The 144,179-nt window shown below is 35.0% G+C and overlaps 5 protein-coding genes and 2 long non-coding RNA genes across 16 annotated transcripts in view; 3 read left to right on the top strand and 4 right to left on the bottom strand.

The window, feature by feature from the left end:
- Positions 1-8,286, top strand: part of LOC105420270 (WAT1-related protein At5g07050-like) — an 18,137-nt gene extending 9,851 nt beyond the window's left edge. For both annotated transcript variants that reach the window (XM_088861102.1, XM_088861101.1), the window contains exons 4-8: positions 2,319-2,435; positions 2,583-2,853; positions 6,346-6,501; positions 7,135-7,286; positions 7,779-8,286. In XM_088861102.1, the coding sequence (XP_088717228.1) occupies positions 2,319-2,435; positions 2,583-2,853; positions 6,346-6,501; positions 7,135-7,286; positions 7,779-8,115 (1,033 nt within the window). In that variant the 3' untranslated portion in view covers positions 8,116-8,286. The remainder of the gene's footprint in view (positions 1-2,318; positions 2,436-2,582; positions 2,854-6,345; positions 6,502-7,134; positions 7,287-7,778) is intronic.
- Positions 8,287-11,247: 2,961 nt separating this feature from the next.
- On the bottom strand, positions 11,248-12,562 carry LOC148782929 (uncharacterized). Its single transcript, XR_016051454.1, has 2 exons — positions 12,372-12,562; positions 11,248-11,850 (listed from the first exon to the last, which is right to left on the bottom strand). It is a non-coding gene; the product is annotated as an uncharacterized LOC148782929 (long non-coding RNA).
- Positions 12,563-21,707: 9,145 nt separating this feature from the next.
- On the bottom strand, positions 21,708-22,257 carry LOC148782928 (uncharacterized). The gene is made up of 2 exons (XR_016051453.1): positions 22,162-22,257; positions 21,708-21,972 (listed from the first exon to the last, which is right to left on the bottom strand). It is a non-coding gene; the product is annotated as an uncharacterized LOC148782928 (long non-coding RNA).
- A 136-nt stretch (positions 22,258-22,393) lies between these two features.
- On the bottom strand, positions 22,394-43,936 carry EIF4G (eukaryotic translation initiation factor 4G). Of its 2 annotated transcripts, none has more exons than XM_006838395.4 (10): positions 43,696-43,936; positions 43,276-43,486; positions 42,818-42,951; positions 42,403-42,534; positions 41,997-42,058; positions 41,803-41,859; positions 40,099-41,607; positions 36,610-39,977; positions 23,270-23,464; positions 22,394-22,906 (listed from the first exon to the last, which is right to left on the bottom strand). In XM_006838395.4, exons 2-10 carry the CDS (start codon positions 43,446-43,448, stop codon positions 22,552-22,554), a joined length of 5,985 nt encoding a protein of 1,994 aa, XP_006838458.2. In that variant the 5' UTR covers positions 43,449-43,486; positions 43,696-43,936; the 3' UTR covers positions 22,394-22,551. The 2 variants fall into 2 exon arrangements, with proteins under 2 accessions (XP_006838458.2, XP_020520022.2); XM_020664363.2 differs by having other exon boundaries at positions 43,276-43,480.
- Positions 43,937-63,224: 19,288 nt separating this feature from the next.
- LOC18429101 (histone acetyltransferase HAC1) lies at positions 63,225-85,166 on the top strand. Of its 7 annotated transcripts, none has more exons than XM_011623382.3 (15): positions 63,225-63,516; positions 66,379-66,777; positions 66,889-68,777; positions 73,836-74,129; positions 74,218-74,496; positions 77,381-77,509; positions 77,658-77,858; positions 78,604-78,746; positions 79,008-79,314; positions 79,584-79,723; positions 80,424-80,502; positions 81,143-81,511; positions 82,082-82,293; positions 82,386-82,504; positions 84,941-85,166. In XM_011623382.3, exons 1-14 carry the CDS (start codon positions 63,501-63,503, stop codon positions 82,483-82,485), a joined length of 4,557 nt encoding a protein of 1,518 aa, XP_011621684.2. In that variant the 5' UTR covers positions 63,225-63,500; the 3' UTR covers positions 82,486-82,504; positions 84,941-85,166. The 7 variants fall into 7 exon arrangements, 4 of the variants coding, with proteins under 4 accessions (XP_011621684.2, XP_088717225.1, XP_088717224.1 ...); XR_016051452.1 differs by having other exon boundaries at positions 63,226-63,516; positions 74,218-74,501; positions 79,638-79,723; XR_016051450.1 differs by having other exon boundaries at positions 63,226-63,516; positions 74,218-74,501.
- Positions 85,167-105,802: 20,636 nt separating this feature from the next.
- Positions 105,803-121,475, top strand: LOC18429100 (DTW domain-containing protein). Of its 2 annotated transcripts, none has more exons than XM_020664126.2 (8): positions 105,803-106,138; positions 106,763-106,903; positions 108,588-108,680; positions 109,039-109,165; positions 109,849-109,958; positions 119,095-119,175; positions 120,530-120,615; positions 120,732-121,475. In XM_020664126.2, exons 1-8 carry the CDS (start codon positions 105,827-105,829, stop codon positions 120,964-120,966), a joined length of 1,185 nt encoding a protein of 394 aa, XP_020519785.2. In that variant the 5' UTR covers positions 105,803-105,826; the 3' UTR covers positions 120,967-121,475. The 2 variants fall into 2 exon arrangements, with proteins under 2 accessions (XP_020519785.2, XP_088717223.1); XM_088861097.1 differs by having other exon boundaries at positions 105,803-106,449.
- Positions 121,476-131,068: 9,593 nt separating this feature from the next.
- On the bottom strand, positions 131,069-132,822 carry LOC18429099 (uncharacterized). Its single transcript, XM_006838392.4, has one exon. The coding sequence runs from the start codon at positions 132,162-132,164 to the stop codon at positions 131,253-131,255; it is 912 nt and encodes a 303-aa protein (XP_006838455.3). The 5' UTR covers positions 132,165-132,822; the 3' UTR covers positions 131,069-131,252.
- Positions 132,823-144,179: the final 11,357 nt, after the last annotated feature.

The raw sequence follows: 144,179 nt of genomic DNA, 5'->3' as shown, positions 1-144,179 counted from the left end.
TCTGGACCAAAGATCAAGATCCAGAGACAAAAATAGGCAGAGAGCTGGCAAGAGACATATCAAAGAGTCGAACCACAACTCGATGGTTGTTTTGCATATGTTGCAGATCGATTGTTTTCAAAAGTGGATTTAGAGGTGGATAGTTATGAAAATGGATGCAGATACCCAAATCTTGAGATACCCAGATCTTGCTTTCACCAGAAGTTGTGAAAGCAAAATCACAACCATTGAAGAAGCCACAAAGGCCCCCGATCTCTTCATCTTTCTCTATCCTCTCTTATTCTAAGGAAAAGATCATTACAAAAATGGCAAAGAAACACGGCTTAGACTCGAAATTTGTTGTGCTTGGCCTGCGCAGGTTCGAATCCTGTTGTCGACACCATAACAAACCCTAGAAAACACATCGTGAAGACCTTCGCAATGGGTAACAATGCAAACTTCATGCTTGCTAACAAATCCTGAGTACTCAAAATATTCTTGAGTATTAAATTCAGGAAATCACGTGAGCCACCAAAATCTCTTGAAAAGAAAACCTACAATCAAGTCTCAAAACGTCAAAGAATTTCCACTCTCTCTTTTCTCCCTCTAAAGTTTAAAAGAGAGAAGCCAGTCCCAAATTCAGGGCTTCACCGATCAGGGAAACTGAAAACTTCACCGATCAGGGAAACTGAAAACGGAGGCTTGATGCTTGACAAACGAAATACCAAATCGTGAACCTTGCTCTGATACCATGGGGTTGATACTTTACAAACGAAATACCAAATACCATGTATACCATGTTAGAAACTGCATTTTTTTATATTTGGCTTTAGGCCTCATGAAAGATTATTTTAGAATACTGCAGAGAACTATCTCTGCATTGATTAATCAAGAATATACAACACCCCTTATATTAATATAAGACTAGTAACAGTGGATAGATACCAACAGGTACTAACTAATCTTGCCTAGACACCTAATATTATCGAGAGATATATACACATACAAATACATATATATACATAGACATACTCCATAATGATGTATATCAATACTAACACGAGATATCCATATCGATATTGATATGTATCAGTAATGATGTATATCAATACTAACACTTGTCTAATCTTATCGAGAGATATATACACATACAAATACATATCTATACTAATATGTATTCATAATGATGTATATAAATATTAACACGAGATATCCATATCTATACTGATATGTATCAGTAATGATGTATATCAATACTAACACAAGATATCCATAGGTTAACATGCCTTCATTAGATTGTTTTAGGTTGCAACCGTCTAAAAACGATACCTTTTATCTTTTGTACATGGAGGTCACAATCATTCCCATTCATTAGATGTCAAATTGGATGGCTTGAGATGATAAATGGTCTCATATCTTTTAGCCTTTTTAAATAGAATATGAGAGAGATGTGTTGTACTGGGAATATTTTAGGTAATAATTTGATTTGTTTAGCTCGAAAATTAGAAAATATTTTGTAAAATTTGCACCTTCAATGCACTATATGAACAAGTACAAAGTAAATGGAATAGAGTAAAAAACAAAATATCAATATTGCCTGAAAGCATACACTACGATAAAAATATTGCTTGGAAACAAAAAAAAATGTTTCCAGAAATCTCAAAAACTCCAAACAACTGGGTTTGACAGCATATATACAAAGAAAACTTAGGAAATTGACCTAAATAACATGTAATACCATTTGACTAAATTAAAAATTAAAACACTATAATTCCCACAAGAAAAAAAAAAATCTTTAGAATTGTGTTAAGAACACCATTTAGACTAAATCAACAAATTAAAAAGCGCTTATAATTCCCATAGAAACCTTAAAGCACCTCAGAATTGTCTGAATATCAGATACACAGATAAAAAAAAAAAAAAAATCACATAAATTTAAATTTAGTTTGTAATTTTTTGTGCTAAATATTTTGGATCTTGAAATTCAAGGAAATTGTTGTGTAACCAAATCTATGTACTTCGCATATTCAAAATCCAAAATTTAGGTCGAAATTATACACATATTTTAGACCGTCTTAATTTGGATTTTCAGATTTTGAATATCTAAAATCTTAAAAGATGACTGAATTCCAAAAGTGTTTAATTTCTGATCTTGAATATCCAAAATTTGAATGATTTGGCCATTTTAAAAAATTTGTGAATAAAAAAGGTTTAGATGTAATAATGGAATAATTGAGTTGATTTTGGGAAAATGTAAGTCATAGGGTTTATGCGCATAAATTTTTTGTAGTATTGAATTTTCATGTTTAATGATAAACAGTGATCCGTTTTCGTCGCAGGATCACAGTGGCCCAAAACTGTTACATAATAGGGCTTTACTACACCACTCCTACCTTCTCTGCGACGTTCATCAATCTCATCCCCGTTATCATCTCACTCGTTTCCATGATTTTGAAGTAAGACTCGTGCTTCGCTTTCTTCATTTCTGGTTTCCATTTTGATTTTGAAGTTACAATTGTGCTTCTTTTTTTTAGCGGACCTCAACTGGTTTTCATTTTCTGAGTCGAAACCACAGACTTCAACATCTTACTCTCTTTATGTAGAATGGATATTCTTGACTTGAGGAGCAAGAGTGGGTGGGCAAAGATCATGGGAATACTGGTTTGTGTGGCAGGTGCAATGACAATTACATTGTACAAGGGCCAGTCCCTCAACATATTCAACCATGTTAGAGCACCTGATTCTATTGCAAAATTTTTCTCGACACCCCATTCTACGGATCCATCCACCGATCCCTCAAAGAAAAACTGGGTCTTGGGCCCAATTTTCAATGTAACATGTGTTATTGCTTGGTCTGTGTGGGTCATATATCAGGTCAGTGTTTTGCATTTTACGTAGCATCGGGCACCAGCACCTTACCTTTTAGCCCTTCAAATCTAAGGCCTACTCATTCACTCTATGAGGTCATTATTATTATTATTATTATTATTATTATTATTATTATTATTATTATTATTATTATTATAATAATAATAATAATAATAATAATAATAATAATAAGAGTTATGTACCCAATTCCAGTCTTTTTGTCTATGTAGTATGTGAATGTATGACTCTGACATAATTTATGATCTTGTAAGATGTAATTTATAATCTATTAACTTTTCATCCTTGGGGCATCCATGTTGGTATTTTTTCCTATTGTTTATTCTGGAACGTCAAGCATACATGAGTATCCAGTTGTCATAGAGTTGCAATGCATCTATGTACATGTTGAGAAAACTGTATGCATCCTTTGTTGTGCATGAATGCTTACCCTACAGGCATCATCCTGTTGAATCTTAGGTCAAGCTGACATGAGAAATGCGAGCTCTTTTAATTGTGTAATACTTTTAGGTAGAAGTAACTGGAAATTATTATCTTGTGTTTCTCGAATTTCATATGGTACAGGCATTTTTCTGTTGAATCTGATGTCAAGTTGACAGGAGGATTGAATTTAATATCTTGCTTTTATTTGTTTTGCAAGATGACATGAGAAATAAGAATCTCTTTAACGTACATATATTTTTTGCCAAAAGATTTCATAATACCGTGGGAGCATATTGTTCATTTACTCCTTTGGGTAACACCCAATCTAAGAGTAATTGTAGGACCCAAAATGTTAGGATGTAACATCTTCAATCCCTAGACTAACATCAATATAAAAAAAAAAAAAAGAAAAAAAAAATCCAAATTACACTCTCTATGCATTTGAAAACAATAACTTATCAATATTGAACAAAGACTGCTTAATTTTTTTTTCAGGGTGAGATTGTTAGAGAACTTAAAAAATCCTCCCAAGTTGGTCATCTGTCCGAGGGAGTATGCGTATATTATGTTCCTAAGGGACATAGTATATACGCCCTATTATTATTATTTTTATTATTATTACGATTATTATTATGGGTTTTGTTAGGCTACACTACTGGGTGGTGTATACTATTAAAGTCTTCAACATTTTTTGACTATTAAATACCCTTGAATTGTAATATGAAAATTTTCACGTAGGGGCATTTTTGGTTATTTAAAAGGGTAGAATAGATATTTTTATAAGAAAATAGTGGCATTCTATTAGTAGTTAATAAACAATTAATGCATCTTAGGGGTAATGTCACACTTCGTGTCGTTGATGTCATTGTCTGCTATTATTAATAAATGCATTAGTTTTTATTAGAAATTTTTATTTTACCTTTGACTAATTACTTAAAATACCCTAAACAAAGAGTTACTATACTATAGGATAAGGGTGTACAAGTGTCCAAAAATATTGAGGACTTTAAAGATATACACCACCAAGTGATGCAGCCTAACAACTACACTATAGGATAAGGGTATACAAGTGTTCAAAAATATTGAAGACTCTAAGGATATACACCACCAAGTGATGTAGCCTAAAAAACCCTATTATTATTATTATTATTATTATTATTATTATTATTATTATTATTATTATTATTATTATTATTATTATTATTATTATTATTGTTATTATTATTATTATTATTATTATTATTATTATTATTATTATTATTATTATTATTATTATTATTATTATTATTATTATTATTATTATTATTATTATTATATTATATTAAGGTAGTTACTTTTTTTGGACACTCATGTACCCTTATTTTGTAATACAAATTTTTTTAGTAAAGATATTTTTTATAATTAGAGGGGTAAGATAGATATTTTTATGAAAAGTAGTGACATATAATAGCAGTTAAAAAGCAATCATTGTTTCATGATAATGTCATCTACCACTATAGGTAATAAATACTCTTCTATCAAGAATTTCAATTTTACCCTTATTTAATTACATAAAGTACCCCTAAGCAAAAATGCTACTACATCTTGAAGTAAGAGTACGCAGCGTCTAAAAATGTTGAGCATATTAAATAAAGGAAAAAGTTTATATAGAACTGAGGCTCTCAACAATCAAATTTGAACCTACTTCAAAATTTTCACTAGAAGATGCTTTGATGCTCAAATATCTTCAAATTGATCATCTCGACATCAAGATGTATGGGCATGAGAAAATAAATGGATTTCAAGTTTTGAAAATAGCATATTTTGTATCTCATTTTTGGACCGTCAATTTTCAAGATTTTCAAGTTTTCATAGATCTATTGATCAACACTATTTTTGAAGCTTTAAACTTATAAATAAAGATAAAATTATATTTTAATGCTATCACAAAGATTTCAGTATTGAAACCACATTTCTCAATACTATTTGAAGGTAAGCTCTAATTTGATTGTTTAGAGCCTATGCCTTATACAAACTGCACCCTAAAATAAATGCTCATATATATGAGTACTAGTGTTTGCAAAATTGAACTGGAATGATTAACCGATTAACCAGACATAGGCTTGGAAGTGGTTTAACCGGTGCAACCAGTAAACCAGCTGATTCAACCGCTCAGACCGGGCAAGTCCAGGGAGGTCAAAAAAGTGTTGAAAAAAATAAAAAAGATATAATTTTTTTTTACTAAAATATGAAAATTATACAAAGAATGATTAAAACAAAACATATTCAAATGATGTTGAAAATTAATGAAAAAAATAGATTTTAACAAATTGATTTGTGCCTAGGGGTATTTTTAAACTTTTTTGAAAAAGATAGGAAAATATAAAAGCGAGTATTAATGACCAAAGCAATTTTTAATCTTTACCATAATGGAAATAATATTAAAAATACATTACAAAACAAATTTATTTTTGAGAATTTATGTACTTTTTTTAAAAAATATATTTAAATACAGATTGATCACCAAAACTACCCAAAACCGGAAACGACCAATGGCCAGTTCCGATCTAACCGTGCGGTTAATGGTTAAATCACTCGGTTTTACGAATACTTATGAGCACCCAACATAACCCATTATTTTTATATTTTATAAATTTATTTATATAAAAATATTGGGACATCTATAAAGACTTTATAGGGTGCAGCCCATAAAGATTTATAAAAAAAAATCAAATTATTACAATTGACAAAACTACCCTTTAATATTTCAAGGGCATTAGGGTCTTCCTTTTTTTTATTGAGATATGTATGGACACCCTAATTTTATGTGAATTAAATTTGTAAAAAAATAAAAGTCAAATTTAAAAATCAAATTGTGGCCCTCAAATCAGCGCAAATTAAATCTCAGCCATTGAAAAGGTACATGTGCACAAGCGTCCACATCATGTGGCTGCTATACTTTTGAATTTGTAGTCTATTTAAGTGCAAATCTCTATCTCAATGTCCAAGGGATTTCAAGTTCTATTACATATAATTTTTTTTTTTAATTGGTGCAAATTTCATATCTCTCATTAACAGGCATGGGCTTTCAAAGATTATCCAGCACATGCATCTCTTTCTGCAATGGTATGCTTATGTGCTACTGTTCAGTCTGCAATAGTGGCCTTGATATTCGATAAGACCAAAGGTTGGAAGCTCGGCTGGGACATTCACCTCTTTACCTATGCCTACAGTGTAAGAATCTCATTACTCCAGTATAGACTTTAGGGTTTAGTTTTATCTTAGGAGCATAAGGTCACTATAGCATGTAAACTTTCATGTACACTTTCCTAAGTTGAACTTCACAATGTTGCTTTCATCTTAAAGTCTTATAGCATGTCCACATTACTCTATGATCATGTGGAATTATTCTCTGATCCACTAATGTACAGCCCCACGTGGTTCAAAATGACTATTTTACCACTAGGTTTTTGTATTGAAGCACTATTCGTGTCATTGTTAGTTTTTAAACTTAAACATATTTTAACATTCACCTCATCATTGAATTTTTTTATGGTTTCACTGATAGCATGGTCCTTGATAGAGCGTAATAGCTTATCAAGATTCAAGTAGCTAACCTGAAATGGTTAGAAAAAAGCTACGATCATGATGGATCTCACCATTGAATTTTATACAACTAATGTGCTATAGTTGTCCCCTACCTCACCCATCAATTATGAAAAAAATTTATATATATTTAGAATATAACAAGTGGGATCATATTGAGGGAGCACAACGATACAACACTATGTTCCAAAGTTTTATTCTAATCGATCTGTATAAAGTAGTAGGGCATTAGTATTTTAATTGATTTGACATCTGATACAGGGAATTTTGGGCTCCGCTATGGGAATCCTTGTCCAAACTTGGTGTATTAAGAAGAAAGGCCCCATCTTTGCAGTGATATTCAATCCTGTGAGTACCGTGGTGGTGGTTATCCTAGAGCCCATACTGTTTCGCGTCAAAATTCATGTTGGAAGGTGGGTGTGCAATAATTTGGAAGAAATAGATATAAAACAATTATTTTTTTCTTACCATTACGATGAAGGAGGTCGCAATCACCAATATTTGACATAGCTAAGATCTAACATTGTCGCAAAGTTCGTAACATTTTCTTTTTAACTTTGAGCCCAATCAATAGTACACATGTAATCGTCATGTTTCACACCAAGGATAAATATGGCCTCATTTTACCAAATATAAAATATTTTGTTGTATAATTTTTCTTATTTTGGCAGGAGAGTAAACATTCCGACTGTGCTAGGCTTTTCTCCCAAAATTTTCCTTTAAAATGGTTGGTTATATTACTTGTAGTTATTTCGGGCCATCTTGCAAGTTTCCCAAGAAGACCTCAAATTGAAAGATTTCACAAATTTAAGACCTCGATTCCTTATTTCGATTTTCTTGAGTTTTGCAGTTTCATTAGGAGCAACATTGGTCATTACTTATTTTGATTATCTTAAGTTTTGCAGTTTGATTGGAGCAACCTTGGTCATTCTTGGACTCTACTCTGTACTCTGGGCCAAAGCAAAGGAAAGGGCGAAAATGCAGAAGGAAATGGGGAAAATGGATAATAGGACAGCACAAGATGGCCGAAAAGTGGCAGTCAATGAAATAGAAGATGGTGGAAATGGCACTGTCCTTTGCGCCCCAAAAGAAAGGGGGAAAATGGATAAAATGGGTAATAGTATGGCACAAGATGGCCGAAAAGTGGAACTCAATGAAATAGATGAAAGAAATGGCACCCTAGCACAACATGGTGCTGTGGAAGGTGATAATAAAGACGACGGTATAATGGAAATCGGATAGTAATAACAGATGGAAAGAATATGAGACATCCTCTCGAATTGGAAACGAGACAAAGAAGAGCTCCTTTTGGTATGTATTTATTAGAAGGGAAATGTACAAATGGACTCTCAAAGCTTGTATGACATTTTTAAATGCTATTGTACAAGTATTCACCGGTTAGAGCTTTTCTAATATGCCTGTTAAAGTGGTGGGAAGAACTATGACCCTATACCCTATTCTTTTTACATGCTACATCTCTAAATCAAGAACGCAGGGGATGTCAATTCTGAACCATGGAAGATACAGCTCTTTAAAAAGAATGAATGCTTGACCTATAATCTCCTATTGCACGGTTGAGTTATCATCTACTCACATTTTTTTAGAATGGGGTTGGGGTCGTGATTGTAGTACCACCTGAGCTCCAATTAAAAATCACAAACTCCATTCTCGCTCACTTTAAAAAATTGACGCTTTTCAAAGCATGTAGGGACAAGTAATCCCCACTAATCTACCCAAAGAAAAACATCACCGACTGTAACGTTGGGCTTGTAAAGGGAAATACTAGGACAAGATAGCACGATAAATGTATCATATTCTGTAGTTTGTTAAGGTGATTTCAGCGATCTGTTAACAAATATTATGTAGTTTGTTAAGGTGATTTCAGCGATCTGTTAACAAGAGATGGCTGACATGCAATGCTTTACACAAACTTTCCGTAATTGACAACGGGTGGCACGCCAGCATTTTAAAGGGTATGCTGCATGTATCATGGTAGACAACCCAAAGTAAATATAAAGGAAATTCAGTTGGTTATTATCTATATTAATTTAATCATCATGCTTCCCATCCAATTCAATATGAATCCCACCTGTATTATTAAAGTTAAATCCCATCTTACCTAAAACAAGAAAATGAAGTACTTCTCAAAATTCCCCATAGTAAACTATGCAGTATGTACCTTTACTAATAAGGGATTGCCTACAAAAAGACCATTTATTTTTTGTAAAGCTCCACCATTTTATCTCTTAAATTTCAAATGAGTGGTTATAAGAGTGTAACTGAATAGACACAAAGTGTAAAAAAAAAAAAAAATGCTCGGACTTTGTCACTCACCCCAAACCATCCACGTCTAATGAGTTCAAATGAGTGGTTGTAAGAATGTAATTGAATAGACACAAAGTGTCAAAAAAAATAAATTTCTTGGACTTTGTCACTCATCCCAAACCATCCACGCCTAATGAGTGAGAATGATTGTAACCTCATGTATCTCCTGTACAAAAAATACACAAAGAGACCATTTACTTTTGGTTGAAAGAGGTCAATATCACTCTAGTACCTTACATTTCAAATTGGGATCTAATGATTAAAAATAATTGCAGCCTTCTTGTAACAAAGATAAATGTTCTCATAGTATACAATCCCTAATAACATTGGTATATTGGTATATGCATCTACAACAAATATCCCATAAAAAAAAATCCATCCGGAAGTAGTGCTGCCATGTATACGGTTGACATTGATAACCTAAAAAAAAAAAAAATCAATCAAAACAATCTCACTAGGAGCTGTGGTGCTTTGCATATGCATGTTTAGGAAGAAAAGGTGAGTTCTTTGTATGCACATTTGAGAGAGAGAATGCGTGTATAGTATTAAAATTTTCATAATCGTGAGGGGTTTCCTAAAACCCACTCTAAAACAGTATCACCAGGAATATTGTTGTGCTCCGCATGCACTTTAATGAAGAAAAAGTGAGCACTTCGTAGAGTCATGAGTGAGAGAGAGAGAGAGAGAGGGCTAATATTGAAACTATATGAATCAATTATTCAAAAAGTGCAAGGCGGCATCGAGGCAACCATGGGTCCAGGTGGCCGCCAAGACAGGCGCCCAGAACTTGGGCGGCCCAGTTAAAAATAAATTAATTAATTAAAATAAAATAATAAAAATAATAAAAATATGACTAATAATGATTAATCCATAAGAATTTTGATAACCCAGTTAAAAAAAAAAAAAGATAGAAGTCAGGAAGATAATTTTAAATTTTTGATAATCCATATTTTTTATACAATACTAAAACAGTAAAACCATACAAACATACACTGATAGTCTGATACATTGTAGACTGTACACACAAGAATTAGAAAGTAGAACTAAAAACTAGAAAGTAAAAATGAAAAATAAGGAAGAGAAAATATACAGAAATTCAAAAAATATACAGTCTATGAGACTATGACACATTAGTCAACACTTAATACTCAACATCAAGAGTCTTCAGTCATCATCATCATCATCATCTACATCATAAAGAATAAGGTAAGCTTCATCATATGCATCGAAATTGATGTCATCATCATCAAAGTCATCTCTCTCTTCAATGTAATGCTCGTCCTCTTCTGTTTCTTTTGAATCTGCCTCTTCCTCTTCTTCTACCTCCCTCTTACTAGTATGTACAGATGAGGCCTTAAGAGTCTTGGCTGCTACACCATTTTCTATCTTTTTGTGCTCCTCTTAACTCAAATATTTAATAATTTTCTCTCCGGTAGCGTCAAAAACATTTTTACACTGGACAACATCCCCCTTAATACCGGCAATGTGGTTTTTAAACCTCTAAATGCCCCTATTAATATCCTTTCTAAAACTCTAAAACTAAATCAAATCTATCTGGTTGATATTTGGATCCATTCTTTGTAACATGGTTTCTCTCAAAAATAGGTTCTTGTGGGTTTAGATTTCAAATGAACCTTAAACACATCATTTCAAACCTTTTATATTTAAAAAAAAAATCAATAGAAACAAAAAAAAAGTTCCACCCATAGGCGGGGCGCAGGCCCTGAGCGGCCCGCCCAGACGGCTGCTCAAGGACTACCGTCCAGTCTGCCCATCTAAGCCAAGGCGATGCACCTAGGCGTCGGGTGGTCAGCTTTTTTGAACTCTACTTAAAACAATCGAAATATAAAAATACTCACCGGGAATGCTGCTATGCTTCGCACGCACTTTTATGAAGAAAATGTGTATCGTAAAAAACACTAGAATGAAGTGCTTTTTATGACTAGTTTACTTGAGAGTGATCATAGCTGACAGACAAAGTTTGACCTCAGGCCCTATGAAAAATACGACACGAATTCAACAATACAAAATACAGCTTAAAATCATCACTTGGGGAATTATCTTCTGAACCAGTAGGAGTAGGCCATCTAAATATTCATTCTACACTGAATTAACAAGCTATTAAAGAGGAATAAAAACACATAACAAAGGGGATCAATATATAAGACCCAAGATGAACAAAAGAAGTCACTCTGCTACTCTGCAGTTCCTCAAATAATCTAGAGAAAGATTTCCTTCACTGGGGAATCGATTAAAAAAGAAATGAAATAAAAGAAAAAAAAAAATTTCCTCACGGGGTACATTGTATATTTTTCTTCAAGATCAAATCATTTAACTTCCCTGGCTTTATAGAATTTGGAGGGAGAAAATCTTCTAATCTCAAATTGGACCCTCAACAAATATCATCCAAGGAGCTTCCCTTTTCATTACCTATGATCTCAAGAACCTTGCCAAGAATTGGAAGCCCAGCTTGGACAAGTCGCCCTGGCTCCTCGCCCTGTCTCCTCGCCTCCTCTAAGTATCAGCGACCCTACTTCACTCCATGAAATCACATTGTCTCTAATTACTTTAACAAGAATTTGCCCGAGAAAAACAGGTGCCTTAGGAACATCGTAAATAGCATCTTCCAAAGTTGAGAAAACATACTCAAACCTATCAAAAGAAGAATGAATACTTCAATAATGGGAAACGTTCAATGGAGTAATGTGGTCCCATTCCAAAAATTAATCTTAAAAGAGTTGGATTTTGGTTCTAAAATTTCTTAGGTTCTTAATCTGACCACCACAATAATGAATCTAATAAAAGAAACGGATTTTAAACTTTAAAATAGATTATTTTAAAAGAATCAGAATGAATGATCCAAAATCGGCCAAAACTTAAGTTTGAAATAATCTATTTTACGATTTCAAATATATATTTTCCAGATTTGAACCTGTCAAATTTTAGATCCAAAATCCATCTCTAAGATGGATTTTTGGAAGGACAACACACTTGACTACATGGACCAGCTGACGCACCAAAATCCCCAACTTTAACAAACAAGTCCAAAGAGAACTAGATATATGGGGCATTCACATGTAAAATAATAATTCTGTTTATTCATTTATGAGAAATAGATTCAATGAGTTTCTGGGTTATGAATCTTTTAGTGAGTATATTTTTTGAGTGCTCACCCTTTAATGAGATGGGCTTCAGTAAGCAGGCCTTCTCGGGACTTGCATAGGTTAGTGAGAAGCTTTGCCAAGAGATCCTTCTCTTTGTCCTTCCTTTCAAAGGAATCAGTGACCCAGAAAGAAACCATGGCAGGGTAGAAGTTTGGGGAGTTCAAGTCTTTGATGCATGAAGCCACCTCACCCTCACCATTTGCACTGTAGAACGGTTTAAAAGTCAAATGTTGCAAACACTGATGGCAAATTATAACAAAGAGCAATCCACCATTCCACCTCAGAGCAAATAAAAGTACAGGAGATAAAGGACTAGTCTTTTTGCACATTAGATGTCGATCTTATAGATACTAAAATGGTAAACCCTTATTCCCAAAAAAAATGGTAAATCCGTAGGGATATAGCATTGGATACCTTATCATCAAAATGTCCATACTACTGCACATACGCATATGTTGTATCACAAAGAGAATGTGTGTATGTAGTATCACAAAGAGATTGTTAAATGCCATGATATCAAGTACATGAGGTATTCATCTAATTAAACATTCATTAATTAAGGACATGAAATCTAGAAGAAGGGCCACTATAGATATACAATGGATCGGAATCTGGGGCATTGGAAAAGGTTAGAGCTTTCGTTGGGGAATTGGGAAGGAGTCAAGTTTAACAAGGATGGTCCCATGGATGCACATATTCGGTTTAACGAGCAGGAAGAAAAATCTGGAAAATCTCTTCTTCCCTAGGCTCCATAGGGCAGCTAAAAGAAAAGGGAAATAGATAGATTTTCACATGGGCCAAAATTGTAGTGAACCATTTGCGCTGTGACAAGGAGGCAAGAGTTGAACGGGCTCTCTACTTGAGTTGGTTTTAAAGGTTTATGTTAGTATAACATGTATAAGAATGGCACGGGCTTAAGAATGTATTAACTATTTTTTTATGAAATTCACCACCATCTTCATGATAGTTTTTTTCTAACTATTTGGGGTCTGCTACACGAATTCTTGTCTGTCATTCTGCTATATCAAAAGCCATACCCTCTGTGAGGTCATGAGTCTCCATATTTTTTCTCACTACTTCCAACCATGTCTTTTTGGCCTACCCCTTGCCCTTTTTTAACCTTCCACTTAACAACTCTCACCCCCTTATGCCAAAACACCATGAAGGATATCTCCTTCCCCTTAATGAACATAAAATTTTGCAGTTTTCCATAACCAAAGACGAAGACCTTTTTTGTAGCCACTTGAAAAGTTAGCCTGCTCCCCTCCCATCATTCCTTACCCAACTATATCTCTCCAAGAGCCACTCCCTTGCACTCCACCATTTCTCATTTATTTCATATTGCAGCTCGCTCTGTTCATGAACTCCTCAGTCTCATTACTTTCCTTTCAATCTATATATTCATTGCAATTGTTTACCATCAACTTTATTCCCATCATCCTGAAACTTGGAGGCCAACAAAGATTCCACAACACTTCCTGATGAACCTTCAAGTTTTTTTCAGGCTGGCGACTCGACAAAAGATTTCCTTATCCTAGATCATTATCCTACAATTCATTAATTTTAGCTCCTTTAAGGACCTGAAATAAGGAAAGCCTCCACCAAGCATTCCTATTTCTCAGCTTCCCACATTGGGGAGTCCCATCTCACTTCTGAACAAAACTTAGTCTCCGCTGTATTTTAGTGGTACCCTTTTGCACCTTCCAATCATGGGACACCAAGAACCTGACTAACTGGATTAATTTCTCTTCTTCCTGAGTCATCAACAATGAATCTATCTAGTTGAACTACATGAACTTTACACCATGACAAATTCACAAAGCCTAACCACACTCTATGTCAAATCTCCAAGGATAATGGAGAGTTAAAGACTGTTGGTAAAATCATTCCTTACATACCCTGGTCCCTAAATTTCTTCTCTCTTCAACCAATTAGAGCAGCATCGCCTCTGCTCAGAAAAGGTAGCATCAATCATATGAAATTCTCCCTGAATGACTTTTTTTTTGGGGGGAATCTATTCTCCTTGAATGGCTTGTCACAACCACTATGAAAGTCCTCCATTATTCCACTCTTACATTTATCCTTGTAGGTTCCACAAAGTTAACACCTCTCACTCCAACCCTCTAGCCACATCATTGGCATTCAAGTGATGATAATACTGCAGATTCACACCCTCTACAAGAACAATTAGCCTGCACTTTTGATGTAGGGAAAAAGGTGAAAGAAAATAACATAAAACAGAAAAATAAAAGAAAATGTGGGAGAATATACCTTCTTTGGGTCTATAAGGGAGTCCATCCCAAAGGTTGAACAATTCCACCTTAAAGGTTGAAAATTTTTGCCTATGGAATCTACCCCAAAATGATATTTTCACAATCTCTAACATTTAAGTTTTCTTCTCTCTCTCTCTCTCTATATATATATATATATATATAAAGTTTATATATTGCTAAGGGCCTAAACAATCAAATTAAAGTGCATCTCAAAAAATCAATAGAAGAAGTTGTTTTGATGTTAAAAAACCTCAAATCTAATCATCTTAACCTTGAGATACATAGACATAAAAGAAAATGGACTTCAAGTCTTGAAAATAGTTCATCTTGTAATGCACTATTTAGACTATCAAGTTTCAAGATTTTCAAGTGTTCATAGATCCGTTTGATATACACTATTTTTTAAGCTATAAATTTCATAATTTGAGATGAAAATAAATTTTCAATCCATCATAAACATTTTCGGTGCTGAAATGACATCTTTCGAAACTATTTGAAGTTGCTCCTTACTATGATTGTTTAAGGCCTCATCCTTATATATATATTATTAGTTTATATATACACACACATACAAATATATATATATATATATATATATATATATATATATATATATATATATATATATATATATATATATACAAACATATATTTAATGTTTGTGTGTCCTAATCCTCCATGTTCCCAAATATCTACAACAAAATCAAACATATTATTGCCCTTAAGATATATCAAAAACTAAATAACTTGAATATCATTAAATTCTCTACAAAGTTTGAACACCAAAACTAACCCTACTATTTCCCAAGAAACTAACCCATAATTTCCTAAACATATAAAGAAAAGGGGAAATTCATCAAAATACACAAAAGAGATCAACTATTTAATAATGTACCCATATGTTTTGATTTAATTTTAAAATAGCCATCAAAATACACATGACCATAGTTACCAAATTTCTCACCCAAGGTCGAGATTCCAATTCAGAATCTCGATTCCATGATCCCAACAAGGAATCTTCACGGAATATGTTTCTATCAAGTCAGGAATCTTGATTCCTTATTTTAGGAATCTCAATTTTAATGTCTGTAGAATGTTGTTTCTGATATTTATTGATTCTTAATTCCGCAAACTGCATTTGTTAAATCTAGATTCCACATTTAATGACACTTGATTCGATTATTTTCGAAACCAGATTCCCGAACGTCAAGTATCGTGGTTCATAGATGCAAGAAACCACAAACTAATCAAACATTGAATCTTGCTTGCACCCTAATTGATCACAATCTAATTTCGTTGGAATCATAATACCACAAAATCATATATTAATGTTTTAGGTGCATAAATCTGTGACTTATGGATTGGTTTAAATATTTATGGATTTTGAGTTGAGTTATTTGCAAAATAGACTGAAGATGATTGTCACCCCTAGTTCATAGTGTTGCGAATAATAATCCGATGGTGCATTGCTGAGACTACCTCGGATCACATTTCTAATAGTGCAAGGATAGGTTGTCATTTTAAAAAAAAATTAATTGATAAAGAGTTTTACACTCAAATAGGATTACAATACAAACAACACCAAGGCACAGACAAAATCCTATTTTGAACAATAATAGTGAAATCAAAAACACATTTCAAAAATACATGAGATACTATTTGTATCTTTTATAGACAATTATTTGTACCTTTTATAAACAATTCCCCTAGCGAACTACGAGTGCCTATTAATTGACCTTACTTTTGATACTGTCTCTAAGGCTTAGTAATCAATACAGTAACTTCATATCTACGGGGCTCTTCTTCATGTCTTAGGGACCTCTGATCTTGATTGCCTGATAAGGTGCTAAGTTGTTAAGGCGCGAGATATCATTGATGTAGGCATCTTGATGCTAATGGGGTTGAAACTCGATCCCCATCGAATTACAAATCTAGCTTGCCATGTGGATCAAAACTCAATTTCAAACTGATATGAATCTCAATTGCAAACTGCTATGAATCACGATTCCAAATACGTCAAAAACTTGATTCCAAAAATGTCAGAATCTCAATTGCATATATGAAGGAATATTGATTCCATATGATTCAATTCCAAATTGGTTAGACCAAAGAGGTCAGAATCTTGATTCTATTTGGGTCGAATATCGATTCCATTTGGGTCGAATATCAATTAAAATAGGACTCCCACATCCCATGTTCCCCTTGTACAGACGTCGATCCGAAAACAAGAATGTTGTAGTCGAGGTTTTGGGCATCTGTCTAGTCGCCCACCTAGGCAATGTGCACTGTGCCCGAGGTCCGCCGCCTAGCGATTTTTGAAACCTTGATCTTCTTCTCCACTTTCTTCTAACTAAAAATGTTCACAGTTGTATTGTCGAACTTAAACATGATGTGCTATGCCAACAGAGCCATCTAATCCTAAGAGGTCAATAGGGATGGCTAAATCTCTTGTGCCGCCCAAATTAAATCTCAACCATTGAAAAGGTACTTGTGCACAAGGGTCCACATGGCTGCTATACTTTCTCTTCTTTAAATTTGTAGTCTAACTAAGTGCCAATCTCTATCTCAATGTCCAAGGGATTTCAAAGTCTTATTACATTTTTTTTTTTTTTTTTAATGGGTGCAAATTTCATCTCTCTCGTTAACAGGCATGGGCTTTCAAAGATTATCCAGCATATGCATCTCTTTCTGCAATGGTATGCTTATCTGCTACTCTTCGGTCTGCAATAGTTGCCCTGATATTCGATAAGACCAAAGGTTGGAAGCTCGGCTGGGACTTTAACCTCTTTATCTATGCCTACAGTGTAAGAATCTCATTACTCCAGTTTAGATTTTAGGGTTTAGTTTTATCTTAAGAACATAAGGTGGCTATAGCATGTAAACTTTCCACGTACACTTTCCCATGTTGAACTTCACAATGTTACTTTCATCTTAAAGTCTTATAGCATGTCCACATTACTCTATGATCATGTGGAATTGGTTCTCTGATCCACTGATGTACAACGATACGTGGTTGAGAGTATAGCCTTTGATAGATCATGATCGTGGACGAGGATTCAAGTAGGTAACTCAAAATAATTAGAAAAAAGCTCTGATGATGATGATGATCTCGTCATTGCATTTTGTACAATTAATATGTTATGGTTGTCCCCTGCCCACCATGGGTAGGCAAGTGAATCCTCACCCATCAATTATGAAAAAAATTTATATATATTTGGAATATAACAATTGGGATTTTATCGAGGAAGCACAAAGATACAACACCATTTTCCAAGTTTTATTCTAATTGATCTGTAAAGTAGTATGGCATTAGTAATTTAATTGATTTGAAACCTGATGCAGGGAATTTTGGGCTCCGCTTTGGGAATCCTTGTCCGAACTTGTGTATTAAGAAGAAGGGTGTAGTTGGCATACGTAGCTGTAGAGGTAAGGTGCGTCTTCAAATTTTATCATGATATATAATTTTGATGTAAAATGTTCTTAGGACTATCTCAAAGTCTATTTTTATGTCTAATTACAAAATTTTAAATTTCAAAAATGGTTAAAATCAAGTAGATCTATAAACATATGAAAATCTTGAAAATGGACGGTGTAGATAATATGTTGTAAAATGCATTGTTTCTGAGACTTAAAATCTTTTTATTTTTCATGGTCATACACCTCGATGTCGAGATGATCAATCAAAAGGTTTTTCAACATTAAAACTACTTTTTTCTGATGGATTTTTTAGGACCGTAGTTCTACATGTTAAGGTTGCAACCTTATATAAACTTTTTTCTAAGAAAGGCTCCATCTTTGCTGTGCTATTCAATCCTGTGAGTACCGTGGTGGTGGTTATCCTAGAGCCTATATGCTGTTTCGGGTCAAAATTCATGTTGGGAGGTGGGTGTGCACATAATTTGGAAGAAATAGAAATAAAGAACCTATATTTTTCTTATCATTACGATAAAGGAGGTCGTAATCACTAATATTTGAAAATGTCACAAAGTTCAAAATATTTTCTTTTAAATTTTGAGTCTAGTCAATAGTACTTCTCTAATCGCCACATTTCACACCAAGGATAAATACGGCCTCATTTTACCAAATATAAAAGATTTTGTCGTATAATTTTTTTGATTTTGGCAGGAGAGTAAACATTCAGACCGTGCTAGGCTTTTCTCCCAAAATTTTCTTTTAAAATGGTTGGTTATATTACTTGTAGTTATTGAGTTTTGCAGGTTTGGTTAGGAGCAACATTGGTCATTCCTTATTTTGATTATCTTAGGTTTTGCAGTTTGATAGGAGCAACCTTTGTCATTCTTGTACTCTACTCCGTACTCTGGGCCAAAGCAAAAGAAAGGGCGAAAATGCAGAAGGAAATGGGGAAAATGGAGAACATGGATAATAGTATAGCACAAGATGGGCGAAAAGTGGAAGTCAATGAAATAGAAGATAGTAGAAATGGTACCGTATCTGCGCCGATGCAAAGGAAAGGTCGAAAATGGATAAAATGGGTAATAGTATGGCAAAAGATGGCCGAAAAGTGGAACTCAAATGAAATAGATGATGATATAAATGGCACCCTAGCACAACACAACACAACATGGTGCTGTGGAAGGTGATACTACAGAGGACGGTATAATGGAAATCGGATAGTAATAATACATAGAAAGAACATGAGACATCCTCTCGAATTGGAAACGCGACTAAGAAGAGCTCCTTTTGGTATGTATTTATTAGAAGTGAGATGTACAAATGGACTCTCAAAGCTTGTATGACATTTTTAAATGCTTTTGTACAAGTATTCACTGGTCAGAGCTTTTCTAATATGCCTGTTAAAGTGGAGGGAAGAAGTATGACCCTAAACCCTATTCTTTTTACATGCTGCGTCTCCAAATCAAGAATGTAGGGGATGTCAATTCTGAACTATGGAAGATACAGCTCTTTAAAAAGAATACTTGACCTATAATCTCCTATTACATGATCGAGTTATCATCTACTCGTATTTCTGAGAATGGGGCTGGGTCGTGGTAGTAGTACCACCTGAGCTCCAATTAAAAAGATCACGGACTCCATTCTCACTCACTTTCAAAAATTGACTCTTTTCAAAGCACATAGGGACCAGTAATCCCCACTAAGCTACCCCAAGAAAAACATCTACTCATATTTCTAATTAATACCAACTGTAACGTGGGGCTTGTAAAGGGAAATAATAGGACAAGATATCACGATAAATGTATCATATTATGTAGTTTGTTAAGGTGATTTCAGCGATCTGTTAACAAATATTATGTAGTTTGTTAAGGTGATTTCAGCGATCTGTTAACAAGAGATGGCTGACATGAAATGCTTTACATGAACTTTCCGTTATTGACATCGGATGGCACTCCAGCATTTTAAATGGTATGTTGCATGTATCATGGTAGACAACCCAATGTAAAGGAAATTCAATCGGTTATTATCTATATTAATTTAATCCTCATGCTTCCCATCCAATTCAATATGAATCTCACATGTATTATTAAAGTAAAATCCCATCTTACCTAAAAAAGAAAATGAAGGGCTGTTCAAAATTCCCAAAAGTAAAATTTGCAATCTTACAATGTAGAATTAAAGAAGCACTTCAAAAATTCATCGGAAAAAGTTGTTTTAATATTGAAAACCCCTCTAATTGATCACCTTGACATTGAGATGTATGAATATGACAAAAAAAACATTTATGTCCCGAAAATAGTGGATATTGGCAACACAGTATTTAGACCGTCTATTTTCAAGATTTTCATATGTTTATTGATCTGCTTGATTCTAACCATTTTTGGAGTTTAAAATTTTATAATTAGATATAAAAATAAATTTTTAGATAGTCCTAAGAGTTTTTTACATCAAAATTACATGTTATGATAAAATTTGGAGGTGCATCCCAATTGAATTGTTTAATGTTGCAACCTTATAGAAACCACACCCATAAGCAAAACATGCAATATATACACAATCATTCGTGTCCCTTAAATTTCAAAATGAGTGATTGTAAGAGTCATTAAATTGACACAAAGTTCCAAAAAAATTATTCTTAGACTTGATGACTCATCCAAGCCATCCAGTTTGACATTTAATGAGTAGGAATGATTTTGACCTCCATACACAAAAGATAAATGATCTTTTGTAGACAATCCCTACTAATAATTATAAGGATTGTATACAATGTGACATTTACCTTTGATACAAAAAGATCACAAGTATTTCTAAACATCTGACGTGAAACCTGATTACTTAAATTTGTCACAAAGTCCAAAAAAAAATCTTTTAAACTTTGAATTTATTTAATAAAATAAACACAACCACCCAATTTCACACTCAATTGTCAAGACTAATTATGACCACTTTGTTCCAAAAGAAAAATAATGATCTCATGGTATATTTTTCCATAATAATATGAAAGAATGCACAAAGAGACTATTTACTTTTAGTACAAAGATATCAAAATCAATCTTGTCCATTAGATTTCCAATTGGGATCCAATGATTAAAAATAATTAATAACTAAAATAAATAGTCCCATAATATAAAAATCCCTAGTAATATTGTTATATGCATCAACAACAAATCTCCCAATAAAAAAATCTCAATGGAAATATTGCCACCATATATATGGTTGACACTGATAACCTAAAATAAAAAATTAATCAAAACAATCTCACTAGGAGTGCTGTAGTGCTTTGCGTATGCATGTTTATGAAGAAAAGGGGAGTTATGCAAATTAGAGAGAGAGAGAGAATGCATGTGCCTATGGTATAAAAAATTTTCAACTCGTGTGGGGTTTTAGCAGGTCTCCACCCTCGAAAGCCCTCAAAACAATTTTTTTTTTTTTTTTTTGACCAAGATTACTATTTTTATTGATAACTACAAAAAAAAATTACATCATCATATATCAAAAGAGAATCATATATCAAAAGCGAGGGGATAGAAAAACCTCCCTTAGATAAGAGGTCGGCAATACTATTGGCTTCCCTATAAATATGAGAAAATGAAATCGAAACCGAAGCACCAACTACCAAGTCCATCACCTACAACCACAAAGATCGGAGCTCCCAAGGGATTTTCAATTCTTTTTTGTACCATTTAATGACATTCAAAAAATCGCCTTCAATCCAGTTACACCCCAAATTCCTCCTTACAAATATCTTCAAATCACAAAACACACTTAGTTCTACAAAATTTGCTATAGCAAAACCTAACGGACCAACATAGGAGAAAAGAACATTACCTAAGCAATATCGCAGGGGAGAAAAACCACTCTGAACATTATCACCGGGAATGTTGTTGTGCTCCGCATGCACTTTAATGAAGAAAAGGTCAGCGCTGCATACACTCATAAATGAGAGAGCGCGAGAGAGAATACGCAAGGCATAAAAAACTGTCAACTCGTGAGGGTTTGAACAGGTCCCCACGCTAACAACCAGTCTAATGAATGAGAGAGAGAGAGAGAGAAGCACACTGGGCTAATACTGAAACTATACAAAAGAACAATCGAAATATGAAACTACTCACTGGGAACGCCGCTATGCTTCGCATGCACTTTTATGAACAAAATGTGCATGTAAAAAGAAATCTGAGAGATCGACGGGCAAAGCTTGACCTCAGGCCCTGTGAAATGTGACACGAATTCAAGAATAGAAAATACAGCCTAAAATCATCACTTGGGGAATTATCTTCTGAACCAGTAGGAGTAGGCCATCTAAATATTCATTCTACACTGAATTAACAAGCTATTAAAGAGGAATAAAAACACATAACAAAGGGGATCAATATATAAGACCCAAGATGAACAAAAGAGGTCACTCTGCTACGCCGCAGTACTGCAAATAATCTAGAGAAAGATTTCCTCCACCAAGGAACCGATTAAAAAAGAAAAGAAATGAAAGAACAAAAAATTTTTCCTCATGGGGTACATTGTATATTTTTCTTCAAGATCAAATCAATTAGCTTCCCTGGCTTTATAGAATTTGGAGGGAGAAAATCTTCTAATCTCAAATTGGACCCTCTACAAATATCATCCAAGGAGCTTCCCTTTTCAGTACCTATGATCTCAAGAACGTTACCAAGAATCTCTGATGCAAGCCCAGCTTGGACAAGTCGCCCTGGCTCCTCACCTCCTCTAAGTATCAGCGACCCTACTTGAGTCAATGAAACCACATGGTCTCTAATTACTTTAACAAGAATTTGCCCGAGAAAAACTGGTGCCTTCGGAGCATCGTAAATAGCATCTTCCAAAGTTGAGAAAACATACTCAAACCTGTTAAAAGAAGAACGAATACTTCAATAATGCGCAAAGTTCAATGCATTAATGTGGTCCCAGTCCAAAAATCCATCTTAGAGAAGGATTTTGGATCTAAAATTTGTGGGGTTCGTAATCTGACCACCGCAATCATGAATCTAATTAAAGAAACAGAATTTAAACCATAAAATAGATTATTTCAAACTTAAGTTTTGGCCGATTTTTCACCAAAATCCCAAACTTTAATAAACAAGTCCAAAGAGAACTGGACATGTAAAGCATTCACATGTAAAAGAATGATTCTGTTTATTCACTATGATATATAAATTCAATGAGTTTCTGGGTTACGAATCTTTTAGTGACAATATTTTGATTGCTTACCCTTTAATGAGATGGGCTTCAGTAAGCAGGCCTTCTTGGGACTTGCATAGGTTAGTGAGAAGCTTTGCCAAGAGATCCCTCTCTTTGTCCTTCCTTTCAAAGGAGTCACCGACCCAGAGAGAAACCATGGTCGGGTAGAAGTTAGGGGAGTTCAAGTCTTTGATGCACGAAGCCACCTCACCCTCATCATTTGCACTGTAGAAAGGTTTAAAAGTCAAATGTTGCAAACACTGATGGCAAATTATAAGAAAGAGCAGTCCACCTTAGAGAACATAAAAGTACAGGAGATAAATAGGAAGCAAAAGATAAAGCACTAGTCTTTTCGCACATAAGATGTCGATCTTATTATAGATACTAAAATGGTAAACCTGCAGGGATATAGCATTGGATACCTTATCATCAAAATGTCCCTACTACTACACATACACATGTAGTATCACAAAGAGAATGTTAAATGCAATGACATCAAGTACATGAGGTATTCACCTATTAAACATTCATTAATTAAAGACATGAAATCTAGAAGGGCCACTATAGATATGCAATGATTAGGAACCTGGGGCATGGTAAAAGGTTAAGAGTATTGGTTGGGGAATTGGGAAGGAGTCAAGTTTAACAAGGATGGTCCAATGCGTGCACACATTTGGTTTAACAAGCAGAAAGAAAATTCTGGCAAATATCTTCCCTAGGCTCCATATGGGCAGCTAGAAGAAAAGGCAAACAGATATATTTTCACATGGGCCAAAATTGTAGTGAATCGGTTGCTTTGTGACGAGGAGGCAAGAGTTGAACGGGCTCTTTACTTGACTTAGTTTTGAAGGTTTATATTAGTATAACATGTATAGAATGGCATAGACCTAAGAACGTATTATGTCTTTATGAAATTCACCATAATCTTCATCATATAGCCTTTTTTCAATTATTTGGGGTTAGTTGCACGAATCATGCTCTCCCATTCTGCTCTATCAAAGGCCATACCCATAATCAGGCCATGCATCCCCATATCTTTTCTCACTACTTCCAACCATGTTCTTTTGGACCTACTCCTTGTCTTTTTTGAGCCTTCCACTTGAACCAACTCGCACCTTCGAACAGGTGTTGTACTAGGTTTGCGTTGCACATGGCCAACCCAGTACATCTATTTTCTCTCATCTTATCGCCTATTGGAGCTACGCCTAAGTTCTCCCAAATGTATTTATTCCGAACTCTATCACTTCTTTTTTGCCACTCATCCATCTCAACATCCTCACCTTAGCTACACTCAATCCTATAGGTATGTTCTTTCTTGACCGCTCAACATTCTGCCCCATAAAGTAAAGCTGATCTCAAAATTGTCCTATAGATTTCCCCTTCAGCATCATTGGCAATGCGGCGATCACATAAAACTCTGATTGCACATCTCCACTACGCCCACCCAGTTCTATGTTAGGTACGACATCTTCTTCAATCTCCCCATTTTCCTAGATTATCAACTAAAGATATCGAAAGTGCGCTCTTTTTAGTATTTCTGGGTCGTCAATCTTAACTACTTCCTCGTCTCTGCTATTATTATTAAACTTGCACTTCATATGCTTTGTATTATTCCGATAAATTTTAAGACATTTAGATTCTAGAGCATCCCTCCAAAGTTCTAACTTTGTGTTGACCCCGCTTCGGGTCTCATCAATCAAAACCATGATGTCAGCAAACAACATACACCACGGTACCTCATTTGGTAAGTGCCTTGTTAAGTCGTCCACAATTAAGACAAAGAGCTATAGGCTCAACGCTGACCCTTGATGTGAACCTATTGTCACTAAAAACTCACCCGTCTATCCACTAGTTGCTCGCACACTAGTTAGTGCTCCCTTGTACAAATCGCTTACCAAGTCGATATAGTATCAGGAGACTCATTTCTTTTTAAACACCCACCAAATTAAATCTCGACGTACTCTATCATAAGCTTTCTCTATATCAGTAAAGACCATGTGGAAATCCTTTCCCTTCGCCCCAAACTTCTCAATCAATAGATTAAGTAGGAAAATAGCCTCAATTGTTAACCTCCCTAACATAAAATCGAATTGGTTTTCTGATACACTCATTTCATGCTTTGGTCGTTACTCAATCACTCTCTCCCACAGCTTCATAGTGTAGCTCATAAGTTTGATCCCTCGATATTTTGCACAATTTTGTATGTCTCCTTTGTCTTTGTAAATAGAAACCAAAGTACTTTTCCTCCATTCGTCTAGCATGTTCTTTACTCTCAACACCTCATTGAACAGGTTGGTCAGCCAGTCAATGCCTCCCCTTGGACTTCCAAACCTCTATCGGGATACCATTTGGTCCTAAAGTCTTTCCTATCTTTTTTTTTTTTTGAGTAAAATGACTATTGTATTAATAAAATAAGGAAGTACCAATACTCTGTAAATACAAATTGAAAGGGGCCTAAAGCAAAACCCCTAAGGGTTCAGGAAAGCTATACAACACCATTAGGCCCCACTACGACCCCTAAAGTAGGAGGAAAAAGAATCTTCCTAAGTCCTCTAAGGGGGGTTGAAGCTCGCACCTTGCTTGGCTAACGCATCTGCATATGGATTAGCCTATGTGTGTGTCTCCAAGCGATTGGGAGGGAAGTACACAGACGGACAATCTCAGCAAAGTCTTTCTAATCTTCATCCCCTTCAAATCTTATTTAATTTCTGATATCCTAATCTTACGAATGTATCTATGACCTCCAGTCCGCATTTATGCCAACCGTTCCTTCTCTCGTTGTGTTGCCATTGTGTTTGTCAATTAATAATTTTTTAAAATAAACTCTCCACCTTTTGTTCATCCTTCACCAAGACCATTTGATCCTCACTCTTAATGCCATTTGATATGGCCTAGATCCCTACACTTTTCTTTCTCATTGTTGCTAATTTGAAGACATCTTTTTTACCTTTTCCTGTTCCCAATTTACTGTATAGAGCCTTAAGTTTGGCCTAATTTACTCTTTGTTTAGCATTTTTCTTAGCATTTTTAACATTCTTTTAAGTTTTGACCATTTATATTATATTGCCAAGTTTTATAATACAATCGTTTTTCACGAATAGCCTTCCGAACCTCATTACTCCACCATCAAGTTTCCTTATCTAAATTTATTTATTCTCTCCAGTTTCTCCTAAAACTTCTTTTGCCACTTTCTAAATACAGCCAGTCATCTCATTCCACATAACAGGGACCCATGTTCAGAGTTGCATTTTTGTGAAATTGGTCTACTAAAAAGTAAAATTGGCATGGATAGGTTCTAGAAAAGGCAGTATCCCAAGATGCTTCTTTTGGCTAATTAGAATTAAAGAAATAGAGAACACAATTCAATTTACTAGCACTGTACAAAATAAGCAAGGACGCCAACTTAATGGTAGATAGTTTAGCCCATAGTTACCAGGAGCGCCAATGTAAGGGTCCACTTCTGCCCTGGAATCTTGATCCCGCGCTCCGAGTAACTAGATCTCGATTCCAGACGCCTCCTTGCGTATTTGGATCTTGTACCCGAAGGCATGGGAACTCGATTCATATTATTTGGGAACGAGTTCCCTAGCTCATGGCTCCAATATCATTCGGAACCACAATTCCATCATACCATGAACCGAGTATCTTATACCATGGGAGCAAGCTACACCCACAAAGTTTATTTTATTGGTTTTTAGTATTCTGTTCTCCACAAAGTTTCTATGACCAACACATTTTGCAATGACACTTGTGTCCAATTTTAAAAAAATGCAACTAGAGTAGGGGGGCAAGATTTGAAGGTGAAGGAGGTTCAAAATCTTGCCCAACATCGAGTGCCAGTTTAGAGAAGGGTAATGTATGATTAAGGTGTAGTCGTGTACTATATACCACAATAATATTGTTTACCAAATTTGGTGTGAAATCATGCTCCAATGCATCACAATAAGGTTTTTCACTAAATTCGGTATGAAATCATGCTCCAATGAACCCCAATATTGTTGTTTGCTAATTTTGGTATCAAATCATGCTCCAACAACATCAAAAATTCAAAGGCATTCTCAATGTCATGCTTTTTTATTACATTAATACCTTGGAACCTTGGATTTGGAAAGAGTTAAACATGCTATCTAATGGAACTCGCTCCCAGTTTACAATAAAAGGAAATAGTGAACTCAGGAAACCTCGATCCTAAGAACGGCACAACGTGATCCCTTTTGGTTGGGAACCCACTCCCGTCTAGATAGCAATACGCTCCGTAGAAGTCATGGAACTCACTCCCATCTCCAAGCCATGTACAGAGCTAGTCCACTACCCAAGGAACTTCAAACTAGACTCACTCCGCGCTCCCTTTCTCGTTCTTGAAACTTCTCACGTTTCCGTTCCCGTTCCCGTTCCCGGTTACTATGGTTTAGCCAATTTGGTTGCAAGTAGGGAAGATTTTGGGCTGTAAAATGTCAAGCTATATAAACATTAGGCTCCTTCTATCTTGCAAGCTTTATGTAACTTTTGTGTTAGTGTTTAATGTGCCTCATCACTACAAGAAGCAGAACATGCTCTTTATTTTAAAAATGTACTACTTTCACAAAAGATATATATTGTACTTGTACAAGCGTGAATATCTTTTTTCTATAATTTGCATTGATACTTATGAGGCACACTGAGTCCTTGAACTTTCTCACAAACACTGCCTCTTTGCTCATTCCATTACTTGGTTCAAGTACTCCTGCTTTATTACAAACCAGTCACACACTTGCGGATCTATATCACATTCAGATGCAAACTGGCAGGTCAATGGACAGCATATGAGATCAGGCACATAGACAAATGAAAGAAGGCTCCCTGAGAACTCCAAATAAACCATCCGTACAAGCCAATTGAAAAAGGGAAGGAGCATACAAGCAACGTATTTGACACCAGACACCATAGTTGTGTTGTCAAACACCATTCCAAGTCCCACCTCCTAGTTGTATTGACACACACCATCCCAAGTCCCAACCACGTGTTCCAAATTCACAACTTGGAAAAGAAGGCAGCTAGGGCCAACTTGAGGGTGAATAACACTTGTTTTCAAGTCCAAATTTCTTTGAATTTAACTAAAACTCAAAACATAGACTACCAAAATGGCAAAATGAGGAACCTTTCAAAGGAGCATGAAGCACAACCCTGAACTTCACACTATAATTACCCCACTAAAGAAAAGCTCACCCGATTACTCCCCAATCTAGACTTAGCACGGTATGGAGCAACTTTGAGAGAACACCAACAACTCCCAGACACATTACTTCAAATCCAGAGGGAAAGATGACCAAGATGACCTCTTGGATGATGGTGCAACAGCTCCTATTGCCCATGTATCTTTGGCCAGAGGCGGGTCCTCTGGTCTAAGGCAACCTACCAATCATACATTCCAAAGCTCTATCTTGGAGCAACACAAAACCCTACCCCCACCAGCCAAAACATTATAAAGGATATCTCCTCCCGCCACTGAACAGAACATTTTGTAGTTTTCCATAGTCAAGGGTGAAGATCTTTGTTATAGCCACTTGAAAAGTTAGCCTGCTCCCCTCCCATCATTCCTTCCCCAACTATCTCTCTCCACGAGCCACTCCCTTGGGCTCCACCATTTCTCATTTATTTCATATTGCAGCTTGCCCTGTTGATGAACTCCTCAGTCTCATTACTTTCCTTTCAATCTATACATTCATTGCAATTGTTTACCATCAACCTTATTCCCATCATCCTGAACCTTGGAGGCCAAAAAGCATTCCACAGCACTTCCTGATGCACCTTCAAGTCTTTTTTAACCTGGCGACTAGACAAAAGATTTCCTTATCCTAGATCATTATCCTACAATCCTACAATTCATGAATTTTAGCTCCTTTAAGGACCTGAAATAAGGAAAGCCTCCACCAAACATTCAGTATTTCTCAGCTTCCCACATTGGGGAGTCCCATCTCATTTCTGAACAAAAATTAGTCTCCACTCAATTTTTGTGGTACACTTTTGCACCTTCCAATCATGGGACACCAAGAACCTAACTAACTGGATTAATTTATTTTCTTCCTAACTGAGTCTCAACAATGAACCTATCTAGTTGAACTACATGAATTTTACACCATCAAATACGACAAATTCACATAACCACACTTTATGTAAAATCTCCAAGAATAATGGAAAGTTAAGACTGTTGGTAAAATTATTCCTTACATACCCTGGTCCCTAAAATGCTTCTCTCTTCAACAAATTCCAGCAGCATCGCCTCTGCATAGAAAAGGCACCATCAATCAAATGAAATTCTCCCTGAATGACAGTTTTTTTTTTTGGGAATCTATACTCCCTGAATGGCTTATCACAACCACTATGAAAATCGACCATTCTACCACTCTTACACTTATCCTAGTAGGTACCCCAAAGTCAACACCTCTCACTCCAAACCTCTAGCCACATCATTGGCATTCTAGTGATGATAATACTGCAGATTCGCATCCTCTACAAGAACAAGTAGCCTGCACTTTTGATGTTGGGAAAAAGGAGAAACAAAATAACAGAAATATAAAAAGAAAATGTGGGAGAATATACCCTCTTTGAGCCTACGAGGGAGTCCCATCCCAATGGTTGAAGAATTTTACCCTATGGAATTCACCTCAAAATGATTTTTTCACAATCCCCAAAATTTAAGTTTTCTTCTCTCTCTCTCTCTCTCTCTCTCTCTCTCTCTCTCTCTCTATATATATATATATATATATATATATAGAGAGAGAGAGAGAGAGAGAGTATATATATACACATACACACATAAATATATATATATATATATAGTGTGTCTGTGTGTGTCCTAGTCCTCCATGTTCCCAAAATTAAATTTCCAACACTACCCCTCAAATATCTACAACAAAATAAAATGTATTATTGCCCTTAAGATATATGAAAAACTAAATGACCTGAATATCCTAAAAATATCAACAAAGTTTAAAAACCAAAACTAACCCCAATATTTCCTAAGAAACTAACCCATAATTTCCTAAACACAAAAAAAAAAGGAGAAGTTCATCAAAATACACATAAGATATCAACTATTACACAATGTAGCTATACATTTTGATTTAAATCCAAAATACCCATCAAAATATACATGACCATAGTTACCAAATCTTTCGCCCAAGGCCGAGATTCCAATTCAGAATATCGATTCTGTGATTCCAAATTCCAACAAGGAATCTTCATGGAAGTTGTTTCCATCAAGTCAGGAATCTCGATTCCTTATTTTAGGTATCTCAATTTCAATACCCGTAGAATCTTGTTACTAATATTTATTAATTCTCGTTTCGGCAAACTGCATTTGTTAAATCTAGATTCCACATTTAATGACACTCGATTCGATTGTTTTCGAAACCCCGAACATCGAGTATCACAGTTCATAGAAGCAAGAAACCACGAACTAATCAAACATCGAATCTTGCTTGCACCCTAATCGAATCCCAATGAGATTTTTTTTGGAATCGTTATACCACAAAAATCATATACTAATGTTCTAGGTGCATAAATCTGTGACTTATGGATTGGTTGAGATATTTATGGATTTCAAGTTGAGTTATTTGCAAACTGGACTGAAGATGATTATCTCCCCGAGTTCATATGTGCCCCGAATAATAATCCAATGGCGCGTTGTTGAGACTAGCTAAGATCACATTTCTAATAGTGCAAGGATTGGCTGCCATTTTTAAAAAAAATTAATTGATAAAGAGTTTTATGCTCAAATAGGATTACAACACAAACAACACCGAGGCACAGACAAAATCCTATCTTGAACAATAACGATAAGATAGTATTTGTATCTTTTATAGAAAATTCCCCTAGTGGACTACGAGTATCTATTAATTGAACTTACTTTTGATACTCTACTTCTGAGGCTCAATAGTCAATACATTGACTTCATATCTACGGTGCTCTTCTTCATGCCTTAGGGACCTCTGATCTTGATTGCTTGATAACGTTCTAAGTTGTTAAGGCGCGAGATGTCATTGATGTAGGCATCTCAATTCTAAAAGGGTTAAAACTCAATCCCCATAGAGTTACAAATCTCGATTGCCATGTGGGTCGAAACTCGATTTTAAACTAATATGAATGTCAATTGCAAACTAGTACAAATTGTTATTCTAAATACATCAAAAACTTGATTCCAAATATGTCAAAATCTCAACTCCATATATGAAGGAATCTTGATTCCATATAGGTCAATTCCAAATGGGTTAGACCAAAGAGGTCCGAATCTCAATTCCATTTGGGCTGAATCTCGATTCCTATAAAATAGGTACTCTATTTCCCGTGATTCCCCTTGTACAGAAATCGATCCCAAAAATAGGAATGTTGTAGCTAGCGCGATTCCGATTTCTGAAACGATTCGAAATCTTCGGCATTTCAAACTACTATGAACATGACAATGACTAGGACAGGTTGAAAAAGGATAAATGGTTAAATTATTGAAAAGGTGGTGGATTTTGATTCATTTTTCAAAAAGAAAAAAGAATAAAGCAAACCCTAACTACATCATTCTCCTAGGGTTGGGAGAAGCACGCCCTCAAGATTAAGGAATTCAACTTTACCAATATCTTCATCAACGTTTTAAAAACGGGTTGCCCAGTGCACCCAGGGCCGTGGGCCCTTTTTATATTTTTAAAGAAACCCCTAAGGGCAAATGGGGTAATTTTTCCCCCCCAAAAATTCTTAAATAGATTATGACCTCAAAGTAATTTTAAAAAAAATCATAAACCCTAAATCAATTAGCCATACGTATTTCTGATAATCGACAAAATTTGGATGTTGGACTTTTCGCCTTTTTGGACTATTGATTATTTGGTTTTATACTTTTGTAACTGTGGTGAAGACTTGGAGAGTTGGAGACCATGTGATTAGGGAATATGGAGAGTTGGAGACTATCATTCATACAATTATAAACTATAGACTTGTAGACTTCTAACTTTTTAAGTTTTTTCACTAAATTTTCCGTTATTTTAAGTTTTGAACAGGTTTATTCTAACATGCAATATGTTTATATGAAAAAAAGTTAGAACAATAGATATAACTGCAAAAACAATACAAAATTAACACAAATATATGCATATATGGGTATTTGGACGCGCCCAAGGTTCTAGGCATCTATCTAGGCACCCATCTAGGCACTACGAACTGGGCGCCAAGTCTGCCACCTAGGTGTTTTTTTAAAACTTGATCTTTTTCTCCACTTTGTTCTAACTAAAAACCTTCACAGTTTTATTGTTGAACTTAAACATGTTGTGATACGCCAAAAAAGCCATCTAATCCTGAGAGGTCAATAGCAATGGCAAAATCTCTTGCACCTCCTACCACTTGTATTTGATGCCTTACAACATAGTTTCAAAAAGTGCTAGGTGGCACCCAGGCAGCCATGGGGGTCCAGGCCGCCCACCCAACGCCTAGGCAGGCGCCCAAATCCTGGGCAGCCCAGTTGAAAAAAAAAAAACTGATGAGTGATGACTGATAATGATTAATCCATAAGAATTTTGATAATCCATAAGACCATAATCCCAGTTAAAAAAAAAAAAAAAGATAGAAGTCCAGAAGAGAATTTCGATAATCCATAAGACCATAATACATATTTTCATACAATGCTAAAACAGTAAAACCATACAAGCATACATTGATAGTTTGATACACTGTCAACTGTACACACAAAAGTTAGATAGTAGAACTAGAAACTAGAAAGTAGAAAGTAGAAACTAAAAATAAGAAAAATAAAATATACAGAAATTCAAAAAATATATAACACTCAACACAACAGTCAACACTCAACACCAAGAGTCTTCAATCACCATCATCATCAGAAGGAATAGGGTAAGCTTCATCATATGCATCTGAATCGAGGCCATCATCATCACAGTCATCTTCCTCTTTAACAGAACGCTCATCCTCCTCTGTTTCTTCTGAATCTGCCACTTCCTCCTCTTCTTCTACCTCCCTCTAACTAGTATGTACATATGAGGCCCTAGAAGTCTTGGATACTCTACCCTTTTCTATCTTTTTGTTATTCCTTGAACTCAAATATTGTATAATTTCCTCCCTGATAGCCTCAGGAACATTTTTACACAAGGCAACATCCCCCTTAATACCAGCAAGGTGTTTTTTAAACCGGTAAATGCCCCCATTAGTATCTTTTCTACAATAATTACATTTAATATGATTTTTGTCATTCGAATTGGGGTTATAACCATACTTCCAACCCGGATCACCACTTCTAGAAGAACCTGGAGAAGATATTTCCGTAGAAAAAGGCTCATTTTCATCATTTTCTGGTTCTTTTAAATTCAGAAATTGTCTAATCTCATCCCAAATAACTTCGAAAAAACTTTTACAAAAAGCAACAATCCCTTTAATACCAGCAAGGTGTTTCTTGAATCGGTTAATACACCCATTGGTATCTTTTTCACAAAAATTAAACCTTATACAATTTTTATCATTTGGTTTTGGGTTATAACCATACTTCAGAAATAGATCTATTCAAATTGACAAGGATTTTGTTCTTGTTTTTGTTTTACAAAACTCATTATTGTTTAATCTCCTCGCTAATAGCTTCAAGAACATTTTTACAAGGAGCAACATCTCCTTTTCTACCGGCGAAATGTTTCTTAAACCGGTTTATGCCCCCATTCGTATCTTTTTCACAAAAATTGCATCTAATGCAATTTTTCTCATTTGGATTCAGGTTATATCCATATTCCAACCCGGATCTCCACTTCAGCTAGATTCTGAAGAAAACATCTCAAAATAAAACAAACAATCTAAAAAATATATTTTTGCACTTACTTTGATTACTCAAACTCCAAACTCCCACCTCTGAGATGTTTTCTGATGCTAAAATAATAAAAAACACCCTCTAATAGGATTATAAAACTACAAAACTAAATCAAATCTACCTAGGCGATATTTGCATCTGTTTTCCGTAACTTTAAGAAACACTTTGATCCAATAAAAGTACAAAATTGAGTTTTTTTTATGTTTCTTTCTCTCTAAAATGGATTCTTGTGGGTTTAAGTTTGAAATGAACCTAAAACCCATCCTTCAATTTATATTACAAAAAAAATCAATACAACGAAAAAAAAATTTCCACCCCTAGGCAGGGCACAGGCCCTAGGCGGCCGCCCAAGGACTGCGGCCTAGGCCTAGGCAATGCGCCCAGGCCTTCTATACCGCCTAGGCACTGGGCGGTCATCTTTTTGAACACTGCTTACAACCAGTTCAACTTTTGAAGCATGTTGCGATGTTTGATTAATGCTTCGATCAGAGATTGATATTTCATCTTCCACCAGTCCATATTCTTCTTCTGCATATTACGTTAACATATAAAGCAGTTATTGTACTGCTTGTTACATTAACTTGCCAAGGCTTTCATTCAATTCTATTTGGACACTCAAATATTTTGAATTTTGATCCATGAGCTCCAAAAATGGATTAATAGATGCCTCTGATAGCATCATGTTATACAAATCTCAAGGCTCAAATATCACTTGATTTAGGGAAGAGGGAAAAATAAAAATAAAAAAAAGCAAGAGAATTTACCCCATCTATTAGTCTGCAAGGGAGTCCACTCCATCCTAAAAGTTGAGAGATTTGACACTCTCCAGGCTTGTAAGGAAGTCGTCATCATCATCATCAAAGCTTTTTTCCAACTATTTGGGGTTGGCTACACGAATCCTAATCCGCCAATCTGCTCTATCAAGGGTCACACCCTCAATAAGGCCACAAGTTCCAATATCTTTTCTCACTACTTCCAACCATGTCCTTTTGAGCCTACCTCTTGCCGAACTAACTCGTACCTCTTAATAGGTGTTGTGCTAGGTATGTGTTGCACATGGCCAGCCCACCTAAGTCTACTTTCTCCCATCTTATCGCCTTTGAAGCCACACCGAAGGCATGTAAGGGAATCCATCCCAAAAAATTTCTTTCACAAGACCCAAAAATTAGTTCTTCTTCTTTCCTTTTCCTTTTCCTTGTCCAACGCTTACATAGGTCTATAAAAAAAACATAAAACCCTAAATTGCCCCATAAGTATCCCCAATAACAAAAATAAAAGACTCAATCACCCTTAAAATATCTAGAATACTAAATGACCTAATCCCTAAAGTCTCTGCAAAATCTACAACAGACCAAACCACCCTATGTCTTCTAAGAAATAACCCCCTAACCACCAAAAAGAGACAAAACACTACATCGACTTTGATACTTAAACACCTACATTCTGCAGATACTTTTCCTCATCACAATCACCAGTCTATATGAACGCGTTCCATCTTTGCAAGTCTACCAGCAGTTGGATACATTCAGGACACCCATCTTTGCTCCCAAGATCCCATATTCATCATGTGTTTGACAATCAATACAAGTACGAGAGCCACCCCCATAATTTTAATGCAGCAACTGAACTCAAAGCCATGGTACACAATACCAGCATCCAGCAAGTCCAGAGTCCACCACGGCAGCTATCTCCAGCACCCATTCGGAATTTAACTTTAGACAATAAAATTTCCTTTAGTATTAATAAAAGAAATCATTTTTCATCGCCAGGAAAACAAGCATATTACAAGAAAGTAAGACATTGAGCAATTGCTCATATACTCTGTGGTTGCAGCATATTCTTCATATATACATGAACTACAGGTTTTTTTTTCTTATTCTCTAAGAAAATTGTCCAAAAAAGGATTATCAACAATGAGTCACATCTGATTCAGAAGGCAAATCAGTCTCGTCTAGGCCGAGGAGTACCTGGACTCCTCCCATTCACCACATGGCCAGTTACTTAATTGAGTTCTACTAACACGATTTTAGCAAAAGCATTCCATAACTAGCTTCAAACAACATAAAGCTATTCTTACTGTCCAATCCTTCAAGAAACAATATATCAAGCTATTAATGCTTTGCTAATGACTGTAATGCAGAAAGCTGAGTGTGACACGATACAGATATTTCATTTATTGCCGACAAAAAGTAAAACAGCAAGGGGCACACCCATCACAATATCATCAAAGCATATGCAATCGTGCAAATTATCATCAAATCATATCCTCTCATAACATATTATGCTTCACATGTGATCCTATAAAATAGAAGAAAACTAGTTCAATTAAAAGCATCTCCCAATAAAATAAAAGGATATGGACACTACTACCTCTGAGAATATAACAGCACACTGCCAAGAACAAAGACAGGGCATAGACACAATGCCAGTGATGCATGCATAACACAACAAACAAGTCAAAAGAAAATTTTCATGCTATCCATGTTAACACTTAAAGCTGATGACTTCGCTTAATAAATGGTAGACAAAGATGAGACAATACCTATAAAACTCCTCAATAGCACTGATAGACATCTTTCGCAGGCGTTCTTCAGACCAAACCTTACTTTCAGAAGCAATGCTCTGAGCCACAGCTGTAGAACTTTGAGCCCGCCCCACACCTCCCCCAGATGACGAGGGTCTATCAAATTGTCGATCCCCAATCCTTGCATCCCTGATAGGGGCTGATGTATTTCGATCATGATAATTTGATTGGTCATGAATGGGAATTGGCAAGTTTCTATCGGGGACAAAATTCCTAGGTATAGTTTCCTCCCGAGCACTACCATAAGGTGACCAATCCGGTGTAGAATGGAAAGAGCTGTATCCATTTGAACCGAACCCCATTCTTCTGTTGTCCACACCAGGAGCGTCTGCAGACCCGCTTGGCAATGATTGTTGTCCTCGAATGGACATGCCCCTTGCAAGGCCACCTTGTGGACCAAGAGTAATGGAATCATCATCTATAGGCCTTTGTGGCAATGGAACTGATGGTCCCCTATCAAAAGAATGTCGATCCTCAAACCGAACATCTTGAGCACCATATGTACGCTGAGGAAGGGGCATCCCCCTTTGGCCACCCATTGGTGCGACTCCAGGCGAAGCCAGTCCCGGTATCCCTCGGGACCCATAATCAAGTGAGGATTGGGGTCTCCTCGTTGATGAACCAAGGCTTGGGCCACGAGCAAGCCTAGTGGTTTGGGCCTGGCGCTCTTGTGCTGCATCTCTATGCACCTCCTCAATCTTCTTAGGCCCCTCAACTTTCCTCCTTTGTTGCCATCTGTTCTTCCTTAGGTCAATTGAATCCTTCAACATAAACCTAACCCTAGATGACAACTTTTGGTTGTTTGATAGCATCCCCATCCTGTCAAAATAGGCGTCCATGTGCTCCTTTGCTTTGGGGTGGTCGATGATCTCCCCTATCGTGCTCATCAATTTACAGAGGGCTTCAATGTCTTCCTCGTCAGGGTTATGAACTTGGCCAAGCAACTTCTTTATGCACTCGTGCATAATTCTTTCAGTAAGCATCTTCTTCTTGTAAAGCTCTCCTATCAATCTGATATTGCCCAGCATCCGCCTCCTTGCTTGGATCCTCTTCTCCTCTCTCTCCTCATCAGATAGCTTTGCTTCTCCCTCTTCTTCCACCCGATTAGCTTCTGCTTGCTCTCTCTCGCCCCTCTCAAACTCCTCCTGGCACTTATTAAGAAGCAATCTCTTAAATGTAATCTTCTCATTGTCCTCGCTAAAATCAGGTAACTCGCCAGCCAGATGGAAGCAGAAGTTGGCATACATCTCACAAAAAGTTGGTTCCATCAAAGCTTTGTCAAAAATCTGGTTTATAACCCCTTTGAGGGTGACTGCATTGTCAATGTTCACTTCCTTGACCTGTTCAAAGAGTTTCTCAAAGTTTTGAGGGGTTAGCTTGTTCAGAATGCCCTTAAGTTGCCTTTGTTTTTGTTCTTCCTCGTCTGTGACTTTACCTACTTCATACCTCTTCTCAGCTTTGTGAGCAAGAGCAGTATGAGGAGCAGGCATCAAACCTTTCTGAATTCCAGGCGTACGCTGCCACCTCTCAGCATCAGAGCTATTCCTTTGTAACCCATGAGCTGCCAAAGACTGCATTGGGCCCGAAAGAATCCCGCCAGCATATTGAGGGGACAATTGCCCACGTGGGTTCCTCAAAACTCCAACATTTCCCCCTTGAGACCTGAAAGAAGCAGCAGGACCTCCATGACCCACATCAATTCGAGGGTCACGACCTGAAATAAATGGAATAGGTGCTTTCGTCCATCGATCGTCATCCACTACACCACTGGTTCGACGCTCAATCCGAGAACTACCAGGTGATGGCCTATCCAAGATCCTTCCTGAACCTGCATATGACTCACGATCACTTGTGTGGATCGAAGGCACTTGAGTAGTCAGTAGAGCATCAGCTATATCGGCCAAAATTTCAAAACCAACAGGAAGGTCCTTGCATACTTCCGAAAATGTCAAGAGGAAATCTCTAGAGTACTTTTTACTCGAGAGGCCACCCCCTGATTCATCTGACCCATGAGCATGCTCACCATTTTTCAGCTTGGGGCTAGAGATCTCAGCTGCATCTTCCCAGTCTTCCAGTTCACCTTTGCTCTGAGTATCTTCCTCAGTTGCTGGAATTTCCTTCTCAGTATCATCTTGTCGAGTTTCGAGACAAGTGGAATCTTCAATAATTTCGGAAGTGGGGACAGCCTCCTGCTTTTCCTCTGGTTTGTAAGCCGTATATAGATCAGAGTTCGAACCAGCAGCATCTGCCTTTGAAAGGATATCCTTTCTCCACTTCTTCCTGCCCCCGAAGTTCTTTGCCTTGCTCTGTTCAGAGGGCTTATCCTTGGAGCCCAGAGATGAACTAGAGATCAAGACACCACTAGTACCCTCTACCCCTCTGCCTTCTAACTTTTTAACAGGTTCATTTGAGCTAGGGATTGGAAAAGAGGCCAGTCCCTCAGATGGCCTACTGGGGTCCAAGACTCTATCATCTCTCTCAGTTGCATCATTGGAATCTCCAATTTCAATGGCATCTGAAACATCAACATGACACACAATATGAGAAGATTCAGATATAGGTGCTTCAATTGAGGTTTGAGAACCACCCTTCCCATGCTCAAGGTCTACACTTTGAGAGAAAACTTCTGAGCTTGCTGATGCTTCCAAATTGAAACTTTCCTCCTCAAGTTCTCGACCTGATGGCATCGGCACACTCTCTTCACGCTCTTTATCTACATTGGAACCTATCCGTGGAGCTGACACTGTGGGCTCGTCACTGTTCTTTTGCATCTGATCAGTCAAACTTAGATTTTCCAGGTTACTACAGATGTCTGGTCGGCTATCAGATACTGGACAACCATTTTGAGTACGATCAATGGTTTCAGACCCCATTTGCTTTGCCAATGCAACAACACCTTCTTCTTGCTCACAGTCAGCTGAAACAATTTCCTCAGGCTTCACAGACTGTACATTTCCAGAATCTTCAGAGTTGATTCCCTCACCTTCAAGACCAGAACGCATTGATGGTTCATCAGGACCTCTTTTCCCATCTTGTAATTCATCTCGAGCAGCTGCCTGATCAATTTGTGAAATTTTCCCAGACCCCAATGTCCCTTTCGAGACCCCTAAATCTTCTTTAGCCTCCAACTGGCTGTCACCTTCAGAGACAGTATTAGCCTCTGGATTTAAAGAGGGAGGAGGCAAGCTTGGTGTGGAGGTCACAAGGGTCTCAACCCCCTCTGAAGTAACAGGTTTAGAACTTGTCTCGGTTAACCGTGTGTCAGTGTGTTTATTTAAGGCAGAGGACTTCAATACACCAGAAGATTCAAGCGCCTCGATATGTGCCTGACCAACCCAAACCATGAAAAGGCATAGATGCATACTAACTCAGAACCATGAGCTAACTTTCAAAATAGAAGACCCATGACTAAAGAAAATGGAATAGAAATTTAGGAAAACATAATACCTGATGCTGATGCTGAGGATACCGCTGCTCTTTTTTGTTACCCTTCTTCTGATGGTCCCTAGAGGAATCGGATCTTTTGAGAGGCTCTCTTTTCCTGCCCTCTGTAACTGTGACAACAGAACTTGCCTCCTCAAAAGGGGCAACCAGATCAGGAGAAGAAACATTTTGGGGCTCCCTTTGTGCTAAAACAGATGCACCCTTAACTCCAACACCCAACAAGCTTGAAGCACCCGAACTGGGAATACTAACTGTGGTAGAAGTGTTTGGTAAAGCCCCATCCAAACCCTTTTGTCGATGAGAAGAACCAGACTCCTCAACCTTCCAAGATTGTTTGTTTGGTTCCTTATGGAGAGCTGAAACATTACTAGGGGGCAAAGATTGAGAAACAGGAGCTGATGAATGGGAAATGGGAGCTGTAGACTGAGAAACAGGGGTTGAAGAGTGAGAACCAGGGGTAGAAGTGGGTACTGAAGAGGTCACTCCCTTATCCTTTGCCGGCCTCACAGTTACATTCACAGAAGGCACAACAAGGGGTGCTGATATTGAAAGAGTAGAAACCTCATGAGCCAATGTTTCAACTTGTTCGGAGGCACCATGAACCGCTGGCCCCGATTTGCTCATAGCTAAGGGGTTGAGAGAAGGGTTCATAAAAGAGACAGTTTGGCCACTGGAGAAGTTGTATCTTGGAGCCGAGGACCCAGGATTGATCTGGGTCCCAGTCAATTGGTGTGTAGTTTGGGCCGGGTAAAATATAGAAGGGGTATAAGAACCCGGTTGCATTGCCTGATAGTAGCTCATCGAATGAGCAGAGGCAAAAGAGGGAAGGGCCTGAGATGGAGGGGGAACATTAGCATGTCCCCTACCAAGCTGTTGTGTGGGCCCAGAAGAAGCCACCTCAGGAAAAGAATCCGACCGTTTATCCAGCCTCAACTCTTCATGGGTATCAGGATGAGTTATTTTTACAGCTTTCCGAGGAGCAACAAATTTATTTGGCTGAGTCTGAGCAAATTGTGAAGTCATTCCCATTCCCAAGTTGCCCCCAATAGCTGTTCCAAGCTGAGAAGCCATTTGTGGAGAAAAGCCCAAGCTTTGTCCCTGGTGCATCATACCCTGTGGAGGCTGAAGATGGTGGGTCTGCAAGCCCGATACAAAGACCTGTTGCTGAACAGGTGGGGCATTTCCCACCTGTAACTGTAATGGCACTGGCAAAGCGTTAGTAGCGATGGCTTGTGACTGAATCTGAGAGCTTGGGACATTGAATTGGACAGGGAGTTGGGGTTGCTGAAAATGATGGGGCATGGATAATCCAGAGATTGGAAGAACAGAGGACTTTTGGGTCACAGATGGAACATGGCTTTGGTTATCCTTCTTTATTTGAACAGGTGGGCGTGGCTCCCCGGAACTGGTTTGGGTGACCATTGGATCCCTCCGCGGTTGCTGTTGCTGTTGCTGCTTTGGAGCCGAAGCGATCGGAATTGGAGGTGCAGCTCTGGCAGATTCATGACGAGCCTGCATAATTTAATTATTTTCTGGTAAGAAACATATCAATCAAACAAACCATTCCCCTCAAATATTCATAAATAAAATGCAATAGAATCTTCTCTCAATCATGCTGTTTATCTCAAACTAATTAAAACTTTAAAAGTGAACTCTCAAGCACCTTAAAGAACAAAAAGGAAAATGTCCTATGTTTTCAACACAAACCTGGTCACGTTTCTGCTCGTCTAGGTTCGGAGGTGCCGAGCTAGTCCTTGCAGGAATCTGTGAAGCGAGAATTTCATTTGTGTTCGGATTCTTAGATAAAAGAGCAAGAGAACATAAAAAAAAATCCAAGGAAATAGTATAGAATAAAAAGCTCATGCAAACAAAGAGCATGGGAAGAGGAAAATGGAAAATACCTGCATCCAATTGCTGGGACTTAGAGTACCAAACTGCAGCGGAAATGTTCTAGTCATGTCACCTGATGTCATGCCACGGTAAAAAAAAAATTGTAGTTATAGAATTGTTGTCTACATGGCAACAAAGAAAGAAGCTGAAGAGAAAACCAATTGCAACATATGGACTTTCATTGTAATTGAGCGAAAAATACGTGCATGCAAAAACCAGGCCAAACAGAAGACCCTTGTCTGTGATCCATTAAAAATGATTCTTTCCAACAATCCAATGAAAAAAAGAAACAAACCAGCATTCTGGCAGTAAAGGTGTTCTTTTACTTCTTTTTGGTGCTTTGATTCTCTATTTTCTTGATTCTCTTAAGAAGCTCGCAATCAAGTGATAACCAGAACTTAAGAGAAAGAAACAGACCTGTCGGTTTGGTGGGCGTTTGGGGTTCTGGGGTGGGAGTAGAAGACTGAGAGGTTGGAGCCCTCGGCAGGGGCCGACCAGGTCTAGGGACCACCGGATCACTTGACTTTGAAGCTCCTGTATCAGGTGCTCCTACAAAGAAACCAAAAATATTTAATACAATAACCCGGCTACAAAAAGAAGACGAAAAAAAAAACCGAACAAAAATAAAAAAACCAACATTGAAATCTTGGGTGCGGTCTAGAACGGTGTTGGATACTCTTTTAGGGGATTGTACAATTAAATGGTGGAGAAACCAGGAATAATTGATTAGAACCCAGGGAACAAAAAGAAGAAGAATTTCTTTACACTATCACATACACCAAACTGATTAGGCGTTGGGATGGAAGTAGAAGCAACAGGGAGGGAATCTTACCAGGCAATGTTGGCCCAAGCTGCTGGCTTTGGACATGCGCACCATTAGGCACCACACGAGCAATGCCAGAATCAGGATTCCCACTTGTAGGGTTCCCTCTGTATTGTCCACCTTGTCCATTAGACTTTTTAAACCTAACAAAACCCAAACACAACAACAAGATGAAAAACCAAGGGATAGAGACGGCAGATAGATATAAAGAGAGAGAGAGAGAGAGAGAGAGAGAGAGGGACGGAGATAGAAAGAGAGACTCTTTTAAAGATTCAAAAGTTCAAAGATCCAACCAAAGAAAACAAAATATTTATCTGAAAAATGAAACTTCGTATAACATTTGAATCTTTAAGCCCTAACCCTAGGGGTCACCCATAGAACCATCAAAACCAAACAACCCAAAAGAATTCTAGGTTAAAAGGATCCTATAAAACAGATAATCGGCAATGGAGTATCTAAACATTTACCCTCGACTCGAAGAAGAAGAAGAAGAAGTGGAGTTTGGGGGGGCGGTCCCCAACGAGCCGCCACCCTTTGAAGGGTAGGAAGACCTCGGTTGATGACCAGAGCTCCCAAGATTGCGCCCAGGCTTTCTAATCTGTGCGTCACTTTTATCAGCTCTGGTTTGATTGAGGGACATATATCCAATCCCTGTCTGTCTCCTCTTTCTCCCTGCCCCTACCAAAAAAAACACAACAAATCCACTGAGCCATAGAAAACCCAAATCCGTAGAATCAACAGAACCAGATCCATTAACACCTTAATGAAAAGAACCAGAGAAAACACTTGTAAGAAGCCCTAAAAATAAATGGTTTTAATGGAAAGAAACTGAATTAAAAGGGTTAAGAGAAGACATGCAAGGGGAAAATTAGGGTTATTCTTACGACCTGTGAAAGCTGGATAGAAAAGCGGTGAGAGAGGATGTTCTCAATCTGCAGGGAAGTGAGAGAATAGAGTGGAGAGAACCATGGCTTCTTCTTCGGTTTTTGTTGATATTTCTCAGGCGTGTGCCCAAGAAGAAGAGCGCTAGGGAATACACCCCTACGAAGTAAAAGGGAAGAGAGAGAAAAAGATCGATACAAAAATACGAGAGAGGAGAGAGAAAGAGTCTTCACAACTAAACCTGCAGGCGGTCAAAAGTAGGTTTTTATTATGCCTTTCCCTTCTCCCTTCCCCGCTTTGCTTCCACACTTCGGTTTATTTTTCGTTTACTCCACATTCATGTCCGCCTTTGTATTTGCCCTATATATCAAAGATGCCCTCTATGTCATTTGAAACCCCCCTTGCTCGTTTGTTGTATACTCCCGCGGGTGTAAGCTCCCAGGGGTATTTATTTATTTTGGACCCATTTTCTATGCGGCCAAGCCCGCATATGCCGAAATGCGGCCCTCATGATAAATCTATTTTTAGGATGGATTTTAAGAATTAATTTTTAAAAACATGGACATCATGAATGTGAAAAAGTAAATAATATTTAAAAACTATAAATAATAGTTCTAGTAAGAAAACATTTGGACAATTGGTTTCCATTGTTTTTAGATGGAACACTTAGGTGCATCCATCTTTATCTGGACCGCATATGTAGAACTGTGCTCCAGCCTGCAAGAAACAATTTTTCATTTATTTTTCATAAAAGTTTGCACGAGATTGATACTTTAAAATGTAGACCCAAGGTGCACTTTTAAAATCCTTGGAAAAAGCTTGCTTTAATGTTAGAAAAATATCTAATTGATGATCTTAACATCAAGATGTATATGTATGGAGAAAAAAATAGATTTCAAGTTCTAAAAATAGTACATCTTACAGGACTATCCATTTTCAAAATTTTCATGCGTTTACCTATCAACTTGATTTGAACTATTTTTGGAGCTTATAATTTTATAATTATAAATAAAAATATATTATCGCACCATCCTAAGAATTTTCGACACTAAGTGGCATCTCATGACAAAGTTGGAGGTGTACCTTACTTTGATTGTTTAAGATGGTAGCCTTATGCAAACTGCACCTTCTAGTTTTAAGGAGGTAACCTTAGTAACCACATTCAAAATATTTGCTTTGGCCTGAAAAAATTAATGTCAAATTCCTGAATAAGCATATATAAGGACTTAAAAGCTCAATAATTAAATTTATATAGGAATTCTAAAATAAATCTCAAAAATCATAAAGTTAGATCAACAAAATAATCCTAGATAGGTTTGTACATTTTGCTTCCATGAGAGGGTGTTCATGCTTGTTTCTTGATTTATTTCAAGGTTAAAAAAAACAGATTGGTGCCCTCGAAAGCTAGTATGGAACAGCAGTTTGGCATAGTAAATTGGACAATAAAAACAAAAAAAATTCCATAACAAAATTTGAAAAAAAAAAATTTGAAGTAAAAGATATAGCTCGTTCCCGATATTTTAGGGGAACAACTCCCATACTTCACCCGTTTTTCAAACCTCGGAAATACTTTTCGACTTTGACATTCAATCTCTGTCTAAATGGAAATTGGAAAAAATATGATTTTCTTAAGATTGTTATGGGTAATATTTGGGGTTTCTAAATATAGGGTTCTGTCAAATTCGCTCTTTTGTGTATGTGGATTATCTCTCTCTATATTTTACCTTTCGTGCATGTATCTACCAAATATTTTGCATGGCCGCTTTTTAATGCAATGGTGTGCTTTGTTTCATTGCATAATATAATAGCGGAGTGCACTAAATTCTTCTCTCTCCGGACTGAAATCATGTTTTACGACTTCATTACATAATAATAAATAGGGATAATCTAGACTTTATAACCTATTAAATTACAAAAGTTGAATATATAAAGAGTTGTGAATGGTAGATTTACTAATTTTGTAGTTTATTTTTTAAAAAAACTTACTTTTGTGATATCTTCATCATTAAGTAAGTACAATTTTGTAAATATTACTACAAGACAATTGATAATTTTGTCATCTCCATTAAGAGTAAAGTTTAAATTTTTATTAAAAGACAACAACACTCTACAAATAAAATTTTAAGACACTAACTTTTAAAATGCTATTGTATTTTTCTAAAAATTTCAAATTTGTCATTTAATGATTAAGTTACCTATTAAAATAACTTTTTAAACAAAAAGTAATGATTTTTTTGATAAATACATTCATCACAACTTCTTCTAATTTTAACTTTTGTATTTTGTATTTTGATATGTTATTAACTCAAGACAAACCCTAATAAATAATATGAAATAGGGTGAGGCCTAAACAATCAAATTATGGTGCACCTCAAAAATTCACTAGAGGAGATAAATTCGATGCTTAAAAACTCAATTCGATCATCATGACCTCTAGATGTAGAGACATGAGAAAAAATGGATTTCAAGTTGTAAAAATACTACATTTTATAATATATTATTTAGACCGTCAATTTCAAGATTTTAAAGTATTTATAAATCTACTCAATCTACAATATTTTTTAATCATTAAATTTTATAATTCAAGATGAAAATATATTTTAAGGCCATCACAAATATTTCTGAAAATGAAACAATATATTTCAAAGGTACGTCCTAGATGGCTTAGAGCCTACTCCTTTACTCTTGGCTGAGAGAGATACACGATAATAAAGAATAGACTCAATCTCATTTACTCCTATGTGGAGAGAGAGAGAGAGAGAGAGAGGCCCAAAGTAACAATTCGCCTTTTTAATCCAATTGAGAAAGTTTGGAGCCCACTTTCTTTGTGAAGATGCAATAATATCGAGCAAGGATAGCGTATAGCATCCTTGCACAAGCATCTTTTAATAGTTTAGATTGAACCTGGTATCATCGGCCTAAAAAAATATTTATGAATTTTATTTTTAATTTTTATAAAAGTTAATATTTATTGAAATTTTATAGTATTAACTATGTTTTATATGAAGCACCAAATAGAAATAATAAAAATATTTTGAACAAAATGACTACTGAAATAATTTAAGAATATTTTGGCCAATTTTTTTTGTTGAAAATATATATATATATTTTTTATTTGATGTGTTATACAAAAACTGCATCCATACTTTAAATTCTATATATTATTTTTAAATAAAATATAAAACTATTTGATGACCTTCGGATATGACCATGTTTAATATGTATTATTAGAAGGGTGCATAAAGTCCCACATAAGGAGACTTTCCCTATTGAAAAATTCATAGCTTCATTCAAGCTAAAATATAATTGACTTGCAAATTGAGTCAATAATACGGACTCGTGGACGATGGTAGTGAATTTATGGATATTTAAAATAAGTTTGTTGGCGAAGTTGGTCGTGATTTAAAGTGATGTCATAAATAAATATTGTTTTCTATTTCTGTAATTTTATGGATTACAGGTCACAAACCTTGGTAGGAATCTTTCAAGTTCCCTAGTTATTATGACAATAATCTTTGCACTCGTCAGGAGTCCTCTAGTGCCGATTTATAAAGTAGTAATTTCATGCAACGGTTATATCATAGTATAATACAACAATATTGAAAAAGCATGTTAGGGCCATTTGTTTGATCCAATTTTTGAAATATACATTACTTTCATTCTAATGAACAATCATAAAAATGGAACTTATAACATATTTTGTTAACCCACTTAACATAGGCCATTCATTTTGATAAGATACTTAGATTTAGGCCTTAGAAGGATTTTTCTTTTCCATTTTTTTTAGATGGCTTTATTGTCATTAGATGAACAATGTTAAAAAGGAAAAAAATGATTTAGAGTTTGTATCAGCTAAGATCTTGAAATTCACTAAATGAATGACCTAGATTCGTTGTTAGAGAGGACTAATTTTGACCTTATCTAGATGGTTCAAATTGATTTTTTTTTTTTTTTTTTTTTGTTGGGATTTATTATTGAGACAAAAAGTGTGTGTGCAAAATTTAAGTAATACAAATACCACAAACATGATTTTCTAGAAATGTGGTTGCATTATACTATGATACAACCATTGCATAAAATCATTCCCTGTTATAATATAATTCATTTAGCTATGATATCAACTAAAATAAACTCATAAATATAGAGGTAATACAATACAATGACTATAATATGATTCATTTAGCTATGATATCAACTAAGAGAAACTCATAAATATAGAGGTAACACAGTACACTGACTTGTTATTAGTGTGGTGTGGGCAGCCAGAAACATAGAAGCAATGTGTTTTGGGTAGCTTATTGAAATAATGTGTTTTGGGTAGCTTATTTGATCTGCATATTGAAATGCAAATAAATGCATTAGTAGCTTGGTTATATTGTCATGGTTAAAGTAACTCCCTTTAGCGTAAAAAGAAGGGAAAATTTCGTATATATCTCTTATCGTCATTATAAAAAAAAAATAGTTGATGTTGTTATATATATATATATATATATTATAAAACTACTATAAAAAAATAAGATAATACAAAACGCCTATAGGCGAAAATGAACAGTGATTTCGTCTACCCTCATCACGTCCAAAGTTCATCGTACGGTTACAATTGCCCGGTAGTATTTTATTTTTTATTTTTTTTTCTACAAATCAGAATGACTTGAAATTTAGAGCGCGTGTTCATAAAAAATAGGCGAATCTACGAAAAATATCAAAAAAATATTTTATATGAAAAAAATGATCAAAATACCCCCGAAAATTTTCGGGGGTATTTTGATCAATTTATTTTAGTTAATTATTTTATTTATATTTTTATTAGGTGCGCCTCACTAAGATGTACACATGCTCCAAATTTCAAATCATTCTGATTTGTAGAAAACAAATGAAAAATAAAACACTACCGGACAATCGTTACCATGCGATGAAAAATTCATTGAACAATTATAATCTATAAAGAATACATATCAAGTTGTTATCTGATCATATGGTTCTATATTATCACCATCTAATGTAATTCAATCACCATCTAATGTAATTCATAGTGTTTTTCCAATTACACCATGTACTTGTCCTAGTAAATCAAGTAAAATAATCACAATTGTCCCATTTCATACCATGCAGAAGAAAACACAAAAAACAACTTTTTTTCTTCCCTTACCACAAAGATTCCCCATTTGTCATGGGGTTTGCTGTCCCCGTCATTTTCTGCTATTTTCACCATGTTTTTGCTATTCATATACTGCCAGCGAAACTTTTGTTGTCAGCGAGATTTCTGCCACATTTTCCAAATCAAACCAGTGGAGGGGCCGGGCCTTGAACCGGTGGAGGGACCGGTTCGATTCAATCAGGCTGGACAACTGGTTCAACCAGAATCAACGGGTAACATAAACAAAATCATTGAAACAGTTATAAAATATGTGAAAAAACTACCGAAGACTTAAGAAAAGGCAATCCATGTTGTGTCTCTTGAGAAAATGTGTCTCTTTCAGGCTGAGTGATTTGAATACCTACAAGAAGATATTAAAAGTAATTGGATTGGGATGAATCTTCTTTTCTTAGCCAAAGTCGAAAGTGATGATTTGGTTCATTGTAATTTTAGGAACAGCATTTATAGCAATTTTCTATTCAAAGGTATGTTTTATAAACGGAGGCCATTTTAGGAAAAGCATACAATGTGATTCACCCCCTCTTTCAATCTATGGGCAATTTGTCTAGTCTGGTCTGGTTTTCAAAACATTGGTTCTAACCATATACATTGGTGTTTGTGGAAAAACAATGGGATAGCAGTTTACTACACTCTTCAAGGCCATGGCCTTTTTAGGGCATACACTCTTTGGCTGTGGAGATATCACTCCCGACAGGAGCCCGATCATTAGTAGAGTAGCTCGTCCTACAAGTTAAACATAGCAGCCTGAAACAGGCCCACTTAAGAGGACTACGAGCTAGCTCAGTCCAATTGGGAGCCTACCTACATAAAGCTACCAGCAAGGTGGTTCGGACTCTAGCTAGGGTTGGTATGGGCCCATGCCGAACCTTTTATATCCAGGATTGGGCTTGGCCCAGATCCAGATTATTAGAGCCAAGCCTTACCCAAGTCGACCTGTGGATCATATTTGATGGCCCAGAACTTCTCTAAATGAGCCCAGCCCAAGGAACCTATTTTCTCTCTATCACAAGGAGCATTTGCCCTTGTGGATACAAGAGAAAATACCGATTTTTCCTCTATCGGTCAAAATTTAGATGCTCTTCCTCTCGACCGAGATCATCAAATAGTACAATTTTTTATAGTTGCCCACCAAGGCAACTAAAGATGTTCCTTGGATATAACCATCGAGACGTCCAAACTCACGTGTTCTAGGACTAGACCGGCACAGAATTGGCTCAAGCCATCTTGCTACAAACTTCGTAAAGACTCACAAAATCACAATGTCGACTCAAGCTTCGACAATCAATTTTGCGAGCCCTATATTTAACCTCATGCGGCTTTTATTGGCATTTATATGCCATCTAAAAGCCCGTGCCAAGCCGCGTTTGCTCATTTGTCAAGCCAGCCTGGTGCTCTTGCCGCCTCATATGTGCACTGTACAGTAAATAGTAGCAAATAACTGCCTGAAAATGTGAGGAGATGAGTTCTAGTGGGAGCAAGAAGAGTTCCAATGCCATAGAAAAGGGGCACACAGAGAGATATGACCACAAAAGAAACAAACATGGAGATAGAGGATAAAAAGGACCATCTCAAAGGTACACTTTTTCCATGCTTAGATTATTGTGGAAAAGAGAGCTTTAAATTTTTTTGTCTTGCAGTTTACATATGGATGATTGGGTGTAAAAGAGTATGGATTGGACAAGAGCTTGTTTTTAGGTGTCTTGATATAGAATGTGGTGGCTCGAATCTAGTGTTTTTGCACACTCAACTATGGGTTAGATTGAATTTTTTTTTTTTTTGTGAGAGAGCATGTCGAAAATGCAAGGAAAAAATATTGAGCAAAAAATAAATTCTCTTTGCTGAATCATCCTAGATAAGACATAGATACGCATGTAGAAATATGTAGATTATATATAAATTTTTTTTGGATTATTTGGACCATATAGCGAGTCTCTTTCCTATAAATCATCATTTGTGTGCTACTTGGCCATGTTTAATGTTAAAAATGAGGGTGGAAAATACTTGGCAATGTTTAATGTTAAAAATGAGGGTGGAAAATGGGTTGCCTTTGATTGGATATTTACATTTGGATTGGGTTAAATTTATGGTATTGCCCTTTCATCTACAGTTGCAATCTTTGAAATACTTATATATATATATATATATATATATATTTCTAGGTGGCCCCAACAACTTATAAGTTATATGTGACCCAACTTGTTAGCCCTTCGATTTGAATCGAACGGCTATGATTGTTCATACCCCAATGTCACGCCAAACCTAAATTTTGGGCGTCCCATCATAAAATTAAGGCAAACCTAAATATAAAAATAAAAAAAATATATTTTTTATAAACATAAATGACTAAAATGCCTTTGAAATTTTAAAGGGTATTTTGGTAATTTTTTATCATACAAAATATTTTATTATTATTTTTATCATGTGCGCCTTTGTCAAATATATGCATGCCCCAAATTTTGCTTTAAAATGATTTATATAATAAAAAATACAAATAAAAAACTCTAAGCCATCGGATCAAGATTTAACGATTAAAAGCCAATTTGTGATATTGTGACTAAAACCATATTAGCCATCTACTTCGATTTGATGACCGAGACTAGGGGTTACATATACTATATATGTGGGTGGGATCACATAGAAAACCCTCCCATATATATATATATATATATATATATATATATATATATATATATATATATATATTGGCACTTATGAGGTGATCCGATGTTTGACCACTGCACTTAAAAACATAAAGAATAAAAGAAAAAGAAGAAATAAAAAAACTAAGTATGTCCTAGTCCGATGTATGGAACATTAGACCACCCCATTCAAAATAATAAATTAGATCATAGGGTAATCCAATGTTTCAAACATCGGATCACCCAAAAAAAAATTTGGTTCGATATTTTATCCATCAGGCCATCCCATAAATGCCAAAAAATAAAAAAATACATAAATTAGTCCAATATTTGAAATTTCATACCAAGGGCAAAACTGAAAAAATAAAAAAATAAAAAAGAAGGATCTTGCAGTTAAATTTCTAAAAATATGGACCAAAAAATAATTTCAAAAATTAAAACCCATGTACATAAATTTCCCATAAATTGTCAATGAATTGATATGGCTAAAAAATCCTAAATAACCATTATGAATTATTATTCATTATTTTGTAACGGCAACATTATGAAAAATTACCTACCAGAAAATAAATCTACCTCCCCCTAAACGTACTTCTTAAAAAATTGACCATATAAAATAGTATGGAGTTTTACGGCTTATGTGGATGTAATCGTTATCACTGATAGTTTACCGTTTCAATAAATTCAATCTTAATAAATAGTCATATGTTGTTTTGACTATGTACATTACAACATTATCTAAGATAAATTTATAGGTAGTTTTACATATAACTTTATCTTTTTGAATAGCAAATTTTACTTTGTTCAAAGTAGCTTGATAAAAAACATGTTTTTGGCCAGGAATAGCTAAATATCTGGAAATAACTAAATAAATAAATGAAATAATTCATGATACAAGTTGTCATCCAAACAGCCCTTTAGAGTATTGACTAATTAAAATACCTTGTGAGCCCGTCTACCGACCTTACCAGGTGGAGCATTATTATATGCAATAAAAATAGGGTGCGGCTTGTATAGAGCTTAGGCTCTAAACAATCAAATTAGAGCCACATTCGAATAGTGTCGAGAAATGTGGTTTTAATATTGAAAATCTCTTTGATAGCCTTAAGATATATTTTCATCTTTATTTATAAAGTTTAAAGCTTAAAAAATAGTGTAGATCGACAGATCTATAAAATCTTAAAAATCTTGAAAATTGAAAGTAAAAAAATATGTTAAAAAATACACTATTTACAAAACTCGAGATGATCGATTTGAAGATATTTGGGCATCAAAACAACTTCTTCTAGTAAAAATTTTAAACTAACTTCTAATTTGATTGTTTAGAACCTCGGCTCTATATAAACTTTTCCCATAAAAACAAAGGAAAAGTTTTGATTGAATCCGCTTACTCATGCTTCTACCTTGGTTTTCAAGGATTTTACGACTCAAAGCACATCCTAAATACTATGAATCCATCTGCGCCTGAAATCCATGATTTTGGAGCTTCAAAAATACTTTAGATCGATGATCTTTAAACAAGTGAATGAGCGTTGCAAACAAAAAAGAGGGGCTTAAAATTATTATTTATTATGTTTATTTATTTATTTATATATCTATGATTATTGTGGTCGAGATATAAGACCTTGTGTACTTTTGCATCCTTGATTAATCTCCAAAATTGATTCTGGAACGGCAGCCAAAATTGATTCTGGAACGGCGGAGGCATTGTAATGTTCGAACTTATCGGTGTTTCAAACTAACTTTGATCGTACTAAATTATATAGGAAAATTGTTTCATGCGGTGGGGACCGTATTTCTACATATGCAGTCCTCAAGGTATCCATCTTAAAGATGGATGCAAATAGGCAGTCTATCTAGAAACAATTGAAACTAACGGTTCAAATGTTTTGTTAAGATATTATTTTTAATTTTCAAAAGTGATTTAGTTTTTCATATTCATGGTCTCCATGTTAGAGATTACATGTCCTTAACAATTAGGTAAAAAATTCGTTTCAAAAATAGATTTTTAAGAAGTGACACATCTCTATATGGACTGAAAGAAACCGTGTCCAGTTATATATATAGTGTGTTTTAATTTGAAAAAGCAAACTTAATGACCTCAAAATCTTGAGCAATTGATCACAAGTTTAATGGACTGAATAGTTGTGAACTCAGTTAGAGCAATGCCTCGATAGTGAGGTAATTTAAGTATGTTTCTTACCAAATTTGAAGCCCAAACTCTTTCACCACAACTGAGACAATTTTGAATCATTGTGTGTCCACCTGATGAATGGCTCGACCCTCTTTCTATGTTAAAGTTTGTTTTTGTATGAAGTTTTAGTGAGCCCAAAAGTCATTAGTGGTTGAGAAGTCTTAGCTACACTCGCTCACTTTCTTGCTTTTGTAAGTGCTTTCGACCACTGCTCCACCTAATTCAGGGCAACAACATTAGATCTATAATGAAGGATCCTCTTCTATAAAACCCAATTCCCTTATAGTGAATTATCTCTATAAAACCCATCTCCATTATAGTCAGAGATCATTTTCTATAAACCCCAACTCCATATCCTTTTCTATAAAACCCAACTCCATTTCATTTCAACAGATAATTTTTCCGATAGAGGGGCAACTCTATAGCAGTGTTGCTTCGCTTTAGGCATATACCAAAGCAAAGCGAAGCGAAGCCTAGTGTTGCTGTTTTGTCACCTTTAGGTTGTTTCGGTCAGCCTCAGTCAAGCTTCGGGCCGATTTGGCCGAAGCAACTAACTATTTTTTAAAAATTTATTTCTTATTTTTCCTTATTTGTATATGGTTTTATATATAATTATATAATTTATTTATATTAAATTAAAAATAAAAATTCCGAAGTCTTTCCCCTAATTGGCCGAAGCACATAATTTGTTTTGTTTTTCTTACTAAACTGAAAAAGACTCCGAAGCGAATCTGAAAACACTGGTCTAAAGATTTGACCTCTATTAACATTATTTCATAGATTTCTGACCTCCTGTCAAATAAGTTTTCTAGTTCTCTCTATTGCTTCTCAATGTCGTTTTTTTTTTTTTTGTTTATTTTTGAAAAGTCAACTCCATAACATAAATTAACTTGTGGCAAGTCCATATGACCCATATATTCCCTTCAATTTTCCATGGAGAATGTATTTAAGATGAGATTTTGACAATTGTTCTACTTGGCTCAGTAGCATACTCATCAAGGCTTATTTAAGACAGGAATGTTTAATGCCTCTAGGATTATAGATTAATGTGTCTCAGTTATTGTGGAGCATATCAAAACAATTTGCGGTAACCCTCGACTCAAAAATGAGTTCCTTGGTAGTTGTTTTTATGTGCTTGCAGTTAAGTCCAAGATTCAGCCATTGAAATTGTTATCTGACCTTGGTCTATCACTCAATTTGGGTGCAATTAAGAACATACAAAGGTCCATAGGGGGTTGAAGGCTTGAATTAACTTTGTTTAGGTTAGATCTAAGTAATAACTTACATAAGTGGAACATATAAAAACCACATAGACTTTTTTCCTAGTTAAGAAGGCAGATCGACCATCACTCAAAGATTGTAAGTTATCTTGGGAGAGAGTTTTACTATGCAGCATAGCCTTGTGTGTTATGGATGTTTGAATAAAGAGATGGAAGATGATGAGTAAAATTAGTAAGTGTCAAAGAGCTAGGTGGTAGAATTTAAAAAAGGATAAAATACATTATTTATAAATAAATTGATAAAAGAAGAAAAATAAAATTTGGATGATGAAGTTAATATTATTTAGAATGAGATAGTTGATTGCATTAAGAAAGTTACAAATGAAGTTTTAGGATAATCTAGAGGGAAAAAACACTCGGATAATAAAACTTGGTGGTAAAGTGATGAGGTTCAAAATGTTAGTCGTAAAAACGATGGTGTTATAAAGTTTACCGATGGAATGAAAATGATCAAAACTTAGAACAATATAAAAAAGCCAAGCAGATGTAGAATGCTAATAAAATAGCAAGTAGAGCAAAACTTAAGGAATATGATGATTTATACCATCAATTGGGGGCAATAAAAGGTGAAAATATATCATTCAACTAATAAAAATATGTGTATGAGAGAGAGAGAGAGAGTAGAGATCTAGATTATGTTAAATGCATTAAGAATGAGGATCAAAAGGTATGGATGAAAGATAACGAGGCGAATAACAGTCGGATAATTTATTTTAAGAAATTGCTAAATGATGACCATTGTGGGAACACAATATTAAGAGGAACCTCGTACATGAATGAGGTCAAATGTTATAGCTATATTTATAGCTTAGGATATCTATAGCGAAAGAAGTTTTAAGAAAATAAAGATAGGAAAAGTGTTAAGACCATATGATATCTCAGTAGAGGTTTGGAAGTACTTGAGGGAGATTACCATATCCTTGTTGACAAAGTTCAACAATATTTTGAGAACAAATAAAATGCGAAAGAAATAGAAATATTGTAATATCTATTTACAAGAATAAATGAGACATACAGAATTGTACGAACTATCAATGGATCACCTTATGAAACCACATTATAAAGATGTGGGAGAGAATGATTGAGCAACGATTGCGAAATAAAATAAGTGTATGTGAAAATTAATTTAGTTTTATGCCAGGAAGTTCAACAATTTGGGCTATTTTCCACTTAGACAATTGATTCATAAGTTTAGGAATAATATAAAAAAAACTCCACATGGTTTTTATAGAAAGATTATGATAGGATACCTAGAGAGTTAATTTGAGAGGTGTCGAGAAATAAATTGATCTCTAGTGGATATATTTACATTGTGAGAGAGATGAATGAGGGAGCGTAACTAGTGCAAGGACAACTAGTAAATGACAAGTGAGTTTTCAATGACAATACGCCTTCACCAAGGGTTAGTGTTGAACTCATATCTCTTTGAGTTGGTTGTGGACGAGTTGATTAGGCATTTACAATATGAGGTATGACAGTACATGTTATTTGCAGATGTCATAGCTTTGATTGATAAGACTAGAGAAGGAGTCAATGCAAAGGTCACATTTTTTAGAGAGGTTCTAGAATAAAAAAGTTTCAAAATTAGCCAGACTAAGACAAGATATATGGAATACAAGTTTAGTAATAATAGAAGTATAATACCTAAAAGATATTAGTTTTGATATCTTGTCAACCTACGAGAATAGAAAGATTGATAAAGAAAATCATATATAGAATTATAGTTGGGTGGATAAAGTGGAGTTGTGTGCTTCTATAGTCTTGTGTAATTATTATATACTAATGAAACTGAGGGGGAAGTTCTATAGATGCGTGTAAAACCAATCATGCTTTTTATGAGATAGAATGTTGAGTGGTCAAGAAATAATATATTTATATAATGAGTGTAGCTGATGTGAGGATGTTGAGATGGATTATTGGCAAGACAATAAATTATAGGATTTGGAATAAATGCATTTGAAGGAACTCAAGAGCAACTCCAATAGAGATGAGATGATGGAAAGTATACTTTAGTGGTTTGGCCATATGCAATGTCGACCTAAAGCAATATTAATGAGGAATTGGCAGTTTGGTTCAAGTGAAAGTGTCACACCCTAAGAATTTACAATACTATTATTCCTGAGATGTGACCGACAAAACATATATACATCTATTGATAGGACAAATTTACAGTGGCGAGGTCTTACAAAGTAACAAAAGAAAGCTAGCACAACAACAATATCTTCCAAGGTTGATCTTGACTAGCACTCAAAATGAATCCGTAGTTATCCTGAAAAAATGTTTACCATAGTTTGATGAGTTTGGCTACTCAGTAAGTGATCATCATAATCCTAAAAATAATCATCGATGAAAGATATAAACAAACTTTCAAAATGGAAGTCAATAAAAAATAATGCGAGCACTAGCATTTATAGATAACAATTTCACCTTCAGAAATGCACAATTAAACACAATCCAAATGATTGAAGTGCATATAACACTTTAACGGCAGTGCATAATTCAAAATATTTCACAAAATACCCTACTGACGTCCCAAGTAGGTCACCTATATACCCCATCAGCGTCCTGATGGGTCCACTTAATCCCTATCGGCGTCCCAGATAGGTCCACTTAATCTCTGCAGGTCCACTTATACCTCACAAGCGTACCGGATGAGTCCACTTAATCCCTACCGGCGTCCCAGATAGGTCCACTTATACCTCACCGGCGAACCGGATGAATCCAATTGTATACTTAAAGTATTTCTAAATCTCTGTAAACATTCGAAAGCAGCAATATCATGTACTCAATATATCACTAAAATCATTAATATGAATTTCACTGAAACCATTAATAACAGTCACTTTCAATAACATTTTAAAAATAACCAATCAAATATTTGGGCTCAAATTTAGAAAGGTAGCGGTTCGTAAAGATATTCTAGCATAATTGCCAATCTAATATGTATAGAAAAACTCTTATAGAAATTCAAGAATACCGAATTATCACAATTTATGGGATATCAATCCATAAATAAACATTTCACAACAATACTATAATCAATTGCAAAAATGTCAAATTTTAAATAATAAGGCAGTCATTTGCACATGAATTTTACAATGTCTAAATATTCAAAACAGTAGAAAGAAATATCACAATTTACTAAAAGCAGAAATATCACATTTATTTCTATCAATAGACAAGAAAAATAAATAAATTTATTTTTCATAATTTACAGCATTCAAAATTTATAACATAGATATAATATCATAATTTTTATTAAAAAGATTATTTTTCAAGATAATGAGGTCACGTGCGCATAAAATTTATCGCGCCTAAAATTCATGATAATAAGCAGAAATAATTATTTCATTTCATTTTTAAAAGAATGGATTCTTTTTCGAGACAATGAGGTCACTTACACACAAAACTTATAAAATAAAGATCCTGGACAGAAATATCACTATTTATTAAAAACAGACTATTTTTCAAGAAGACGATATCACTTACACATAAATATTTGAGAGGGAGCTTCCGATAAAAATTTGGCTCTAGAGAGGAGTTCACTGTGTTTCGACCAAAGAGAAAAATCTCATAAGTTTTCTAAGGTATGAGTCTTCACCTCTCTGAATTTAAATTCTACTAACATATTATTTTATTCTTTCATTACGTTGCAGGTGTGAGCGTTAGTTTACGCTTTAAACACCTAAAGCTTTTATTACGTTACAGGTGTGAGCGTTAGTTTACGCTTTAAACACCTAAAGCCCACGTCCTTTAGTGGATCGTGGCAAGAGCAAGGAAACACAAAGCTTTTAAAACAAAAGCTTTTAAAAGTAACGATGGTCCCTAAGGACCATCATGTTCAAGCGAATTATCATGCATTAATTTTTTTTTTTTTTTTTTTTTTTAAGTTTAGGATTGTTACAGGAAGGCTCTAAAACGACAGGAGAATATCCAAAAGAATATGTATAGAAGTAGTGAGAAGAAATATAGTGACTTATGGTCTGACTAAGGGCATAACTACTCAAATAGCTGACCGTGAATAATTGGGATAAGGTTCAAATGGTGACAATGATGATGAGATATAAGTAAAGGGCACTTGATACATTTTTTCATACTACCAAGGAAAAGTTTCTAGCTCTTGACCATGAATAAGCATAACTAAGCAAAAGCATATTGTAAGTAAGCACAACGACACAGTTTTGACCACATTTAAGATAAATTTGATTGCAATTAAGATACTTTTGACTGTGGATAACTTAAAAGGAAAAATTTTTCATGCGGGTTGGACTGCATTTCTACATATGCAGTCTGGAAAGTGTAAAACATCCATATTAAATATGAATGCAAGTAAGTGTTCTACCTAAAGACAATGAAAATTAACGGTCCAAATATTTTCTTACTAGAATTATTATTTACAGTTTTTAAAAAGTTATTTATTTATTTCATATTCATGATCCCCATGTTAGAGATTACATGTCTTTAAAAATTAAGTCTTAAAATCCATCTCAAAAATATATTTATTAAAAGGCCCGCGTATTTCAACATATGCGGGCTTGGTCGCATAGAAACCGGTCGTAACTTGAATATGTAAAAGTTCGCCTCGGTCAAGGAGATTTGATAGTTTTGACAAGGTCAGCGACTTAAAAATTTGAGCATATGTGCGTCACCTTAATCCTACCCAATTGTAAATAAATGCCATTCATGAGAATTCATGCGGTAGGGTTTACGTGTTCCTTTGGGAACACACCTATTGAAATGAGTTCACCCTCCCAAAATCCATCTCGGACATAGAAATGATTTTGTATTATCATGAGATGTGCTTAATGTCATATAACCCTTGAAAACTAAGGTAGAGTGGTAGATTCACCCAAACTTTTGTACTATTTATTTTTCTCTTTGCATTTGATTTAATTTCAGGGGAGACTGCCTATTTATTTTAGGAAAAACTTTCTATGTTCCCCCTACAACATAGGAATTATATGATCCCTCTACCATCTAGCCGTCCATTTTTTATCAAGAGAGCTACTCACTGTTTGATCTTAGATCCGACGTCTCAAATTATTTTATTTTTAGTTTTTTTAATACAATTTTATTGAATATGAAATTTGATAAGTGTCATCTTCTCATTGAGGCGCACCTATAAAAAATATTAACAATAATTTTTCAATAAAAAATAATGACCAAAATACCCCTTGAATCTTATAGGAGTATTTTGGTCATTTTACTTTATTGAAAATATTTTTTTTATATCTTTTGTTAGTGCGAGTTTAATATTGAAATGGACGTCCAAAATTTAGTGTCAAAACAGTTTATAAAAAAAAACATTAAAAATAAAACAATATAGAGATATGACATTGTGATTGGAGCAATCTTAGCCCTCCATTAAAAAATGGACGGTTCGATAAAAGGGATATAAAACTTCTATGTTGTAAGGGGAACATTTAAAGCCTTCCCTTTATTTTATGCATAAATATAAGAAAGATTCTACAAAGCGTACAGATGTAACACCCACTCTTGTCCATCAAGTTTTAAATCTTGTGTTGAAAGACTCCTATTGACAAGACAAAAAGTTAAAAATAAAAAAAACTTAAATTTGGTGATATATCCTAAGACGTCTAATTTGACATATCTAATTACTATAAGTAATTAAGTAATAGTGATTTCCTTATAACACATATAAATGGTCTCAAAAACGTGCTTGGTGAGTTGACCGACTCACTATTCTTGTGTGATTTTCCTAAAGAATATATCTCAATGATGTACTTTTCAATCCAAACTTTTAGAGTTTGATAACTATGACAATGATCTAATTTTGGAATTTTTATTTTTCATAAAATATAAATTTTATTATTTAAATTCCGTTCTTCACTGTCTATTTTAACTTTTAATGGATGTAATATTTTTTGACATCCATCTTAGAGATGGACTTATAGAGACCAGGGACCGCGCTGTAATAGGTAAGTCGGCTGACTCACCAAAACCATGTCCTCACCAAAACCATGTCTAATGGTATCAAAGTATACAATCCATAAGGGCAGTTTGGGTATCTGAAAATCTATTACGTGACAATAGATTAGAAGGAAATTTCATATTTGGGTATACTTAATTGTAAGGAAATGAAAAATGATTATGTGAGATTTCCCAAAAAAATCAGTAAATCTATTACGCGTGGTGATAGATGAAAAATCTATTACGCGAGTGACGGGTAATTTTGGGAAATCGTTCGCGTGCATTTTTGCCTACCCTATCTCTGATTAAAAAAAAGCTTCTCTTGTGAGCTGTCTATTTTTATAATAACTAGTTGATCCCTCTCTCTTAAACTCGTCCCCTTATCCGATGCAACCGTCCTTGTTCATAATAATTAGGCGATCCTTCCCTTTTTAAGCTCGTCCTCCTATCTAAAGAGTCATATAAAAACGAAAATAATAAAAATAAAAATCAATAATCAATGATAAATTACACAACACAATCATAATAAAAATCTTCTCTGGTAAACTGTGTATTTTCATAATAATTATTTGATCCCTCCCTTCCCCTTATCTGATGCAACTGTCTATGTTCATAATAACTAGGTGATGCCTCCCTTTTTGAGCTCGTCCCTTTATCTAAAGAGTCATATAAAAACAAAAATAATAAAAATAAAAATTAATAATCAATGATAAATTACACAACACAATTATAATAAAAAATTTCACATAACATAATGCGATCCCTCTCTTTTTAAGCTCGTCCCCTCATCTGAAGGTATTGGTGTCATATAAAAACAAAAATAATGAAAATAAAAATCAGTAATCAGTAATAAATTACACAACACAATTATAATAAAAAATTTCACACAACATAATCCCCATAAGAGATTATTAAAATATTAATTGAAATAACATACCTCTTTAGTCTCCTCCAATACCTCAAAAATTTATATTGTAATTACCAAACCTTCTAGTTTACTAATCAAACTTCTCCTTATTTTTTAACTCGTATCCTATAGATTTTGAATTTAGTATCATAGCTTTATTGTTTATTTGAAATTATATAGAGGGACATTTGAAAGATTCATATAAAAGATAAATAAAAATAAGGTTTATCATAATAAAATCATGTTATTCTAATAATTGTTCCAATGATTTATCCTGTTGAAACCAATGCCATGGTAGAAAACATGTGATCGCATGTAAGTACCAAAGGCATTTAAAATAAGTAGGAAATAATGTATGACTGTAAAATGATACAAGTTATTATTAAAAAATCTTTTTGGAATGGTGATAATATTATTATTAGAAATCCTTTTGAAATGGTGTGATGACGATTTTTAATTATTTATTTTAGTGAAATTTTGTAACAAAAAATAAAGAAATGATAATTCTACATTTTAGTGAAATTCTGTGACAAAAAAGAAATAAATGATAGTTTATAGGCACGTGCTGGTAAAATATTGGTAATGTATTTCTTATATTTCTTCCAGATATAGCCAAACAACAACAATATATTTTTCTAAGTTGCATCTAAATACTACCTAAACAATAACAATCCATTAAGAAATAATGTATTACGCTAGTAATATATTTCACATACAAGTGGCTCCTAAATATCAGTTTCCCACACCTTGAGATGCAGACAAAGAAACGGCTGGGACGTGTACTTGCATTGCTCGAAGTCTATCTTGAGTAGAGGAATAAAGCATCCTGGCCATCCATCTTTACATTAGACGGTCAAGAGACGTCCTTATCTCCATTGATTTTGGATATACTGCTCTTTGACATCGAGGGAGACATGTACATATCCTTTAGATTTGATTCCCTTAGTTCCCTAACCTACTAGGTTTAGATTTATCCTCTCACCACGCGTATTAAAAATGTTAAGGGTGGTTTGTATAGAGCCTAGGCTCTAAACAATCAAATTAGAGCCTGTATTTAAATAGTATCACGAAATATAAAATATTTGTGATAGCTTTAAAATATATTTTTATTTTTATTTATAAAGTTTAAAGCTTCAAAAATAGTGTAGATCGTAGATATACAAAAACTTGAAAATTGACGGTAAAAAAATACATTATAAAATATACTATTTTCAAAACTTGAAATCCATTTTTTTTCATGGCCATGCATCTTGATGTCGAGATGATCAATTTGAGGATATTTGGGCATCAAAACAACCTCTTCTAGTGAAATTTTTTAGATAGGTTTAAATTTGATTGTTTAGAGCCTCGGCTCTATATAAACTTTTCCCAAATGTTAAATGAACAAATCTTTTTTATTCTTACTCAATACATAGGTAATGATTCAATTATCTAAATTAACTGCAACATCTCTCCCTCCTTTTACCCTCCAACGAGAAAATTTAAAATTGAGTGAGTAGTGAGAGAGAGAGAGAGAGAGAGGAAAATCGAGAGGGGACAGGCAATTAGATAGAGATAAGGAATTCTCCACAATTTACAGAGAAGAGGTTAAATAAAAGATAAAGACTAGAGAGAGATGAAAGATGAAGCCCTGGGGGGAAACCCTAGGGCAAGGAATTCCCATATCGTATCAATCTTAATCAGTTTTTGTCAATTGCAGCAATGGCAGAGAGCACAGGTATGATTCATTCTTGTGCTTTGATTTTTCTATTTTTCTTTATTTTTATCGAATTCACCATTACATATATGATAATGTAACCCTAATTTCAAACTAGAATATTACATGGATGGGTGGTTTCACGTTCTTGTTTAATCTGAAATTCTAGGAGGATCGCCCATTCTTGGGTAACTTGGATTTGCATGTTTTTGCGAATGTTCATGAATTCTTCCTTTGTTTACTGAATTCGCTTTTTTTTTTTTGGAAATTGTGAACTGTATTATTGAATTCGCTTTTATTTGAGCTTCTTAAAGAAATGTCCGCTCCGGGACTTAGTTTGATTGAGCATGTTGAAGATAATTCGTGGATGGGACTCTTGGTTCTTTTCGTTGTATTGGATATTGTTCTAGCTGATACATTTAGAGAATGCCCCGTTGTGGGGTACTCAAAGTTTGCATGTTTCTTTAATACTTCTTTAATGGTTTTTGGTTATTTTGTTTTTTTTGAATTTTCTTTTGCCTGATATTATAAAAAATCCCAATTGTGTGCTTATTTCAAACGGGAACCTTTCTAGAAAAGTTGGTTTCATTGTCTTCCAACTAATATTATCAGAAAAATACCCGTTTTAGGTTTACTTGATGTTACCATGTTTTGGAAGTATTCATGCCTTATTTCTTTGGTTCTTTTTATTTTTCTTGAATTTGTTTTGAAATTATTAAATAAATGTCTATTGCATGGCTGGTGAATTTAGCATGTTTCAGAGACAATTCGAGTATGGTTTGTATGGTTCTTTTCTCTCTTTGGAGTTTTCTTTTACGAGATATATTTAGGGAGTATTCCATTGCACAATTACTTGCTAGAATAAGACTATCATTCAAACACCCATAGCGAAATTACTCACTTTTCAGAAATATTTTGATGGATGATTCCCTTGGTTCTTTCCATTTGTTGTAAATCCGATTTCATGTTATATTCTTAAAGAATCCCCTGCTGTAGTGACTTGAAAGCATGTTCAGAAACATTATTAGATGTTTCCCATGATTCTTTTGATTTTTTTTAATTTGCCTTAGTGCAAGATCTTGCCGAACCCAAAAAGTTTCAGATGATGATGATGCTTTAGTGTGGGATCTAAAGGAACCCACTAATTCAGGGCTTATGGAAATTAGCATGTTTCATAGATCTTTCTTGTCTAGCTCCCCTGTGGTGTAGGGAAATTGAAATTTGAAAGATCAGTAAAATCAGCAAAACATCTTAGTCAAGCACATGCAACTTTGGGGTAACCCTAAGGTTTCTCCCCACCTAGGGCCCAAGCCTTAAGCTTCTTTATTTCTTCTTCAATAGAAGTTTGTTTTTCTTTTCTGAGAAAAAGTGTGTGATCCCCCTCCAGCCATCCATGCACCGCTTTAATAATGTTTATTTAAATGTTTTGTACAGTTTTTGCCCATACAATTAGACTTTTGACGAAAAGAGTCTTAAAGCAATGAAATTATATATATATATATATATATATATATATATGCTGGCAGTTCACCCTCCTGAAATTGCTCTTTTACCTGCATTTTTTTCTAGACCTAGAAATACAAATCTAGGCCTATATATAGGCTCGGCTTTGCAGATTTCAAGTAATCTACTATTCATTTATGCTGGTAATAAGCATGGATATATATATATATATATATATATATATATGGAAAATACTGAGATTAGCCTACTAGCTCATATGAACATATGAGCCTAACGGATCTGGGCCGATTTGACTGTCACGACCTCATTTCGTATTTGAATTTTAATTTTTTTTATACAAATCCAAATAACATGAAAATTTAGGCGTGTGTTCTTCTTATCAAGGCGCACCTAATAAAATATTTAAAAAATAATTCACAAAAAATAAATTGACCAAAATACCCTTGAAACTTTTCAAGGGTATTTTGATCAATTTATTTCTCGCAAATTATTTTTTTGATATTTTTATTAGATTATCCTATTTTTGACGAATACACGTCTAAAATTTCAAGTTATTTGGATATGTAGAAAAAAAACTTAAAATTCAAACACGAAGTGAGGTCGTGACCGTCAAATCGGTCAAGATTCAATCTAGGCCGTTGGGCTCATATGTTCATATGAGCTAGTGGGCTAATCTAAGCATTTTCCTATATATATATATATATATATATATAGCCCTAAAACAATTAAAAAAAACAGCTATTCAAAGTTTCAAACTATTTCTTACTCTTTTTCTTCTTCTTCCTAGAAACCCGCCTACCCTCCTAAGGTTTCCATCTGCCAAATATGAGCAGGAATTAGGAGGAATCTCTTGCTCCCAAAGACGATACTCATGCTTACTTGGTGTGCTGTGCTCATCATCTGGTCCCTTTTTTTTTTTCACAATTTTCTTAATGTGATATGTCCAATGAACACCCCTCACAGTACCTGGAGGATGTTTCTAAAACATTTATTTAATGGTTTCCTTGGTTCATTTCATTTTCTAGTATTCCCATCAATCTGAATTTTATGTGGTATGCCTCGTTGCAGGTTTACTTGAAATTAGCATGCTTCAGAATATTTGTTGGATTGTTCCATCTGTTCTTTTTAGTTTCTTGAATTTGTTCTCCCCTTTGATTTTTTAAGGAACCGGATCCCTTCATTGCAGTGTTCCTTGAAATTAGCATGTTTCCCCCAAGTTTTTCTTAGATGGTTACTTTGAGTTCTTTCATTTTTTATGTTAATTTTCTTTTAACCGATACTACTAAAGAATCCTCAATTGCAGGGTTATTTGAAACTAGCTTGGTCCTGAAATATCTCATTCTTTTTTTTTATAATGATGCTTTTCATTTTATTGAATTATCTTTTTCTTGAGATTTGTAAGGGAACCCCATGTTGCAGGTTTACAGGATAGCATATTTCCAAAAGATTTCTTGGATGGTTCTGTTGGTTATTTGAATCGCAGCACAACAGTGGCTCTGGATAGCAGTGAAAGCAGAAGAATTCATGCTCCAGGATGGAGCAAACAAGAGTCAAGTGGCATGAATGCTCCTGATAATGGAATAGAAGCCCAGCCTTTTTTCCGACCGCTTCAGTTGGGCTGTCTTGATAATGGGGAGGACTTCAATGGGGGATTCTCCATGGGAAGGTCTGACTTTGTTGTAAAGATGAATCAAGAAGTCAACTTACCGACATCAAATGGCAGTGGAATTCCTAATGGGTATTTGAATGCTTTTCAGCATCTCAGTTCATCAGAAGTGAGGCCACAAATTGGTCAACAAGATCGACAACAAATGGGCAGTAAGTTTCCTCTTTTCCCTTTGTTCCTTTGTATTTTAACTGTTCATATTTTATAAAGTCTGTAAAAACAGTGGATTTATGGTGTTTATAACATTGTATTTTACAATATAGGGTTATCACATGTTCTAAATGCTAGTGGCTTCTCCAATTATGAAAATTTATATAAATCAACTGTGCCTTCAAACTGTACAAGGGGGAGCATGATGAATTCAAAGAGGGAAGCGTCGTATTCAAGATTTAGACTTGTCTCTGAGGAGCAAACCAATCAACAAGCTTCTCAGTTTCCATTTGAAGGTAGGCATTCAGGTTCAGGGGTTTTCAAGGAACCATCGTGTATGAATTTGAACTCATCAAATTCACAGCTCCTTCAACATCAGACTCATCTGAAGGATCAAAGTCTAAAATGGTTTAAAATTGATGTTCCAAGCCAGAATCCAAGGGCTTCAAACTCCTCTGGGCCTGAATTGCCTGAATCAGGGGAAAAATTGTGCCATGGAGCTTTCCAGAATCAGTTTCCCCAACAGCATTTGATTTCTCAGAGCCCATCTAGCTATCAGCAAAACCATTTTGAAAATGATCCCAGTAATGGGTGTCACTCAATGGATCACCAGTTTATGCCAAATGAAAGACAAACATTGCTGTCACAGAATAAAATAAGTCTACATCCTGCAAACCATCTCTGTGTTTCAACTGCTGAATTGCAGAGAGGAGCACCAAAGCAGGGAGTATTGGAGATGCATATGAACGGTATATGCATGGGCACCTATCAGTCACAATCTGCAGTGATGACGCAGCATGGCAGTGAAGATGTTTCTAAAAAATCTGTTCCTTCGAATGGGGAACCTCTGAATGTGCAATTTACTGGTTCAATGAAGTGCCACCTGTCAAAAGCTTCTTCTTCTCGGACCCACGCCCTCGAAAAGTGCGATAATGAAGAATGGAAATGCGTAAATGTTGAATGGCTGGTTTTCTTGCACCATGGCAACAAATGCTCAGCTTCAGCAAGCCAATGCTCCTATTGTCATTGTGGGAATGCTCAAAAGATTTGGATGCACATTTCTAGTTGCAAAGGAGTTCAATGTCCACTTCTACTTTGCCAGCCACTGAGGAAATTGTGGGGGCACTATTGTTGCTGTAGTGACCAAGCTTGTCTTATTTGTGGTTGTGTTCGCCGGGTTACATTTCTACATAAGGCATCTTTCAACCTGCCATCAAATTCTCGGAAGGTGGATATCACAAGGAGCAGTAAACAGAATATAAAATCTGAGCCTTTGGGGGATGTGCAATATCCACTAAAAAGAAATAGGGTGCATTCTTCAACAGCCCAATACTTGCCAGAGCCCGTGTCAGATCCTGAGCAAGAAAAACCCAGTGTTCAAATTGGTGAGCCTGCTTTTGTAGGACTTGTGGATAGTTCCTTGACTTCTGCTAATGGAAATCCAGGGAGCCAAATGGAAAATGGAATAGATCCCACATGGCATGGTCACAAGATTCCGAGCTTTCAGCTTCCAGAGGATCTGCAGTCTCCAATGAAAAGAATGAAGGTCGAGCACTCCTCAACAAAATATATTTCGTTAGAACCTTTAACCCCAACATCAGAGGTTTGTGATCTAGGGCAAGTAAAAGCAAGTGGTCAAGTCAAAGAGCCTGTTGTTGATCAAGATGAGGATACATCTATGAAGATGGGAAGTTCATTGACTTTTTCTCATGAGAATCCTGGGAGCAAAATGGAAAATGGTCTGGAGCACACTTCTCAGATGAAAGGTGGTGTTTCTTTCACTTCCTCAGGTGAATTAGCATCCCAAGTCACCAATGAAGATTGCACTGAGGTCGACAAATGCAGGATGGAAGTGAACCAGAAATCTCTTGTCTTACGAGCTGTTCATGAAGAAGGAACTGCACAAGGGAAGCAAAAGATAAGAGGTGCTTCTTTGCTTGAGTATTTCACCCAAGAGCAAATTAGGATTCATATCAAAGCTCTCAGACAGTTTATTGGTCTGGTTAGTAGTCTACTTTCTCAAGTCATGTCCATCTAGTTTCCATGCTTCTTGATATCTTTGTTATGGGAAGGAATGCAGACAGTATGTTTCCTGTAGGACTTAATATTCTGAAATATCTTTTGCGTTGGGGTATATGACATTGTCGTTCTTTATGCTGATTGTAACAGTAAGCTTTACACGTTTCTCTATTGAATTGCAAACTTTGTTACATGTCATTTGTTTGTCCTAAAGAATCTGCCATCAGTTGTGAATTTTCTTTTTCTCTTTGTGGATGAGGTGTTCTACCACATTTTTATGGTGCATATGATTGAGTATATAAGATTGTGTTACATGTCATTTGTTTGTCCTAAAGATTCTGCCACCAGTTGTGAATTTTCTTTTTCTCTTAGTGGATGAGGTATTCTACCACATTTTAATGGTGCATACGATCGAGTATATAAGATTGTCAAGATAGTTAAAGATTTAAAGGGCTATTTAATTTAATATCTGAAGAGAATTGATTTTGAATATCCTCGAGGTGTTTACTTTGTCTTTTATAAAGCAATATATACTTTTCGGGATTATTCAGTCTTGAACACTGTATATAAAATGCTGGTGGGATCCTCTTGGTGGCACCATTGTCCATCATACAATGGTCTAGTTTGAATTATTTGAAGTTTGAATAGCCTAGTAAAAGCAAATCCTGCATGGTCCCCTAGAACATTACACCACATTTATTGTTTAATTGCATTCTTCAACATGCTTGATGTGGCACTTCTAAGTTGCTGACTTTCTAGAATATGGTCATAAATGTGATTCACCTCTTTAAAATTTTCCTTGTTGAGGAAGTAGCTTCACTCTTCTCTTCGCTTCAGGTTTCTGAAGGTGTTCCTCTCCAAATTGTAGAGGTCACCCTTAACGCCTTTATTTCTGGTGGTTTGCTTACAGGATTGGTGTCCTAATACGGAAGTATAGTTCTACAGAGATTTGGTTTGCTTTTCCTTTTGCTAATTAATTATTGTGTATCAGTTTTTGGGCATCTCCTTATTCTTTCATGAGTAATTGAATGGAGGTGGTAGGAACTTGAGATTATTCCACTTGGACGGAATCATTGTTGTTGTCATGTTACTTGAAAACCATATCATTCAGATCTGAAATGGTCTTCCTTTACATTATGACAACTTGGTGACTTGGCCACAACATAACTCGTCATAGAGAACTTGAGTAGATCTTGTAATAAAATTTTTGTGGTAATGTGTGGGGTACATCTGTGCGAAAACTACAAAATGGTTGTAGTTGAAGGATAATTCATGAATATTAGAAGACCATAAGAATGCATATAAGTAAAATAAAATCATATCATGAACTGTTCCTGTTGTTTTGGTTGCGGAGATCCTTTTGAATGGCTAAGGTCACTATGGTATTTGGTTTTGTGCTGACCCATTGTCTCTTTGCATGAGCCTGATTCCAATGTGGTTATTTTAAGTGTCTTGAGAAAACACATGCTCCTTCGCCATTGGCTACTGGTTGATAATGGGCATAGCGGCATAGGCCTTCTAGTGGTAGCCATAATAGCCTCATGTCCACAATGCTTGAGATGGATATTAAGGCATCAAAGGAACTGTGAGTGGTCTCCTGGGTCATCCACCTCTCTCCATATTGGTTTTTACCTGCCTGTTCCATTCAGATCCAAGAAGTATGCTTCGCCAAAGTAGCGCCAAGGAACTAAAAGATTTCTGACCAATAAGCCTCCTTAATAGCTCCCATAAACTCCTCTCTTAGGCCTGAACCAAGAGGCCTTTTTCAAGGACAAAAAACAGATCCTAGACAGGCACTCGTGGCCCACAAATGCATCCATTCAAGACACCTACACAAGATCTTAGGGTTTGTGGTCAAATTAGACTGGAAGAGGGTCATTTGCCCGAACCAAGGGGCCTTTTTCAAGGACAAAAAACAGATCCTCGATGGCACTCGTGGCCCACGAATGCATCCATTCAAGGCACCTACCCAAGATCCTAGGGTTTGTGATCAAATTAGACTGGAAGAAAGCCTATGACCATTTTAATTGGACTTTGCTAGACGAAACATTAGTCAAACTATAAAATGACCCAAGCCCTCGCCAAAAGATTGGGTTTTGGAGTGGAACCCTTACCCACAAAGCACCTAGGCCTACCACTTTGCATTGGCAAAGTCCAGTAGTGGAAAGGTTCAACTCGAAAATAGCGACCTGGAAAGGAAGGTTTTTCTTATTGGCTGGCTGTATTGTCCTAATCAAGGGTACCCTTTCAAATGCCCCTATCTGCCAAATGTCCCTCTTCCAGATGCCGGCCTCCATCAACGTGATTATAAAGACTAATGGGGGATATTTATTTATTTATTTTTGGTCTGGCGGGGGGGAGAGTTGCAAATTCCACCATGTATCTGGGAAACTATTTCCCTTCCCAAATCGCAGGGGGGTCTAGGCATTTGAAATTTGAGGCAATGCAACACATGCCTTCTCCTTAAATGGTTACACCAACACTTGTTGCTAAGAGTTGTTACGCAGAAGTGCCGACATCATCAGCTTGGTTACCAAGTGGCAACCAAGTGCAATATTCTCGAGTGCATGGCACTCATTTTGGGCCAGCCGTAACCAGTTTAAGAAAAACATTTCACTTAGGACAAGAAGTGGTGACTGGGTTAGCTTTAGAATGACCTTTGGATTGAGGACTTCCCCCTTTGTAGTCCCTTACAATCACCTTTTCACTTGACCACAAACCAAGAAGATACAGTGGCTCAATCTTTGAATTATTGTGCGACTCAAGAGTGTCATGAGGGGTTTGTTGGAACAAGAGTAAGTCGAGTTTGCAGCCCTCTTATCCCTCTTGCAAGCCACTTACCTACCTCTAGGGTCCATGACAAAATCAATAGGATGCCATCTCCATTCCGGTACTTTCACTGTGTCATTCTTATATGGCATACTAAACTCACCCCCCTCACCCTCCACCTTGGGGGGGGGGGGTGCAACCTCCATCATGTAACCTTGCCAAAACAACATGGCTGAAACCTATCCCTCTCCAAATTCAAACTTTCAGTTGGATTGCCGTCTCGAAAGGAGCAGTCACCGTGGACCAGATACAAAGACAAATTGATGCATCATGTGTAAAATGACGAGGAAACAAACAATCATCTTTTCCTCCACTGCGAAGTGGCTGGGTCCCTGTGGGCTGACCTGCTGCAATTATTTCTGCATCCTTGAGTCCTACCCAATCATCCCTCATCTATTCAAGGCCTACTTCTTACCTCCATTTGCAGCTGCAGGCCATCCCCTTTGGAGGGCTGTGCTAGCAGCAAGTATTTGGGCACTATGGACTGAAAGAAACACTAGAATTTTGGAAGGAGGAGCTTAAAGATCACATCAAAGCTATGGAAATCTTTCAAATTCCACACTACCACAGACTTCCTCAATAATCGGTATCAATGTTTCAAGCAAGGACACCACAAATTTCACGGTTGTTCCTTTGGAGACCACTGGAATATGGACAAATCAAATTAAATTTTGACGGTTGCTCACTTGGCAACCCGGGACTTGCTGTTTATGGGGGTCTTTTCATCGACCATGCTGGGGACATCATCACATACTACTCCGGTCTCATTGCGCACTTTGATGCCACTATGGCTGAAACTGTGGCCCTTTTAGAGGGCATCAAAAGATCTAGTCAGAATTGGGGTACATCTTTAGTGATAGAGGGTGACTCAAAAAATGTCATTTCTTGGACATACGGTCTATTTGCCCTTGACATCTCGAACACATTTTTGATCAAATATTTGATCTATGGAGGCATATTTAATTCTCATTTCCCCTCATTTCAGAAGACGTGGTGGAAGGCAAACTCAGCAGCTGATTGATTCCCCAAAGAAGGAGCTCCTGAGCGCATTGCAAATGGAACTGTTTTGGCAACTTTTTGAGCTGGGTTCCACTCATCTTAGTATCTCTTTTTGTTTGTTAGGTCCACCTTCCCATTCTCCAATTGTCCAGAGCACCTAAGTGCGTGTCTCATTGTTGTGATGTATGTAGCACCCGACTTTTGGGTTGCCATTTTTTGGACTTATTCTGTAACTACTTCTTTACTTAATACAAACGTTAACTTCTCCCAAAAAAAAGTGTGCTGTGGGTAAATGATGAGAGTTTTGAGACAACAATGAACCAATGAAAGGCAATCGTAAGTGCAATCTTCTGTCATCAAGGGCTTTTTGCCATTTGGGACTGAGATAGAAGGGCCTTCCCTCGAATTTAAATTATCCTGGCGAACTCTTGTACTTCTCTTCATTTAAACATGTCTTTGTCTAAATTCTTTGTGGGTTTCTTTGAATGGGCACATTAATATTTTGCAAGTTCTATTGTACTTTCCTCTTTTCCTAGTTGGCATTTTTTATTTTCTTTTTTCTCGATTGGTAACTTAGTTTAATTAATCTGTGTACAGTTTAAATGTATAGCAATATGCATGTAGATGATATGCCTATTTCTTTACAGTCAAAACATTTCTTAATTTCATTAATGGGGAATGGATTAGTTGATCTGTTGGCCTTTAACTCTTTCTTCATAGATACCTAGGTAATTGGGGCCCATGTTATGAAAATGAGGTGTGAACAAGATGTATCTGCATTTATCCTGCCAATCCACAAGGGTTGTGGTTCTTTTTGGTAGATAGTGGCGTATTGGGATAAATATTGGTAGCCTTTCTATAATTTTAGACATTTGGCATTTTAGTCATGCTTTTCTAGTTGAGAAGTTTTCTGTGCTAATTCTTTGGATTTTTTCATTCCATAACATAGTAGCCGTTCTATGATGCTTTAAATAAATTTATCTCATAACCTCTTCAACTGTAACATGTGACTTTGATTTTTTTTTTCTGCAATGGTAGTTATTTCATCTTAGTTTTCCCTCAAAATGTCGTCATAACCTCTTCAACTGTAACATGTGACTTTGATTCTTTTTTATGCAATGGTAGTTATTTCATCGTAGTTTTCCTTCAAAATGTCCTTATGTCAGTTATTATTATGAGATTCAATAACTTTTCGTGTTTTCAATATATCAAGACGAAAGCAAAGGCAGAACAATGTCAAGCAATGCAGAGTTCTTCAAATCAAAGTTCTTGCCAGTTGTGTTGTATGGGGAAGCTCTCTTTTGCACCTGATGTGTATTGCAATCTATGTGGACTTCATGTCAAGAGAGATGCTATATATTATACCACGAGCAAGGGGAAGAAACCGTCTTATTTTTGTCCCAAATGCTTCCATGGAGCACGTGGAGAGTGTATTGAAGTTGAGGGATGCAAGGTTCCCAAGTCAAGTCTTGATAAGAAAAATAATGTTTGTGAAATTGATGAAGAGGTTGGTTTTAATCTTTTTAGAATTGGATATGACATAATTTTCATCTGTGGATATTTTCCCCTTACTTTCGTGTGATGCTTCATTGCAGTGGGTTCAGTGCGATGGATGTAAATCCTGGAACCATCAGATATGTGCCCTTTTTAATAAGAGAAAAAATGATTCACGGCAAGCCGAATACACCTGTCCTTACTGCTACTTGAAGCAAGTCGAGGGAGGTGAGAGAAAACCTTTACCTCAAAGTACTCTTCGCAGTGCAAAAGATTTGCCGACAACAATCCTTAGTGATCACTTGGAGCAAAGGCTGTTTAGGCGGCTTAAGTGGGAGAGAGAAGAGAGAGCAAGAATATTGGGCAAGAATTTTGATGAGGTAAGGTAACTACTCTATAAAGGGTCTTTTTTCTCAAATTATCCTCCAATTTCTTTTGGCTCTTGTGTGCTTGTGTATGTGTAGTGGACAAATTGAAACGATCATGGTTTGTTGACATTTTTCCTTGAATGACTCTATGTTCAGGGAATGGAAGGTTTATCTTGTTACTTATTTTATGGTACAAATTTGGGCATGAATTCTTCAGATCTCTTGGTATTTAAATAATGCTATAATAGGATAGATGAAGGTCGCTAAATGGAGACGTACTCTCATATCCATGCATTGGATGCTCATTTTATTTAGTATTGCGAATTCACAAGATGATATAGCATCTCTATCCTAGGTATGGAGAAGAAGCTTTAAGCAACAAGATGTTCTGTTTCGTTTTCATGTTGACACTTTAATTTAAGCTGATTCTTTTGGTTGCGTGACTTTTACTATCAAATGATTTTATAGACAACATCTCTATCCTAGGTATGGAGAAGAAGTTTAAAATAGCGATGGATTTCTGTTTTATTTTTCAGGTTGATGCTTTAAGTTAAGCTGATTCTTTTGGTTGTTTGACTGTTATTATCTAATGATTTTATAGGTCCGTGGGAGAAGAAAGGCTTCTCTTTTACTTCATTATATAATCTGGAATGATTTATTAACATTTTTAAAGGGTTTTTTTTCCAAGTATACCAATCTAATGGTGATGTTAGACAACCCTACTCGCTAAATCTTGACCACAAAATGCCCTCAATATGGCACTCCAATTTTTATGCAATGCAATTTAATTGAAATTTAAACCCCCTCCTAGACATTAGGAGAGGGACATGGGCTAGAGAACCTCATTTGAAATTCAGACTTCATTTGCTGGTGGAGTGAAATTGGCTCTAATACCCCTCCCCTATAACTTGGAGTTGGAGTAATACAACTTACGGGCACTCTAAAGTCCAGATTTTGGGAGTTGGTTTTTCTATCTTCACCATTAGAATGGGAAATTATAGAAAACATGTAGAAATTTGTGCCTTTTTTTTTGTTTTTGTTTTTCGCCCTTTCTTTTTTGGATCGTATTGCTATATGAAGAAAATGGAATGACTGAAATTTATAAGTTGAATAAATGTTACTTTATCTTAAACAAATCTGGTATGCCGAAACATTTCTTTTTGGGATAAAAGTTTCGTGTTGTATTTTAATTCCTTTTAGAACCTTGCAAGTCATGTTTCACATCACTAACTTGGTGTTCCACTTGGGCGCCTTAGAATAAACATGTTTCCAAAGCCTCTAGGATTAAAACATGATATAAAAAAGCAAATATGCAGTGAGCTGACATTTGTATCAATTGGTAGGGAATGGAACTTCGGGTAATCTAGGTGTTGATGCTTTCACTGTTTTGAAACTTGGAGTGTGATGTCTCACACACATACCAAGTCCAAAAAGTTCCAATGAGATTTAGCCAGTTCTCTTAAGAGTCGGCTGAGTCTCACCGAGTCAACTCCCTAATCGTTAGTATGATTGGGATAGGGACGGATTCTGAGATTGGATTGGGAGCGAGGGATCGTGAAAGCCTAGGTCCCGAGGTTCGGGATCACTTTTTGTACACCCCAAAATTTAGGGATCGAGATCCAGTGCATTTGGGAGCTTGATCCGAACTTCTGGGGTTCAGATGATAAGTTCTACAAGATCAGGCTCCATCTGGTTGAAAATCAAGGTCTTTGAGTGCACATAACTAGGCTTCTAGATCGGGAATTCTGTCTGTATAATCTTATAAATAATTAATGAAGTTTTTAAAGATTCATATTATTATTTTTCTAATGTAAGAAGTCCAATCATTCTATTTTTTGTACTCTTTTGAGTGTAATTTACATTTTAATTAAGTAATGAAAAATCAAAGGAACTGAAAATTTGGAACTTTGTAGAAAAATTAGGAAAATCAGATCATTATATAATGTTTTACTTTTTACATTCTGAATGATTTTTTAATGACTTTACGCAATAACAATCACAGCTATCCGTCTTTTTTGAATAAAGAAAATATTAAGATAAGTGTACTAAGTTGAAGCGCGATGTAACTTTTGACATGTTAAAGAGCCCAACCAAAAAGGACTGTATGGTCTACTACCACCAGAAATTATGTATGTGAACAAAACATGCAATCGATATATTATATATTACTTAAAAGTGTTTAAGTGGTTACCGCAAATAGCCGTTGCTTAGCATTAATTGAAACTCAAGGTCTGAACTTGTGACGTATTAAAGAGGGCAAGAGGGACAGTAGAGCCTATTACTAAAGGAATCTTGATCACATGTTTGTGGAACTTCGATTTAGTTTACCTTTGGACCCACAAGTATGATGCAAAGGAACTTGGATACTGTGTAACTGAGGATCTAGATCTCTAACAGGAAGGATCAAGCTCTCGGAGACTAAAAATTGTAGAGGAGCAACATCGTCCTCTCTGGAGTGCAAGAGCACTTTCCAGAGCTGCATCAACCCCTTGGTTGGGAGATCCTGGTAACTATGGATTCCCTGTGACAGCGAACAGAAGTGGGATAAAGAGGTCACCCTGTGGGTGATATAGTAGCAATGGTATGCATGAGATGTTCCTATTTAAGCAATGAGCTGCAGGAAATTGGAGCTGCTAGAAATTGGGTTCAAGCCTTGCAGACCATGTTTTGCAACTTACCGTCCCTCTTTGAATTCTGTTTCTCAAACCATTTGTTTTTAATATGGCTTAGTTGTTGCTGATGGTGTTTCCTTCCATATGATGATGCGAGTTCTAACCATCTGCATGCACTGTTAAATGTTTGGCATACTGTAAAATTGTGGCTCTTGTTTCATGGAGGAACGGAGTGTTCAACTTGCAACTTACATGCATTTTAATGATGATCAAATTGGTTTCAGGTTCCAGGGGCAGAAGATCTTGTAATTAGAGTTGTCTCCTCCGTTGACAAGAAATTGCAAGTGAACCAACAATTTCTGGAGATCATTAAAGATAATAGTTACCCAACTGAATTTCCATACAAGTCAAAGGTTCGAAACATTTCCAAAATAAAAAATTAGGGAGCCAGGCATGATGCTCATGCCATCAGTTTTTAGGCATGTTGAAAGAAGTCTTGGCTTGATGTTTTCTGTTTGCTTGATCATATTCCTGACCTGGCTTTCTTGATGATTTTTGCAGGTCATATTGTTGTTTCAAAAAATTGAAAGCATAGATGTTTGCCTCTTTTGTGTCTATGTCCAAGAATATGGTTCAGAATGTCCGTATCCAAATAATCGTCGTGTCTGTATTTCATACCTTGACTCTGTCAAGTACTTCCAGCCTAATATTAAGGCTACTACAGAGGAGCCTCTTCGTACTTTCGTGTATCAAGAAATTTTGGTGAGGATCTCATATCTCTTCATGCTGTTCCTTTGTTTCCTTTCTTTTTGTTCATTGTGTCATCCGCTAATATGATGTCTTCCAATCCTGAATCACGCATTGCATTCATGGTTAAAAAAACTTCGTTATCAAATCAGATATAGCAGCTGATATAGTGGCCCTAGACCATGCCTGTCTTGATATTGTTATGGGGCCTAGGTCAATACTGGGAAAAATGGTCATATATTCCTGATTTCTGCTTATGTATTGGGTGATTTATATCAGTGTAAAGGGCAATATATTGGGTTTAATCTTTAATGAAAAATTGTAATTTTCCCAGTATAACTCCCTTTATTTCACTATTTCTAGAAAATATCATCCAAATATCTGCTATATTTCTGTTATTTTTTGAAATCTGCTGAATATTTAAAAATGAGATATAGCAGACAGGTGCTATGTCATTTCTGTTGTATCCTATATATTCCATATATAACCAGTTATATCATTTTGGAAAAATATCATTCTATGTCCCATTTGATATCTAATATATTGGTGTATATTGGTATATATTGGTACCAGTCCCCACCCAGTATGGTTGTTCATCCCATTTTCTTTTGAAGTTATTACGCCTCATGGTTTTGTTCCTAACGTTAAATATGTGATGCCGCCTTGTTAAAATATTTCAGCTTGGGTAGATATGGTTTTGTATTGGGCAATTGTTTCAGTGATCCGTGGAAGTTGGAAATGATTTATTTTCTTTTGTCAGGTTGGATATCTTGAGTACTGCAAAAGTAGAGGTTTTGTGAGCTGTTCTATATGGGCCTGCCCTCCTCGGAAAGGCGATGATTATATCCTGTATTGTCACCCAGAGATACAAAAGTCACCGAAGTTGGATAGGCTACGTCAGTGGTCAGCTCTCTCTCTCTCTCCCCCTGTGTGTGTGTGTGTGTGTGTGTGTTCGTGCGCATGCATGCGTGTGCGCAATCTAAAGCACACGCCTCCACGCCAATGTGCTTTTTTGAGCTTGTGTATTCTTATGTGCATCTAATGCAGTCATTCCTTTAAACGCTTAGTTGCTTACTAGACGTTCCAATTTCTTGAGGTTAAAGTCCTCTGTCTTGGAATGAAGCCTACAATGAACTGGAGGATAATTGCTTATTTCTTTGTTAGGTATCTTGACATGATATTGAAGGCCACAAATGACAATATTGTGGTGGAGAATACAAATATGTATGAGCAATTCTTTTTGTGTTCTGGTGAAAAGAAGGCGAAGGTGACCATGAGCCGTGTGCCATATTTTGAGGGCGATTACTTTACTAGAGAGGCAGAGTATATTATTGCTAATATTCTTAAAGAAGAAGATAGTAAAAGACTACGAAAGAGTGGAAAAAGACCAACTTCAAAAGTGGCTCCAGAAACTCAAACACAAGCTGCAGTTGCAAATGATGCTTCAAAGGAAGCGCTAGTTATGCAGAAAGTACGAACCAGTTTTCTTTTACCTGTATCTTTCAAATTCTAATTTTTTTTGCTACTCAAATTGTTAAATTGTTATACATGAACATGTTTGACCAATTTACCAAAAAGACATGCTTGACCTTAGATGCCGCTTTTGAATAAAAATATCATTATTGATCAGTTGCATTTCTCATCTTTTTGAGGATCTTTAACACCTGGTAATTTATGTGTTTCTTTCTTTGTTCATCTTATTCGTCTTATATGAATTTACACTGTTTTTTCCTTTGCCAGCTTGGAGTCTCCATTTGTAAAACTAGGAGTGATTTCATCTTGATCCACATGCAGCGTGCGTGCACCCACTGTGGTCAATTTGTACTATCTGGGAAGCTCTGGGTCTGCAACCCGTGCAAAAATATTTGTCTTTGTGAGAAGTAAGTGCTTATTTCTAACTGATCTTGATTTAGTGAATGAATTTTCACAAACAATGATTTAATTGACTTTTTCCCAATGGTTTCAAATGTTACTATTAAGCTAAATTCTCACAATACTTGAAAATCATATCACGTAAGTTTTTATTAAACTAGAAACAAAAGCCTCAGAAGAGGCCTAAACTGAATGAACTTCTTTGGTGTTTTATTTGGACCTTTAAATGAAAAGGTGATTCTTAGTATTCTTTGGAAAATCATATAAAATACTCTGATGGTTCTGAGATGACTGAAATTTAGAAACCAATTTTGAGGTGGAAGTGGGAGTATGAGCACCAGGGAAAGTGTGGATGCAGCAGAATTTAAATTGTATCACCTCCAAATCACATGGAGATTTTTTTTTTTGGGTTCTTGGGAGATGGAGTGTTACACACAGTGAAGAAGGACTAACCTAATAATAATAATAAAAAAAAAGGACTAACCTATCTTCTGCTTAGGTACATATCCATTTATGCAAAAATAAATATTGTAGTCCAGATATTGCAAAAATGTACCAAATTGGTTATTTTGAAGAACCAAATTGGTTATTTTGAAGAACTTATATTGAGCTTATCTTTTGCATTATGCATTATATATTTCAATTTAAATTTTGTTTTTGACTTTTAAATTACGAAAAATGTTAACTGCTTTGATGTTTCTCTTAAAGTTGTTATGATGCTGAAAGAAAACTTGCTGAAAAGGATCGTCATCCTAGTAACAAAAGGGGGGCACATGCCCTTTCTCTGGTAAGTCGAACATTTAGACACAGACAATCACATTTAAATTTCAGCATACATGGACTGCCTTCTATGCGTTTCAACTGTTGTATTTATGTTGTAACTATAATCATATGGACTACGGGAAAATCATAGTCCATTGGGTCATCGGGGACCATTGAAAAAGATGGGCGTTGATGGAGATAGAGTGGGATTCACTCGAGCATGACATGGAAACCACACTTTTTCTCCATCAGTTGATCATATCATTGGATGGTGATATTCCAATGGATAATGATTTTCCTGCAGTATGTTAATTTATAGTTTCCTTTCTATTGGATTGTAGTTATCCTTCCTAAAATGTTTTTACTGCTACATCAGTTAGCTTTTTTTGTTGCCATGCTTTTTAACTAGGAAAATTATACAAAGAGACTATTTACTTTTGAGACAAGGAGGTCACAATCACTCTTGTGTCTCAGATTTCAAATCAGGTGGTTGTGAACTTATCATTGACTAGACTCAAAGTTCAAAAACTATTTCTCACACTTTGTGACGCACACAGCCATCCAATTTAACATCTAATTGCTAGTAGCAATTATGACCTCCTTGTAACAAAGATAAATGATCTCGTAGTATACAATCCCTTTAACTATATATTAAATGCTTGCAGGTTGAGGTGGATGATGTTCCTTTAGACACCAAGGATAGGGATGAGATTTTGGAATCTGATGTTTTTCATACACAACAAACTTTCTTATGCTTCTGTGTAGACAATCATTTTCAGTTTGATACCCTACGCCGTGCAAAGCATTCCTCCATGATGATTCTCGACTATCTGCACAATCCAATGGCTCCTGTTTCAATCTCAAAATGCAACATATGCAATCTTGACATTGAGGAAGGCAAGGGCTGGCATTGTGAGACGCTCAAGGATTACGCCATATGTGAGAAATGTTTCCAAAGAGATGGTGGTGAGAATCACTGTCATCAACTGAAGGGTCGACTATCTGTTGCCAAGAATGAAGTGGGACATAAGGAGGTGAGCATTCATTGGCTATGTTTATGTTCCTTACGAACATTTGGTATGATACATCGCTAAGCTGAATCGTGTCTGTAAAGTTGTGAGAGATCCCATTCTGGGGTTCTATGCGTCGATGAATATGTGATTAGAAGAATTTTTTTTTACCATAGAGAAAGTATACTGGAATCCACTGAACTATCGTAAAACCACACCACAATTGGGTGATCCGCATTTGTTGAAGTGAGGGATGGTGATGGAGATTGAAAGGGCACTATCAGAATTTGATATGACCCAAGGCATGGCTTGCTCTTCCGTTACTGTTAACGGCTTCAGTACAGTACTGGACAGTCAATGGACATTTCCACAATGCAGTGAATTACATTACATATTCCCTTGACCATTTGTGTACCATTTAAATTTCTCATGATGAATATTTCTTTTAGGTTGTATGATATCTGTTTGACATATGAGAGACAATTAAAAATTACAGCACTATTATCCTGCATGCATACACATGGGAAAGGGCTCCTAATAGTTGTTTTCAACCTTTGATTGTATGATTTCTTTCCTTGGCCTCAAATAAAGCAGGATCTTCTTCGACATAGTGCGAGATGCAGGGTTGACCAATGCCAATATTCCAATTGTGTTAAATTCAAAGAACTTTTCCGCAATCATGCTAACTCTAGCCGATGCAAAGTCCGTAAAAAAGGAGGTTGTCTTGATTGTTTGAAGATGTGGCGGATCCTAGGAACCCATGCTCGGGGTTGCAGGGAATCTGGTTGTGATCTCCCCAGATGCAGGTATGTTCCCAACCTTTAATAAAATTTTGTTGTTCTCTAAAATTACAACGACAACAATTATAACAGTTTTTTACTTTGTCTTGTATGCTCAGAGATCTGAAAGAGTTTATTAGATCAAAAGATCAACAATCTGAGTCTCAGGGAAGATCTACTGTGATGGAAATGACGAGTAATCAGGCTTCTTTAAACTAAAGTGGATAAAAGCAATAAGGTATGGTTTCATAGTTGGTCAAATCTTTATTTGAAACTGCATAATTTTTAGTGTGAATATGAACTTGAATGAGTTTACTACCAACTTCTTCTGATTGGTAGAACACTTACTCCAGTTCAATATCATATCTATCTGATTGTCTCACTGTAAAGATCCTGTTTACATTTTCTTCATGTGTTTGGGTGTGTTGCATTGTTTTGGTACTTGTCAAGAAATAATTGAACTACCTGCTCATGTTGCCCTATTTATTTCTGTGGGCTATACTACCACTGAGAAATAATATGCTTTGCTTCCATGGAATGCAAAAATGATAGCACCTCTTCATGTGTCATTTCTTGAAAGGATTTTCTCTTTAATCCAGTTCTTATGTTAGAAAACTTTTTTCAGAATCTTGGTGCTGAAAGTTCTGTCTGTTGAGCTTAAATGGAAAAAACGTATAATAAAAATTATTCAAACATGGTTATCATCGACTGTTAAGGAGCTTTCCTGACTTCATTTTGTTAGGTTCATAAGCTAATCCAGTTGAAAGTATTGGAAAAAATTACATGATATCTTCCTCTTAAATCTTGCTGCAGTTGTTTCTTTTCGATATTCATCTGACCTTTGTTTCCTCCGCTTACATGGTTATGAACCCCTTCTAGTTCCCATTTTGTGTTTATTGCTCTGCTTCTCTTTAACCATGAAACCTCCTCATGCATCGAAGTTTTGAAGCATAACTAGATATATGCTTAGAAGATCTCAAGCTATTTTAGAGCATAGTTACAGGAAGCAGGAGAGAGAGTGGAAGAATGAGTGGAGGTGGGAGTGGATGAATGCCCGCCAATATTTTGAGTATTAGGGTAGGAAGCTGTTAGGGAAGGGATTCAAGAGCAGGAAAGGGATCAGATTACATCGTGAGAACACCATCCAAGTATGTGGTTCTTGCATCTAAATTGCACAATAATACGTGGAGTAGTATCATTTCTTGTTTGTGTGGCGCTCGGCTTTATAAGTTCAAAAATTACTAGATGGATCTGTCAACAATATAAGTTTTGACTGGTAGTTAATTGAAACTGTTAAGACTTGGATTACAGTTGAGTAGAGGAGATGTCTGTGCCTATGGAAAAGCTCTAGGATGATAGTTGAGTAGAGGAGATGTTTGTGCCTATGGCAAAGCGGCCAATGGTTCAAGTTTTTTCCAGAGACATTTCTAATGGGGACCCATGGCAAAATTTTGCTGCAGCTGTGTCATATTTCTTCTTCGGTCTGACTGTAAAAACCCATTTAGGACTTGAATAGACACCCTAGTTTAGTCTGAACACTTTCCTGTTTTTGCAGCACTGGCCTCATTGTTTGATAAAAATTTGGGTATCAAGGTTGTTATTCTTATAGGATATGTCATTTCTAATGATGCTTCTACCATATCTAGCCTCGAATCAGATTAAAAATATTTGGGCATCCTAGAATTTTCATGATCAACTGAAGGTATCAGTCAAACTGATAACAGTATCTTTAGGATGTGATCTCCCAAGCTCGAATTGCTAAAAGAAAGACTGTCGATACATCTCCGAAGCTAAATGCCAGCTATTCAACCTTAAGGGGTGATCTCTTAATTTGACTCATGACAGGTGTTTGATTGAAGGGCTTCTAGTTGGCAAGGATATATAATATGCAACAATTCTGGTTTAAAGAACTGCTTCTTGGCAGTAGTGCTACTTAATTCATGCAGACCAAAAAAAAAATGGAAACTTATTCCATCAGGCAAACACACGCTCATTTTTCATTTTTCCTTATATTTATCATTTATAACGAGTTTATCTATGCATCTGTATTTAGTTATGTTTGAAAATGTTAGGGAAGAAATTAGGAAATATGGGAAGGCAAATTTTTAATAATATCAGGAGGTTTACATCACCAAATTTGGAAAAAGATTATCTTGTGTGGTTCCAATGTCCACAACATTTGTGATATCATATTTAATAATCTTCTGATAGGACCCCAATGTACTAAAAACTTGATATTTGTTTCTATCCTTGGACAAATGCAGTGAAATTGAGATGTAATAATGAAGATCAAGGGTATAGACTCTAGAGAGTCAGAATTGTAATAGCAACAAGAATAAAATTGTATTTTGGTATCTCAAACAGCACTTTAGAAAAAAAAAAAAAAAAAAAAGAAATAAAAAAAAAAAGACAAAGAACAAATTGTACTATAGCAAACTGACTGGGGGACCTCATGTATTTCTGATAATGGATAGACTCCAGTTTGATTCAGTGGCCTTTTCCCTACTCTCTCTCTCTCTCTCTCTCTCTCTCTCTATCATCCAACCTTCTATTGTACATGTCTAATTTAAGATTGCATCCAACACATAGTAGTTTTATTGACGCTTCAATAATTCAGTGTCATTTCGTATTAATATGCTTTGAATTGATTCTGTCACCGTGTTTGTGTACACAGATCACCACATTGGACTGACATTCTTTCCCCGGAACAATTCACCGGTTGATGAAATAATTTGAAGGATCACGCTTCAAATGGGCAAATCAACAATTGTGAATAATTTAAATTTTTATTTTTGGTGGTCCGAGTTCATTGGCAATTGTGCAATTTTGTTATTTTGGAAACTGCCATGTAAATATTTGTTCCATCTCATCAAGGTATAACTCTACAATTTTGAGTTGCATACTTTGTCAGAGTGATTTGTTTGCTTTCTTGGTTTTTTTACAAGTTCTTGGAAATGTGATTGGTATTTAGCTGTTAAATCTTTATTACTGTATACAGCTGAAACTATGAAATCCGATGTTTTTTGGAAACCCAACGTTATATTGTCCCTTCAACTTAGCGGCAGACATCGGTTTGGGTGAGGGAGGTCAAAGTTTTGAACTCTTGAAGTATGTCTCTAAAAGCGCAAATAATCTAACCTAGTTTTGGTTTTTTGGTTCCCTTTGGGCTTCGGCTTAATGGTAGACATATCAATTTGGGTGGGAGATCAAGTGTTTAAACCTTCCAAGTCCCCTAGAGCCCAAATAAGCTGACCTAGCATTCCTGCCCATTTGATTCTACTATAACCACTTATGCACATGGGTTGAATATTAGTCACTCCATTTTCTGATATTACTCACTGTGTTATGGGTAAACCATGGGTGCAAATAATAAACCCCCTACTTCTCAAGGTTGGATCCACCGCTCCATCTCGATAGTGGAGGGTTGAGATTGACCATATATCCTTCACTCACGCCGAGCTTGCTTGGTGTATAGAACGGAGGGTCACGTAGGAAGCTCATTTTTAGTGAGAATTAAAAATGCATAGAGTTTTGAGTCAATTTTTTCAGAGACTGTAAAGAGGAGAGTACTGTTGATTATTGGAATGGGTAATAGAAAAGAGTTTCCAAAATTATTGACAACCAAGCGATGACATAGTGGCAGTAACTCAACTGAGAGTCTCTTCATAGTAAAAAGAGGAGCACTTTAGAGTGAGAGAACAACATAAAGGAAAAGTGTTCATGAATAAGAGGGAGAGACAGCAATATAAAACGACAATATAAAGTAAAAGTGTTCCATGAGTCAGCAGGTGCATGAGCTAGCTGACTCTCCGACGTTGAGCTAGCTGGTTCTCCAATGTCCATCTTGAGCTAGCTGACTCAACGACGTTGAGCTAGCTGGTTCTCCAATGTCCATCTTTAAGATGGATGATGTGTAAAGTGCACGGGGTCTAATTAGATATGGACGGTGCCAAAAACATCCCAAAATAGTATATTTTAAGTTCGTTATTATTATTACTGTTATTTATGATCAGCTTGGCTTAGATGATGAATTCTTAAAATTTTGGATAAAAATTCCATCTATAAGATAAATTTCAGAGGGGGACCATGTCGGTTGACACAATGAAACCTCATCCCAATATAAAATATGGTTTTCTATTGGAATTGTACATATTATATGATACTAGTTGGATTACGTGTGCTGCACGTAAAATGAAATTAAAATATCCTGTAAATAATTTCGTTCATATGCAATGGAGAGTGCATATAGAAATATAGTGGCCGATCCCGTAATTAATCACATAAATAGTATGCATTTCCTATTATATACATTTCTTTTTATTACATAATGTTCTTTTTATAAATTTTGGACATAATTTATAATTAATTGGGTCATGCATGACAACAAATAATATATATTAAATACATGAGTAACTATTTCATGAGAACACATAATGCATGATAGATATAAGGGGAACCTATATAAAAGATTTATAATGCCAATCTTCATAAATGTTAACATGAAATCTATAACATCATACACCACAACAACTTCTTTGTTATCATGGCCTTTTGGTTCTGAGCCATGACACCCGGTTTTATTGTTTACTATTTTCACTTCAAAGAAAACATCCTCTGAATAGGATCATGAACAAATTGATTCAAAGTAAGTGCTCATGAAGTATAAATAAAATAATCATATTTCTTAGAAAATACTAAGTTTCTCTGGTGTGATACGACTCCAATCTTTGTTTTAACCTTGTTCTACAATGTACATGAAGTAATACAATCTAAAAATAAATATTCGAAAAATACAATCAACATCTTACTTTTAAAGATGAATGTGTTTGTCGATCTTCACAAAATGGGAATGATACCAATAAATAGAAGAAATTACAATGATTTTACCTTTAATGTGACTTTGTTATAACATGGACTTGTTAAGCTAGTCAATTGAAAATAATACCTGAAAAAATTATGCAGTAATTTTTTTAGCTCTATCTAGAAACCATAATCTATGTACCCTTGGTCATTAGTTGTTTTCTTTGTAATTCACCTAATTATCTCCTTTTGTAGAGCCCATAGCAGACAAGTAACAATTAATAGTATAATACATCTTAAAAACAATGAATCAATAACACACAAAACCATTAAAAGTATAACCATTAACAATACAAATAACCATTACTGGATGTCTAAAAATTCAATAAAAGCAATAACGCATAAAGAACCATTAACAATAGTGGATAGTGGATATGAAAAGGTCCTATATATAGATATATGTAGGCACAATTGAGAACTAAACAAATAGAATGACTGGGTCAACTACTGGCGTTTTGTGATAATGAATTCTATAATAACCCATTAAATCAAACCAATACCCTACATTTTTCATAGGGAAATGATCCAATGCAATGGTTGTATAGTAGTATAATACAAACACACATCTAGAAAACCATATTTTTGGCATTTGTATGACCCCAAATTTTGCACACACATTCTCTTCATCCTCATAATCAATCCTATGAATAAAAAAATTCAATTTGCTTTCTAGATATGGTCAAAATTAGTACCCATCCAATAATAAATCTCGACCATCCATTTGGTGAATTTCAAGATCTAAGCCTTAACTATTCAAAATCACTTTTTTCTTTTTTAGCATTATTAATCTAATGATGATAACTCTATATAAAAACTTTGGGAATAAAAAAATGCTTCTAAGGCCTATATCTAACCATCTCAATAAAATGAACAGCTTATATTAATTGGGCTAGAATGAAAACTGTTTAGAGAATATTTTCAAAATTTTCTTTTTTGTGATTGTTCTTCAAAATGAAAAGAGTGTACATTTAAAAATTCGTGTCAAACAAAGGTCTCTAACATAATTTTTGAAAATGGTTGCATTTTATTACTATACAACAGTTGCATGAAATCATTCTCCTTTTTGGTAATATATCCCTGAGATATATGTGACACTCTCTCTCTATGACTATAGCTATGTCAGAATCGATATATATGAGTATGTTAGAATCGATATAGTTTTAATTTCCCTTGTCAAACACGTGGAGAGAGACCTTAGGTAGTTGTAGCGTGAAGAATTATTGAGAATATGTTGCAAGTTGATAATGTTGCTTCAGAGAGAGAGAGAGGGACCAGTTGTAGCATAAGGAAGAGTTACTGAGATTTGATAATCTTGCTTGGCTTGGGTGTTCGATCAGAGGCATTATGCGCACAAAACGTCAATTATAAGTTGATTATGTTGCTTGGATTTGTGATCAACATGCGTATTCGAGAGTATGTTAAGCAATTTGCGGCTGATATGTCAGAGCCAGATAAGGTATCAATGGCCTACAAACATGGGGCATGGACAAAGTTAAACAGACCAGGAGTCACTTGTCTTGGCCTAAGTGCCGATCGACTAGTAGATTACAAGTTCAGCTACTTCAATTTGTTTTCATGTTTTTATATGTTGGTAGTTACATTTACAGATATGCACAAGAAATATTTTGTACAAATATGTTGGAAATTTGTTGGGTGAAATGGGGCAGCAAAAAGTACACAATTTGCAAAAATGAAAGCTTGAACTCTTCTTATTTTCAGGGCACGCTGAAACGCTATCTCAAGACGATATTTGCCTCCCTTTGATAAATTATTTGTTGTGCATAAGAAGGGCAATTTGTCCTCGGGATATAAGAAAATAGAGAGGCTGTTTTCAATGTTTCTAAGCTCTATGCACCCAAGCTTGAAACCCACACGATAGATACCAGGGTCTTGATAGTTTAGAAAGTCTTGACTCTTCCCCCAGGCTTATAAGAACCACGTAGCCCCCTCTCTCTCTCTTATGGTTTAGGAGACACTCTCCTTTCTCTCTTCTCTATACATAAAAATTTAGGAAAAAAATAAAAAGGTAAATCAATGGGGATTTGGGCCCCTACTCTATAGTGATAATGAATTTGGGTCTTCCCTAGCGGGGATTTGGGCCTCGGTGGTAGGGGCCTACCGAGTAGGAATCTTAAAAACCTTCAAATTGATCATCTCAACCTCAAGATGTATGGATATAAAGAAAACAAGAATTTAAAGTCTTACAAATATTACATATTGTAACAATTTTATCTCGGTGGTCTATTTTCAAGATTTTTAGGTGTTTAGAGATCTGCTCGATCTGCACAGTTTATGAAATTTTGAATTTCATAATTAGAATTGAACATGGATTTCAAGGTAGTGCAAGGTTTCTAACACAAGAACTGAATTTTTTGACAAAATTTAGTAGCACGCTTTACTTGTATAGTATAAGGTGGGCACCTTATTCGAACCTCACCTAACAATAAAAATCATTGAATTGTATTTCTAACTCATTTATTAGTGATTATTTAATGAAGGGTTATGTTAGGGTGCTCACATTATGGAGTAATTTATCATTGTACTGAATAAATTTTAGACACTTTTACCCTTGTTTTGTACATGAAGCATTTTTTTTAATAAGGATATTTTTTGTAATTAGGAGGGGTGTGACGTCTATTTTTTTTAATAACGGTATTTTTGGTAATTAGGAGGCGTATGACGTTTTAAAGCATTTTTTTTAATAAGGGTATTTTTGATAATTAGGAGGAGTGTGATGTCATCCACATGGGTATAACATTACCCACCTCATATGGATGAGGTCATACCCATCCTAATGGCCAAAAATATCCTTACTAAAAAAACGCTCTATATACAAAACAAGAGTATATAAGTGTTCAAATTTGTTGAGTATAATGATAAATTACTCTATAGTGCGAGCACCGTAACATAGCCCTTTAATAAAACTTTGATTTTTTTTAGGAATTGTATATTGTGATACCATTTACCTTTGATACAACGATGTCACTATTTGATAGCTTGGATGTGTCACAAAGTTCGAGAAAAATTATTTTGTACTTTGAGCTTGGTCAATGCTATAAATGTAGCCACCCAATTTCACATGCAATAGTCAAGATTAATTGTGACCGCCTTGTATCAAAGATAAATGATCTCTAATACTTTTCTATTTTTTTATAACAATATTTATGAAGGGCCGTTGGGCTCAGAAACTTGCCTCTACAAGGGCCAAAACCGAGTTACTCGGCCCATTTTTTTATAACAATACGTATGAAGGGTCAACTCAGAAACTTGCCTCGGGGCCAAAACCGAGTTACTTGGCCAAGTGGACATATATGAGTCTTTCGGACCATGGATGGGTGCGAGCTGGTGCATTGTTATGTTATTTGATAACCTGTCAATCATTTTCATAAACCTACTTGTTGTATTCTCCCTTTTCTTTGAGACCACTTTTAGTGGATTGTCAAAGTTCTTGCAGCTACCCATTACTATTAACCCGAAAGGCCCTATGTTACATTGTTTTGTGGGAATTCCCATATTTACTCGACTTTTATAGCTTTATAAGCTAAACAATGTCGTTCGTCATGGGCCAGTTTCTTGTTTGTTTTCTAACAAAAACAATAATAATAATAATAATAATTTGGATAAATAAGAGAGAGTTTTATAAGTTTTTTTTGAAAATTTTATCATTAGATTTGAACAACAGAATTTTAAGAGCAGATGGAAATGACTTTTAATTGAATTTTAGATAACAAATGAGAGAGTCCTTGGGCTTTGGGCTAGACATGGTTTTAAAACTGGCGGAGTTACTCTGACTCCACACCTTGTAGAGCCGAGTTCCATAAAAATAACATTACATGTTTTATTAAAAGAAAAAGTTCAGATAGGGCGTCAAATTTGTAGCATAGATGTCTGTGTAATTGTTTCAATGTAATAATTGTATTTGCGGTTGTTGTTATGAACATTGTCTTATAATTGGTATCTCTATTTTGGAATTGAATGGTAGAGAAGTGTTGGTGCAAGCAAGAGTAAGAGTAGGTTCTTGGCCTTTAATTGAGTTGTAATTGTGTTTTATCTTATATCTTAAGGACTATATATGCTGCTGTTTGGTAAGTAATTGGTATGTAAGTAGACTTGCTTGGTGCTATAATGAATTTTTTTAAAAGTTAGACACCACACCGGCCAAGGCCTACCAGCGTTTGAATGACACCTTGACCCTTGCCGCCCCTCTTTCATTCATATTTTTCAGTCATTTTTCTTGTGTTGGAGTCCATTAAATTTTAAGTAATGCATTAAACATGACCTTCATGTTTTCGGTACCCATTAAGTCTTCACTTTTGCTGTGTGATTCTTCACATGTATCGTGTGTTTGGATGTTGATAAGGTCCCGTGTTGGTTGGTAGTAAAAAAACGATTAAACATACCTACCAAAGAAAAAATAGGTTTGAAGTTTGATCTTTGAATATGATTGAGATACCTACCAAAGAAAAAATAGGTTTGAAGTTTGATCTTTGAATATGATTGGGTAATTCCATTTGTAATAATGATTGGGTTCTAGATATGAATTATATATATGTAATAATAATTGGGTTCTAGATAGGAATTATATAAATGTAAAAATCATTTAGTTCTTAGTTTTTATTAAAGAATAGACAGACGAGCATATTGAAGTTATCTATTTCAATATTATGTTTTCTATCATCATGTGTGCAAACAAACGTTTGATGCTTCCTCACGATGTATATGTGTATGTACTTTCAGCGAGTGATGCGTACAAAGCATCAGTTGAGTATTGTCCTTGTGAATCAAATTGGTAAGGTTTGTATCCTAATCTTAGATGAATATATATATATATATATATATATATATATATATATATATATATATATATATATATATATATATATTCACCTCTTTTTTTTGGCAAAAGTTAACTTACAGGTGGTATTTATTACAATAAGATAAATTTCAAAATAAAACAACATAACAATAAAATCAAGATCTTAACAATTTGATACCATTGAAACAACTATGCACTATACTTGATAATAAAAGATAAGATTGCAAGAAACAAAAGGAAGAGTGATGCCATTGAAACAACTATGCACTATGCTTGATAATAAAAGATAAGATTACAAGAAACAAAAAGAAGAGTGCCGAAGATTACCTTCGGCGGGCTTATTACACCCCATAACGAGTCACTCCCATCCGATGGCGCGAGATCAATGATCAACCTTCAATCTCAACCTGGAAAGCAAGTTTAGTCCAAACCACACTAATAGAACATGAACCCCTTTGATCACAAATTCAAACCCTAAGTGAATTCTCTTAACAACTTAGTTTGAGAGAGCTACATTATCTTTTTGATAAACCCTAAAACCCTTAGCAATAAATTCATAATTGAGAGATAAGAGAGAGAAGAACTCTATAACGTAAACCCTTAGGCTCTTTCACAATGTAGGAGAGAGAGATCAAATATAAGGTGTAGAGATTTTTAGGTAAAGACAATCCGATTTTATAGGCTTTTAATATGATTAGGGTTTCTTAAAGTTTTTCTTAGCTTGCCTCTTGTGAGACTGAATATGAACCATTGATCTTGGGTGACTTGTGGGGTGAGAGATTTGAGTCATCCATTTCATAGATGGGTCATCAACATTATGGAAGGTGCATGAATCATTATCCCGTTTCCTAAACTATTTTCCTATCAATAAAAATTAAATAAATTAAATCTAATCAAAATTCCACAAATTCTTTGTGGATATATCAAGTCAATATTTAGTCAATATCTTCCAACCATATGACCACATGCCATATCACCAAAAACTAGGAAAGAGAATAAGGGTGGGGCGTGTCACCCAAGGGAGGCACTCATGGGCCCAACTTTTTTAGAATTATGGTGAGCCCATGTACATGATATTTTTATATATTTAAAATTAATAAAAAGATTTTGGAATATTATTTCAATATTTAAATTATTCTAAAATCAATATCTTTAAGTTTATAAATCTAAAAATTATAAATAAAATATCCAGGGGTTCATAAAAATTCAAATAATAATCTTAAAATAAGTTTCATCATAAAACAAACATAATTAAATTAATTTGATCGGAAAATGACCCATATTGTTTAGGAATCAACAATCATGGGGCACTCCACCTTCAATTGTGGACTACAGACTATACTTGCTTTATCAGACTGACCCAACGTTTCTCATGACCCACAGTCCAAGCAGGGGCTCATTAGCGGGTCACCAAAGTCCTGTCGATGAGCCAAGGGGTCGCAATCCCAGTCTGTGGATTTCAGGTCCTCCCCTAAAGACGAGTCAAGGTCACCTAGACCTAATGCGACTACAGCTCTTATGGTGCATAAGGGTATCTCTCATATACATACGCTTCACCTTAAAAGGTGGATTTTTGGCTTTTTCGAACGGTCTATCGATATGCATGTCGTGTGATGGTACATGGATGAAGCTTTGGCCCCTATCTCTGTAGGCCACCATCACACATAAGGGTCACACAGTCCTTCGACTCACTCATCCAGGCATATTCTCCGCCCTCATCAAAGGCTAACCCATTAGAACCTTTATCGGTTGGTTCTTTATGCCCAAGTAACATGAGTTTTTCCCAATCGACTGGCCTAGATCATCAAACACAATCCGGTATCAGCAAACATTGTTTGTATAGTATTATGGTCTACGAGATACCACACTCACACTGAGTTCATGCTCCACTATCTCATTTCATTTTACAACAAGCGCTCATAAGGCCTTTAAAGGCCACATAAACCCAACATATCAAAGAATCTCATCTTCGCATATGTGGAAAATCAGCCTTTGTAAGTGTCCGTCTCCATGTTAGTGAAAACAGCCTTCTAGTGGTTCCCTTCCATATGCTAGTGAAAACTTACTTATAGGCCTGGTACTTCCATGTGTTGTGTGAATCACAAAATGATAAAAAATGCTATTTAGCTTAAGCCTGCAACAACTGTCCCACCAGTGGTTATCTTGTGTATATTGTTATGGTTTGCTTCTTGTAAACAACTGTATTTTCTTCATTATAACACTATAGTCGACTCTTCACTATTGGTGCTCGTTGCAAGCAACTACCATGATGGCTGCTCCTGGTAAGAATTTACAATATATTCCAATAAATATATCCTATATTTCCATGTAATCAGATGCGTAATTATCCTTTACAATTATCAGTGATTCTTTCTCTTTTTATGAATAAATGGTTAATAACTTTTATTGCAAACGATTTCCTTCGTTTTCGCTCTATTGAATGTATACATTTGGCATCTCTGGAATTTCACAGAGTCCCTCACCTCTCTCTCTGTCTCGGATGTAAGTTCAGTTTTTCTTGTTTCCCCTCTCTCACTCTTTCTAAGTATTACCTTATTTTCTGTACAAAAGCTTACTTTGTCGATTTTCTATTTGCTTCGATGTTTAGTTGTTACGTTTCCATGGGATCATGCATGCTAAACTCTGTACATTGCCTTCTATTAGTTCTTGGAATTTCTATGCTCCCTCTTGTTTTATTGATCAATTGGTTTCTATCCATAGAGATCATCATGTTTAACCATTGTTTCACAAAGACTTTTCTTTACTTCTCTTTTTCATTCCGGCTTATCTCTCTCTAGAAAAGACTACTTTATTGGCTTTTTTTCTTCAATGGCGTATTGTCTCAGCATGAAATTAGAGAACACTGCAAGTTTTCTCTTGATTAAACACCTTCTTATCAGTTGATAAACTGAGGCTTTTTAGCTTTATTATACACCTTTTAAACATTAGTAATTTGCCTTTTGGTTGTCATTCCCCGTTGTCTTTGTTTTCACTTCAATGCATCATATCTGAATTCTGAACCACTAGGACATCAACCATACGTTCCCCTATCGTATAAAAGATTATGACTTTCAAAATTTATTCTCTATATATAAATCCTAATTTCATTCTCTCCCACCCTACTCATTGAATAGGGCATTCATAATTTTGAATAATTGTGTATAAAATTAATGGGTTTTGATTCAGTCATCTTAATCTGCCAAAAAAACTATTATTCGTGCAGATATGTAACTTCTTTACCAACAACAAGAAAGCACATTCTTGGTTTTTGTTTCTAATATTTGGAGCAGTTTATCGTTCTTTAAAATCCTCTCTATTTTTGAACTGGTTTACCTTGAACAAAAATTACTTATATTTAAATCCTCTCCATCTTTATTCTCACGTTGTTGTTGGTTTTGGATATCCCAACTGTCGCCAACTTCTTATCATACTTCTTATTCTGTTCTTGTTGGCTTTGGATTGGGAATTTTGTTGACAAATATTGTTGGTTTTGGATTGGGAATTTTGATGACATTTAGCTTCTTGTTTTTGTTTGAAATATTATAGAGGAAAGAAGTTTTTATTGGATTAGAATACGGTTTGGTGATATTTAGCTTTTCGTTTTTGTTAAAAAATATTGTAGAGGAGAGAAGTTTTTTATTAGATTGGAATACTTTTAGTTAAATTGATTGGCTACAAAGATTCATTGGAATAAGGTGAAATTATTTTAAATGGATCCTATGGAGGTGTTGATTGAAAATAGTCTTAATTTTGTTTTGGAAGTTTTTCTGATTTATTATTATTATTATTATTATTTATTGTTTTATATATAGGGAGTAGACGCAACATTGTTGATGGAGATACATATTTTGTGTTTTCTAATGCTGGAGCCTTTAAATTTGGATCAATGGCTGGGATTGTTCATGTCACAATGTCACACTAAAACACTATTTTATTTTTACTTTTTTTTTTTTGAATTGAGTGCTAAGATTACTCATATCATAATATCATGCCAACAAACTATTTGATTTTTTAAAATTTTTTTCTGTAAAACCTTTTGGCTGAAATTTTAGGTGTCCCATCTCCTTAGGCACACCTAGAAAAAAATCATAAAAATAAATAACCAAAATGACCATAAAAGTTTTAAGGATATTCTGGTAATTTTTATAATAGAAAATTTTTATTTTTAAATTTTTTTTATCATATGCACCTTTATCAGATGTATGCATGCCCCAAATTTCGCTTCAAAATGATTTATTTAAGAAAGATCAAAAATAAAACACTTTGATCTAATGGCAGAGATCGAGGGTCATATAAACTATATACGTGGATGATCGGGAGTCATTCACCAAGCTCAAAATTCAAAAGAAGTTTCCTCGTATTTTGTGAGATATCCAAGCTATTAGATTTCATATCGGATGGTTAAAAATAATTGTGACCTCCTCGTACTAAAGGCAAATAGTTTCATTATCAAGGCTGATCTTATAGTCATGATTGTATTTCATATTTTAATTTTAATTTTAATTTTTTTTTTACAAATTCAAATATATTAAAATTTGGAGCGCCTACTCTTCTCATCAAGGTGCACCAAATAAAAAAATTAAAACAATTATTCATAAACACTATATTGATCAAAATAACCCTGTAATTTTTAAAGGGTATTTTGATCAATTTATTTTTAAAACATTTTTATTTGTTCACTAATTTTTTAAGAGTAGATTCTCAAAATTTCAAGTGAATTGCATTTATTAAAAAATCAAATGTAAATACGAAATACAATTATGACAATTGGATTGGCCCAAATTCAGTATAGATCATTGGGCATTTACTGTAGCTGTTAGCGAGCGGGCTAACACCATACTCTACCTATATATAATGAATCATCATTATTTTAGCTTTTTTCCAATTAATTGGAGTCGACTACATGAATCTTAGTTCTTCATTTTGCTCTATTAAAGACAATACTTTAGTGAGGCCATAAGTCCCCATATATTTTCAAACTACTTCTAATCACGTTCTTTTCGGCCTACCCCTTGCCTTTTTCAGTTCTTTCACTTGAACTAATTTGTACCTCTTAACAGGTGCTGCATTTAGTTAGTGTCACATATGGCCAGCCCACTTAAATCTACTCTCTCTCATTTTATCTCTTATTGGTACCACGCCTAAATTCTCTAGAATTGATTAATTGCGAATTCTATCCCTTCTTGTCTTGTCACGCATCCATCTCAACATCCTCATCTCTATTATACTCATTCTATGGGTATGTTGTTTTTTGTCTGCTCAACATTCCGCCCTATAGAGCAAAGCTGGTCTCACCGATATCCCATAGAACTTGCCCTTCATCCTCAGTGGTATGCAGTGATTATATAAAATTATAGTTGCACATCTCTACTTTGCCCACCCAGTTTTATTTCTGTGTGTGATATCTTCATCGATCTCTCAATTTTTCTAGATTATCAATCCAATATATCGAAAGTGCGGTCTTTTTTGTTACTTCCTGAACGTCAATGTTAACTGTCTCTTCTCCTCTACTCCTATTATTACTAAATTTACACTCCATATACTATGTCTTAGTCCAACTACTTTTAAAACCTTTGGATTTTAGAGCATTCCTCCAAAGTTCTAATTTTGTGTTGATGCCGTTTCGGGTCTTATCAATCAAAACTATGTCGTTTGTGAACAACATGTACCACGCTACCTCATCCTGAAAGGTATCTAGTTAAGTTGTTCATAACTAAAACAAAGAGATATGGGCTCAATGCTAACCTTTGATGTAGCCTTATTGTCACTGAAAACTCACTTCCACTAGTTATTCGTACACAAGTAATGAATAAATTTTAAAAAAAATCGTAATAATGGTTCTTGAGAGCTTAATTACTTTAGATTTATAATTTAACTAAGAATGTATTATTTTGAGAAATTTATCAATTAATATAGAATATGTTGAAGTTTATAAGTATTTTGAATTACAAATAGAGTTAATAGGGTAAAAGGGTAAACTTGGAGGTGCAAACCATGTTTTATTAAAAAATTGAATTTCCTTTAAAAATATTATATTATATTATATTACAATACAATATATACTCTCTAATTTATTTCATATTACTATATAGAATACTTTATACAATATGTATAATTTATTTTAAGCTACTATATGATATGGTTCTTAATATAATGGGAAATGATCTAATGCAATAGTTGTATCGTAGTATAATGCAACCACATCTCTACAAAACTATATTTTTGGCATTTGTATGACCCCAAATTTTGCACACACATTCTTTTTATCCTCATAATCAATCCTACAAAAAACAAAATTCAACTTGCACCTTAGATATGGTCAAAATTAGTACCCATCCAACAATGAATCTCGACCGTCCATTTGGTGAATTCAAGATCTAGGCCTTAACAAATTCAAAATCATTTTTTTTCCTTTTTAGCATTATTAATCTAATGATGATAACGCTAAATAAAAATTTTGGGAATAAAAAAATCCTTCTGAGGCTTACATCTAACCATCTCAATAAAATGGATGGCTTATATTAATTGGGCTAGAATGAAAACTTTCTAGAGCATTTTTTCACAATTTTCTTTTTTGTGATTTTTGTTTAGAATGAAAAGAGTGTACATTTAAAAGTTTGTGTCAAACAAATACAAGTGCTTAATATAATATAATTTTGTAAAACATATTAGGCTGTAGCATAATATCATATAATTTGTATAACATATTGTTACCATATTATACAATATAATAGTATATATATATATATATATATATATATATATATATATATATATATATATATATATATATATATATATATATATATATATATATATATATATATATATATATGTAGTACATGAAGGCTGTATCCTTCTCACTCATTAAATGTCAAATTGGATGGCTTGGTGTGAATCACAAAATCCAGGAATTTTTTTTTAGAACTGTGTCTATTCAATGATACTCTTACAACCAGCCATTTTCAAATTTAAAGGACAAAGATGATTGTGACCTCCATGTACAAAACATAAATGGGGTTCTGAAAAAAATTTAAAAGAAAAAAAATTATTATTTATAATATAAAAAAATATTACATAATATAATATATAATATATTTATTATATTATCATGTATTATGTTAAATTAAAGAAGAAGAAAAAAATGGCAATAAATCATGAACTACTCTACCACGAAAAAAAAAAATCACAATGTGTTCCCGCAACTTCAAGCAAAAATCAAACTATGTACTCTTTAGGATTGTCAATTTTAAGGATGTCAACTGATATTAGAAATTATATTTCGTTCTATAAAATATCTTACTGGTTTCATATTTTCATGGAAAGCGACTATATTTCAAGATATTTTGATAGATGAATTATTGTATAGCAAGTTAAATTCTGGAAACCTAAAATACGATCAGAATATTTTTAGAAATCAAGCAATATTATTAATCAACAAGCAAAATTAAATTTAAATCATAGAACCTCTTAATGGGTGTTATATTTAAGAAGACAAATGTACAATGTGAACCCTTTAGGACCAGGCATTGCTATATTTTCATTATTACAGTCCACACCTTTTTAAGTAGAAAGCCACGTACCCGACACCCTTACAAGGAGCCCACTTGATTACTTTGATCACAAACCAGTGAGAACCGCATCATATCATTATGCAATCCAATTACCAAACCGCCTGAATAACTCATAAGAAAATGTCCTATTTTTCTTTAAATGTAATTTAGAGGTAAATAAGTAAGGGAGAGCTTTCTAAGTTCCCCCTAGAACATAGAAGTTCTACCCTCCCCCTACCATCCAGCCGTATTTTTTTATCAAGAGAGCTACTCATTGTTTGATCTTAGATCCGACGTCTCAAAGTATTTTATTTTTAGTTTTTTTAATACAAATTTTTTGAATATGAAATTTGGTATGTGCCATCTTCTCATTAATACGCAACTATACAAAATATTAACAATAATTTTTTGATAAAAATTAATTATCAAAATAACTCTTAAAATTTTGAAAGAAATTTTGATCATTTTATTTTATTGAAAATATATATTTTTTATATTTTTTGTTAGTACAAGTTTAATAGAGAAATGGACTTCCAAAATTTGGTGTCAAAATAGTTTATAGAAAAAAAAATAAAAATAAAATAGCATAGAGACGTGACATTGTGATGGGGCCAATCTTAACCCTCCATTAAAAAATAGAGGTTTGAATAAGAGGGAGGATAGAACTTCTATGCTGTAGTAAGAACATAGAAAGCTTTCCCAATAAGTAATAGGAATGAGTATTGGTACTTTGATCACATATATCGAAACCTCATTTTAGTAGGCTGATCTTTATTGTTCAATATATTACTCACTGAAGAGGCACTTCCTCTCCAAATGCAAAAATTTAGAGAGTTTCGAAAAATAAAATAAAACATAGCATAAAAAAGCATTAAAAAAATAACAATCCATATTGAATAGAGACCTCACATTTCTTTGAGAAAATGTGATTAATATATATATATATATATATATATATATATATATATTGATATTACATATACGGCTTAGAGAAAACAATACTTTGTAACTAAAATTTTCAGATCCTCTTAAAATTGACCAGATGAGTATTTCTTAGAAAAATTAGGAATTACATATACGGCTTAGAGAAAACAATACTTTGTAACTAAAATTTTCAGATCCACTTAAAATTGACCAGATGAGTATTTCTTAGAAAAATTAGGCCAGTCAAATCTAATTCTTTAGTTACTCAGGCCATTTTCTCCAAAAAAATGGTCATTTGGTTATTTCTTAGGTGGACTAAAAACTTTTAGATCGAAAAAGAACTCCTAAACCAGTTTAGGGGTGAGTAAAAGAATCACCAGATAATTATTTGACAGCAAAAAAAAGGAGAAATTATGCGATCAAATATAGGAATTTAGAAACTCAAATTTTAAATTTTTTTGTTTGAAGATTTCTCCTTTGATTATTTAAAATGCATTTATAAACTTTTGACTTAGAAGATATTCCTCAGTGGATCTTTTATTTGGGGTTAAGTACAAAATGTGACCTTGCAAAAAGCATGCTATACTACTTTTAAAAGTAAAATAAAACATACCATAAAAAAGCATTAAAAAAATAACAATCCATATTGAATAGAGACCTCACATTTCTTTGAGAAAATGTGATTAATATATATATATATATATATATATATATATATATATATATGTTCATATTACATATACGGCTTAGAGAAAACAATAATTTGTAACTAAAATTTTGCAAATTTTAGTTACCTTGCAAATTTTGCAAATTTTGGGATTAAGTACAAAATGTGACCTTGCAAAAAGCATGCTCTACTACTTTTAGCCCTCAATCTAATGTTATATTATATATTAAAATTGTGTATGCCATGCTCCTATAGGAGTACAAAGTCCACTTGCTCCTTAAAATGAAAAAGTCACTAAGGAAGATTTTTTATATCTATAATCATGGGAACATTCAAGAATCTGCAAATGATTTATTAAAAATATAAGACATATTTTATATTAAATATGATTAGGTAAAATTCATGAACCAAATAAAAATTGCTAAAACTTTTCTCATTCATCAGATAATTTCTTAAGCATGAGGAAATAGAAATATCTAAAATATATATTCCCAACACATGCGATGATGTGTCTCTAATGTATATTCTCTATCATAATTTGTATTATTTAACACTCAAATTTGACCAACACTTATTTATATTTATTTTATCATAACTTCTTTGGAAAAAAATGACCATTTATCATTTACCCTTTAACATAATTAATATTGTATCTTGACAATTAGAATAGTCACCCTTATCATTAAAACGATTAATATTTTATCTTCATAAATGGGATCGAACTTTGGTATTCGCCTTTACAAAGAGTGCACTTGCTTGCGTTGACCTTCACAAACCAAATAGAATATCATCACAATCATCATATAATCAAAGTACCAAATAGTCTCAATGACTCATAAGAAAATATCTTATTTTCCTCTAAATGTAATTTAGAGGGAAATAAATAATGGAAATAAGTTTTGGTACTTCGATCACGTATATCAAAACGTCATGTTACCCACCACTAGAGAGGCACTAAACATGTATATTAGAAATACGGGTGAGGTTTGTATAAGAACTTTATACTATTGAAGTAAGGTACATCCGAAAATACTATTTCGGTGCAGCAAAACATTAAAATGATATGAAAATCTAATATTACCTCCAATTATAAAATTTAAAAATTCTAAAAATGGTGATAATCAAGCACATTTAACTTCTCCCACTTTAAAATTGGTCGTATGGTAATATAACCAGTTAGATTATTAACATTAAGAAACTATAATAATAGAATCAGTTGGAAAAGACGATATCCAAGTTCTTACTCCTATCTCTCTCTCTCTCTCTTTCTTGAAGTCCATCCTAAGAGGTAAATTACTCTTTTGTAAGACCGATTTTGGTTTTATGGAAAGGGATGTTGGGTGGTCAAAAAGTAACATTGTCCATATGATGAGTGTAGCTCTGATACGAATGTTGAGATCGATGAATAGCAAAAAATAACAATAATAGAGTTCGAAATAAATACAGTCGAGAGAACTTAAGGATGGCTCCAATAGACCATACGATAAGTAAGGGAAAGTAGACTAACATGGATTAGCTATATGCATCACATACTCAATACACACACAAGTGAGGAGGTGCTATTGATTCAAATAGAAAGCTCTAAAAGGTCAAGGTGAAAACTCAAAAGAATATGAATGGAAGTAGTGAGAAAAGATATGAGACTTATGGTCTCACTGAGGATATGAACCTTGATAGAGCATAATAGTTGAACAAAATTAATATAGCGGATCCCAAATAGTTCAAATAAGATTGATGATTATTACTCTATAGAAAATCAAATTAGATCTAATGTTATATATAAGAAAACTTTATTTTAGTAGGAGAATGAAATCAACATAATCAAGCATGTCAAGCATGTACAGTTAATAAGATGATGAATAAGATTGTTAAATGTCATTATATGCGGGTTCAAAGCCATACAATAATCAGGAGACTTAAGAGAATTCCTATCGTTCTCGAAGCTATATACTTTTATCAAATCATTTCGTGAGTAATACAAAATATTTATTATTATTAATTTTTGGTGTCATATTATCCAATCCCTATTAAAAATATAGGAAATTGTTTATATCAAATAAACTTATTTAAAAATTCCTGAATTATCAACAATTAGTATCTATGAATGCATAAAAAAATTTCTTTTCAGAACTATAGACTCAAAACATATGCGGAGCAGGTTTCGCTCACTAATACACAGTAAGACCCTTAAAGTAAGCGCTTATTTTGTCTTCTATAATACATTGTAAATAAAATAATATCATATAATATATTATAAGGTGAAAATTCACTTACCCAAAAAAATAAGGTGAAAATTGTAAGCTTACCAATGAAATTTAGGTATTTTTGGTTGGAGAGGGTGCGTCTTAAACACAATTGGGGCATTTTAATGTGTAAACGGGCTCCTTTTAACTTGCAAAAGATGTAATTTCCGGTGAGTTGAAAAGTACATATTATTTCTCTAGAGCTCAAGAGAAAGACGCACAAGTCACAACAAAAGTCTATGCAACAATATTTTTTGAGAAAAGTTTATATAGAGCCGAGGCTCTAAACAATCAAATTTGAGTTTGCCTCAAATATTTCACTAGAAGAGATTGTTTTTATGCCCAAATATTTTAAAATTGATCATCCCGACATCAAGATGCATGGACATGAGAAAAAAATGGATTGCAAGTTTTGGAAATAATGTATTTTGTAACGCATTTTTAGACCGTCAATTTTCAAGATTTTCAAGTTCTCATATATATGTCGATCTACACTATTCTTGAAGCTTTAAGCTTTATAAATAAATATGAAAATACATTTTAAGGCTATCACAAAGATTTCCAATATTGAAACCACATTTCTTGATACTATTTGAAGGTAGGCTCTAATTTGAATGTTTATACAAACCGCAAAGTAAAGTGCACCTTCAAATAGTGTTAAGAAATGTGGTTTCAATACTGAAAATCTTTGTGATAGTCTTAAAATATATTTTTATCTTTAATTATAAAATTTAAAGCTTAAAAAATAGCATAGATCGAGCCGATCTATGAAAACTTGAAAATCTTGAAAATTGGGGGTCTAAAAATACATTATTTCCAAAACTTGAAATCAATTTTTTTTCTCTTGGCCATGCATCTTGATGTCGAGATGATCAATTTGAAGATATTTGAGCATCAAAACAACCACTTTTAGTGAATTTTTTGACATGAGCTCTAATTTAATCGGGTGTGATTTTAACCTTAAACAATCTAATCAAGGCGCACCTTTAAATTTTATCATAATATATAATTTTGTTTTAAATTTTTTTTAGGATTATATCAAAATTTATTTTCATATTTAACTATAAAATTATAAACTTCAAAACATGTTAAAATTAAGTTGATCTATAAACATGTGAAATTTTGATAATGGACTATCTAGGTAATATATTGCAAGATGCGCTATTTTTGGGACTCAAATCTTCTTTTTTTTTTTTCATATTCATACATCTCGATGTTGAGATGATCAATTAGAGAGTTTTTAAACATTAAAACAACCTTTTCACATGGATTTTTGAAGTGCATCTTTACTTGTACATTTTAAGGTTGCAACTTTATATAAACTTTGGGTGTAGTCGGTACAGATGCATCCGTAGCTATAGAGGTAAGGTGCACCTTCAAATTTTATCATGGTATATAATTTTGATGTAAAATGTTCTTAGGATTATCTCAAAATCAATTTTTATGTCTAATTATAAAATTTTAAATTTAAAAAATAATTAAAATCAAGTAGATCTATAAACATATGAAACTCTTGAAAATGGACGGTGTAGATAATATGTCGTAAAATGTATTATTTCTGATACTTTTGAGGTGCATCCGTAGTTCTACGTTATAAAGTTGTATCTTTATATAAATTTTTTTTTTTATCTTTTGTTCAAAAAGGTCACAATCATTGTAGTCCCTTAAATTTTAAAATGAATGGTTGTAAGAGTGTCACTTATTAAACACAAGGAGGTCACAATCAAGTTGTCCTTTAAATTTCAAAATGAATGTGGGATCACAATCATTAATGTCCCTTAAGTTTCAAAATGGGTGGTTATAAGAGTGTCACTTACTAACAATTCCATTTTTTTTTTTGAACTTCATGACTCACTCGAAGGTATCCAATTTGACATCTAATGAGTGAAAATAGGTGTAACCTCCTTGTAAAAAAAAACGCTATTTTTATAGACGATTCCCTTTTCTAAAATGGACATATTTATTTAAGGAAATGGATTCAGAGGACTAATGGGACTTTGAGAAAAAAAAAATAGAGAATGCGAGATCCAAGTGCTTGGGAAAGCAAGTATACAAACAAATGCATGATAAATTGATCACTTGGCTCTATTCCTAAATGCTTTCTAAGTTGTTCAATTAGCTCTATTTCGAAGACTCAAAGCATTCATAAGTGCCGCATATTGTAAAAATGCCGGGTTTGCAGTAAATATATATTTTAAATATAGTTTGATCTTAATTTTTAGATAATATATATCTATATAACATGGAGGTCATGAACATAAATAATAAATAAATTAAAAAATAAAAATAAAAATTATATTAAAAAAATATTTGGACCGTTAATTTTTTAGATGGACCACCTATTTGCAAGTTGGATGCTTTATACATCTGGACCGCATATTTGTAGAAATGCAGTCCAGCCCGCATAAAACGAATATGCATTTGGAAGGAAAAAGGACATGGGAAATACTTGTGCAGTTCGCTTGGTGGTCTTGAGAGAGAAAGAGGTAGAGAGAGAATGCATTCAAATTTCCTGCGCGTTTTCTCCTTCGTAACCATCCACCCCCGTTGTCATCTGAAACTGTTTTCATTTCCTCTCGATTGCGGCACCCTAGGGCATCCCATTCCCTTCAAACCCAAGTCCTCAATGGCCCCTCCTCCTCCTCCTCCTCCTGCTTCAAGAATTGGGCTGAGCTTAGAAGAATGGCAAGGTTGGGGGACTTCTTCCCCTGTTCCTGCTATGGTGAACACTATCTTTGATGATCTCAGAGCCTTAGAGAGAGAAATGGACGAACCCATTAACTTCTCTGGCCCACGGGGGAAGCTTCAGGTGCACTCAGATTCCCAGCTTTCTCTTTCCTCCTCATATCATGTTCCATTCAATCTTTTGCATAGGATTCCTGAACTTAACACCTCCACCATCTCTCTCTCTCTCTCTCTCTTCTTGTGCTTGATTCTTGAAACTAATAACCAGCCCCACACAAAAATTACTCGTTCGTGCTTGATTATATCGAACATTGAAAATCCTTTTGGCAATCTCTCTCTCTCTCTCTCTCTCTCTCTCTCTCTCTACTGTCGACAAAAAGACTATCCAACATGTGGTTCCACCTTGGAAGAGCTCCATGCTGTAAAAATAATATTGTGAGTTCTTCAATTCAATAAATTGTTAGGGTTTTTCAAGTTATGATGCATCAGGAGGTCTAGATTGAGCTTCTTTATCCTATCTCAGTGAGAGCGTAATGCTTGTTGTCTGTTTTCCTTTAAAGAAAGTAATACAGTTTAATCCACATAAGTTTTGTCACTCCAGTACTTGTTATCATGAAAAGAACAAGAAAACAATGGACAAAAAGAACAATATATCTTTTCATCATTCTTCATTCTTGCATCATATATGTTTTTATGTGAATGATACTTATGAAAATTTTCATTTTATATTCTGCTGTTTTTTTTTCAGGGTGAATATAAATATATGGAGGATAGAAAACATAGGGAAGCTTATGATGCTATGACAGATTCAGAAGAGAAGTTACAATTCTTTTCTGCTAGGCAAATATCATGTCGTTTGTTGGGAAGCAGGGGATATCTGTGTCAAAAAGTACAGCCCATTTTCTTCATCTCAATATTTGCATGAGTTTCCTACTTTGACACTGGTTCTTGTATTGAATTTTGTTTTGGATTCATCATTTTGTCTCGCACGCGTACTTGTGTGTGCGAGAGAGAGAGAGAGAGAGAGAGAGAGAGAGAGAGAGAGAGAGAGAGAGAGAGAGAGAGAGAGAGAGAGAGAGAGAGAGAGAGAGAGAGAGAGAGAGAGAGAGAGAGAGAGAGAGAGAGAGAGAGAGAGAGAGAGAGAGAGAGAGAGAGAGAGAGAGAGAGAGAGAGAGAGAGAGAGAGAGAGAGAGAGAGAGAGAGAGAGAGGGTTGAGGGGAATTTATTTCCAGGATATTTTTATTTCGTTGAGTTGGAAGAATGCTTTTGAAATAGGTCTCTCTCTTTTTTGTTAGAAGAGCACCTACAAAATTTAGATATTTACAATGAGACTTGGCTTATTTACAAAATTTCTTTTGATTTAATGCCAGTTGAAAAGTGCTTAAAATGCCATGCATCATGAATTTAGATATTTTGAAGTAATTGGCAAATTAATCACCATACTCCCAAGTCCTAAGAGCAGGAAAAATGTGTAGATCAGTTATTAAAACACTGGATTGGTGGGCCAGATCGCCTGCCCATTGATCCTAGTCAGGATCCCTAAACACCGATCTGGGTTGGCAATATGGTAAAATATGAAAAAAAATTAAAAACTCGAATAAAATGAAAGAAGTTCTGTGTGTGTGGGGTGTGGGGTGTGGGGTGTGGGGGGGTTCTGGGGGACTGGCCAGTTCCTTGTCCAGGTCAAGTGATTCCTGACCCAGACCTCATCTTCTAGAACACTGGTCTAAATGAATATTCGAATGGAAGACAACTAGTTTCTATATTGGCATGTCACAAATTATCAAGAGAAAACATTGATCATTATGGAGTGTGTGTTCAAGGAAAGTCCATTTTATTGTAAACCACATAAAAATTGTGTGAAGTTCTTGGTTGGAATAATCATCGTTTACTCTATTTACAAAATAAAGAATTAACGTACACAAGAAGAGCACTTCATGTTTCATCGTTTTGAGTATGGCTTTTGAACTGATTTTGGGAATCCGATTTGCTATACTCATTTCAACAGTATAGAGAAACAATTTTTTTGATTTATCATCGCATCTCTTGAGGGAATGTCGCCTTCTGTTGATGTTCTGATCATTGGGTTTTGAAACTTTATTATTGTTGTTTTAGTAGAATATCTTTCTCATTTATAATTGTTCATTTCAGCCTGAGAAGTATCATGATTTGCCTGTTAATCATTTTGTTATTTTGAATAAATTTCTGGCTAGATAACTGAGGTACTACGTTTGTCTGATTTTCTAACTGTTTATTGTTAATATGGCATGCAGTTTGCCAAATGCTGGGCAAATGGTTGTTTGTACCTTCTGACTTGTTTGTCCACTACTGTAGATTCATTATGTGGGAAATTCCAAGATTGTTCCCATATTATGTGATTATGCTTTTTTGTACACCAAGAATTCTTCTTACCTACCATGAAAAGTATCACAGCATGTGTTTTTTTGTTGTCAAGGTTTAGAAACTAGGGAAGAAAATATCTTATATGAGTAAAGGTTTACAATTGGACCTTGACATAGGATTTCTTTCATTTAATTGCTGATGTTGTATTGTATGTCTTGTGATGATTTCAGTGCTGGCTTGCTTCAACGGATTGCATGTGTTCAAATATTGTAAACTGCTCTCTATGGAATGGATTGAGGTTTTGGGTTTATATGCATCCTAAGGTTTGGGAAATGGATCCTTTTGTACTTTATGTTAATTCTTTATGATATACATCATTATTTGCATTCATAGATTCTTTAGTAACATACTTTATCATTTTTTTTCCTCCCTGAGGAAGTGTTATTATTATACTAGGTACTGATTGCATTGATCACTGAATTCCCTTCATAGAAATAACATTCCCGTTGTTATCCATTGATGCTTTAACATTTTCCTTGATAGGAAATATTTTGTTACATTCCCTTGCGATTTAGAATCTGGAAAATTATGAATTCACATTCCTTGTTGAAATTGTTATTTTTCCATTTTCATGATTGTTATGTTGTTTACTGCTTGTATGCATTTTTGTCACTCTTGCAGGATTTCTTACGACAAAACAATACGGGAAAACTGTTGTGGCAGATATTTGGTGTTCAATCTGCATGCTTGTGCCTTTTTGGTGTCCGTGAACATGAAGAAAGCATGTGGAGTGCCTTCCAATTTGCAGGTACAAGAGAAAATTCTCAGTGCATATCTCTATGTGCTCTTATAATTTCATAAGCAAAGTACCTTAATGTAGTAGTTTATGAGCATGCTGATTGACACTGCTGTTTCCTTCTACATATTTTAACTGTTCTTATGTTAAATAATTATCTTGGGAGATATTGTAAAGCCTGCAAATTAGATATTTTTATATTAGATTTTGCTTTTAACATTTTGATGTTGTTGTTAAGATTTGAGATTTCTATGGGTCCTGCCTCGGCAATTAGAGCGGCGTTTGTAATTTATTTTTGTGTGCTCTTTCAAATTAGTGAGTAATTAAACACCTGCATCATTTATTTTAACACTCTGGAGTCTGGACTCTTATTGAAATATTAATTTGATTATAGAGGCTGTTTACTTGTCAGCACTACAAATGAATATGTGCAACATATTTGCATCCTGAGCAACAGCCATTGCTTCACTGAATTCAAAATATATGAACCTAATATGTCACTGATATTATATTGTTTCTGAAAATTGTGATGGTTATGAATGGGCACATTTTGACCTGGAATTTGTAACCCCTCATCATACTGGTAGCTTCTATTTTGGTTGCAGGACTGTGGTTAGTTTTATTCAGGAGATCTTTGTATTTTCCATTCGAAGTTGGTACAGTTATGTATTAATTGACACTTATATTTATTGCAGGGAAATACAAGGTATGGTGCCTTTATCCTGATCAACATGCAACTACACAATCTATAGAGGACATTGGCTTTCCTAATTTATTGGCAAGTTCAGATAGTCCAGCTACAATGGTATGTTGTGCATGTTGTGCATCCTGTTTTTTAATCATTGACTTCATTTCATTGAAAAAGATTGGATGTACAAGAATACTTTCTGTACAAAGTTGGATGCACCTGTAGACAAATTAGATGTACATGTGCCAAGATATTAGCCATGCATCTACACAAAATTTTACGCTTGTTCTGTCATCAGGTGTTGAATTTAGTAAAATTACTGGAGAGAGTTTAGAACGTCCTGGGACATCCTAATAGGAGTGGTGATATCTCACTCCTGGAGCACAATCACGGTCTTGTGTGAAGGGGGATATGTAAAGAAAATTGCAGAACCCCTTTATGATTTGACCGAAATAATATCCTTTCTCAACATATGTATTGTAAGATCAAATAATTATCCTTGTATATTATTTTATGTAAGAGAAGATGCAAGTAAATAAATGCAAGTTATTGCTCTCAAATTTTATTTAAGTAAATTTACTTGCAAGCGTAACAGACATATTCTGAATATGTTTATTTTGCATCTAAGTTTAGAAAATTGTGTTTAATCTCTCTTTAATTTCTCCATTTTAAATTATTTAATGTATAGGCTCTCCCAAACTAGGGAACTCTTAGGAAGCAACAATTCCTTGTTCTCATTTCTCTCCCCCCTCCAACAACTGTTGTTTGGAAGCTCTCTCCCTTGCCAAGAGGTCCAACAAGTTGTCGGCTTCCTTCCATCTATGATGAAAACTCACTCTGACTTTGTTTGAGTTCCCATATTTCCTAAAAAATATTATAGAGACACCCAGGACATTCTGTCTCTCTCGTAGTTATGGGAAGCTCTACAGCCTCCAGAATATTGATTAGGGGATCAAGACCTTTTGGGGAACAAGATCCTCCATTACTTAGGATCACATTATTGTACCATGAGCAATCCCACTAGCCATAGGAACACTATCCCTCTCCTGCAGGATCTAGATCCCACACATTTCTAAGATCTTACAACCACCTATAGCTGGAACGTTCCATGACATGCTGACTAATCGTTACACATGCAAGTATCTGATAATTTTACCCAGTGTTTCAAAAAGCACTAAGCGGGTCCCTAGGCCCCAGGTTGCCCAGTTCCGAGGCGGACACCCAAAACTTGGGCGGCCCAAAAAGGATGTCCATTTGAATAAAAAAAGGATATATAGTATAAAAAATAAAAATTAGGTATTTAGGGCACATACTGTAAGTTTGATTGCTCAATCTTCAAACTTTCACCTCAAAGATGCTTCTAAGGACTCAAAATCTTCTAAAAAACCTCCCAATAGATTTATAAAACATCAAAAATTAAATCTAATATCAATGGGTGATGTTTTGATCAATTTTGTCAACTTTGAGAACCCTTCGATCCTAAATAAATCACCAAAAACTAGGTTTTTGGAGGCTTTCTCTCTCTAAAATGGGCTCCAATAAGTTTTAGGTTTCAAATGAACTTAAAACCATCCTTCTAACCCTTTATATTTTAAAACAAAATCAATACAAAAAAAAAAAGAAATTTTGCCTCTGGGCGGGGCGCCTGCCTAGGCGGGTTCCGTACTGCCTAGGCGGCCATCCAGGGATTGCTGTCCAGACTAGCCGCCTAGGCCTGGGCGATGCGCCCAGGCCTTCTGGACCGCCTAAGAGGCTGCCTAGGCTCTGGGTGGTCCGCTTTTTGAATCATTTTACCTCAAGAATTGTTTAGGAAGATGATTAATATTATTGAGAGAAGTAGCCTCAGATTTAAAGTCTATTACCAATACATAAAATGGCAATGATCCAATGAACAGAAAAACAAATTTAACTTATGTTTGATGAAAAAAGGAGATAAAAGAATCAAGGCAATGGAAAATGGCGAAATACATTTTGCAATACTCAACATCCCACAAGTCAAATAGGCAATACACAATATGGCATGGTGCTACACACACACAATCACCATCCCACACTTATCAAAACAGGGAAATAATATATATATATATATATATATATATATATATATATATATATATATATATATATATATATATATGTATATTTGTATTTTTTTTTTGGGTAAATCAGCGGGGATTTGGATTGCTACCTAATTTTCATTAACAAAACATTATATGTATGATTAGATGGTTTTCATTTTTGGATGACTGATAAATGATTGGAGGAATTGTCAATTATAAAGATGACTATAATCACTAAACTCACTGTACTATTGTAGTTTGTGTGTGTGGCAGTATGTTTATTGTTGTGTATGCTTGTTTGTGTGTGTGATTGTGTGTAAGAGAGAAGAGAAGAGAGAAGAGAGAAGAGAAAGAAGAGGAGATAAGAAGAAGAGAGAGAGAGGAGGGAAGAGAAGAAAGAATGAGAGAGAGAGAATAGAAAGAAGAGAAGAGAGGAAGAGAGAGAAAAATAAGGAAAGGGAAAAAGGCGGGCCTACGGCTTAGCCGCTGGTCCAGTTGACTGTGAGAGAACAAGAGGGAGAGAGAGAAAAAAGGGGAAGGGAGGAGAGAGAAAAGAGAGGAGAAAGAAGAAGAGAGGAGAAGAAAAGAGAGAGAGGAGGGGTGGGCTGGCGGCTTAGCTGCCGATCCCATTGACCGTGGGAGAGCAGGAGAGAGGGAAGGGGAGAGAGAAGGGAAGAGAGAAGAGACAAGAGAAAGAAGAGGAGAGGAGAAGAAGAGAGAGAGAGGAGGGGAGAGAAGAAAGAAGAAGAGGGGAAAGGAGAGAGAGAGAGAAGAGAAAGAAGAGAAGAGAGGAAGCGAGAGAAGTAGAAAAAAAGAGGAGAGGGTGGGCCGGCGGCTTAGCTGCCGGTCTAGTTGACTGTGAGAGAATGAGATGGAGAGAGAGAAAAAAAAGGGAGGAGAGAGAAGAGGAAAGAGAGGAGAAAGAAGAAGAAAGGAGAGAGAGGAGCAGAAAGAAGAGAGAGAGAAAAAGAGAGGAAAGTGAGTGGAGAGAGGAGAGAGAAAGTGAGAGAGAAAGAGAAAGAAAAGGGGAGGAGAGAGAATAAGAGAAGAAGAGGTAAGGGAAGAGAAGGAGAGAGAGAGAGAGAAAAGAAGGCGGACCAGTTGACTGTGAAGATAGAGTGAGAGGGAAGGAGAGAAGAGAGAGAAAGAGAGAGAAAAAGAAGACGAGAGGGAAAGAGAGAGGAGAGAGAAATAGAGAAAGATTACCTAGTCGGATCCTTGAACTGGACTGGCGGCTAGGTCGGAAGTAGAGAGTTCCAAATGAAAAATGAGAAGTTCCAAGTGAGGAGTGAGAAGTTCTAAGGGTAGCGACTTGTTGGGAAAGTTTTCTCTCTCCTCTCTTTGGATGGAAAAGGATAGAGAAAAGTATTGCAAACCAAAAGAAAACTCAAATTAAAATCCTTAAGTTTAGGGGACAAATCTCATTAAAATCTCCTCCTTTTTGAACTTAGGGTTACAAATGCTTATATAGAGCTCCCCTTGAAACAAGGGTGGATGCTCGAAACTAACTAAAATTGCTAGAGCTCCCCTTGAAACAAGGGTGGATGCTTAAAACTAACTAAAATTGCTAGAAAATATAATTTTTATGAATTAAATTCGAATCCCATTTTTAGGGCAAAATGACCATGTTACCCCTACCCACCATCTTCCAAATGACAAGATGGTCTCCAAAAAGTGGCCATGAACCATGATGATCTTTCTGTGTTCGTTTATCGTTCTGCCGATGACTTTTCGATGAAAAGAATGCCATGAACGTGACGGTCTCAGCAAGGCGATCGTTTTGACATATCTTTTGCTCCTTGAATCAAAGCATTGAGCTCTCGTCAAAATTTGTCAAAAGATGAGAAATGTGCAATCTTAGATCTTGGATCTTGGCCGTTTTTTATCGATCCTTTAGCGACGAGAATGGCTCGATTTGGTGTCCGAATTGCCACTTGTCGAATTGGGGAACTTGCCGGAATTTGGATTCCGATCACCGGAAAATGCCTCGTTTGCTACCTTAAAATACAGCCCTTCTGGCCATTCATCATGGGTGATGCTTAGCTGGAATCGAAGCCCTTGACCTCGCAGTTGCAACGGACTTGGTTTCAAGCCGATCCGATATTGGGGCTTCATGATGCGACTATTTGATTGAAGGGATCTTCTTCTTCCAAAAATCTACAACACATGAGTTTTCTTAAGCGACTTCTTTCTAAGATTTCTCTCGTCTCGGGTATCAAAACGTGCGCGTTGACAAGACGAAGGTCCTTGTGAAATTTGAGCTTGTTCCAACTTAAGATGAAGAAGTTATGACACTCCAAAGGTGATCTCGAAATCACATCACACAATTTTCGTCTATGGAAACTGGTTCATCGATGGGATACTAGAGTAGTGCGTAACCCACCATTATTGGGTAACTTGGCCACAGAACGGTCCAGAAGTGTCCGAATGAGCTGAAATTTGATATTTGGGGGTTTTCGGACCTTCTGAATCCAATGGAAGTGATCTGGTGTTCATCCAAAGCTCCGATGATAGGGCTGTAGTTATAAGGTACATTTTTAGCATGTTAGAGGTTGGATCTGAAAACTGATTTCGTCTCTGATCCACCTTAGCATTGTCAGATCACGAGGAAACTTGGCGGGTGCTCTTAGGGGGTCATGGGCTACCTCTACATGCTTTTTGGGACCAATCTATTGTCTTTAAAAAATGTGCTCCAGATCAGGGTTTATTTCAATAGTGCTTCCGTGACCCACATACATTTTGGTACCTACGGGCCTAGGTCGCGATTGGCTTCCTCCTTATCCGCCTCGGGGATACAAGTGTTGAAAAATACCTTAAAACGTGAGACTATGTGTGTGTGTGAGATGGAAGGCAAGATGTGCCTTATTTTTGAATTTTTCTTATTAAAATTTAAAGATTTATTTTTGGAATATTCTATGGTCAATTTTAGGGGTTTTAAGTTTTTTAGGGATTCTAGGAATTTTTATATTTTTTAAGATTTTAGGAGATATTTAGAAAATTGGTTAGAATACTTATGGAATTACTTATTTTATTAGGCATAGAAGTATCATTATAAATTTTCTTTAAGCGAAAGGACTTATGGGTATTTTTATAATATTTTAATTTAAATAGCAGTTGTTCTAGTCTTTTTTATTATAATGTAATAAAAGGGTCTGGGATGTTACGGTTGGAAACCCTTTGGGTGTGAACAGTAAAATAGTAACAACACGCCCAACCTAGGGTTTTGGGGTCTCTTTTTTGGGCAAGGATAGGCAGATCTTATCAAATCTGGCTTGTTTTAATGGTTTATTGAACTGTTTTTGCCACTTTTCTTTTGTGTTGGTTTGTTTGTTTTGTGTGTGTGTTTTTTATATTCTTTATAGGAGATTGGACATAGATTCCAATGTTTCATGAGCACCATTGAAAGACTATAGTAATTTCATGATATTTTCAATTCCCTTTCTTGTCATGGCCCTACAATCTCAATTTGTTTGTTATGAGTGTCTCGCTAGGGAATTTCTGTTGCACATGTGTTCATATGTCTTTTTGATTTATCAAAATTTCACCCTATTTCATGATGTGCATATATACCATATAACATATGCATATTCTAATGGATCTCCTTGACATGCATTCTTGGGGTGCATATATCATATACAAGCTACATATTATATTTATATATAACTAGGGGCACTCATAGAGTGCTCTCAGAGAAGCAATTACAGCCGTGCCTGAGGAAGGGAACTTCAGGCAGGGGACAATTCTCTGCTCCTACTCCCACTCCCACTCCCACTCCTGCTCCCAACAACTATGGTCTCTCCAGAAGTCAACAAGATGACATTACTTACATCTTCCTCAAGGGTAACTTGCTTCTAACCAGAATCTGAGCTTCAGAGTTCTACTAATAATTCTTGTTTCTGCCTCAGTCAAGTCGCATTGCGGCGGTGGACCTGAAAAGTGAACAAAAAGTATCCTTTGTGTCCCTTATCACTACTTCCTCTCCGGTGGCACCCAACTTACATGTCTCCAGATGCAGTGCACTGTTTCCTTGTAATATAGATTGCTACTGAGGCTGGAAATCCATCTTGGAGAGCCCCCACAACTCCTTCCTTGCTCTTGCCCACGATATAATAGTAAACTTTATACATTCCTTCAATCTGTTTGGGTCACTTTGTATTGAATTGAATGTCTTGTTATTCCTCTCAGCAATACAAACAGAAGATTGTTACGAGCGTTAGTCGCCAGACGATAAGGCCCAGCTTGGGGAGAGGAAGGGAGATGGACTCTGGTTCACCGATCACCCACTGTAGTATAAACAAGGCAGTGGTTTCTGACAGGATTTTATAAATGGCTTTAAAATATGTGTTTTACTGTCACCACCACCCTTTTACCCAATACGCATCTGTTAGGATCACCATGCCCCTATCACAGAGGTAATCGATGTTAAGTATTTTATCCAAAGCAAGCAACCGTCCAAATACCTTTACTGTGGGGGAGCACATTTACTCCAAACTCTCCTGACTGTTGGCTTTTTTAGGGTCCCATTGTAAGCATTCTATAAAAGGATTTCACTGAAAACAAACTTTTTGCATCTGGGGTCCAAATGATATTTTGTTCACATGTTGGGGAGAAGTAGAACTATTGGAATTCACTCAATTTTTCTGTGAGCTTCTCTATCTCATCATCATTCAGGTCTCCCTCAGTATTATACTCTAGACCACATCCCTGCCCTGTCCCTGTACTATTGCTGATAAAATTACTTTCTGGATTTGGAGCAAGCACAACAGAGTAACTATCTTAGGAATCTATCTTTGAAAGGTACTGGATTTGATCCTAAGTCTTTTCCCTCATTGATCCTAATGTGACTCATAAACTGCTTTCTCAATTGGTCTACTCCTTTCCATACTCCAGAAAGTCACGAACCATTGTGTGTTGCTTTGACAAGCTACCCATTTTCCTCTCACTACCCTCTTCCATAATTGCTTCAAATCTTCCCCATATTAATGAAATCTATTTCAGATGGTTCATTGAATTAAATAAATTTTAATACTGCCCTGAGATACAGCATTCAGAATAAGAAAAAATTCTCCTTATCTAAATGTAATAGCAGTTAAATATGTATAAGCTACATAATAATTGCATTCATGACTTATAAACCCAACCATGTGCAAATGCCTGTGCTTTGGCGAGTGTTTCATACTCATCAACACAATGGCCACCAGTTGAATAGACTTGGGTGGTCAAAGAAGAAAAATACAAATGGGGAAAGAAAGGAGAATAGGTTTTGTTAGTCATTGATAACTGGTTTAACTAGTCGCTACCTTGGTTTAAGCACTTATGCTTGCTTCTCAGCATTTTCTAGTTCAAAGCAAAGAAAGAATGGAAACTACCAAGTTTTGGTCCAAAAGACTGAACTAACTTGTTTAGTCTATAGACACACCAATAGATGGAATAAAAGTAAGAAGGGGAACACTGATGTATCAAGAACGATTAGAGAAGAAAGCAGGTAGAAAGGTCTTGGGGAAGGAGCGAACCTGAATGTACAACAGGACTGCCACAACAAGCACAACGTGAGGTTTAGTTTAGTCAACAGAATATTGTGACAATTATGTCAACTTACATAAGTGAAATGGCACAAGCCAAGATGAATATAAAGTGCAAAAAATTGTGAATCTGCTAGAACGCATACCAACATACCCATGTGAATGCACACACCCACCCTCCATCATGGTCCCAAATATGCAGATGATATATGCATCATGACAGTAACAGAGACATACAGATGAAAATAATTAAAAACAGAGGTCATATGCACATTCATGCATGCATCTGCATCTGTGCACACATGCACCGATAAAAAGAGGATACGAATGCAAACACTGTGCATGAGTTCACATAGCATACTGCATGTATGTACACTAAATAAGCATAGGAACTGCTCTTTGCACCATGGTTTTGTTATCCTCTCCCATCTTTGTTATCCATTATCAAAACATAAGCTAGCTGGAGTTCCACATATTTACATGAGAACAAATATAAAAGTAGTGATTATATATAGAAATTCCTTATTTACCAAAAAAAAAAAAGGAAAAAGATTCCCAATTATCATAGGGAGAGGTTTCCATTTCAATAACAAGATGCAAAAGAGGACAACAAAATTTTCACCTCAAGTACGCAGAAAACATGATCATCTTTTATCCTCGAAGAAAAGAAAAAGAAAAGACACATGATCATCTTTGGTGATCCATCGGATGCACAACTGCGAAGACTAATGCTTTGTCTGCATGATTTTGAACTTATGTATCAGGACTTTGGATTAATATTGCAGAAGGCAAAGTTACTGGGCCATTTGGCATCCCAGTTCCAGATGACAAATTGGAGAGGTTAGCAAAGAACTTGGATATAGTATAGATAAGTTTCCAAGCACATGACTTGGGCTTCTAATGTGCCTTTGTAAGCATCCTAAATCGATGTGGGATGGGGTCAGAGAAAGATTTGATGGAAAAAGTACTCTTGGAAAACAAGATAATACCTATCTCTCAGTGCACAGATAACTTTAATTAGATCTACTGTATCCAATTTACCAGTTCATTCAATGTTCCTATTTATTCTCTCAATAGCTGTCTACCATCTTGAAAAACTTGAGGGAATGGAGTGTTTAGGCAGAAACTAGAAGAATACATATAGAATGTTGGGACAAGTTTTCAAAGATGAAGGAAATGGAGATCTGGGGGTAAGAAGAATTAAGGACACCAATGTGGCCTGTTGAGCAAACGTTCATTATTAACTTCTATTTGCATTGTTTTTGAAAATTAGTACGTGCTCTTTTCTCTATTAACTACATGAGCATGATAACTGCTGTAATTGCCTTAAGGACAAGTGGCTTCATTGATATGTAATATTAGTGGTTTAACATGTAGCATTAGAGTTTAACTTGATTGAAAATCAACTGTTATTTGAATTTTCCCAATGATATGCAAGCTTTGAATCATTTTTTAAATTATTTCATCATTTCTTGCCGTTTTCATCCATATTTGAGTTGTAAAATACAGGCTTTCTGAATTTAAGTATCATTGATGCATACATCTTGAGATGAGCTAACTTACCACCCATTTGCCCAAGATTGAATGGAGGATTCCCTGCGCCCTGTCCATGTTTTTGAGCCACTTTGCCTATAAAAACTGTGTGGTAACTATAAGCATTTCTTTCTGTAGATGTGCCAAGAGCAGCCTGTAAACTTCGTTTTAATTGATGGGACATGGAACAATTCAGCTGCGATGTTTAGGCGTTTGAAGGTATTGTTGCTAAGTTAAAGACATGCAAGTTCTATCCATCCTATTGAAATATTTGTATTGGAATTTGTTTGTTAGGGCTTTTTTTTAATCATCAAACCTTTCTATGATTCTTGGGTTATGGATGCACTTTATTGTTGACCTTGATCAACATAAGGCATGTATATTCCTAAGGTTGTAATGTCTTCTTCTTTTGACCAATTCTCTCTCAAGCCACATAACTATGTGTTGCATTGATTTTCAGTTGAAGAACCTGAATATTGTTTTGACAATGTCCCAATCCTTTTGAAATTGGGATACAAATGGCATTCCTGTTTCGCTTTTGCCATGGAAGCATCTATTAAGAGTCGTAAATGTCCATCAGTGCTAACATTTTATTTGATGAATATTGTATCCCTTGTCAATATCAGAATAGTGACCTTCAAATGATGATCCTAGCTCTAAAGACCATTCAATTGCATTAAATGTATAAGAGAATGGTAAGATGTAAGAGTAGCCTGATTCATAAACATGTATCTTTGGGGTCAACAACCTTCCTTTGATCCATTTCATCAAAACCCTGCTGCACTATACAGGCGGAGTTCCCTCCTGATTGTTAAATTATCATGAATCCGATTCTCAAACCATCACCCTTCCAAACCTCATTTGTTGCCCTATCATTTGTATGACACTCAACTAACTCCACTGCGTCTGACAACATGTGGAAAACATTCAAGAATCTTGGAAAACATTTGAGGTGAAATAGATTCAAGGCTCTATATATTGGGTTTTAGCTAAACCAGAAAACACAAATTTTGATAGTTGTGTTAGTCAGGCATGCGGCTATACTTTTCATTCTGAATTTCGTTATCAATGTATTTTATTAATTGATAGAAAAACAAGGATAAACATGTTTTGGGAGCTAACATATGGAAGTTTCAATTGTTTTCCGTTATTACTTCATTTCTAACACATTCCTACTGAAACTACTGTTGTGGGTGTAACATTCTCTGGGAAACATGATATTAATTGCCTTTCTATCAGCATCAATCCAGCAAAACAAGCTAAAGAAGTGATGGCTAAGCTCGTAAAGATAACTTTTTTTGCGCGAGTCAGACACTTGAGCTCGTAAAGATAACTTTCTTTGTGCAAGTCAGACTTAATCCATGTGCTTCTTTTTTCTTTGTCGTTTGTAAATATTTGACTGTTTTTAGTGCAGCTCTAGAGTTTTTAATGAAACTGAACATACTTCAGAGAATTGGATACTTCGGATCTTACTCGTGTTCCCCAAATTGTGTTTATTTTCTCTTGATGTACAATACCTTTTTGGCCCCACATTAATATGCAAGAGTTACCGATTGAATAAAATGATTTGAAGCAACGCGCGAGGATCGAATGGGGAACTGAGGATTTTCCCTGCCTTTCTTTTCCGAACTCCACTGTCTCGGTGATGCATAAACTCAGGTAGATTTGCAGAAACAGACCTTTGGGTCTCACCCCAAAAGCTGTATTTCTTTGCCAATTATTTGTTATCATTTGGTCGTTGGTCGCAGTAGTAAGGCTCTTTTCTATATCTACAGGCCTCAACCATCTTGGGATCGTACCTGTACAGCAGCAGCTGCTGTTCAACTTCTCTCTGAGTTGAGTCATCTTCCTTCGCTAGAGTCAAAAGGGTTAGATAAGCAGGCCGAAGCCCTAGGGAATGCCTTAGTTGTTTTGTTGGATGCCCTAATCAATCGCCGCAAGCGCATGGGCAGATCCATCACACGCAGAGAAAGGAGCAACAACAACAGAAGCTATCAGAAACATGAGTGAGAGACCTGCTTATGAGTAACTATATTTCCTTGGGGCCGAAATGCTTATGAATCTTCAGGATATCCATGTCATGCCCCTCATGTCATGATAATGATGGGGCATGTCATTTGATGCATATTCTTCTGGAGGCGGGAGGAAAGAAAAAGGTGGGGTTTGGCATGTGAGTGTATCCCTACATGGATGGCATGAGTGCATGTAGATCAATGCAATTCCCTTCTTGTGTACCTTGACATCATGTTTTATCATCTGGCCTATGCAAGTGGATTAATAACATGTGCTGGTTTTTCATCTGGTACCATCAAAAGTTGATATGGGCAGCATGCCTACTTTCTCCACCATGTAGCATTACTTTGTACCACATGCAAGACATTGATTGTTCAAATATGGAACAACGCAATTCCCTTCTTTACAAGTTGTTCTAGAAGTTGCCATATGTCCAGAACGATCGACAAGCTGCAAAGCTTTCTTCTATCTTCTACAATATTATCTGCCTCTTTCCTTTACTTGTATTTATATATTTTCAAATCGGTTGCTAACCCATCCATATTTTTCCCTTCCATGTTTTGTTATTGCTCAATTTAGTGGGGTTTTAGGCCCATGATGGTGCTTGTAGCCTGCAGGGAGGAGCCATCGCCCCACCCCTTTCTGTTCCAACGTCAGGGTAGGCATTTATGTATGTACAGCACTGCACTGCGTCCTGCAAAAGCTCCTTAATTTTCTCTCTGACGCTCCATTCTAACATGGAGGCATTCGCATAAGAACTGTGTGAGATACTGTATTAGGTAGTGTTTAAAAAAACGTCGAGTCAAACCGGACTCGTCCGGTTCGGCTCGGGAATCGCCATGGACGGATCTAATCGGCGAAAAAAACGGGAATCATCCGGTTCTAGAGAGAACCAGACGATTCTGCAAAGTGACTCGCCGATTCACTGTACGGAATCGGCGAGTCCCGTACGGCATTTTTTTTTTTTTTTTGTTTGTTTTTGTAATCCATGATAGATTTTTTTGTAATACTTGATCGATTTTTTTGTAATCCATGATCGAATTGTTTTTTTTTTTTTTTTTGTAATCCATGATCGAATTTTTTGTTTTTTTTGTTTTTTTTATAACCCATGATAGAATTTTTTGTAATCCATGATCGAATTTTTTGTAATCCATGATCGAAATGTTTGTTTTTTTTTCTTGTAATCCATGATCGAATTTTTTGTTTTTTTTTGTAACCCATGATAGAATTTCTTGTAATCCATGATCGAATGTTTTGTAATCCATGATCGAAATGTTTGTTTTTTTTTTGTAATCCATGATCGAAATATTTGTTTCTTTTTTTGTAATCCACGATCGAATTTTTTGTTTTTTTTGTTTTTGTTTTTTTTGTAACCCATGATAGAGTTTTTTGTAATCCATGATTGAATTTTTTGTAATCCATGATCGAATTGTTTTTTTCTTTTTTTGTAATCCACGATCGAATTTTTTGTTTTTTTTGGTTTGTTTTTTTTTGTAATCCATGATCAAATTTTATGTAATCCATGATCGAATTTTATGTAATCCATGATCGAATTTTTTGTAATCCATGATAGAATTTTTTGTAATCCATGATCGAATTTTTTTGTAATCCATGATCGAAATGTTTTTTTTTTTTTCTTGTAATCCATGATCGAATTTTTTGTTTTTTTTGTTTTTTTTGTAACCCATGATAGAATTTTTTGTAATCCATGATTGAATTTTTTGTAATCCATGATCGAATTGTGTTTTTCTTTTTTTGTAATCCACGATGGAATTTTTTGTTTTTTTATGTTTTTTTTTTTTTTGTAATCTATGATCGAATTTTATGTAATCCATGATCGAATTTTTTGTAATCCATGATCGAATTTTTTGTAATCCATGATCGAATTTTTTGTTATCCATGATTGAATTTTTTGAAAATTTGTGATTTTTTTTTTTTAATCCATGATCGAATTTTTTTTTGTAATCCATGATAAAATTTTTTGAAAATTTGTGATTTTTTTTTTTTAATCCATGATCGAATTTTTTTTTGTAATCCATGATAGAATTTTTTGAAAATTTATGATTTTTTTTTTTTTAATCCATGATCGATTTTTTTGAAAATTTGTTAAATTTTTTTTTTAATCCATATTATTCAAAGAGAAAATGAGAGAGATGATGATTCTGAGGCCACCTTATCCCAGCCATATTATTCACATATCGAGTCCCAACAGCAACAGTGTAGGGATGAGCACGACAGTACAGGTGAGCATGAAGGATGGATAAGCTTCGGGGATTTTAGATTGGGAACACAACAAAACACTAACACTCAGGGATTTGGGAATAGTCACACGCCTGTTAATATCGATGATTTGTTTTTAGATCGAATCAATGAATTGTTAAACGAATTCAATCAATGGCACCAGCGTGACCAAGAAGAACAATAACGTCGTCTATCATTTTATTTTTAGATCATATGTTACTAATTATGCTTTATTGTAGTCCATGTATGTTGATATACTTATTCCATGATAATTCTATGTTTATCCTTTTGTGTGATGTAAATTAAATGTTGAATGGCGGTTCATGCAGGGAAAGAACATATCAATATTCGCATATTTATTCAAAAACATGAAAATTCTTAATGAAGTACCCTCATTTCTTATTGAATTCCTAAAAAATAATATTTATAATGAATTTTAATAATTTTTTTGAATTTTTTTTAAACTTTATTCTGACCGATTCACCCGATTCTCGATCCGGATCGTCGATTCGTCGATCCAGATCGATTTTTTGGGTACCCGATCAGGGTCACCGATCCATTTTTAAACCATTGGTATTAGGGTAAAAGTTGTTGAACTCTTTCATGTGTTAGTCTGCACTATTATCAAGAGAAATGCAAGAAGATCAAAGTTGATTGCCCCTGACTTTGACCCTTGGATTTTGGATTTTGGATTTTACTGCCACAGAAACTCTTGCAATATTTTGTATAATTCATTTTGCATTGAGACAGATTCTTGCAGAAAATCTGCAATATTTTGTATAATTCATTTTGCATTGAGACAGATTCTTGCAGAAAATCTAGTGCGTGGTACCAACTGTACCTGGCCGTGAGCGTTTTGCATCTCAGCTCAATCCAATTCCACTCAAATTTTGTTGATTTTTAACCGGTCTTCTTTTGATATTAAATCATTTTCCTCAAGATTTACAGTCATTATTGTCCTTAATTCTAGGGCACTCCTTTGAAACCATCGGTTGGTTTTAGAAGCAGCCTCAACCTGTCTTTTTTTCCATTAGGAAATGTGGTATTTATGGATATCGATTTCAAAATTAGTGGGATTAAATGATTTCTGAATGGGGTTGGAACTTAAATATTGAATGCTGTATTGGAATTTCCTTTCTTGAAATAAAATTCAAAAGATTGGGAAGTACTGAACATGCCCTTATTGCAAATTTCTTTATTATAAAAAAAAAAGAAAAAAGGTAAAGAAAACGTAGCCAATTTGTTCTGAATGTCGATTGTTTTGATATAAAACTGCACGTTTGGGTTTTTTTTATCTTAACCCATTTTGTTTTCAAAGGGATAAAGGCGTATATTTATCAAAGAACGTGAGCACAGTACCAATCACAGTGCATGTCTTGGATTTTTCTTTTTGCTTTTTTCCATGGATAGTGTTAATGACAGTGCAAGTTTTGGATTCTCATCATTCTTTCAAGCTTTTGGAACGCATAACATAGCAAGGTAGATGGGCTTCGAGCAGCTGCTTCTGAAGCTACCGGCAAAAAACTGGGAGAAGGAAAAGATTATTAAAGCACCTGCAAAAAATGAGAGAGAGGGAAACTGAGAAAAGCAGGGATGGGGAGAATAGCCCACCATGTGGAATATTTAAGGAGCATTGAAGTGGAGGACCTACCAAATGACACTGCTCTTTATAGAGTTGTATTATTATGCAAGGGAAATGGTTCCTGTGGGTGTGGTGGGTGTGCAAAAGTTAGTTAATGAGGAAGTGTAGTCTCTTTCCTTCATGGAGAGAGAGGGAGAGAGAGAATGAATTTTTATGTTTTTATGGGGAGAGAGAGAACTGTTACGTTTTTTTTGGGTAGAGAGAGATTTAAGAGTGGGGTAGGAGAGAGAGATTGCTATGGTGGGAGAAAAAACGAAATTGATGGTCGTAAAGGGTGTCAACGTTCAATAAATGGGCAAGTTTTCTGTGTTTTTTCTACAACATAGAAGTTCTATCATCCTTTTTATCCAACCGGTCTATTTTAAATGGAGGGTTAAGATTGCCTCAAACACAATGTCATACCTCTATATTATTTTATTTTTTATTTTTTTCTATAAACTATTTTGACATTAAATTTTGGTTGTCAATTCTTATGTTAAACTCGCACTAGCAAAAAATATAAAAAAAATATTTTCAATAAAATAAAATGACCAAAGTATTTTTGAAAGTTTCGAAAGGTATTTTGGTCATTATATTTTATTGAAAAATTATTTTTAATATTTTTTATAGGTGTGTACCAATGAGAAGATGGCACATACCAAATTTTAGATTCATACAATTTATACAAAAAAAACTAAAAATAAAATACTTTGAGACATTATATCTAAGATCAAACGGTGAGCGGCTCTCTTGATCAAAAGGAGACGGCTGGATAGTAGAGGAGGATAGAACTTCTATGCTATAGGGGAAGCATAGAAACCTTTCCCAAAAGAAATTGCTATTAGTTTAATCTTCATAGCTCAACGCTCTCTCTCAAACCGTGGAACTTTATCACAATTGCTAATAACATCACATGTCCAATTGGATGGCTTCAACGTTCTAGAAATTTTTTTTTTTTAAACTCTAAGTCTCATTTATACACTCCTAACTCCATGATTTGAAATCTTGAGGACAAGAGTGTTATCTCCTTGTATTAAAAGTAAATTGTGTTTTTGTATATTTTTTCAAATATATTAAAAATAACGTAATTTCAAATTCTAAATTCATCTCTAACGTGGATTTTTTAAGGCAAAATGTATTTAGAGTGACAAAGTATGTTAGAAATTCTAAATGGATCCATCTACCTAAAAAAAGAAAAAAATTTAAATCCATCGTTAGTGTGGATCTTTTTAAGGGCAAAACTTTTTAAGGGACAGCATTCACACTTTTTCCCCACTCGAATTGATAGTTGGCCCTACACCTTGAATATCCCAGCCCAAGTTCACGCTCCTCTCTCTTTCTCTCTCTCTCTCACTCACAGCGTGTAAAGTTTGTTTGTGGATTTGTTGTAGTTATTTTTAATCTTTTATGAGTTTTATTTGTGGATTTTGAGTGTTTTATTTGTGGATTTTGAGTGTTTTATTTGTGGATTTTGAGTATTTTATTAATGTACTTTTTATTTTTGTCACTTCATATTTTTACTCCACAATTTAATAAGTTTTCTGTCTCAAGGTATTTTAAGTAATTAATCAAAAATAAAATAAAATTTCTCGCTAAAAAGAAAAATATCAATTATAATGAAAATGATATATACATGAAGTGTGCACATGGAAGATTAATTGTTTTTTAACTATTAATAGATTGTCACTAGCTTTTAAAAGAATGGTATTGTTTGTATAGAGCCTAGGCTCTAAAAAGTCAAATTATAGCCTATCTTCAAATAGTATCGAGAAATGTGGTTTCAATACAAGAAATATTTGTGATAGCCATAAAATATATTTTCATCTTTATTTATAAAATTTAAAGCTTCAAAATAGCGTAGACCGATAGATCTATGAAAACTTGAAAGTCTAGAAAATTGACGGTCCAAAAATACATTACAATATACACTATTTCAAAAACTTGAAATCTATTTTTTGCTCATGTTCATATATCTTGATGTCAATTTGATGATATTTGAACATCAAAACAACTTATTTTAATAAAAATTTTGAGGTAGGCTCTAATTTGATTTTTTAGAGCTTAGGCTCTATATAAACTTTTCCCTTCAAAGAAATATCGTTTTATCCCTCGTAATAACAAAAAATGCCTTTCACAATTATTAGGAAAAATTACATACATATCCGTTATATTTTATGTTATTATTGATGTACCAAATAGTTTTTGTTATTACATGTACATTCGTTTTTTTATCTTTTATAATGTAATTTTTAAAAAATGATGACTTTACCCTTTTTCGGATGTTGAATAACCGAATTTGAGGGTTTTAACGTTCATATTCTCATTTCGGGTGCTGGACATCCGAATTGAAGGGCTTTTCAGATGTTGAATATCTGAAAATGGTTTCTGACGTTCAACATCAGAAAATATGACTTTGAATATCCAGAAAGTCTCTAGAATTTCGCAGTCATTTTTCGGATAATGAGCATCTGAAAATATGACATTTTCTGATGTACAACATCCGTAACCATTTTCTAATGTGCAACATCCGAAAATGTGATATTTTTGGACGTCCAATATCCGAAACTATTTTCACAAAGAATACAATATATCGACATAACCATTCAATTCGGATGTTCAACACCCGAAAATGAGAATGTGAATGTTAAACTTTCGGCCTATTTTCTGGTGTTGAAAATCCGAAAAACTCTCTAATTCGGTTGTTCAACATTTGAAAAAAAGTAAAGTCGTATTTTTAAAAAAATTACGTTATAAAAAGTAAGAAACAGACATACATGTAATAGCGGAAAGTGTAATGAATATTTATGTAATTTTTTCAAAATTTTATATTACAAAACAAGAATAATAAATACCAAATGAATGTAAAAAATATTCTCTCTAAACGCACCTAACAAAATCAATAGTTTATTTTACAATAAAAAGATATAACAACATTGGTGACGTGCAATTGAAATTCCTCACAACAAGCCATGCATGTCGACATCTTTGCTGCGTTGCCGCGTAACCAAACCTCTTCGATTTTCTTAGCAACATTGTCGAAAAGTCTTGGTCGCTACAGAGCGCATCCGCACACCCAGTTACACCTTCAAAATGTAACTAGTCGATCTATTGAAAAAACCAATGGCTTAAAAAGCGGATAAGTGACTCGGATCGAGTACTTCAAAAATCGATTCGGATCGACAAATCGACGATCAGAATCAGAAATCGATTGAATCGATCAGGTTAAAGCTTCAAAATGTAACTCGTCAAGCTATTGAAAAACAGATAGGGTCGGTCTTTCCTGCAGAAGTACCCAACAAAAAAAAAAAAAACCTACAGCACATCACCAATTTTTTTTAATCTAACGGTCAAGGAACCATGCTGAAAGAGGGAGAGAAAGGCAGTTGGGCATTAAGGTGGAAGCTTTCATCATCGAAAGGTGTCTGGCTTCCATACTATGAAAGATTCAGATGCAGGAAATTTAGAGAGAGAGAGATAGGAGGTTTACAGGCTATAGAGAGGCTGGCCTTGTTCCGGTAGGGTCGGGACGGACAGCAAAACAACAAATGCAAAAAATAAAATCAAAGAAAAAACAAAAAAAAAAAAGAAAAAAGGAGAGCGCTGAACCAGGACGAACTCGGCTGGCGGCCACAGCCTGTGGTCCAACCCTATTTTAAGGCCCGGCTGGGCCCACCAGCCTTAGCTAGGGGAGGTGTAAACCCCCTTAAACTACGGCTCCTGGCTACGACCTTGTGAAAGAGCGCACTTGATTTCGGTAGTGAAACACGCAAAATTTCGGCGGATTTCGCGGAACATAGGACCGGTCAACACTCAAAAAATTTCGGATAAGTTTAAACTTTAAAGGGATGTGAGAAAATCATGGATAACTCCGATGCATTTGACTTTCTATGAAATGCGGCTTTAGTTTATTTTTTATCTTTTCCTTTAATTGTATTTTTCTAATACCATTTTATCTCTCGCTTTATTTGAAACTCCAGAAACAATCATTCCTGCAATTATTTTATGTCGAGCAAAAAGGCCAGAGCCAAAAATAAGAATGAATAATGAAAACAAAAAGGAATGAAATTTAAATGCAATCCCTCCTCTCACGTTCTTGCACCCCACCATTAAACCTCACCCTAACCCACTATCCTCATTCCTCACCACAAAGTATCAACGAAATCAATTGGGAACTTCGGATATTTCGTCCTCAAATTATCGGATATGAGGCTGACAAATAACGATTTTTTATTTTTGCAATGACGATATCTCCCTTTCATTGCCCCAGATTAGAGCTAAGAAGTTTCAATTAAGTTTATCAGTATTTTAAAAATCTCATGAATGGCCGATTTGGATCAGATTCAGCATATGAGTGACACTAGTTCATCCAATTCTATCATTACGACAATTTCTAACCAATTTTTCAATAATTCAGTTCAGATTCAGCATATGAGTGACACTAGTTCATCCAATTCTATCATTACGACAATTTCTAACCAATTTTTAAATAATTCAGTTCAACGGAGAACCGATCTAGCTGATACAGATCCAACCCGATTTCAAGTTTTAAAATACTGTTTTGAATAAATAATTTTACATGCCCCACCTATGGATCGAAAACCCAATTTCAGGTTTTAAAATATCGCTTTGAATAAATAGTTTTACATGCTCCATCTAAGAGTAAAAACAAAACCAAGACAATAAACTTTTTTTGGCAATTTCTATAAGGCCTAGGCCTTATGATAACAATGAAAAGCCTCACATCGAATCCTCCTCCCATAAGCACTTTGAGCATCGGAAATTTCCATGCTGGAACTAAAATTGATTTCCAACAATCAATTATGAAATTTGAAACACCAAAAGTGTCACAGATCATGCATCTCTAAGAACATTCATTTTTTATGTAAGAAAACTAATTTTTAGTGCAAAATGTTCAGTCTAGATAATATATTATAATATACATTATGTTTTGGACTTAAAATCCTAAAGTATTTTTGCTCAAAGGGCAAGATGATCAATTTGACACTTATTCCAAAACTGCAATATTAAGTGAGATTTAAGGTAAGGCTTTACCAGGGGTGAAGCCCAATTAAAATATTTTCCTTTTAAGGCACAACCAATCTTTATCTCCTAGGTTTCAAAATGGATGAAGTTTTAAAATATTTTCCTTTGAAGGCAAAACCATTCTTAGATCTTAAATTTCAAAATGGATGAAGTTTTAATAGGGCCTAAGCTTTATGGAAAAAAAAAAAGGATACACCTTACATCGCCGTCCATAAAGCACTTTTGGTAACGGAAACCCCCATTATGGCCCTAAAATTAATTTTCAACGTCGACAATAAAATTTGAAGCATAGAAAATGACACATATCTTGCGGATGTAAAAACACTTATTTTTAAGGTGAAATAGATGGTTTAGATAATTCATTACAATATATATTATTTTTGGAGCTTGAAATCCTAACTTTTTTTAACGTAATGTTTAAATTGAGATGATCAATTTAAAAATTTACCAACACATAAAATTGCAATTTTTGATGAGTTATGAAGTAAAGCTTTATTTATTTCGATAAATCACTCCATTTTTATTTCAAAATAGGTGGTTGTAAGAGAGCCATTGAATAATTCAAAAAAATAAGAAAAAAAATTTATAGCACCCCGCCCCTGACCAACCAACCAATTTTGATATCTAATAAATGGGAATGATTGTGAGATCTTTGTCAAACAGGCCATTACCGTCATCGGACGGTTAATGAGCTGCCAAAATTTTCGGATGAAAATGAAAACTTCGGGTCTGCTTCCTGGGCGGAGATTGCAGCGAACTAAACAAAAAACAAGAAAGAGCAAAGTCTCATTCACTAAAGAAAAGAGGAGAGAAAGAAAGATCGTCTCTGTTTCTCTCTCTTAATCTGACCAAAAAATTTCATGGATAAAAAAAACCAAGGGTTGGAAGAAAGAGGATCAAAACCGCTGGAAATTGAGCACCGAAATTTACGATTGAACTGAAAGGTTGGCATCTTTTTTATGCAAAATATTTAGCAATTTTCAGATTTCAGAGAATGAACCATGACAAAGAAAGAAAGAGAAAAATAATGCTCCTCTCTCTCTCTCTTATCCCTTTGATGAATAAAAATTCAAATTTTATCAACAAAAAAGTTAAATCTCTTCCTGAAAATCGAAAAGCATAGAAGAAAATACCATCTCTCTAAAAAAAAAAATCGAAAAGCATAGAAGAAAGTACCGTCTCTCTAAAAAAAAATAACAGGAAGAAAGAGAAGCAGAATCCGCTTTAATTCTTAATGTCCACATGTCTCTGATCTCTCACTCCCTCTCTCTATACATCAACTGAAATCAATAACCATAATCAAAAAGAGAAGAAAAAACTCTCTCTCTCTCATATCAAAAGAAGAAGAAAAAAATGAAAATGAAAATGAAACCTTTGATCAAGGAAATCGGCCCATATCAGCGAGCTTCCTTGACCTGTTAACGAAGGAAGACGAAGAAGAACACAAATATTTATTCCGCAGCTCACCAGAATGCGCCATATCCCACCCCACCTGATCTCCCCCTCCTCCGCCATATCTGTGCTTAGGGCTCGGCCTCATCAATGGGCTCAAGCAAAACGCAAAACCGGACGATCCATGAAGAGGAGGTGCCGGGGCAGCCCTTCTTCTCGGTCTAGAAACCACCACCTCCTCTACCTTCTTACCCTGAAACGCACTATCCACCATTGAATCGGACAAGTATCCACTCTCCCTCGTTGATTCAGGAAAATCTTCTTCTTCTTCTCTTCCTTTTTCAGCAGGAGAAAGCCCTCGATTCCTCCTCCTCCGCCTCCGAATAGGAGGAGCCGCCACTTCTCCGCCACACTCGGCTGAAAATAACCTAGATTTCTTTCTAAACAAAGAAGAAAACCATGTGGAGGAAGATGACGAACCAGAAACCCTAGATTCTGAAACTGAAACTCTCGTCTCAGAGAAAGAAACCTTGGATATTTGGGGTTTGGGGCCAAAAATAGAGGACAAAATTGAGAATTTGCGGGGCTTGGGGTTTGAATTTGGGGGGTGATGTAGCTGAGGGGTGCTATAGAAGAGGCGGTGGTCGCGCTCTTTGACGGGCCGGGAAATGTAAGGGGAGACAGATTTGGGGAAAGGGGAAGGAAGGTGGCGGGCGCTGCTGCCGCTGGCGGCTGAGCTGCTGCTTGTGCTGTGCCAGGCACCTTTGACATCTGGATCGGTGGTGCCGTTGGCAGCCGAGACCGCGGCAAGAAGGGCAAGGAGGCGCTCGCGGAGGCACTGGGCGCAGACACCCACAGCGCCAGGATTGCTTGGGTGGCGCTGGCACCTCATGATCATCTCTTTCTCTCTCTACACATCATCTCTTCCTCCTCTCTCCCCACTGACCCAGAATCTGGATTTTCTCTCTCCTCCTCTTCTTTCTATCTCTCTCCTCTGTGAGCCAGATATCTGAAATTTCTCTAGGTCTAGCCAATTGTGTGGCTTTTCTCTCTCGTCTCTTCCCTGCAGCAGGGAATATTAGGGTTTCTCTCTCTCAACCATGTATATGGGCTTCCTCCCTGCTCTATTCTCTATTCTCTCTCTATAAAACTGAAGCAAGGGATATGGGTTTTCTTTATCTCTTTCTACTCAATCTTCGAGTCAAACGCTGGACTCTCTCCCTCTGTAAGCAACCGCATGAGCTTTTTTCTCTCCCAATCTCCGAGTAATACTGGGCTCTCTCTCAAAGCAAGCATCTGCACTTTTATCCTTAATTGCTCGCGCTTCGTCCGGTTATGGATAGAAGAGCGAAGAAGTAGGGCTTCTTGCTTCTCTCTCCTCCTCCTTTCTCTCTCTAGTTTCGCTCTCTCTCTTGTCTCTGAGCTCACAGATGGGGCTTCTTCCTTCTCTCTCCCCTTTCTCTCTCTTCACAGTGGGTGGGGAGGGGTGGGTTCTTGCTTTGTTTTGGGTGGGAGGTTTTTGTCTTGCTTTCTTTGCGAGTGGGATTGCAGAAGGCACGGTGTTAATGCGCTTTCCCTCCTCTTTCTACTCTCCCTCTCTCTCTCTCTCTTATTTATTGGAAAATTGTTTCATGCGGGTTGGGCCTCATTTCTACATATGCGAGCGATCCAAACAAAGTGTTCAAAGTGGGTGCACATCCGCAAGTGTAGAGGTAAGGTACACCTTCAAATTATTTTTACCATGGTATATAATTTTGATGTAAAATGTTCTTAAGATTATCTCAAAATCTATTTTTATATCTAATTATAAAATTTTAAATTTCAAAAATGGTTAAAATCAAATAGATCTATAAACATATGAAAATCTTGAAAATGGACGGTGTAGATAATATGTTGTAAAATGCACTATTTTTAATACTTAAAATCTTTTTATTTTTTATAGTCACGAATCTCACGATCAATCAAAGGGTTTTTCAATACTAAAACTACTTTTTTCAATAGCTTATATGTAGTTCTACATTATAAGGTAGCATCCTTATATAAACATTTTTCTTTTTAAAGATAAAGTGTTCCATCTAAAGCAACATAAACTAACCGTCCAATTTTTTATATTTTTCGCTGGTACGAGTTTAATAGAGGAATTGACGTATAAAATTTGGTGTCAAAATAGTTTATAAATAAAAAATAAAATAATATAAAGACGTGACATTGTGATTGGGACATTCTTAGCCCTCCGTTTAGAATAGATGGCTGGATAAAGGTAAGTTTTATGTAGTAGATGAAGCATAGAAAGCTTGTCCATATTTTATTACTCGAATTATTATTTTTACTTTTAAAACTTATTTATTTATTTATCTCAATCTATATGTTAGAGTTTATATGTTATTAAAAAGTAATTATTAAAATCCATTTCAAAAATAAATTTATTAAGAGGTCCGCATTGCTAGCCTGACGGCATAAAAACAGGGTCCTAAAAAACCACTAAAAGGCAAAGAAAAAAAAAAAAAAAAAAAAAAAAAAAAAAGAGGAGAGAGAAAGAAATGAGAAAGGGTGGAGAAGGAATGGGTTGAAATAAATGGGGCGTATTTAGGAGAGGTGAGAAACCATATGTAAAGTTTTATGGCTCGCAGCTTTGACTTTCAGAAGAATTAAATATTTCTAGAGAGAGAGAGAGAGTAGGAAGAGCGCATGAATGAAGGCCTCCTGTTTTGTACTTACCCTTTAGTGATTTTTTATGTTGAGGAATAAAAAGTCGGGGGTCATTAATATACACACATTGCAATTAAGGGAAGATTTTGGTAACTTTTTAATATGAAAGTTTGGGGTATTTGCAAACTTCGGGCTTTCTTTTATTAGCTAATTTTAAACGCCTATCGTCCACCCAATCACGCCAAGACACCAATGCACTCTCTCTCTCTCTAAATAATAGCAAACGCTACGACATCGATCTCAACTCTACACCCTGTACACTCATTGGCCGTAGATTTCCCCTTTCCCTTTCTCTTTCTCTCTCTACCCCACTTTCTCTTTCTCTCTCTAGCTCCAAGACTCCACCCAAGCAACGATTAGAGGGCAATCTCTCTCAGTTTTTCCGACCTCTGGTTCTAGTCCTTGCAACATTAGGATTCCGGTACCTCGAACTTTCCGTCCTTGGATTAACAAGTAAGTGGCGATGTGGCAAAATCTGCCATGTATAATATATTTTACCGAAAGGTAGAGCAGAGGTTCTTAACAATCAAATTAGAGCCCATTTCAAAAATTTAGGTCGTTTTGATTTTTAAATTTCATCTCTCACATCTAAATGTATAGACTTGATAAAATTATGGATTTCAAGTTTTGGAAATAATGCATCTTTTAATGCATTTTGAATCGCAGATTTTGAAGATTTTCAAGTTTTTATAGATCTGCTCATCTATATTATTTTTTAAGCCTTAAATTTTGTAATTAAAAATAAAAATATATTGTAATGCTATCACAAATATTTTAACCATTAAAACCACATTTTTCGACACCATTTGAAGGTGGGCTCTACTTTGATTGTTTAGAACCACACACTGTATTTTATCTCATATGTACCCCATAATGTTTGAATGCACCTCTACTAGTCTATAAAGCTTTATTATAAAAGGTTGTATAAGGTTGAGGCTCTAAACAAAATCAAAGTAAGATGCACCTCTAAATAGTGTCGAAAGATGATTTTTAAGTTCCAAAAATCTTTGTGATGGTCTAAAAATATATATTTATGTCTGATTATAAAATTTAAAGCTTCAAAAATAGTGTAGATGGAGTAGATCTTTAAACACTTGAAGATATTGAAAATTGACGGCTAAGATAATGCATTACAAAATACAATAATTTCCAAACTTTCAAACTATTTTTATTTTATTTTTCACGTCTATACAACTCGAGGTCAATAGATCGATTTAAAGGTCTATCGACATCGAAATAACCTCTTCTGATGAATTTTTTGGGGTACGTCTTAATTTGATTGCTTAAGACTTCAACCTTACACAAACTTTTTCTATTATAAATAGCATTTTGCTTGTATTTCCATTTTTCAAGATGAAGAGAATCACAAGCCTCATTGGCGTACGTTGTCAAATATAGAAAACGCATTAAAACATCAAAAGATAGAAGGAAACCCAGCTAAACTGCTAAAATTAATCCTTATTTTAAAATTTGTAGGAACGCGTAATTTGGTTAATCCTCCCTCTAAAGATGAGAAAGAGTCAGTCTTTGCCCACCTTCAACGGTTTTTTATTTGGAATAATTGGCAAGGGCCCTTGGAAACCATCAATGAATGGGAACCTCAAGACTTTGTCCATCTCCTGTCATTTGATCCATTCCATCTTCCAAATTACTCTCTCTCTCTCCCACTCTAGAAATTACTCTCTCTCTCTTTCTCTCTAAATTACTCTCTTTAGAAATTACTCTCTCTCTCTCCCACTCTAGAAATTACTCTCTCTCTCTTTCTCTCTAAATTACTCTCTCTTTAGAAATTTCTCTCTCTCTCTCTCATATTTAAAGTTTCCCTTAGTAATTGGAGCAACATGATAGAGAGAGGTTTTAACATGTAACATCCAATAAACATGAATTCGAGTTTAAATGGACTCTTAACTCAATGTTACAGTCATTGACTCTTCAACTGTATACCATTTGGTCCTTTCTTGCCAAGCTAACGGAACCCAACCCAGCATTTTGTTGCTAACTACAAGTAAACAAGGGCACAAAGAGACGGAAAATAGACTTGGCTCAATCCATAATATTGGCTTAGAGACACTTTAAAGATAAGGAAATAGAGGTGGTCCAAGAACGTGGTATGAGTTTATTGTCCATGAAAGGAGCTTGCCACTAAATATCTTAGGATAAAAATATTGTTTGAACTTGAAGCTCGACCTTTAAAGAGTCGTGGTATCCTTTAAGGAATTGTATACAATGAGAACATTTACCATTCATACAAGATAGTCACAATTATTTACAACCATCCAATGTGAAATTTGATAGCTTGAGTGTGTCATAAAGTTCGAAAAAATTTCTTTGTTTTTAATTCACGGTTTCTTTTGTATTTCCATTGCTTTTACTCGAGTAGCTAGGAATCGGTAATCTATACACACTAAAATCTGAGGTTCCATTCCTTGCTTTCTCAGCTAAAGAGAAAAATTGGCTAGATTTGTAGGAGAAAAAAGATACAAAAAACCTTTGTGAGGGTCAATTTCTACGATTTTCGAGTGATAAAAAAAATTAAGATGCTGGTTAATGGAGACTAATAAGTCGTTCAGGCTCTTGGCTAGTTGCTTAGGTAGTTGAGTGCTGCTGTACAATGTCTATTGTTTGCACACCAAGTGACCTAACCCCTCAAAAAAGAGGTAGAAAAGAAGAAAGAGTTACCACTAAATGAAGAAAAAGAAACCTATCCAAACAATTGTAGTCTTTTAGAAAACTCTTCTTTTTTTTTTTTTTTAGGGAGACAAGTAGACTTTGTTCCATCGGTGAATGCGAAAGTATGAATGAAGTGTGTACTAGTGTTCGATTACTCAGCCAAGCTACCTCAGACTCAACGGAGTAACTCGGGCTTGCCACCCTAGGAAGGCCAAGTATCCGTGAGTTGGATGTCCAACTTGGGGCTCTTAAAAAAATCATAAAAGATTAAAAAATAATCATAAACTTATTAGTAATATATATATATATATATATATATATATATACATATAGAGAGCTTAGGCTCTAAACAATCAAATTAGAGCCTACATCAAAATTTTCACTAGAAGAGACTATTTTGATGTCCAAATATCATCAAATTGATCATCTCGACATCAAGATGCATGGACATGAGAAAAAAAATAGATTTCAATTTTTGCAAATAATACATTTTGTAACGCATTTTTTGTCCGTCAATTTTCGAATATTTTCAAGTTTTCATAGATCTGCTCGATCTCACTATTTTTTAAGCTTACAATTTTATAAATAAAAATGAAAATATAATTTAAGGCTATCACAATACTTTCCATCATATTTTTCGACACTATTTGAAGGTGAGCTCAAATTTGATTGTTTAGAGCCTCGGCTCTATATAAACCGTATCCATATATATATATATATATATATATATATATATATATATATATATATATATATATATATATATATATATATATATATATATATATATATATATATATATATAATGTTTTCTATCATTTTGACAAAGATTAGACAGTGTTTTGGCCATTAATACTTATCTTCATATTAAAAATAAGCGACTAACCGATGGAAAAAAGTGTGCTGCTTCTGGAAACAGAAGCCAGAGGCCGGTCCGACACACTTTGGTGTCGGACCGCATTTTTTCAACGGACAAGAGAGAGAGATAGAAAAAGAGGGTAGGTAGAGAGAGAAAGAGAGGGAGACATAGATATTTAATGAGTAGAGAGTAAGAAAATTAGTAGTGTAGCCTTTAAAACGTTTACTTTTTGACTCGGGAGTAAAAGCGAGAAAAATATAGTGATTGAGTTATAGATGTCGTACTAAAATAATTAAGATAGAATGTCTACAAAGTCCATTTTATAGGTATTCCTAGCTTTCCCAAGGACCATTTGCATATAGTACACGTATAGATAAGTGTTTGATGTTATGTGTCTTTATATTCTCAAAACAAAATTGCAAAATATTGATGTTCGTTACCCAGGATAATCTATTTTCTTGAAAAGTAATTATTCATGCCAGAATAAATTTGCTAATTCTAAAATGGCCTCCATATTTGAAATTAAAAAAAACCTCATAAATAGGCAATTTGCCATACGGTAACCATATAGTATGCTCCAACAAAAGTACCCTATACGCCTTCTCCTCTCAAGTGAAACCATCTTCTCTTAAGTGAATCCATCCATAAATTGGGAGCAACGTCTCAAGGAGCATATTGCGATGCACACGGCTTTGAGCTATAGTTTCAACAGAAAATACATCGTAATCTGAATTACCGATTCAACGATTTGACACAGATATATAGATAATCTATGCGCCAGCCTAGGTTTTGAAGCATTACCGGTTCAACGATTTGACACAGATATGCAGACAATCTATGCACCGGCCTAGGTTTTGAAGCGCTATTTTGACATAGTGGGCAAAAGCTCTAGATTCTTGGCGTTGAAGTGAAGGTTTTTTTTGTTGTTTGGGTCCAAATAGGAAGAGTTTCTCTTGTGTAAAAGATGGGTAAGGGAAACCAAATATCAAATATTTTGGAGCGCAAAGAAGGGGAGGGGCCATGAGAAGGTGTAAATGATTTAAACGAGCCCATATCTAGTGGGAGTAACCTACTCAGAAGACCTACTTGGAAAAAAAAAATTCGATCTGAAATTTTTATTACATCCAATCAAAAGATTTTTATTTTTAAAGAAAACTTTTGAATTTTGAGTTTCTTAACACTTAAATCTCGCCTTTCAAAAATTAGACGGTTTGTTTTCGATCGTGAGACATTATTTTTTTGTCAAATGCATAAAGAGTGCAATTTTGCATTTCTTTTTATTGTGATTGGTTTGTGGATTGGAAAGGTTGCATATCCAAATTTTGAGATTATAAAGTTATTTCTAGAATGGGCTAAACCCAAGGGAATAAGTGAATAGTATACCCTTACTGGAGTATAACATTTTTGGGTTTGTATGGCATGAACTTAATGTGGACCGTTAAAAGGTGCACAAGAAAAATATATATTTTTCTCATGTCCATGCATCTTAATGTCGAGATGATCACTTTGATGATACTTGGGCATCAAAACAACCTCTTCTAGTGAAATTTTTTAGATAGGCTTTAATTTGACTGTTTAGAGCCTCGGCTCTATATAACCTTTTCCCAAATTAAAACAACAATAAATATAAAAGAGGCCACGAAATATTTAGGGAAAAGTTTATATAGAGCCGAGGCTCTATACAATCAAATTTGAGTTTACCTCTAAAATTTCACTATAAGAGATTGTTTTGATGCCCAAATATTTTCAAATTGATCATCTCGGCATCACAATGCATGTCCATAAGAAAAATATGGATTGCAAGTTTTGGAGATAGTGTATTTTGTAACACATTTTTAAACCATCAATTTTCAAGATTTTCAAGATTTTTGTTCTCATATATATATATATATATATATATATATATATATATATATATATATATATATATATATATATATATATATATATATATATATATCGATCTAAGCTATTTTTGAAGCTTTAACCTTTATAAATAAATATGAAAATATATTTTAAAGCCATCACAAAGATTTCCAATATTGAAACCACATTTCTCAATACTATTTGAAGGTTCGCATCCAGGGTTTTGTTAAGCTACACCATGTAGGCCTTTAAAGTGCTCAACATTTTTAGATATTTAGATACCCTTATCTTATAGTATAGTAACTTTTTGATTAAAGGTATTTTAAGTAATTAATCAAGAGGAGCCTAGAAATTCTTAATACAAACAAAAGCATTTATTAACATTAGTGGACAATAGCACAGATACGGTGTGTGACACCACCCATAAGATGTATTAATTGTTTTTAACTACTAATAGAACGTCACTATTTTTATAAAAATACTATCTTTATAAATGACCAAAAATGCTTCTATTTAAAAAAAATTATATTACAATTCAAAAGTATTTTAGTGTTTAAAAATATTGAGCACCACCAAGGTGTAGCCTAACGAAACCCTATATTTACTAGTATTTTGGTATTTTTAAAATATTTTCATTGAATTATTTTATAAAAATGAATTTACATTCTAAATTTAGATAAATATAATAATAATAAATTAATATAAAATTAATATTTGGCCAAGCCCTCTAAACTGTCAACCATGAGAAGGTTGCTTGTCCACCTTTGAAAGTCCTATTTATGGCTGGGATACTTGTCCTTCCACAAGGCCGTAATTGCACGACCACGTGCATGTGTGCCGTCGGAATAGGAAACTTGTCCTAATTTTATTTTTTATTTTTTTCTTCTTATCGAGGGGGCATTTTAATAAGTCAACAGAAAAGATGTTTGATAGAATGTGGTCCTCAAAAAGGAACAATCTCTTGTCCACATCATGTGGACCAGCAACCTTCCACCGGTTTAGGTTTGAAAAGGCCACACTTAATGGCCAAAATTAGTTTCTTTGGCAACCTTAAACAATCCAATTAAGGCGCACCTCCAAATTTTATCATAATATATAATTTTGGAGTAAAATTCTTTTAGAATTATCTTAAAATTTATTTTTATCTCTAATTATGAAATTTTAAACTTTAAAAATGGTTAAAAACAAATAGATCTATAAACATATGAAAATCTTGAAAATAGACGGTTTAGATAGTGTGTTGCAAGACGCACTATTTATGGGGCTCAAGATATTTTATTTTATTTTTCAAATTTATAATCTCATTGTTGAGATGTTTAATTGGAGAGTTTTTCAACATTAAAACAACCTTTTTCGATAAATTTTTAGATGCATTTTTAATTTTACATTTTAGGTTGCAACCTTATATTAACATTTTCCTTATTTAAAACTTGAAATATAGGGTTTTTTTTTTTTTATAAACGATAACTAAATAAAAATGATTAAAAACTATTTTAAATAATAAAATAGCTAAATAACCTAGTCTATTTTAACTAAATTTTTTATTTAAATTTTTATTATTTTTATTCAATTCTACTTATAGAAATGAATTTAGATCCTAATTTTTGGTTTAATATCATTCTTAAATTAAAAATTAAAAGAAGAAACAAGGTTCATTTTTGCCCTTGGATGAGGCTGGTTCAATATGAGCCATTAAAAGGTGCTGGTGCACCTTTGAAGCGTCCACAGTGTACCCAATACCAGCCCTATGGAAAAATATCAAATAAAATATTACATATATGCTCCTTCAGGAGCACCTAGTACACTAACTCCCCAAGAGGAAAACACCCTCTTGGGAGTGTTTTTTCAATGTGAAATTATGGGATCCACCTACGAATCATCTGATAAATATTTTCAAAAAGGAAAAGGTTATGAGTTATACAATATGTGGAACTGACCCCCTTTCAAATTTTAGAGACCTGAAAGTATTAGATTGGGTTGTACCCGAGGGAGTAAATGGGCAGTATGCTCCCACTGAAGAAATCTTTTGGCTAGAGAAGTGAGGATTACCCGAAATCGGACCACTTGATCAAACGAGTCACCATTGTCCGAGTCAAAGTCAATGAGTCAAATCTGTCAACTTGGTCAATTAAAAGAAAAATAGACCGGAGGCAGCACCCATCCATCTTTGTCCATCTTAAAGATGGAAGTGGAATTGTGGTACCTCCAAAAAAGGGTAAAATCGACCGTTTAAAGATTTCCTTAAAAAATTATCATTTTCAATTTTTAGAATTTAGTTATTTTCATACATTCATCATTTCCATGTTAGACATTCGATTCACTTAAAACATCAGGTTCAAAATTTATCTCAAAAGTGGATCATGAAGAGCGGACGTACATATGCATACGAGTCCTAGGACTCATGAAAATATTAGGTACCTAACCTAATCAATACGCCCCAAAACCTTTGGATGATGGAAACCTGGAAAGTTAGGCCTTTAAACCAATTAGGATTGTTACATACCATCACGATCCACAATCAATGTCGTCGATGGCTCTCACTCTATGACGGAGCTCTCACTCTGTTAATGTGGCCCTTTCCGCAGGTAGCTCATTTCTAAGATCGATGTCATCATCATCTCTCATTCTATGGGGGCTCTCACTCCATGACGGGCTCTCATTTTGATTTTTATTCAAGTAGCGATTTCTATAGGTAGCCTTTTCTACATGTAGCCATTTCCTATGATTTGAACCTGGATTGCGGTGGTTTGCTTTAATATCAAATGTTAGGTACCAAACCAATACACCTCAAAACCCTTGGGTGATGGAAACACGAAAAGTTAATACCTTAAACCACCTACATCGTTACATAAAACCATATCCAAATATATATAAGTAGAGATAGAAAACCCAATTTTTTATTCCATAGGAGATATAATAAAACCCAATAAAAAATTTAGGAGTAAAAAAATACGTTATTAAGAAAATGGCAAAAGACAGTGCAAGAGAACCAAAAATTGATTTTAGAGATTTTGAGTTTTGATTCAAGAAAACTTAATTGGCAATTTTTTTGCAGATCAATGTATTAGGAACAGTTATGGGGGAAATTTGATTAAATTTGGTAAAAAGTGTGAACAAATATGGCAACTCTCTACATATAAACGGTATCCTAGATTTGTCTGTCTAATTATATGCTATGTCTACATAGAAAATATATCCTACAGTAAGTATTCTAATCGTATGTTATGTCTACATAGAAAATATTTCCTACATAAGTATTGGTTGTACAGTCTTTATAAAAATACCTTTGCATTGTAATATGATTGAATTAATGAAATACAAAGAAAGGTTTTCTCTCTTCTCTGCAATATGTAAAAACTCTGTTCACTCCTCAACGATCGGCCTGGATTTATCCGATTTTTTATTGGGTTCTTAGGGTATTTCTCTTGCCCTTTTTGTTTCTCTGATTTCAGATATCCGATCTCTCTCAGTCTCGCTAAATCTCTCATATCTCTTTCCATCTCTTTGCGTGCTTTATACTCGTCTGCCCCTCTCTCGTTCTCTCTCTACTCTCTCTGCATCCAAGTCTGGGGATCGTATCCCATTTTGTTGTTAAAGTGACGCCCCACAACAGCAATATTGCAATACCGCCCTTCTGAAATACTATCCTACTGATCCAGATTTCTTTGTTAAAACCACCATATAAAACTGCCGTCTGTCAATCCACACTCTGTCATCTGTCAAAACCGCCCTCTGCTAAATTGCTTAGATCTGTCAAAACCACCCTATGTCAAAACCACCTTATCAAAACTGTCCTCTGGTAGATCTATTAGATCTGTCAAAACCACTTTGTGATAAAACCACTGACCCAACAAAAAAAAAAAAAATTGGATTTTCCCCATTGCAGCTTTGTGTTTTCTACTGTTGTCGTTTTTCTTTTTTTTTCTTTTTTTCCACTGCAACTGCTTTGTGCTTGTCGCTGTCTTTGTGCTTGTCGCTGTCTTTGTGCTTGCAATGCTCTCCTTGTGCTTGCCACTGTCTGTGTACGAGCATCAAAATTCTGTACTTGCCCTTTCTTCTCCTTTCTCTTATCTGTTTTTATCTCTTCTACTTCCCTTGGTTGGCTTCTTTTCTTGTTGCTTTGACTTTTTGCAAAAGGTTGTCCATTGTGCATTTTTGGGGATCCATAATATTTAAGTTATCTTGCTTAGAGTTGTTGATCCCTCTCTCTCGTATTTTTTTCTGTCTAAGAAAACTTTTGTCTCCTAGGGCATTAAGTTTTGCTCTATCCACAGTTTTACTAAAGTATAGAACAAATTTTCCTTAATACAAAAAAATTTGAGACTTTTCAGCTTGCACCCATTAAATTCAATGGCACCAATTACACCTTTTGGACCTCATTTATGTGAAACGTCATTCATGGAAAAGGCCTCCTCAGATATATAGATGGGACGTAAAAGAGACCTAATGAGCCAGGAAAAATAGAAGAATAGTGTATAAATAATGCTCGCATTATAGCATGGTTGATTGGCTCATCTTAAAGTAATATTGGGATCAATCTGAGCACTTTCAAAACTCCTCGCGAAGGATGAAAATTTCTTGAGGAAATTTATAATCAAATTAACTGAGCATGAAAGTACCAGTTAGTACAGGAACTTCGCTGCCTCACACAGGACGAGGAGTCAATTCAGGATTTTTACTCGTTTATGACGTCGCTTTGGGATTCTCTAGCAATGATGGAACATGCAATTGAACATGGTCCTAGCACAAAAATAATCGCCAAATCTCGGGAGGACTTTCAAGTTATTGAATTCTTAATGGCACTCCGTC

The sequence above is a fragment of the Amborella trichopoda genome, chromosome 3 (assembly GCF_054954075.1).
Source record: "Amborella trichopoda isolate Santa Cruz 75 chromosome 3, AtrichopodaSantaCruz75HAP2 v2.0, whole genome shotgun sequence".
Classification (NCBI taxonomy): Eukaryota; Viridiplantae; Streptophyta; class Magnoliopsida; order Amborellales; family Amborellaceae; genus Amborella; species Amborella trichopoda.
This window is presented reverse-complemented; position numbering and strand designations above follow the sequence as displayed.

Excerpts from the sequence above, each read along its gene's own strand:
- EIF4G (XM_006838395.4), bottom strand. The coding sequence starts at position 43,448 with ATGTCCCTCAATCAAACCAGAGCTGATAAAAGTGACGCACAGATTAGA. Across the intron at positions 42,059-42,402 it reads AACGCCCACCAAACCGACAG|GTGACATGACTAGAACATTT; the intron begins GTCTGTTTCTTT and ends GCATGACATCAG. Across the intron at positions 22,907-23,269 it reads GAAGCCCATCTCATTAAAGG|GTTTGAGTATGTTTTCTCAA; the intron begins GTAAGCAATCAA and ends TTCTTTTAACAG.
- LOC18429101 (XM_020664228.2), top strand. Across the intron at positions 68,778-73,835 it reads TCAGACAGTTTATTGGTCTG|ACGAAAGCAAAGGCAGAACA; the intron begins GTTAGTAGTCTA and ends CAATATATCAAG. Across the intron at positions 77,859-78,603 it reads TCGTGTATCAAGAAATTTTG|GTTGGATATCTTGAGTACTG; the intron begins GTGAGGATCTCA and ends TTCTTTTGTCAG.
- LOC18429100 (XM_020664126.2), top strand. The coding sequence starts at position 105,827 with ATGCATTCAAATTTCCTGCGCGTTTTCTCCTTCGTAACCATCCACCCC. Across the intron at positions 108,681-109,038 it reads GGGTTTATATGCATCCTAAG|GATTTCTTACGACAAAACAA; the intron begins GTTTGGGAAATG and ends TCACTCTTGCAG. Across the intron at positions 120,616-120,731 it reads TCGGTGATGCATAAACTCAG|GCCTCAACCATCTTGGGATC; the intron begins GTAGATTTGCAG and ends CTATATCTACAG.
- LOC18429099 (XM_006838392.4), bottom strand. The coding sequence starts at position 132,164 with ATGATCATGAGGTGCCAGCGCCACCCAAGCAATCCTGGCGCTGTGGGT.